Raw genomic sequence first — 144,179 nt, 5'->3', positions numbered from 1 at the left:
CGTCCTCATCTGTCCAAAATGACAGCATATTGCAGGTAAAACCACACATACTCCTTTTTTTACACAAACCAGGATTTTTTTTCCCTTGCATTACTCCTGTAGAACAAACACTTCTGCATTGAGTGAACTAGTTTCTTTCCCTTCTTATGCATAATATTCTCTGAGCTGCATGCAAATCTCCATTAACTGTGATTACTATCAGCAAAGGATAAACCCACAACCATCAGATCCCAGGCTTTGTAGCCTACCATTGCCTTCTACTTCTATGGTATTTAAAACCTACCACCCCTAAAGCACAATTGGAAGTCTAGTTTAATTAATCCTTTTCAAAAAGAAGCCATTGGTTTGCTCCAACTTGTTTCATACACTACAAAGAATAAAGCTGAGGCCATACTCTCCTGGTTACCACAACATGATAGCATGCACTTACACTGGGCCATCTGGCTATCTAATTGTATCTTGTAAGCATGAATCTAAATGAAATGTTTCTGTTTGTGGATAGCACACTTTGAACAATGAAAATACCAGATGATCATTCACCAAACTGATATTACATTAAAACTTTATAATAACAAGCAAAGTCATGCTGACAAGCACAGTCTAATAACATTCTGTCATTGATCATAATTAGGAGCTTGTGATAAATTTGATATTCTTCTCGTTGTATATATATATCCCTTTTCAATGTACTTGCTTTCCTTTTAAGATTTAGATTTCTTCAGAGGTCATTAGTCATTGTGTTCAGACAAGGAAAATAGGGAACATAAGCAGCAAAACATGTTAACTCTTCCATGCAGTTTGCAAATGGAGTGGATCACACTAAGAATGTATCAAAGAAAACATGTAACAATTAAAGGTATGCATTTCCCAGAGAAAAAGGAAGACTTTATATCCTGTTAATGTTATAAAGGGTTGATGTCCTCTTCTTAGTATAGAACCTGAATAATTTGATAAATTATTCAAATAATTTGTAGAAATATTTGTAGACTATAAGAGAGATTCCACCCCACCAGGAGGCATTAGCCATTTTGATATGCATTTTTGCATACCGACCCACCTGGGACACATTCCTTGGAACCACCAGTAGTAGTTACCTGTGAGTATAAGGGGTGCTATTAAGCATAATCCGGAAACTGTATCGTCAGCAGGTCTTAGCATGGCTTTTAGGAAGTACTGTTAGTCATACATGTTTGTGGTAAGAATAAAGTTGTTGAAAATATTTTGAAGAGATATTCTCAAGCTATCAAATTAAAAAAAAAAAAAAAGAAGAAGAAGAAAGAAAGGGAGAAAGGGAGAGGAAGGGAGAAGAAAGAAAGAAGGGGGGAGAGAGAGAAAGAGAGAAAGAGAGAGAGAAAGAAAGAGAGAAAGTGGGAACAATAGAAAAATGTTATATATACCCAATCTACAAAAGCTGAAGAATCTGTCTTGTGAGGGAGACACAAATCCCTAGTCTGTTGGGATCCAATCTTTGTAGACTCAATTTTCATGCTGGATTAACTCCTGATGATGACTTCAAAAGGACCAGGTTTTCACCTCAAGTGTTCAAAGCGAAACTGAAAAGAAAAAAGCCCACACAAGACTCCCCAACCTGTTTTTGATGTGGAATGTGCTGCACAGGATGACTGGGACTCGCTGAGCAGCCCTGATCCTCTAATCTACATTGTTCAAGAAAAGGACTTTGAAATGCATTTTGTGGTGCAGAATTATTTTGTGGTGCAGATGATTATGTAACCTGATATAACCTTTTATATAATTTAACATGTAATCATCAGATTCTGTACAAGGGAAATATAGCCAAAATGTGTGGGATAATGTCTTATTTACAGCATCATATAGATTTGCAAAGATGTCTGATGTGTACTCTATGTATAACTGAAGTGTATGCAGTTTTAGGGATAACTTAACTACATGTTATACCGATATATTATATTTTTATTCTTAACTATCTCATTCTACAGCTTTTGTGTACTTCAAGCTTCCTGTATTTTAATTTTCTTGTCATGTTTAAAGCAATATATCAAGCTGAGCTTCATATTTAAGTCCAAACATGGAACAGGTGCATCTTCATGTTTTGACTAGGAAACATTAGGCTCTGTATCAAAAAGCTGACTAAAATCTTTTCAAAATAGAGTGCTTGTTACAGGGGAGCAAATTACAACAACAACAAAGAATCACATTTCCTATCTTTCAGCAAAGCAGAGGCGGTAATGATCCTTCTAATGGTAAGATGATAATTGTCACGTAATGTTATAATATCTTTCCTTGGAGGTGCTTTTTATTTTCATTTTTTATCACCTTTTCTGAAAGGCTACACAACCTATAAATTAGGTATTATACAAAGTTTGGGTGAGCAGAGTGTGAACGCTGCCCGAACTCAACACTGAACCAGGCAATAGAAAGTTCATTTCATGTCAGGAGAACATCATGAAGATTCCAGCCAGAAATCAAATGGATACCTAAGGATGAAAGGTGATGATAATCTTGAAGATTAAATGAAGAAACGTTTCAGAACACAATTCCACTTTTTCTAATGAAATGACAAAGTTGTTTCCACTTTGGAAAGTGTTTTTGACAAGGCTCCGCATTTGAGGTTAATGTCTGTGTCTAAAGGGCAAGCATTATGGAATAAGAGAAAAGTTGGTTTAGAAAATTACAGACCAAATGAGGAAAAACAAATGAGTAGTTTTAAATGAGTCCATAGAACTGTAAATAATAATGAATCATAAAAACAAATATTTTTTCATTTAAATGCTAATATCACCTTTGTCTTCTAGAAATAAAGAAAATTAATAGGAGCAACATTAATGTACTTAGATCAAGCTCAACAACCAGTAGCTACCAGCAGGATATTTACCTCTTTGTACCCAAACAGAACGTTTCATAGCTATGTAATTTTGCAGCTCTTTGCGCTGAACTAAACGACATCCCACTGTTGTTCCTGTTACTGGTTTACTCTACTCCATCACCCTAGGGTGAAGCTGAAACATCCAGGAGTATAAACAGGGAAAGAACAGCGTTCCTCCGTACGGGGGTACTTCGGCTCAAACAGCGTGGGATTTGGTACGGAGTCAAACACGCAGAGCTCCAAGCCCAGCTGTGTGTCCTCTCTCACCCAACAGCCTCTGCTGTGGATATTCAGGTGCACCTTCACCAAAACGATGGTGTGGACGAAAGATACGTCCCTGTTCAGAACAGCTGCAATAAAATAAGTTGTTCTGAGCTGACATTCATCTTGAAAATGTTTCTGAAATCTCTCCCAGACCTTTGCACCCAAGCTGTTTGGCATCTGCACTCAGCTTAAATGCTGGTAGCTACAAGTGGAGCAATATGCCTCCCATCCTCCATGACTCTGGTCAACAGCACGCAGATAGGCTGCTAAAAGCTGCCTTTGAAATGGTTTCTGTTCACGTGTGAGAGAGAGGTAGCGTTTGGGAGCTGGGGGTTAGCTTTAGGAAAGGGAAAAGCAGAACATGAGAAATGGGGTTTGGATATCACCATATTGCTGAAGAACTGAACTAAATTATTTGTAAAATTATTGCTATGATAAATCAGTTTTCACATATTTATCACTAACGCTCTTTTCAAGCCAGTATAAAGTTTACCAGGCATATGCCCTACAAATGAAGCAATGTTCCTATCTTAGGATTTACAGGAACATACTCTTTATCCATGGGCCCTGACAGAACTAAGTAAACAGACCCATTGTTCCCTTGTGAGGCAGGTTATCCCTCAGTAAATTAACTGCAGGAACCCTCGGTTTCTCACTTATTGGGTCTGAGCCCATCCACAGATACACAGAAGGAAATGCAGGGACCCCCAGTGCAACCCAGCACTCCATGTTTGCGTGGGTGGCTGGGGCACCAGTAGGGGCTGGGGGCCACCCCCAGGCTCTTGCCAGGCACAGCGAGGAGGTGGCACCGAGCGAGAGGTGACCATCCTCGTCTGGCAGCTGCTGAGGATGGGCACAGTCATGCCATGCTGCTTGGCGTGAGAGGCTGCCTGGCAGATGAAGGTAGGGAACGATAATGGAGAGAAAACAGCGTCCTCCACCTGAAAGCAAAACCCAACACTTCCCTGTCTCTCTCAATGCAGGAATAAGAAGGCGTGCTATGAAGCTGTGCTTAAAGGCAAAAGGCAATGTGTTTTCAACCAATGCACGCCTGCAAGAGCCCACTGCTACAGGGGTTTGCGGGGATTTAAATGACCAAGAGGTACAGGAGAGGATGAGATACATCCACGCAGACAGGCTCACTGCTGGCTACTGGAGGGCTTAGCTCGGGTGTAACTTCTGCCCAGGGATGTCCCTGAACTGGTCTTTGCCAGCACATGGCAGGTGAGAGGGAAGAGACTAGAAAGAAAGATCACTTTTTACATGCCCTCTTTATTTTTCCTTAATTGTCAGGGAGAGATTAAACTGCAACCCAGAAGTACACACACACTAAAGTTTGAATGTTCTCATATAGTATGTTTGATTAAAATAATTTTAAGTAACCATTTATCCAAGAAAACCTGTCTATCAACTCAACTAGCATTCAAAGCTTATTGATAAAAACGTACCAATAGGAAATTAAAGCCTTGTCCTAAAAAATTTTTTAACGGTGGTCCCAAATTCATTATAACTCTGTTTAGTGAACCTTATATGTGGATATAGGAGCACTCAGAGTAACAGCATCACATTTCCAGCATATAAGAAATTGAGTTCCAAATTCTTGCTGTGTCTTCTCACTGTGATGCCTCAGTGTACACTTTGCATGAGAAAGAGCTCATTATGCCCCACATGATCCCAAATGCCCAGCAGAGATAACAGTCTAAATCATTTGTTCTCTTTAAAATAATTTATTCATAGGTAGGAATATGAAAATGTGCCCTTTATGAAGTTTATCTGTATCTATAGCAAACACAACTTAAATTAATTCTTCATCTTCAGGACTGAGAAAGTTTGACTAAGGCATTAGGGATTTTTTATTAACCTCCATTAATTCAGTAGTCCTACCACTTTGATAACAAATAAAAATGGATGGCTAAGAAGTTTCTTCTTATTAAAAGGTGTGAGTGAGTGCAATTAAACATGCCCTACATATCTCAAGATATATTGCGTATTCTAATATAACTCCAGGGTTAATAAGGATGTGAAGTTTATTAGTCTGTTGACTAGTCATCACATATAGTACATCATTTCTGTGGTAGGAGGAACACACAATGACTGTTCTTAATTTTCCTCACAGTTTTGATTTTATTTTTGGCATTTCTACAGAATCCTGAGATATCCCACTGCAATTTAGTTTTAATTAGATCAGTAAATAGAATGATGAAAGTCTTTCTTTTTTTTTTTATAGTATTCAATGAATTGCCTAAAGATCTACAAATATTACGTACTATTATATGAAAAAAATATTGAAATCTGTATGTTTTACAAACGGCTGCAGAGCTCTTGTACTTCTGCTTATTTTCAATTCAGACAAATCTAATCTTCCCTTAATCTAACTATTTTTAAGTGAGTGTCCGAACTGCTTAGAATCAGTCCTTACCTACTTTGATTTAAAACAAAAATTCTAGTCTGAACTTTTAGCAGTTTTAAGTTCAAATGCTTTCAGGACCAATCCATATTTAGCACATGAGAAATAAATTAAAATAGTCTAGAATCTGACCATATAAACTTTTAAAAGTGAGAAATAATGCACAAAAGAACTGGGGAGAAAATGCCAGCCCACACTATTTAACATAACACAATGAATTAGGAAGAGGGGAAAAACAAACACCATAAAAATACATCAGATGATGTAAAGAAAACGGATACAGTATGCTACTAATATGACATTGAAGAAAGCATGCACACAATGTTATACCATTTAAAAGCTAAGTCAAGATAAGCATGCTTTATGTGTCATTTAGAATGAAGACTATATTAATAGACAGTCCATATTTTAAAATTACCTCTAAAATAAAATGAATATTGCTTTTGCTCCCTGAACAGACCAAACTCCTTTATCTACACAGTAAAACCAGAGTACTGAGTCAGTTAAAAAATAAAGCTCCTTAGCTTAGATAAAAATTCAATGAAGAAAAATCATCTCTCATGACAAAATACTGAAAATGAATTATTTTAGTTGCTTTTGCTCCTTGCTAGAACGCTAATTATAAAAGCATAATTTAATTTTGGGAAGAGATTTGTTAAATTTCAAAATCTAATGTGAGTTCATCAAACATGAAGACTCCCAAATGTTAGGTGCTAAATCTAAAGCTCAACCCTTTCTTCTGAACCAGTTTTCTGCAGACGTCCAATTTATCATAGCTTCTTACCTCACACATATATATGTTTGTGCATATGTTTTAATAGGCCGTTGCGGGGGAGGGTATTTCTGTGATGAAATATGCAACATTCTAACAATCATTAAACAGGAGTTAGCTGAATTTGAATGCGATAATCAGGTAATCTGCATTTTCTGACAACCTGCTGTCATTCTCTATGCGAGCTACCCTAGGTTTGCTGGTCCCACTACCTATTCAAAGGAGACAGACGGACCAGGGACCCTGGTGTTTGGCGGTGGGCAATGCCTTCCTGGTTGTGGACATTTGCTTTTGTCTGCAAGTCTAAAGCTCTTGGCCAAAGCTAGCAAGGACTTAAAGAGCTATGACAGATGTAAATAATCCCATTACTTTGTAACAAGCAAAAAGACTGTGATATAAATTGCTGCAATGACGCATTCATTCAAATTATCCATGTTTATATTGCAGCTTGGACTGGTCAAAAAGGTCTACTGACATACTCATCCCCTGCAAGGCAGAAGCAACCAAGGAAATCCATTGCTTCTACAATAACATCCAACTTACTCTGTTTTTTATAGAGAATCTAAAACTTATTACCCCATATTTTCCAAACTGAATATACAAACAGTTCTCAAAAGAAAAATTCCACATTTTAAGGTAATTGAGGTTTTTTTCCTCTAGTGTTTTTCTTCCCCCCTCCCCCCCCCGGTGGCCTTTTTTGACATTGGAAAAAGGAATGAAAAGGAAATACCTCAAACCCAAATAAGTTAAGACTGCGTTTTCTTTAAAAAATAGAGAGATTTCCTTCCAAATCTCTCTCTTAAAAAAGAATAAGAAAGGTCTCTCATTTAAGAAACTGTAATCAAAACCAGTAATAAAAATCATACATTGTTTAAATTTTATTTCCATAAGCAAGTTTTTTCCCTAAACATGTAAAATAAAAGGCAATCTATGAAATAATATAGTAATTTCTTCTATTGACAAGAATACAGAACTAGTTCTATGACATTATTTCTGATTTACTGAGAGGCATTAAGATACTACAGTGATCAAAGAAGTGAGACTAATGGGCCAGCAGAAAATACTACAGCTAGCGGTAGGTATGGCACCTATCACAGCTGGTACTCATGGCCCACTGGAAAAGTGAAAACACCCTACTTATGTATTTATATTCACATCTATACATTATTCCACCAGAAGGCTTCATGGGAACTGCTGGACTTTGATTACAAGTAACTCATTGGACCCTACATATCTTCATTACCTCCTGGCCATCAAAGGACTGCTGTTGTAAACTGAGACCATGTTTATATTTCCCTCTTATTTTGTGATGACTGAACAGTCTGAAAACTTATTTGAAACCATTACATTTTGGACCCTCAATTTAATCTCATTGCTACACCAATCAATTTTTAATTACATATTTTCGTCCTTTCAAGAAATACAATTTTTAAGAAGCTCATTAGATTTTTTTTTTTGTTACGCGGCAAAGAACTCAAATATGTTGATTACTGAATCAGTTACACCTCAAATGTATTACGATAAAACTTCTGCTTTCTGATTTTTCTTGACATTATGAGGAACAGCTTGAAACTAAAGATTGTGAAAAAAAATTGTGTTTTCTTTTTGGTTTTGATGGAACAAGTGACAGGCCTGATCCATTGCATTTGACAGTTTATATCCCCATAGCCTGAGCTGAAAATCTGGTTAGGATTGAACAGATTTATCTGGATTCCCCAGACTTGTCTTTACCTTTGTGATATCGGTCTGTGACAATAAGTTGAGTTTCTCTTTCGAAACAGAGAGCGACCCTGGCTGACGCCTTTCCCTTCACCGCAGCTGGGAGAAAAGCTCTCAATTTTATATCGTAAAGCTATCTCCACCACTGAATGGGGCAAAAACTTGCCAAGAAGGAAAAGGATGTCTCTCCTCAAGGCAGTTGTTGCCCACCCAAGGCACCAGCGGTCCAGGAGAGCAGAGGGGCAGCTGTCTGAGTTAGCAGGGCCAGCCCAAATATAACAATAACATTTCTGCACCAAGCCTCTACACCCTTGTAGCACCACAGACCATCATTTTGGACCTCTGCTCTGCTGCTGTTACAATCAAAGGACAGTGCTGTATGTCACTATGGCATTACTATAGGTATTACTAAATCTTCCCAGTTAGGCTCTGCCAGGAAGGAGGGAGTCGGCGGTGGGCAGGAAGCAACATCGTGTCCCGAGAGCTTTGTCAACTATTGAAACTCTCAACCCCTCCAGTGAAACCTTGCCATCAAGTACGCGTGTGCATGTACTTACAAGCACATTTAATTTCCAGTTTAAGAAGCATTTGGGTAATGGTGTTTTATATTTTTAATTTTGCTCCCTTAAGATGAAATAGCAAGGTGCAATGCTGGAATGTAAATAAATAAATAATGAAAAAGACAGTCATGGGGTCACTAAGTCACCCTGGTCACCATCTGACCTAAGGGAATATGAAAGACTGCACTCAAAGTATTTGGAGTCTATTTAGTTGCCAAATCCAGAAGAAGCAGAGTATATATAGAATCAAGTGATCAGTGGTCCCTAAAGAAGAGCAAGTCTAGATAGATATCGAAATTCAGATGTAAAAAAACCAGGTAAATCAAGTCCCAGAATTACGTTTTGGATTGTTTCAGAAAATATGGGCAGTAGCATTTACTAATTCTTCCCCTTCATTTTTGTCATAGCATTTGTGGATAAACATGCCTGCCTGAGTATGGCATTGCTTATAATAAATATTAGAAATTACATATCTCTAATATGTGATATTTTACCTTCAACTTTGGCAGTAGTGTGCACTCAACTGTTGCATATTTCTAGATTAGTAAAACTAACACATTTTTTAAGGCCACCTTAAAGACCTCTGAAAATAAAATTGAAGGTAGCTAAGCACTCAAACCTCTTGGGCAACTTTGAAAATTGTACCTGAGCACTTCTCGTCCCCCACTCTTCCTTATTGTCAGTGCAAGTACAGAGCTGTTAGGGAAAAAAGAGGAAAACAAAAAAGCAGCATACTGTTGTAATAAACATCACAGCACATTATTTTGAGAAAACAGCGAAATGCAAAGTAGCAAAATGTTATTACTCAGTTTAGGACTTTATTTTGTCATTTTAATGACTGCTATTCTTGTTTAAAGATCCATGGAATCTTAAATAACTCTGAACTGCCAGAACCTCAACTTTAAGTCCCATCTGAGGAGATTTCCAGCACTGCAGTGCTCCCTAGAGTTACACTGATGAACCAGTTCAGTTCTGGCCTGAAGCTTGACCATCGCCCAAGGAAGTCCCAGGGCAAACCTCAAACCAGTCAGCCTTGCTGGATGCTCAGACGTCCAATGTAAAGAGGAGTATTCAAGGAAGGGTTCTCCATAGCTCAGATTTGGTGCGGGTAGCTCACTTGTTTGTTTAATATTTGCATGTTTCTAGTATCCTGCCTACTGTGAAAACATTGGTAAGCTTCCTACACAGCTTATTCTCTATTTACATCTTTCTGGCTCTTTGATGTCTATCACCTTCTGTTTAGAAACAAAGATATTGACGTTTTCCTGCCTTTTCTGAAGTTATTTCGGTTTCCAGCCTATTTCCAGAGATAAACTCTATTAAGTGATTCTTGTGCTATGCACATGGAATATTCATGACTGATGACAGAGGTTACTATTAAACTTCCTGAATTATGGTAGCAGACCTTTCTTTTTACGCCTATTTACCAATTTTGTATATGTTAATACAAACCAGTGAAACTTTAGTTTTGGCAGCAAAACCACAATTTTTGCTTTATTTTAGTATTTACATTAGTTTTATGTAAAATAACGGGAGAAATATACTCTTTAAGTATAAATTGTTAGATCTATACCTAATATCTCAAATAATCTTTTATGTTGATTTATTCAAACTATTAGAAAATGCATCTATCTCTCCTTTCCATTCATACTGTTATAAAATTAAAGAACAAATACAGTCATTGAAATTAATATTAACAAATTGATGAAGTGCATAACAAATATAGGGCAGCACTGCCATAGCACAATTTTAGGAAGACAATTTATTATGAAACCTCATAGTTAATAAGGATCTTGTTTAACAGCAATTATTTTCTTCAAGTTGCAGCATAGCCTTTTTTGCACATCAATGTAATCCAAGAGGAAGGAAAGTTTCATGGTTTTCAAAGAGGCCTAAGGATATTCCACTTGGAAAGGTAATCCAAATTGGGCCTAAACCTCTTAACTATCTTTCAAAGTCTCACCTTTAATGTGGAATATTTCTGGAGACTTTGCATTTTAAATTTCTAAACCCACTTTATGATCTTTTTTCATTACAAAATGTTACTTTTTCCTTCAAAAGAAAAAAAAAAGTTGTTCTAGCAACGGTTATTTAAAACAACAACAACAACTACTTACGAGTAATTTTCTGTTGAATCAGCTTTTGTCCCAGGCAAAATTTAATGGAAGAAGCAGCCCTGTCTAAACAATCCATAGGGAAATTCACATTTTCCTTTAGACAGTAGCTGTTTATTCTGATGTTCCACTCCTGAGAGTTTTCTACCCTTTTCTCTGCACCAGCCCTCCTAAACGGATTATTGCAAACACCTTCAGTGTCTCTACCTTCCCGACTAAAACTAAGCTCCCTTGATAATGGACTCTGATAAGACATTTGAGATATCAGATCCTGAGCATACACCACAAAACTCTTCAGATCGGTTCTCAGCCCTCTTTGTTCATCTTATTTGTTAAACTTCCCTTTCTGCCCTTTAAATGTTCTAGGCAAAGACCAAAAGTGTCACATTCATTCTTTAAAGTGTTGATCTTTGTCTCCAAAGCTTTCTTTTAATAACATTCATTATCTCTCGCAGCAGACGCTGAGGGTGAGCAGGCGGCAGACTGACTAGAAGTATCTGAGATCAGGTACAGCTACTATTTTTTAAGACTCAGTTCAAAGTGCGTAATCATACGTTTAAATCCTATTAAAGTCAAGTGTTTACTTCAGTTTAAGCAGGACCTGAGCAAAGCAGTTTGTTCTGAGGAAAAATGAGGGCATGTTTTGTGTGAGCAGGACACACTGTGATGGGCATCTCCTTCCCACTGTTTGCGACAGACCCGAGCCATGAGATTTGTATTCAAATCCAGAGCAAAAGAGATTCATGTTGTTCTTTCTTCTAGGTTAACATCAATAATTGTATCTGTGGAAATACTTTGGGCTACTAAAGCTGATATTTGAAAAGCACAGCAGGATTCATTAGGCAAGTCAACAACTAGAGGATCACAGAAATATCAACAAGAACCAGGACTTTGTTATTGAAGCAGAAACTTTCTTTCACAATGTTGAAATCAAATCAAATCAAATGAAATCAAATCAAGAAAAATACTGTAACTTTGTCGTGGTTTAACCCCAGCCGGCAGCTAAGCACCACGCAGCCGCTCGCTCATGCCCCCCCACCCCTGGGATGGGGGAGAGAATCAGGAAAAAAAACCTCGTGAGTTGAGATAAAGACAGTTTAATAGGACAGAAAGGAATGAAAAACAATTATAATGATAATAATAATATGACAATAGTAATACTAAAAGAATTAAACTATACAAAGCAAGTGATGCACAATGCAATTGCTAACCACTCATTGACGGATGCCCAGTTACTTCCCGAGCCGCGATCCGCCCCTTCCAGCCAGCTCCCCCAGTTTATATACTGGGCATGATGTCATATGGTATGGAATAGCTCTTTGGCCACTTTGGGCCAGCTGTCCTGATGGTGTCCCCTCCCAGCTTCTTGTGCCCCTCCAGCCTTCTTGCTGGCTGGGCACGAGAAGCTGAAAAATCCTTGACTTAGTATAAACACTACTTAGCAACAACTAAAACCATCAGTGTGTTATCAACATTCTTTTCCTACTAAATCCAAAACACAGCACTGTACCAGCTACTAGGAAGAAAATTAACTCTGTCCTAGCCAAAACCAGGACAAACTTCTTTATCATACACCTTGCATTTGAGGTATAAATTTCAGAGATACAGAAAGGGCACCACACCGACACCACAATTCTCAGAGGATTGTTGGTAAATTATAATAGTAAATGCCACATGCACTTAAGTTGTATTATTATCTCAATTATACTATTTGCATATAAAAATTACCATTGTCAAATACCCCATGACTCACTTCGTAACTAACTTTGAAAGACTTCAGTGAACTCTGCCTTGTTGAATGTACGCTTTTTATTCATTTGGCGGATAGCTGTTCAAATGCTCCAGCAAGTGGAATGCAAGTAGGCCAAATGTTGCTTAATTTGGTTGGCTATGTATATCACAGGTTATTTTTTGCCCTCAGTGCCATCAACCATAGAGACATTTCAAGTACACATAATTAATTAGTGGTTTACAAAAGACAATTAGATATAACAAAACACCTTGCTTGCTCCAAGATTTAAACAAATTGAACTTGAAAAGGGCACTAGGACAGTAAGAACAAACTCAAGCAAAAAATAAAAATAAATAATTGCAGATAATTTTTTTAATAGTTGTTGAGGTCTTGGGGTTTGGGTTTTTTTCCTGAATGCATATTCTGTTAACATATATTTTCTCTTCACTTATACAACATGTATTGTCCATTTTAATGACTATTACAATTATTTATTAATTTCTCTCAAGAGTTGAAGGCACTTTACAGTGCTCAAGTAAAACAAAATATAGGTTTGCATGCTATGGAAGACATAAGTAGATATACTGTCACAAAGAACAAATTAGTTTTCCTTTACTCTGACAGTTGTTAAACCTCCCTCCATTCCTTTCCTGTATTCTGAATAGCCATCTTTACACTATCTTATTTTGGTAAATAATTGTTCAGAATTGTGCTATCTTAGTCAAAATGTTCTAATCAAAATATATCCATGGACAGGGCCGTCATGTAAGGGTCTTCATGATATATCAGTTTCTCCTACTCTTTCCTTTTATGTTTTTTTTTTTAATCTTCAATCTCTGCTTTACATCCTCTCTTTAGTAAAAATTATGCTGCTACCGTCCATTGGGAGTTTGCCTAATTTTTATACTTCCCTACAACACTAAATGTTTTATAATAGTTAAGTTTTCCCTGTGACACATTGATTGGTTATTCTCACTAGTCCCCTGTATAAAACCAGAATCAATATCCCTTTCTGACTGTTTTTTAACACATTCATAAAAATAAAGGGTTATGCCTTCCTCTGACATGCATGTGCTTACTTGATTTATAGCAGCTTAAGTTTCTGGGAAAAAATCATATACCATTACCTAGGCAAGTACAGGATTTTTGTGCAGAGTTTCTACAGGAGAAGATGGGGGGGAAATCCTATTTGTCAGTTCTTCCTGTAGTAGAAGAGTTGCATGGTGAATGCAGCACAGTTGCAGAGATTTGGTAGCCTCCATAAGGCCTTCAGGCTAATACGTGGGATTAAAAGTAAAAAAACCCAGCCTTTTGATCCAAATAACCAGTGATGCACACCCAAGCCTCTTCTGCATTACTGTCAAAAGCATCTGAGATTAACACAGGGCAAAGGAGGACAGGCCTGAGTGGATTCTTCAAGTTCTGCTCTGTTACCTGTCTGTCTCCCTCACTCTTTTCTCCACCCCATGAAGCCACACATACTGCTTGTGAACACCCTATGCCAAGCGTGGTAATAGACCAAGAGCATCTCCAGATGACAAAATCACCTGACTTTCCAGTTCAGTGAACTATATCATACGATAAGCACAATTATTTGCATGATGACTGTAACAAAAATTTAAAAATAAATATTTCATATATATAATGGTCACCCTTTCCATCCGCAGGCTGGTCTGTTTCTCTGTAGAGTTGGAAGAAATGACACACACACACACAAAGTACCATGCCTCAACATAATAATGACCAACTGCTTTTCAAGAAGCAGTTGTAAGAGAAGAAGTAATGTAGAAGAATATGAAAGCTGGGAAGTATTTACTACAGAATATAAATCTTCCTTAAGCAACTCCATTGACAGATTCTCTTTGCCATTAGGTTTTTGAGTTAAACTGTTTCTGTGTAGCACTGGAGAATAAGCATTCAGTAAATGCCATCCATGAACAGGATTTAAAACTCACTTCCACACAAGAGTTGAACTAGAAAAATTACTGTGTAAAGTGTTCAATTTGTCCTGATTTCAGGCAGCATCTTGAAACTTAAAAAAAAAAAATTTAGAAATTACGTGGATTTTTTTGAACATGTCTGTCCCTCCCTTTTCCCTGCTCATCCAACAAACCAATCATCTTACACACACTAATTTCTGAAGCTGAGACTTCTACAAAAAAGCAGCAATGAGTCATACAGAGTACACTTTGCTGGTGATATGATGCTATCATTATTACTGTCTCAGTGCCACTCCTGTAAGGCCATTGCTTTTAAATGTCTAGGGATGATCTCACTAGTCATTAATTTATTTAAAGTTGGAGCATTTTAAAATACTTAAAATATTGCTGTTCATATTAAAAGATTTTATTCAAGTGTAGTTAATTGTAAAATCCCAATATTACTTCCTCAAGAAGTCATTTTGGCAATATTTTAAATTTAATTAAGAACTTTATCTCAAATACTGGCACAGGATTTTACAGTTTCAAAAACTTGTGTTTATGTGTATGCATCAGATTTTTATTTGCATATATCTGTGGGTCTGAGAACATCAGAAAGCATTTTATTATCAGTATTAATGGAGGTGATTAATATAAAATTTAAAGAAAATGACTGTGCTGGTTTTGGCTGGGATAGAGTTAATTTTCTTCACAGTAGCTAGTATGGGGCTATGGTTTGGATTTGTGCTGAAAACAGTGTTGATAACACAGGGATGCTTTTGTTATTGCTGAGCAGTGCTCACACAGAGTCAAGGCCTTTTCTGCTCCTCACCCCACCCGCGACGAGGCTGGGGGTGCACAAGAAGCTGGGAGGGGACACAGCCGGGACAGCTGACCCCAGCTGACCAAAGGGATATTCCATACCATACGGTGTCATCCTTAGCATATAAAGCTGGGAGAAGCAGGAGGAAGTGAGGGATGTTTGGAGTGAGGGTGTTTGTCTTCCCAAGTAGCCGTTAGGTGTGATGGAGCCCTGCTTTCCTGGAGATGGCTGAGCACCTGCCTGCCGATGGGAACTGGTGAATGAATTCCTTGTTTTGCTTTGCTTGCGCATACGGCTTTTGCTTTACCTATTAAACTGTCTTTATCTCAACCCACGAGTTCTCTTACTTTTACTCTTCTGATTCTCTCCCCCATCCCACCAGCGAGGGAGTGAGCGAGCAGCTGTGTGGTGCTTAGTTGCCAGCTGGGGTTAAACCACGACAATGACCCTGACATTTAAAGCAAAATGATCTACAGGTGGTCAAGAATATATTTTTTTTATTACATTTTTGCACTGGATGATGTTAAGCCCTCACTAGTTAGAGTAAATATAAATATCATTCACATAAATAAAAATAAGTGGATTGTTTTTCAAACATGAATAAATATTAGGAAAGGAGGTGCAGAGCAAGAGGCTTCAGCTTAATTTATGGTGGAATATTATATCACAGGAATAAAATGCTGCTCTTTTACAAAGACTAGCTGAATTTAGTTGATTAGACTATCTCAAGAACACTTTTTTAAAAGTTCTTAGCCAATTGTTCCATACTAACAAAATGCAACAGACCCCATTAATCCAGTCAAGAATGAACTGAAGCAGAGCTGGATATTAAAAAAAAGACTCTGTATATTTGACATAATAAATAAGGTCACAGTACAAACAAAAAGTGTTTGACTACTAATGAAACAATCTAAACCTCAAATATTGTGTTTAAAAAAATTGGAAGTTCTGTTAAGAACCACTGTCTTCCAGAAGCTGGTCATAGACCAAAATTGAAAAGGCTCTATACATCATGAGAACTTTGCTGATCTCTGCTGATAAAAGATATTATTTAAAATTATTCTAAATCTCTATTAAATTAATAAAAGTTAGGGGTGGGAGGGACATTTTCATTCATTTATACCACATTAACCATGGGCTTGGTGGTGTACAAGACACAAAGGAATAGTACTGACGCATACAGCAATGGAATAGATTTTGGGCACAAAACCAGGTCTCCAAGTTTGGAAATGCCTCTCAACCAGCAGGTTCGCTTCAAAATAACTCCCTATTGCATCCATCAACTCCCCCTTATGTAACTTGCACATGAATACAGGTAATTTACAAAATATAAAGTGCTTTTTTTTTTTTTTTCCTTTTTCCTAAATCTTGTCGAAGCTAGTGAACGCAAACGCTGATGCTGAAACTTTGGCAATCTCCTGACATTAAGTAAAACCGTAAATAAGAACAAAGAAATGTAAATGGGCATGTTATTTTCACTTCATTTATTATAACATTTTAGAAGTGTTACAGAGGGTTTTTTTCACCTGCTTTGAAGTTTCGGCTTTTGTTCTGAAGGTGGTTCCCACCCAGGGATTGTCCTCCCCTCTCCGCTTCCCTTCAGACCGATCCACCCCTGCTGTGTCAGCAGCACATGAGCAGTACACTTCTGAAGCCTCCTGTAATTAAGTTCACCTTGTTGTATTATAGGTAAACATGTTCAGACTTATTTTGTATACATTTGGGAAATAATAGCTTTTTAGAGTCAACGGTGAGAAGCAACTTGTGCTACTAAAATAAACTGTGGCGAGGACTATGTCTTGTAGCACTTTTACAAGCAGCAAATTCCCTCGGTGTTTTGGTATTTTTATCAGAAAATAACGAACATTAATTTCTGTTGTTTTGCATCAGAACTAACATAAGCTTACAATAACGTTTGTGTTTATACTGTATCGTTTGCGTGTGCACATAAGATGGGATTCAGTTGACAAAAGCCAAGTACATAGTTTCATTTCAGACATCCTTGGGCACCCTGCCTGGATTCCACTGCCTTTCCACAAGGTTTCTGGTCCCCCCTCAGGTCCTCTGTCATATTGCCCATCCCCACGAAAACATTTCCAACATCCTAGGGCAACTTAAAGTTGCACTAGGCACATATGTTTTGGTAACCGGTTCCTACTCACTCAGAATTACATAAACTTACAAAGAAATTTTCTGGCACAGCTTTATGCATGGAAAAAATACTAGCCCAAGATCCTTCAAGGGACAGAAACCCTGATGTTTCACACCATGACACAATAACTAATTGACTAAGGAAGAACTATGCATGTGTTTCAATCAGGGTTTTTTTTCACCCCTAGTAAGACGCTAATACATAATTCATTGCCAGGTAATAACAGGCTGACTTTGCCTCTTGCCAGCCAGGACACGGAGTTCAGCAGCCAGACGTTTCAGTGGAAGAATTTCAGCCTCAACAAAGAAACAGCAAAATACCCATAGCAAAGTACCAAGCCACCCAGCCCGACAATCCGGTTATCCCATGGCTTGTGCCAGGCCGGCACACTCATGGAGCCAGCGCTGGGGTCCTGCGAGAAGGTCACTGCCAGCCCGGCCAGCGGCGCGGTGCCATGTCCTGCCCTGTCCCCTGCGAGGCCGGGACACACCATCTCCGCACGCACAGCCCCGGGCCAGTCCCAGCTTCCCCAAAACACACGTTTTATAGTGCTCAGACAGCAAACGCCGCGCCGAGGCCTCTCAGCCACGCTGCCCGAACGGCCAATACAGCAGAAAGCCAGCCCCGTGTTTCTGCAGCCCCTCCTCTCCCCTCCCACCGCAACGGGAAACACCGATTTTTCAGAGAGCAGGGAGGACTCCACGGCTCAGCACAACACAGCGTAAGCGCACACGTCAGATTGCTTCCGCTGAGGTCTTCACACAATGCTGGTGTGAGGTCAGGGCCGCTGCTCTGTGCTGCGCCCCCGGCCAGCAACAGCGAGCTGCTGGCCATCTTCTGGCACCAAAACTAGGACAGAAATCTGCGTTTGGCCCCTCTGCAGGGGTTTTGAAGGCATGATCTTTCTCTGCCTCAGGAAGGGGAAAAGAAACTAGCCACAACTGAAGTGAATCCTTTGTACCCATCTTCCCTTTCCGTGATAGTATGATTACATTAGGTTCTGCTAAATCAGGCATTCTCAAAATACTGCTATTTCCCCTCCATTGCCCTGACTTCTTGTTTTGGCAATGTAAATTAGAACTAGCATGGTTTGCCGCATCCTCAGACAATATGTTATGAGACGATATTTCTGCTTTGTTAAAAGGACTATCCCACTGCAAGCTGAAAAGGGCTCAAACACATCTCTTTCTGGAAAACATTATTACCTCGGCTGTTTCGACTGATCATTAGGACTAGCTGAAACTATTACTGTAAATGGGCTTACAACTACAAAGTTTCACAGAGAAAGGCTGCATTTCTTGGAGGGGAAAAAAAAATGCAGTTAAAGTCTTTCAGTTCATGGCTACTTTCTTGATTTTTTGAAATATTAGAAGAAAGCTTTCGCATTTCTGTGGAACTTTCTTTTAAAACCTCAGTGAAAGCAACATCTTCATCTTCATTAAAGCTGGCCTTGAAACAGCGACTAATGGGAATGCTCAATATTAAGATCCTCCTTTGAGGGACAGATTTACACTCCAAGGCAAACCACATAGGCATTTAAAAGATTTTCAAAACCAGGGCACGGAAAGCTGAGGAATCTCGGCATCTGTGAAAATCTGACTCCAATTTGTAATGCAGAGATCACTTAAAACCATGGTCTTTATTAAGGAAATAAAAATGGATTCTGACTCTTTGATGTTAAAATGGCATTAAAGGAATCTGGAAATCACACAACAGCACTGAAGAAGAGGAAGGAGAGAGATACAAAGAAAATATATAAGCAGAGAGGAGATTAATAGGTTTAAAGGAAAAAAAAACCTGGCAGGTTTAAATATAAATGTACTATGCAATGTTATTCCTGCTTGTTGTGTTACTTTGTTGGTCTTGTTCCGATACATGTTTTTCTACAAAAGGAATGCACTGAACCTTTTCGATCCATTCAGTTTTAATAGTAAAAGTAATTTTCTCAGGTGGGCACTGAACAGTTGCAATTACAGTTTATTTTGCTGGAGAAATCCTTTTAAGACACTAATGGTAAGAAACGTAGGGTAAGGAATAACAGCACAGCATGTCTCCTAAGCTTGATACCAGCAGCTTTGTGGAAGACCCAGAGACACCAAATAGTATTTTTCTGTTGAAATCTCAGGGTGTTTTATTTCAAACGTGTTTTAGCTGAGGGTGATGAAAAATAATGAAAATATTCTAACTGTGGTCATGCAGCTACTGCTATTCTTGTTCACAAGATCCATTTAAGCTCTAGCACAGTTGTCTTCAGGCTAGTGTATTGGGTTTGCATGGCAAGGTTTTGGTAGCGGGAGGGCTACAGGGGTGGCTTCTGTGAGAAGCTGCCAGAAGCTTCCCCTATGTCTGACAGAGCCAATGCCAGCCGGCTCCAAGATGGACCTGCCACTGGCCAAGGCTGAGCCCATCAGCAACAGTGGTAGTGCCTCTGGGATAACATATTTAAGAAGGGGGAAAAAGAACCTGCAGAATTGCAGCCAGGAGAGAAGAGTGAGAATATGTGAGAGAAACAGCCCTGCAGACACCAAGGTCAGTGAAGAAGGAGGGGGAGGTGCTCCAGGCGCCGGAGCAGAGATTCCCCTGCAGCCCGTGGGGAAGACCATGGTGAGGCAGGCTGTCCCCCTGCAGCCCATGGAGGTCCACGGTGGAGCAGATATCCACCTGCAGCCCATGGAGGACCCCACGCTGGAGCAGGTGGATGCCCAAAGGAGGCTGTGACCCTGTGGGAAGCCCGCACTGGAGCAAGCTCCTGGCAGGACCTGTGGACCCATGGAGAGAGGAGCCCACACTGGAGCAGGTTTGCTGGCAGGACTTGTGACCCCGTGGAGGGGACCCATGCTGGAGCAGTTCGTGAAGAACTGTAGCCCGTGGGAAGGGCTCACATTGGAGAAGTTCATGGAGGACTGTCTCCCGTGGGAGGGACCCCACGCTGGAGCAGGGGAAGAGTGTGAGGAGTCCTCCCCCTGAGGAGGAAGGAGCAGCAGAAATGTGTGATGAACTGACCGCAACCCCCATTCCCCTGCACCTCTGGGAGGGGAGGAGGTAGAGAACTCAGGAGTAAAGTTAAGCCCAGGAAGAAGGGAGGGGTGGGGGGAAGTGTTTTAAGATTTAGGGTTTTATTTCTCATTATCCTACTCTGATCTGATTGGTAATAAATTAAGCTAATTTCCCCAAGTCGAGTCTGTTTTGCCCGTGACAGTTACAGCTGAGTGATCTCTCCCTGTCCTTATCGCACCCACGAGCCTTTCATTATATTTTCTCTCCCCTGTCCAGTTGAGGAGGGGAGTGATAGAGCGGCTTTGGTGGGCACCTGGCATCCAGCCAGGGTCACCACAATATAAGAATTATCTTCTGTGAAAGACTAAGCTTTCACAATCTAGTTTTGATTCCCATTCACTCCCACGGCTGCTTTAAAAAAAAAAAATCATCAAATCAAAACACATTATACCTAGTAATTAGGCTATTTCTTGTAAAAGACAACTCTAGAGGTCCTTCTCTCTTTTTGACACAAAGACTGCTTAAATGTCATATCATTCATGACAGGTGAGTGCTACAGACAGGAACTAGTAGCAAAAAATGAACTTTTTTTTTAAACAGTTTTTTTCTTTTAGCTCACTGATGGCAATACATCTCTTCAGAAAGTTCTGTTGGGTTTGGGTTTTCTTTTGGGGGGGAGAGGAGGTTGGTTTTTTTTTTTTTTTAATTTATCAACTTATTTCAACAAGCAAAATAAATGCCTAAAACTCCTGGCAGATGTTTTTTCACTGCTGAAGCAGTTCTTCATAAGTTTCTATACTTATTTAGAAGTGGACTTGTAGTTTTTTAAATAATTCTTTCCACACATCTACCAAAAGGCTACTAGAAACTAGCATCACAATATGATAAGTGAACTGCATGGAAGACAGGATAAAGTACTTTTTTTTTTTTCGGTGAGGAGACATGAACAAAAGGAGAGTTTAATTCCTGCTATATAGGCAGTTCATAGGAGGTCACCTTATCTCTGCAATATTATTTGGCTTTGGTTTTGTTGAACTTTTGAAGCACCTTTATGATAAAGAAAATAATTTTGCCATTACTAAAGGCCACTGACCTGACAGCTCAGGGTCTTGGGACTTGTCTGGGTTGTCTTAGCTTGAGCTGATTTTAGCCTTTAAAAAAAAAAAAATTGTGATAGCAGTTGTCTGGTGGCCAGTAACTGTTGTCTAAATTTGTTTCAGATTTCTTTTGGTTTATAGTGATAATGAGGAGTTATTCAGGGTGGATTGAGTTGTCTATGTTTCTAGAATAAATTGAGGTGCAGAAGAGAGCACGCACACAGGACGGTACCAGAGGTGCAGGGGTTCTGACAGAAATCACAGCTGTAATTCACAGGTCACTACAGGAGCGCAGCCTCTCATTGTTCAGGCAAAACCAGCTTTAGAACAACAAGTGAATGGTTGGGATCCAATGACAAGAGTGAGCACTTAAGCTGTGTTAAGAAAACTTATAAAAATAAAGCCCAAGGAGACCCAAGCCTGCGGAGGAAGGAACTATCAGCATCTTTCTTCTCCCAGCAAAGGGAAGGAAGAAACTCCCTGCGACAGGACCACATGCCTCCCAGTGATGACCTCAGGGTGCTGACGGCCCATCCTGAGCCCCTCTCCCTTTCTCTTTCAGGAAGGCTGAAGCTACCAGTCTTTGGAGCCAGGGGGGCTGAACACATCACCAAAGAAAAAGCGGTTTCTAGGAAGGATATTACATGCCGTGCTAGCACTTTCAGAAAAGCAAAAACTGCATTCAGTATTATTATAGCTCTCTATCAACCAGGGTTTTGTACGAATTCACTACATAGTTTCTGTTTGAATATTCCCCCACCATAAAAAAAACACAAAACAAAAACCACACCACAAGTCAGTAGTGTCCACTATTTCAAGTACTATGGTAACTGTTACTCTTTTTAATAAATAGTTTGCTCAAGTATACTTCTCTAAGTACTGCACAAATAAATATATATACACATATTTTTTTTAATCCTTACAACAGGGCTATCTATCTATATTAGTTTAGAAGCAAGAATTCTGCTGAAACGAAAAGAAAGAAGACTGGATTACAAGTCCCTTTCCAAAAGGGCCAAAATGTGTATATGTGGAAAAAGTGTTAAAAAGCCGAACTTTATATTAAAGTAGGTAGTATCAGTACATTTACCATATAAATACACTCCTAAATCCATTCTTTGGTGAATGGTTACAGACTGAAAAAGATCCATATCAAGTTAATGAACTCTACTCTGCTGACTTACAGAAAAGAATACAAAATAGAAGAATCTACATATATTATTTCAAACTGCTTATTAGACAGACTTATCTATAATATATATATTAGGCACAAATTACATTAAAATAACATTTACAGAATTGCAAAGAAAAAGTTTCACAAGTTAGAAAATGGGGGAGGGGGAAGAAAAATCAAGGTTGCCTGCGTAACCTCAAGTCACCCCTTCTGCTTAGACACTATTTTGTGATCTTTAGTTAAATCGTCTTATGACACAGCAGACGTGGGAAAGTCAATGCAGAAGACAAATGCTAGGAAGCTAGGAGAAATGGAGCAAGGATAGACTGCTGACACTCACCCAGAAACTGGTACAAGCATGATGCCATAGTACAGTCCTGAAGCAAGCAGAAAAAATATTCCTGCTTCATTAAATCCCAGACCTAGAAATCCACAAGAGGAATTTGTGGTTTGTAATTCCCAAACTACAATGAAATTAGGTTCAGTCTAACCTGCTTAATGTCATATATGATTCATTGCCACAGTCTAGGTTGAATAAAAACCAAATCTCCCAGAATTGTGGTGATAAATCAGTGCCTAAAAGGTAGGGGGCTTAGAAACACAAAGCAGAGACTTCAAAGAGTTGATAAATTCTTTTTGAGGAGCATGGCCACCAATTTGCTGAGAGGGAAAGCTAATGGGACTGGGCAAAAGGGCTTTAAATTAGCAAGAAAGAATAAGGTGTTCAGCAAGGAGACAGGAAGAAACAGAAAGAAAAGCAGCTAATACACATGAAGATCAGCAAGAAAAATGTATCAATAGAAAGGAGAATAGAGGGCACCAAACTGGGATTTAGCAGGCAGGTAATTTAAGGTGTTACTAGAGAATGGCAAGGGAGATAAAAGCAAAACTGAGCAAAAAGAAATAAAAAGAAGTACACACGAGGCCGTATGATATTGGAACTAGATGATCTTTAAGGTCCCTTCCAACTCAAACCATTCTAGGATATCTCCATTCCAGTGAATTGAGATGTTCTGTTTGGGATAGTAACACAAAAACCCAGAAAATCTTACTGTGGGATAAAAATAAGTAATTAAAATGTCAGTGGAGAAAAGCATGGCCCATGAGACAGACAAAATGGAGTGACTGCTACATGTGTACACTCAGGAAGCATCCCCTACTCCAAGGTAGCCATAGAAGTAGGAAGGAAAATGATTTTTTTAAATCTCCAGGTGAAAATAAAAGCAGCCAGAGAAAGGAAGGCAGTTTTCTATGAAGTTTACCAGCAAAACGTATATGAGATGAAGTCCTGAAGTAGACAGCACATACTGAAATTAGCTGAAGAATCATTAAAAGCCATACTAATCTTAACAGAGAAATTATCTTCGAAATAGCAACACACAGAGTAGAACCAATTATTCTTACATTCATCCAGCATGTATGTTTCCTATACACAGTGCAGGGAAAGTTAGGATACTAGAAAAGAGATTCATAAAGCAAACTGTGCTAAAGAAGGATCTAATCAGAAGATTCGATAGGAAAACTCAAGGAAAAATGCTTTTAAATGCTCTCCCTCTCCATTTACAGATACCTCTCACCAGTGACCAGGACGATATCAGCTTAGTCATGCTTTACAGCTAGAACTAAAAACTAAGATGCTTCTTTTTTTCTTTTTACTTTTTAAGTATTTTTAAGTAACAGAATTACAAAAAAAAGGAGGAAAGTCTCTTCTCACCCGTATCGCTCTTACCTCATGTTTGCTGAGGAGGTAGCTAGTGCCCATCTTCCATGAGTGCCCTGTAGAGAGGGGTGAAGCTTATCAGAGAGCCAACAGGAATCCTAAATCACTTTCTTCTGGGGGAGTTTCCCATCTGAGAGACAGGTGAAACAGTGTTTCTGACTAATTTAATAATGAATGTTAATCTGTAGAAGATAAAACTGCTCTAAAAGAAACCTTTCTGAGGATCCAATATAGTGACTAAAAACCAAAAGAACAAAAGCCCTGAGCTGAGCGAATCTTTAGCTTTTTCTTGACCTGGAGGTGTAAGGAATTCAAACAAGGCAGGATCTCCAATTAACTCAATCAGGTCCCTTCCTGGGATTTGAATTGCCACTCTGATTCCCTGTATAGGAAATGTAGACATGTAGCTCTGAGGTTTGGATTCCTTTCTGGAGACTATATACCTGAAAATCATCCATTCCGGCATTTACTTCTTAAATACCAAAATTCTGCAGTTGGCTAAGTCTATCCCAGCTGTGTCTTCAGCTGCAGGTGATTTCAATGAGACAGGTATGCATTCAATGAAAGTCTCAAGGTATTGCAGAAGCTTCAGAGGACAAGGACCAAAACCTAAAAATCTTTCTTAAAAGACATAGAATATGTCTTTTATAGACATAGAATATGTCTAATATGTAAATCCACCAAACTTGCCACTAAAGTTACTAGAACTAAGTAAGGCAGCATCTACATGAATAGAATAGACTATTTCAGTTGGAAGGGACCTACAATGATGATCTAGTCCAACTGCCTGACCACTTCAGGGCTGACCAAAAGTTAAAGCATGCTGTTAAGGGCATTGTCCAAATGTCTCTTAAACACTGACAGGCTTGGGGCATCGACCACCTCTCTAGGAAGCCTGTTCCAGTGTTTCACCAGCCTCTCGGTAAAGAAGCGCTTCCTAATGTCCAGTCTAAACTTTCCCTGGTGCAGCTTTGAACCATTCCCATGCATCCTATCACTGGATACCAGGAAGAATAGATCAGCACTCTCTCTCCACTTCCCCTCCTCAGGAAACTATAGAGAGCAATGAGGTCACCCTTCAAACTCCTTTTCTCCAAACTAGACAAGCCCAAAGTCCTTAGCTGCTCCTCACAGGACATTCCTTCCAGGCCTTTCACCAGCTTTGTTGCCCTCCTCTGGACACATTCAAGGACCTTCACATCCTTCTTAAATTGTGGGGCCCAGAACTGCACACAGCATTCAAGGTGAGGCCGCAGCAACGCTGAATACAGCGGGGCAATCACCTCTTTTGACCGGCTGGTTATGCTGTGTTTGATGCACCCCAGGATGTGGTTTGCCCTCTTGGCTGCCAGGGCACACTGCTGATTCATATTGAGCCCGCTGTCAACCAGCACCCCCAGATGTCTTTCTGCAGGGCTGCTCTCCAGCCACTCCTCTCCCAGTTTATACTGGTGCCCGGCGTTACTCTGTCCTAGGTGCAGAATCCGGCATTTTGACTTGTTAAATTTCATCCCATTAATCATAGCCCAATGCTCCAATCTATCTAGATCCCTCTGCAAGGCCTCCTGCCCCTCAACAGAGTCAACAGCACCTCCCAGTTTGGTATCATCAGCAAACTTGCTCATGGTGCATTCAACTCCTGCATCCAGATTGTTCATAAATATATTGAACAGAACTGGCCCTAGAATTGAACCCTGAGGAACACCACTGGTGACTGGTTGCCAGCCAGATGTAGCCCCATTCACTACAACCCTTTGAGCTCTGCCCTTCAGCCAGTTCTTCACCCAGCGTACCATGAACCCGTTCATCCCATAGTTGGACAACTTGTCCAGAAGGATGCTGTGAGGGACAGTATCAAAAGCCTTACTAAAATCCAGAAAAACTACATCCACCGCCCTCTCTTCATCCACTAGGCGGGAACTGTTGCACAGCACCATCAGTAAGGAACTGTTGGGGTGATCAGGACAGAAGCACAACTACAACACACTTTGCTGAGAAACAGCAAGTGATTTGATGACATTTTTTGATGTCTTTTAATGTGTTCCTCAGCCAACAAATTCCTTATATATAACTACAGAGAGTTCATGAAGACCATCTTATGAAAAATATATTCTAAGAAAAAGAAGAATCTTTAAATAGAGAGTGGTTGTATCAAAAATATCGCCAATATATCCAACATGCGACATGGATCGGCAGATCAAATAACATCTACTGGCATAGCAAACTGAATGCCTGCTTCTAAACCAGAAAGGTGCTTTGACCAATGCAATACACTGATTGTAAGTTTACCATACGTTTCCAGGAAGATTTTTATTTCAAGAGAAAGCATTGCAAGAAAAAGGGATAAGCACATCAGAGACTATTTTTGGAAGCATATGTTGTCTTAAAGGCTAAATTTTTACATTGCTTCTATAAGATATCAGAGTTAATCAGCTTAAAAAAACAAGTGTTTGGTACTTTCAAGTTCTAACAAGTATCTGTGTTATTGCAACATTTTCATGTTTGAATGAAGAGATATCCAGAAAGAAGAGTCTTTTTGCGGAAATAAGAAGTGAATTTTGGGTTTTTTTTCCCCTCTCACTGGCTAAAGTTTTGAAGATTGACTTAGTTTAGAAGCTGAGGGCCACATCCATTAAATCCATAACATGTTTTCAATGATGCTTTAACGTAGGGGTAGATAATCACTTGCTCATATCCATAATTGGTATAAGCAGATCCTTTTCACAGAATTTAAGGTTCAAATATGTTCTGGAGTAGAAAGAAATTCTTCAGATTGATTTGTACAGTTCTGCCACCTGCAAGATCTGTAGGTGAAATTCTAGTTCCATAGGCCCAACAAATACGTCCTGATCTTGTAAAATCTGCCCTTCCTAAAGGCAAGATTCTCTTGAAGGATCAAATTTTTGTGTAGATTTGGGAACAAAACAAAACAACTTCTTCACATAGCTAGAAGATTTTCCATCTACAAGCATTCCCCAACACAAATTCATCTTTATTCCTCTGAAAATATATATTTATTCCAGGCTCTGAAGCCTTTCTAAAAACATCTTGCAGTCTGAGATTTCCTTGGCTCTGTTTGCTTTGTGCTCACTTTTCTCTCTTCTCTGCAATCAGACATAGTCTTAATTTTCAAGTTAATAGCATCAATTATTAGTTTTGAATTACATCTCATTTTTGTGACAGAATTCCCCTTTAAAATGCCCCTGCACAGTGACCTGGTCCCAGCCGTACGTGAACTCAGGAAAGGCTATGACCTCTTGCAGGTCTCTCTTATCGTGACCTCCTTAATTGCACATATTAGGAGATACCAGTGAGTCAATAGCCATCAATCTCTTTATTCTGTTCAACTTTTAATGTCTTATTTCAGAGTGGACAAGACACCAGTTCAGAGAGTTCATATTTACTCCTAGATCAATGACACTTAAACATATTAAATATTTGCGAAAACACACAGCAGTCTGACATCCCATCAAACTGACCATGAAAAATATTATTGCGCGTTACCTCTTGTATGTAATGTCTGTGTAGAACAACTGACAGCCTACACATATTTTTGATATATAAACCTCAGCAAACCCAGCTCATTAATAAAAGAAGATCAATAACGTTCTTACTGTTTGGGGGTCACGCTCTGATAATGTTTCTGATAAAATAAGAAAAAAGAAAAATAGATGAGCTGCAGGTTGTTCCACCGGATACATGGCCCTATCTCAACTAGCATTTTGACCAAAATCCAAGCGCTGGCAGACTGCATTTCATCTGTTCCTGCTCTCCTATCAGTTCTCCTTACTGCTGTCTATTTCCTTGCATATTTATTAGGCTGAGTTTTCTCAAGAACAGACTGTAGTAGAGCAGAATATTTACCAAGTGTACTGTTTTTTAAAATCCCTCCTACGTGGACAATCACACACCAGAAGACTAAAAACTGGTGAAAATGACCTTGCACAAATGAGTCTAAGGTTTAGCTAACTGTTCTGGAGCAGCAATGCCTCCAGGAGTTCAGCAACTTACCTGACTAGCTCTGATTTTTTTTTTTTTTTTTTTTAGGGAAGGGAGGTGCTGCATCTAATGGAGAGATTCAATAATTATTTCTTCTTATCAGGCCTGAAGTTCTGCTACTTAGTACATCATGTCTTCCTGAAATTTTTTATGTAACTGCAGAATTCACACTGTTTCTTGGGTTGCAAAACTGAGGGGAAAAAAAAAAAAAGAAAAAGAAAAAACTCATAGGATTTTTTGTTTTGTTTTGGTGGGTTTTTTTTGCACAGGACTTGCCTATTTAAATTGGGATGTATTTTCTGGCTTGTAGAGCTCCAGTATTGACAGGTGGCTTTATAAAAATGGTAGTGTCTCAGTCCCCAGATCCCCTCACTGTAAGTATTATGTCATATATATTTTCTTAAGCTACTAATAACCTATCACCATTTCTTATATGCATAAATATACTGAAAGCATGTGTAAACATTGAACTCAATAAGACTTTCTTGTTACATATTTTTTCAACAAAATTTCCTATCTAATCTGTTGCGTTTCCTTGATCTGGACTGAGGACATGACTACTTACAATGAAGAATATTTTGGTTTACACTGCCTTTTTTTATTAGGAAGATGTACAAGAAACAAGTATTCTAACCTTTTCAGTAACTTTTATTTAAAGTCATTGAGTTTTTCTACTCCTTTTTGACCATGGTACTATTAATCTAAAGGCTAAGTATACTTGTTAGCATTAAGCAAAGTCCAAAGTCCAAATATATACTTGATATTTTTAAATGGGTAGTAATAAGAATTATTTGATGCCTACCACAAACTCTAACAGAAGCTGACAGTTACAAAAACAAGTGTTACCATAAAGAGCCCAACTCTTATTCTGTACCTTCTGTAAACTCCAGCTGCAGTACAGATTCAAGGAATGCAATGAAATCCTAAAAACACTGAAAACCCTATGGAAGTTCCCTTTAGAAGTTACGCTTAAAGTCACACTAAGGACATGATTATTTCAGTGTCCATTTTGAAGGACAGTACCAACTTCAGTCCTGGTATCCCATTTGTTACTAGCGAAGGAGGGCTTAATTGTTTCAAAAAAGACATGTAGCATAAGAGAGCATGTCCGATTCTAACGATTTCACTACAGCTTGCAGGTAAAATAATCTCAAATTTAATGGTAAAGAAATAATTGCTAGAAAAGCAAAATTAATGACCAAGATGAAGCTGAGTTCACTGGTGACGCTAGCCCTCCAAAATACTGTGCTTATCTTCTGGAGTAAAGGCATTTAGTTTGCAAGTAAAAGAAGAGGAGACCTTGGCTGTTTTGATAAATTTAATTCATGCATACTTGAACTCTTTAGTAACATGTATGTTTTTAACGAGCATCATTTCAAGGATGTCAACAATAAAAGCTTTAAAAATTATGAAAAATCTTAGAATCCTGGAACGCTACAAATCCTGAAATACTAGTTTTTAAATAACATCCCTTTCCAGCAAAACCTTGGAGTCTAAAGGGGTCCTGCTAGGCTTTTTGTGTTTTTCATGGTGCCCAGGCTGCAAAGACAAATTTTAATGCCAAACAGTAGAAAATCAAGATATGAAGCTTCTTCTACTCACATACTTCACATGTTTGCCTTTATTTTCAAGCCTAGAGCTTTTATTTAACCCTAAATCTTATAGTAGATTTTTAACATATCAGGCAGCATGGCTTAAGAAATTCCTTTGGATAAACAATGTAAGTTATAGCTTAACAATATCGGAGTAAAAAATCATAGACAATGTATTATCATAGCAACACTGAGCTCACGTAAGAAGAGCAAAAAATACCAGCTCTTACAAAGATTCAAAGCAAAGAGATGAGCCATGAGCTTTCCACAAGCAAAATTCAAAAACCAATCTTAATCTTCCAGAGCCAATATTAATTTCTCTAATACAGTTGGATAACTTCATATTAATAATAGCCACAATTCTTTGCCTCACATAGCTTAATGTGTAACTATAAATAATATGCAATTGCTTGATACTTGTTAAGAAAAAGTTATGTTAGTAGTAGTAAGAAAAGGACTTTCTTCTGGGACATAAACTTTGTTCATCCTGCTATTTCTACCTGCAGATGTAGTTTCAATCTCTTCTTCTAGGAAAACAGAAAAAATTTCAATCTCTGATCAGCAGAATGTAGCTCAATATATATGCTGTTTTGCATATAGTTTCAATCTTTCAAGGAAAGCCATGAAACCAACTCTTCAGAAGAGTTCGTCTTAGAGACGACTGCTAAGCAAAACTGTCCTGCACTTCACATTGCTTGGATACCATCAGCTTTCACCTCTCTTCTCTCTTCCAAATACATATTGGGAGTTGCATAGTATATTACTCACTAAATTATTTCATGACATAATAATAGTAATTTAAAATTAAAAAAAAAATCTATAAAAATGCTCCTCTTTGTTAAATTCTTACTTTTTTCAACATAGTTCTGAAAACTAAATATTTTATTTCAATTTCCTCTGCAGGGAAATTTCATAAGAAGCTGTTGGGTGATCTTTTTGGCACTAAACAATTACTATAGCCTTTTTTAAGTTACAGTTCACTTATGTATTGAGTCTACCACAACTTAATTTATCCTTAGAGACTTTGAGTATCTATATATTATAAATAGGAAATGGGCAGTAAAGTGCCTTGATACAACAATTTAGAACAAGTTCCGACTGAGTCAAATCCTTCTCTACCCCAGAGTGGAGAGCTAGCAACTTTTCCTCCTTATGTTATCCTACACGCACTCTCAGTGAAGATAGCAGAGGAGCACGGAGGTCCTTCCTCACCAGGTAAAACCACGGTATTTTTGCCCAAAGGCAGATTTCAGACCTGCTTTCTATCTATCTACCTGTAAAACTACTTCACAGGCTCAAATTCCATTTTCAGGTGGGCCAAGGGACCTGTGACCCTAAAATATTAACATAGGTTGAAAAGTATGTCAGTGCTAATGAGCAAGTCGCACACAAACTCAATTTATGGTGAATATAGGTGTTTGCAAAAGCGGTAACAAAGGGGCTGTTGTAACTCAGCTGTTCATCCCTGCCCCATGGCCATGCTATTGACCTCTGAGATGAAACTCAGTGACTGACGGTGGTCCTATTAAGCTTCCATGCAAAACAAACAGGCTTAGACAAGTGATCGTCTTGCATCGTCTGACTGCTATCGCGTCGTCCAGCTGCTCTGGACACAGCTTGGCTATACTGCAACAACTGAAGCAGAGGAAGTGTGGATCTACAGTGGAGAAAGCTTTATGATAATTGTGTAATAGGTGGCAATGAGGGCCATGGGATAGATGACTCACTAATCTCTTAACAAAAGATTTATGTCTTAACCGCAATCATGAGCAATATATTTCGAGTGATTTGTTAGAAGTGTGAAAAATGACAGTAACTGACTCATTAAAATAAGAAGTACAACCCTGAAAGTGCTCCAGTAGTTGCCATTAACATATATCTGGCATACTATTGGAGGTAGCCACAGGGAACATATGTGGCCAGTAGAGTGAGCACATAAAGACATAGCCACATGTAGAAAAAGGAAAACATTTCTCACCTCTGCACCTCTTCCATTGGCATGGAAGCACCTTTGTGAGTCAAGCATAAAATATGCCTCTGATCAAGGGATATAGTACAGAAAACCTCCCCAAATAGCACCATTAGTGTCTTGTTGCTCAGTTCTTCTCCCAACAGAGGACAGAGTAACACAAGGTCATGATAGCTTGTATTTTTTATCTACCTATTGTCAAGTTTGGTTTACACTTCGTAACAAACTTGTTCATAAATTGCATTACAATGTCTCAATACAATGTATGACTACAAAGGTATTATCTTAGTGATATGACTCAGTGCTTAAGTAGATAATAATTTCTTCATGACAGAACCTCACCTACCATAATGTAGAGGTTAACTCCACAAACCATAGCATACCAAATCCTGTCATTGACTGTAATAATTACAAGCCACAGGTCAAGCTACACTCTGAAAGGAACTGCAAACACCTTTACAGTCAGTTATGTTTCAGTCAAAGGACAGAGAAACAGTAACTACGAGATGAATACATGTGAAACAGCTATGTCAAACTGTATGTTGCAAAGTCCAAATCACACAGAACAATTACTGTTTTACCAAAACTACTGAATTGCTTTAAATTCTGTCACCAAAAATTTGTTTTATTGCACGCTTACCTGCATAAGAAATGACTGGTTTCAGGATTTTCCTTGAGTTGCATGGAGCTGCAACCCACCTTTAAATATTCAGCATAGGTATATCAATAGAGGTTCATAAAACTCAGGCCTAAAATAGCAATGCTGATAAGCCTTAAAAAATATAATTTTTTTTTTAGTCATGTTTACCTTTCCAAACAAAGTCTGTGACGGCATATATTTGTTCTTTACAAATAATTCAGGAGACTGAAGCACCAGGAGGAAGAAATACTTTTAAAATCAGAAAAATCACCTTGGGGGAAAAAAAAAAAAGATGGGCACAATTGACCGTAAGGGGAACGTCTCTAACTTCTGCAGCAGCGAAGTTCCTAGACAGGACTGAATAGTATTCAGAGGATCTTTGATCTGTTTATGAAAAGGATGGGGTGATAATGCTGTCTGAGATAGCAGAATAGAGAACTTGATAACCCCTTGTAGTTCTGTGCAGCGGGTGTTAAAATAAAACAACATAAAAAACATTATACAGATTACTCTTTTAAAAAGTACCACAAGCAAAATATCACGTAAAGTAAATTGTTAATAAGTTTACACAATAAAATATTGTGCAGAGATGTAGTTTAAGTACTGTATAATTCAGGATGACCTGGCACTTTCATTACAAAATCTCTGTGCTCAGCTTTAGAACGAAAATCTTCAGCGCATTTTTGTGTCAGACATGCAAAACTTTTTTTTTTTTTCCCTACTACTTGAAACACTGGCCCTCACTCTTTCTGGGATATGCAGGTACCATATTTTCCACAGTTTGGTTTGGTTTATGTTCACCTCATCAAATAACTGTCCTTCAGATAAAGTTTTGTCACTGGTTATGTCATTCATGAAGAAGTATCTTCACCTACTAGGAAACACTGAATTCATACACCTGATATCCGGTAAGGTTGCTTGATGTGCCTGCCATGTTGATACCTCTCTTTACACTGATTAAATTATTTCAGTGTTCTACGTAATAGTCACAAGCAGCAGGAAACCAGCTGAAAGAAATGTTAATTTATTTAGTTGGGTCTTTTCACAGTGCATTACTCACAGGTGTTGTAGAGGGTGTGATGCTTAAAAATATAAGTATCTGTATGTATATATCAAGTGCTGACTAATCTTTAACACATTTTCAGCCCAAAGTTTATGCCAACAGTTAACTGGGATCATAATCATGTGCTCAAACACATCTTCATAAATATGTTACATTTGTCAGCAGAACCTAAGGAAGTAATAGAGTACCTAAAAGTGGTCATGTCCCCTTTCATTGGCTCCTAAATACCGTCTACTGTTGAATGTTCTTCCTTCGCTCCTTCTGCTTCTCAGTCTCCAGAAAAAAATTAAGGAAAACCTAGTTTCTGGACTGCAAATTCCTTTTTTCTTTGAACTTCTCCAATTTGTCCATGAGCCACATGAGTTCTCATCAATTGGATGCTAAATATCAGCCTACATACAGGGAACTCTTCACGTTAAATAAAAGGTTGCTTAAAGTCAACAAGGTGTGGTTCAGATATATTCAGATACCTTTCAGTATAACAGAGGTTCAGCCTATTTAAGTGAAAAGTGGTCTTTTTTGGATGGCTAAAAATGGTGATCAGCATCACAGCATTAGTCACCGATGCCTAGCCTGAAAAGTGCAATTCTTGTTCCTTTGGAGAATTCATAGCTTGTTGTGAATGAAAGTCTAAGTCTCATTGAAGAGTGGTCTTATTTTTTAGGTATTTTTGAAAATAGTGCTCACAATATTTGCATTATTCTTCAGAAAAGTTCCTGCTTAATTGAGTCATCTCATATTTGGGCCCTCCAGCCCCTATTTGGTAATATTTTAAAGCAAATACATATTGAAGAAAAGGTTCACTAAGTCATTTCCTTGGTAACATAATTCCTAATGAATCCTTTCATATAATCATGCATATCTTTATAAATATATCCTGAGCAATAAACTATGATTGAAATTAAGTAAAACACACTCTTAAGGTTGATTTAATCTCTTTTACCGAATAACCATTAAAATGAAAATTCTCTCACAGGATGCTCAAGTCAAAATGAGGAACATGGTAATAAACACTGGGTAATAAAAATAAATTAAAAATCAAAGCTTTATGATATATTTTCCTATCAAAATGAAAGTGGCAAATTGAAAACAATAATGATGCTCATCCACAGTTACAGTTCCAACAGAACATCTCAGAATTTGATTTACAATTAGTGGCATCTTGAAAATGAGCCATCATTTTACATTTAAAACTGCTACCACTCAATCCATCAAGTATTAAAATCTTGATGTTGATTAATGGCATTCTCTCACACTATTTCTTTCAATGAGGCTTCACAGAAACCAAAGCAATATTATTCAGTATGAAACTAGCATGTTATAAGTTTGCACACCTCCTCCGTGGCCAGCTGAGTTGCTACCACTGTGTTCATAAGCAGCAGGTATTTGATGATTTGAGAAATTTTAGTATCAGGACATACACTTCAGTGGCTTTCAACATTATATTAGCACAGGCTTCAAGCACCTGGAGTAAGTGGGCTGAAGGCAAACACTGACTGCAAGAAGCAGCTTTCCAGCTGTGATGCTCTTGCCTAACAAGCTGCACTGACCAAGCGGCACCATTCGGTTTTCCTATGGAAGCACCGTTATCAGAAAAGGGCTCAGGGACTACTAAGATCCATTGGCATTTGTATCGCTTGTGCAAGATGAAGGTGTAAGGCCCAGTAGCATACTGGCTGGTCTAAGCAATTTCCCTAGTGGCATTTCAGCTTTATTCCTACTGCTCAGTTTGTCTTCAGTCTGAGCTATGAGGTTTCATATCCCATCCAAACTGCTATTACAGTGGCTGATACTAATCCTGCATATTTTTTTATTCACACTGATGTTCAGTCCCACTTGCTGTTAGTATCATCCCTTTTTATGGACAAACTAAAAGGAAGAGCCCAATTTACTTTTTCTTCCTCTTTCACTTATTCTATTGCAGAGCCTCCATCTGGATTTAGGGAACAGCAACGAGAAACTAGAAAACAGAGAGGACAGAATACAGATATCCTGAAAATTGTACCCGTTACATCAGTTCAGACTATAAGTAATGCAGTTTCCTTTAACTTGCAGAAAAATAGTTAACGGTAAACACCCTTTTTTACTGCTATTTCTCTTAAATGTGGGTACGACTGAGAACATTTGTAGGTTGTCCACGTGTCCATTGTTCATGTCAAAGAAAATCCAGTGTAGTTAAACTTTTGACTTGTGTGATGACTGAGACTAAAAACTTTCTTCTGTTAAAATCTTCAGGAATCTTCAGTGCGTAAAAGCAACTAGGCACAGACGCTCCAATTTAAATAGTAAAAATAAAAAAAGAAAAAAGCATTTATAAATACCACCATAGTTGCAGGCTATTTCATACCTTTATTCTTTAACACTTAAAATCATCTAGGTGCAAGTCTCTCCTTAGAAACACAGTTATTTAAATTGAACAAAATGCATAATTTTTGCCATATGTAATATGTAAAAATAAGCTTGAAATGGAATATTTTATTTTTTTAATAAAATTTTTAAAATGTATTTAACAATAGGTAAAAATGCTATTCCATCCTAAGTATTTACTCCTTTGAAGTGGCTTTCCCAGACTATAAAAAAAATAATTGAAGTATAAAACCAAATTAGTAAATACTAGCCAAGCTCTTACACAATCTGACAAATTGATTTTGTGCATTATATTGTGACTGGATCAATTAGTATAAAATAAACAATGAAACAGTCTACTAATGGCTCTGGAAAGAAGCTCTGATTTTTTTTGAGCCTGTTCCTAATCCTCAAGGAGCTTGGGCATCAACTTCAGTGGACAGATGATGAGATCTTTAGTGCTTCGAAAATGGCTCTGGTAAAAACTTTTTCAAAAGAATGATCCAGTTTTTAAAATGGTAATATGGAATAGCTGTGACTAAACAAGCAAGAAAACATCTTCAGAGTTTAAATCAGCTACACCCTTTTGTTTGAAGTGACAAGGCCTATCATTAAACAGAAAAATTTTGCTTCTCCAGCATAACAGACACCAGCAATATGTTCTCACATTTTCTTTCTTACTGTTATTACCTTTTCACATATAATTGGTTTCACACATTTTTGAGGAGTCTAAGCTGAAAGTCATTTGTTTTCTCCATAACACGCCCAACCCTGCACCATCACAAAAACTTTTTAAAAAATTCCAATACTTCAGTGTTCATCTTATGATGACTTTTTCTTCTTAAAAAAAAGCAAGCAATCACTTACCACTCATTACCTTTCTTTAAATCTCATCAGTCTTTTCCCTGTGTCAACCATTTTGTCACTAAAATTACTTCCTCTTATACTCTTGCTTTACAAGTAATAGTCCAAATCTGATGATCCTTTGGAAAACATTACCTCGCATAAAGTAATGAACTCATACATGCCATTATCTCTCCCAGTTATATTATCTCATCACAAGAAACACAGTGACTTTTGAACTTCAAAACCTTTTCAGCCCTACAGGAGCTGATGAACAGGGGATTTTTGCTTTGTCTTTCTTTGCACTGAATCAGAATAGATTTAGCATCATCTTGACCTGGAGATTGAATTGAATCATTAGGTAAAATTGAATGCTTGTAGAAAATATGTAAAATAGCATAGTGATATATCATGTAATAGACTCCCTCAAAAGCTCTTCTGTACAACCCTGCAGATGTTAAGGAAGTTATTTATTTTGCCTCAGACTTTCTTTGTTTGTTCTTTATGAGAGCTTCCAGATAAATTCATACAAATTCTAGGGAGACTTTTTTTTTTTTAAAAAAAATTCTTTGTAGCATTGCCAATGATAGTTCAGCATACTTAAAAGGCCCATTTTCTTTCTGAAATCCATTGATTTCTAAGAATTATTCTTTACGTTTATTAATAGCTATAGAAGTATACCTTCACCATAAATATGTATGTACTTTCAGATATTTCTGAAATAGAGCTTTAAAATATTACTAAGAAAAAGCAAAAAGTATGTTGTATTCTGTATAAGATATCAATTTACCTGTCTGACCTTTGATTAAGTATTTCATTAGTCTCTCACTCCTAGCAGGAAGCATTATTTGGATATAGCATGTATGATTTATTTCAGGACAAGAAATCCAAGTTAAAACAATTTTCACATCTCCTAATGACTTGGCATAGTAGAGAATCTTCCATAGATCACCTGATGGTAGACGTAGTTCTCTGATTATTCAGTGGTGGGATTTTAGTTGTTATTCACTGGAGATTTTTTTAATGGATTTATTTATTTTTTATTTGTGCTGGCAGTTGTGATAGGGTGATGTACTTTTCACAACTTTCTAATCAATATGAGTTTTGGAAAAGGTGGGATGGGGATGCCTTATGCAACTTCTTTTCCCACCTAAGTCACTAACTATTTTGGATGTCTTCAATGACTTCTTGGAGTTAAGTGAGAGGAAACCACAACACATTTGCTGCTGTGTTCAGTCCTTCCTCAGTTTTGCTTTCACGGAACATTTGGGATTCTTCAAGCAGTATTTCTTCTGTCTATACTCAGAAGAGCAGCCATGCAAAATATCCCTGCATATTTCAGAATCAGGGTAAGACTGCATTAAATCTATTAAACACTATTGCCATAGTTCTGGGTTTAATTTTTTAAGAGCTTCCTTTCCACCCAGCTTTTACTTTCAGTCTTGCTTCTTCATTTCACTTCATTACACCACCTTCTGTCTTATTTACTTTGGTTTCTGATGCCTTCTTCAACACAAGTCTTTCGAAAGCTTTCCTGTCTGAGAAATTCCTTTTTCTTTGCCCGATTTCCTTTCTGGGTGCTGCTTTGATGAACAGTCAGCCTACCTTCAGCAAACAAGTTGTGTTTAGGTTCTTCCAAGCAAGTACCATCTTACTTGTTGCGGTACTTGTCACATACTGTGGGAAAGCTAACCTTCTCCAGACTTAGGCTGAGCATTGTAGTCTGAAACAAGTAATGTAGCATGAAGAAAGCCTATAATATTAACTTCCAAACTCTAAAGAAGAACATACTGCTTTTTAGAAGGACGTTAATTTATCCAGCTGTCAGCAGTTGTCCTAAACATATAGGAAGATAGACAAGGAAGATGGTTTACGTAGACAGCTCCATTACATTAGTCTACTGAAAGTTATTAATGCTTTCTTAAAGAAGGGCTTCTGTCAGGCTCTGCTCCTTGGTAGCAGTTTACACAGTCTTCTCAAACAAGGAGGGCTAGAAAACGCTTCTTGTATGAATCACAAGCATCACCAACCTAAACTGCCAGTTCTTGGGAAAACCTGTACAAAGTTGGGTTCCGTTCAAATTTTATCAATGAAACTGAAACATAAGGGACTGGACTACCTGTTCCTGGTTATGAGGACACCTCATTTTAACTAGAGTCTCTTGCTTTTAGTTACATTATTTTCACCTGTGATTGTCTTCACATCTTCAAAGCCAACTGGGTTTTCTGGGAGGCATGAAGAGTTTTTTCCCTCTGAAGTACCTTATAGGTAACTAAAACAAGGGACAGTTCCTTTGGCTTGAAAAAGGAGATCATTAGCTCTCCATGTCCTGATATGAGTCAGAATAAACTGTGCAAGTAATGCATTTTATGAGCTAGAGAAGTTAACCAGATAGACTATTAAAGTCCTTCTAGTGGAGTTTGAGTCTTGCATCCTGTTTCCCATCTCCTTCTCTCAGTGAAGAGCAACTTGGCTCTTCACCTTAGTGTATCTGAGATTCCCCCTTCTACCAGGATCTCTTCCCCCCCCCCAATGTCTCCTGATATGAAAAGTTAGGCAAATACACCAATACAAGCAAAAATATCTGAAAAAAAACTTCTTTTTTTTAACAAAGACAAGTAAATTCAGTATAACAAAGCAAGCCTATTGTACTTACCAGATGCTAAATAACTGGAAATACCTACAAAATAGCCACCTTCCAAGTCATGTTTTTATGTACCCCATAGGAAATCGCTTAACTGAGGCTGGTATTTTTACAAAGCTTTCTACCATTTTTAATGGCAGCCACTTTTTCACATCTATTTGCATGTTCTAAATCAAATCAAGAGCTGAAGGTGTATTCAAGAGATCTTTTTCCAGCTGTTTGAAATTACTACTCTGAGCTAAAATCAATGTTCTATCAACAACCTGTTTTTTAAAAGTAATTTTAAAATATAATTTCAGCTGTTAACTTCAGGCTGCCCTTATATTCTTTCTCTGTGCCCTCTTCTTTCCTTAAATCTGCCACCCATTCTATCTTAAAAACTGAAAATTAACAAAGACATTATTGCTTAAATGCACTGACAATTATATTGTTTAGATTTAGCAGTGATTATCTATTGCCTTCTCACAGTCAAATAGGACTGGAGTTTGTTTCTTGTCAATGCTTGCTGTCTCTCCAAAAACCTGTATTTCCAGCTGTGAAATAACAAATAACCAGTCTTCATCCCTTCTCTACCTCTTGAATTTCCCAGAACTTTCAGATGTGAAAATTAAATATCTTAAGTGTGTCTGCAGGCTCTCATCTTATTAAGACTTTTTATTTTTTTAGTAAATAGTTGTGAGAGCTGTAATGTCAGATGTAAGTATGCAGGGGAGAGGAACAGAGTAGATGAAGTGTGGAAAGAGATCAGCTGAGAAGGACTCTAATACTCAATAATCTTCTACCTTTGCAGGTAAAATTCAAATCTTCAATACCTACATTAACACAAAAAACCCTCCGCCTAGCTTGAAAAATATATTGCTCTCATTTTTTCCACATCCTTACCCTGTTTCCCATATTGGTTCAGAGTTGGCGGTCAAAGATGTCTGCTGCGATTGCTGGAGGAATTTCACTGCATCTCCTGTAAGGACTCCAGCTACTCCATATTCTCCCATGTACTGTCCCTCACACCCATCTCTCCCAACACACACAGGTCCTCTTACATCTGCAAGTGGAAAAATCAGCTGCTTTTTCTGTATGTCCTGCATAAGCAGATCTCCGTTAAGTTGAAGAAGTTGCATATGTGCTGTCTACCCCTACAGGCTTAGTTGCAGAACTGGAATATGTATCAGTCAAGTATAAAGATGCTTTTCATCCCCTTTAAGACTGCAGTTTCCAAATACTTTTTTTAAAAAAAGGTCCATGTGAGAGTATTTAGCTGTGAAAGCCACTTCATTTTAACATGTGAAAATCAGAGTGAGATACTGTATCTACAGCCAGACGATGATGTAACTGTACCTAACTTTATAAAAAGGAGTCTTCTAGTATCCAGCTTGGAAATGTAACAAGATTTGTGATACTTCAGCTTTAAAAACTACCTGATGATTTTTTGCCTTATTTCCTAAGCGTACAATAGCTAACTGGCAAACTGACTACTTGAGGAAAGTGCTTTCACGAGATGATCCTCAAATAAATTAAAATCCTTAGCTAAGGACCTTGTCCTGTCCCTGCCTTTGTAGAAGAAAGATGCCCACATATTTTTTAGTTGTATTTTCGGTACTTTTTTAGCAAGTAAAACTGCCTACAAAGCAAGCTCCCTGTAAATGTTCATCATTCCTCATTTTAGCTGTTGCTTAAAGTGTCTTGGAAGAATTAACAGAAACTGTTGTCAGTGAGAGAAACCAGTGGATTGCATAAAAAAAACCTTCAGTTTTACTTCCAGGGGTTGAAAATGAGAATAAAATCTGTTTCTTTCAAACAAATGATTTTTCACTCTGCTAAGATGCGACCTCTGGCTGAGTCACTATTGTGAGTCCTGTGATATCCAAAAAGGAGTTAATCAGCTTTCAGTAGTGCTAGAAGCATCATGTTGCAGCCCTGACACTATCAGCAAGTGACAGTATAGTCTGATGATGTAATCCTTCTAACTCTGTCTTACATTATTACATCAGAGCAGCCTGCCTACACAGGTACAGGGATAGATCAACTGCATTTCCAACTCTGTCATCAGTTGTTGGTACATAAACATCCTCCAACCCCTGTAGCTCCAACACAACATTAATTTTGCAACATTAATTACAGCTGATAATATACTGGGAGAAAAATATTTAATGCAATAGTTATTAGCGCATGTTAGTTTTTATCTGAAATCAGTACATATTTTCATATTTATAAAGATCAAGCTATAATATTTGATCATATTTTTAATGGTCTTTTGGAGAAAAATGTGTCACTTTTCTTTACCATTTTACTTATTTCTCATTTTGTTTCACACATAAAGTTAAATTTAAAATGAAGTCTCAAGAAATACTGACTTAAAAATACCAACCATGCAAAAAAAATCTTTTATGGAGAAGAAATTCGGAATTGTGACTTGAGCAGGACTTGGCGGGGAAGGGGCTGTTATTTTGATAACTACAGAATATCCATAAGGCTCTAAAGATGATAATAAGGATTACAACAATTCTCACTTTTTCTTCACACCACTTCAAAAATCTGCAAACAAAAATGAGGATAAGATATTTGCTGTTAGGAACCTGGAATTCAAATAGACAAGAAGAGGCACCAGTACTATGTCATTTACATTATTACTTGTACCGGAGCTACAATCTTGGTTTTTAAAGGGGAGAAGCCTCCAGGCAGATATTACAGAGAATTCTGAAACCAGAAGTACAATTAGGCCCAGGGCCAACAGCCTGAAGCATGATTCAGTCAAGGAACATCAGATCATAGGTCAGTATCTCTGATAAAAAGAACAAAAGCAGAATTAAGCAGGCTGCATACAGGCAAAGAAGTAATGGGTAGCAATATTTTCCTAGGCTGAGTTCGAAGAGGAAAGTAAATTGAGAAGTATGATACAACAGTCATATGTTGATATTATTGCTATATTCTTCTGGGAAAAAATCCTTTAAAATCAAGCTAGGACTGCACTGTTAATGCCTCCCTATTAACCATGAACCTTAGTGATTTAATGTCATCATCATATCCTACAACTACAGACACATATACATAACTTTACCCACATGAATAGTCTCAAAGATTTCCACAGAATAATACACATACCAAATGCACAGCCAATATTTATCTGAAAGGAATAAGTACACTGTAACATGAATAAATAATGCTTAATGAAAGGTTAGTTTTGAGGCAACCTTATTTAAAAAAAAAAAAAAAAAGCGTTATCGGGTCATTTGTAAGACAAGCACGTTCAAATGTGAACAGGCACAATCTGCTGGGGTAATTTCGTTTTGCCTCCATCGCCTCAGCCGCCACCTCTGAGGGAAGGGAAGCTGCTGAACCTCCCCTCCCCAGGACACAGCTATTGAGTATAAAGGATCATCTGCCGTACAGACGGCATGCTTCACACAGTGCAAGTCCTCTCCTAGCCTAAGAGACCACGGGAGCAGTAGGCATTGCGAAGCGAAGAGAGGTTTTTGAAGGAGGCAAGTTTCTTTTTTACTCTATAGAAACATGACAGTATTCCACATTAAATAATTGTGGTTACACATCTCCTTTGTTTTTGAACTTGCCTTAAGCTGCTATTAGAGTATTATTTCCTTTTTTGACAATTTCCTGGCATCCTGCTAGCACGGGCGAAGTCATTCCCTTCTCAGAACTCGCTCTAAACCTGATGGGAAAGTAAACACCTTTGCACAATGGTTTTTTTGCTTGCGTTCCTCTAGTTGCTTTTGCAACACAAGCAGCTTTGCTCAGCAGCAAATCCTATTCAAGCAGTTATTGTGATTGCCTGCACTAACATGAGACACTCATTTAAGAAGATTACAAAATAATGATGAAATTGCAGCATTACAGCATTGTAAATCTCATCGGTGAGGACAGAGAGGAGCTCTCAGAAAGTAACAGATTGCTATTTCATGTTTCTCCGTTTCCATTATCCGACTTTTCTGAATATGAGGAAACTAAAAAATTTGGTATTTTAAACTTAATTAAATACTTGAGGTAGCTGTGTATAATGCCTATATTGTAGTTTAGAAGTTTAGTTTCACCCCAGAGTTAACAAATGAATACCAGGTGATTAAAATGCTATTTATTGTACCAGTAACTTGTTTCATAAACATGTATGTTGGCACTTTAAATTACCTTGCGGAAGCTAGGCCACATCAGCTTGCGTATTAGGCATTTTTGTACTATATCAGGTATTTGGATTGGAAGTGCTTAAAACTATGAAGTGTCAATCTGTTGAAAGACCCAGTAAGATAGCCAGTACTTTAAAATTATATACTGTTAGCAAATATTCAGCAAAACAAAGTCATGATCTTAGATTAATTACTATAACCAGATTGGGGAAGCACCAAAACCATAGGATTTAAGTGTTGGATTGCTCTTACTGCTCAGCTGAGAGGCTCAGGTTCAGGCAAAACTGAAGACTACTGAAATGATCTAAAAACTTCAACCCCATGATGAAAGCAAACCTGCTGATCTTGCTGCAGGACACCTCATTGCCTGCAGATACTCTCAGCAAAATATTTCCCTTTTTTTCCCCATAATTCCACACCCTTGAGGTGCTTTTGTGCCTTTCTGTGCCATACTGCGGTCACGTGCTCTGCTATGAAAATGGGTAGGCCAGCTTCCTGAAGTACAGTGTAGTAAATGATTAAAAAATAAGAGCAGCTGTTCTCCACTTGGATGTACTGGCACAATTTACATTTCTAGCATCCTAACAGTGCCGTGAGTTACAGAGAGTATTCAGTGCTCTCACTTGCCCCGGACACCTTTTCTGAAGCAGTTTATATAATCAGCTGAGCAATTTATGCCCATATTCACAAGTGGTTCATGCATCCAGCTCTCAAAGTATTATAAAACATATTACCATATGTATAAGGCTTTATGAACAGATATTATATATACATTCATACATAGATATGTTTTAGTTTAACACACTTTCTGAAAAGGACAAATCAGAGCAAGTGAAATCCTTCTCCTACTGAAGTTAATAGTAAATAACCTCAAGAGTAAGCCAAGATTGGAACATAATGAGAAAGATTTCTGGACTTTTTTCACAATTAAACCTAGGTGAGGAGCTTTTTGGGGTGACATTTCTGCTGAAGCTAGTGGAAATAAAATGGTAGTTGATGATGGAAAACTATAATCCACTACCTTTGCCTCTGCATTGGCCCTCGGAGCAAGGCAGATACTCCAAGGACAGGAGTCTGCTAGAAAAACTGCATATCTTACACGCAGACAGATTAAAAAAATCTAAAAAAAATCTAGTTATCCTTTCTCATTTATCAGGAATACTCTAGCCATGAATAGAGCTCCATCTGAGTTATCTGTTTAGGTAAGTTATCTTGAAAGGATTTTTATATTATACAATTAGCCGAGAGCTGGGTTGCATCTCTTGTGGGTAAGGCAGCCGGGAGGAGCACATCGTCTCTGCACTCCCGGTAGGTTGCAGGTCTCTGCTGCCCCAAGACCCTCTGCTCTGGGCCTGCAAAATATGCAAATATTATTAACAAACTATTGACTCAATTTGTGAAACGTTTCAGGAAGGTGGTGGCTGAGTGTGACTTTCCATAGCCCTCACAGCAGCTCTCGTGGACAGTGCTTGCCTATTTAGAATTTTATCTTATTTCCACCCAGAAAGGAGAGTGGTTTTTTGATGTAATGAGATACTTGCAGGGATTAGCTGGTAAGGAAGCCACCCTAAGCACTTATTTTTATTGTAAGGCACAAACTTTTAAAAATCGTGGTCTGGTGTTCCTATTCTAGTCAGTTTAGTTTAAGTAATTTGAGAAAACACATCTTTATAGCTCAAAAATATGCCTTTAAAAATAGCCTTTATAGCCAAATTTTAAGACAGCTGAACTTCTTTGGAAAAAACTTAATGATTTACAGTTACAGTATCCTGTAGTTACAAGAAGCATTTCACCCTAAATGTGAATGTTTTACATTTGAAAAACAAAGTTAAGCAAAACATTATTCTCCTTTCAGATTTCAAATTAGTTTTGGCAGACAACATATGTTCCCCAAAAAGCATACTTTGGGGACTTGGGCCTTGACAGAAGGGAAGCACTAAAAGAATGAGCAACCAAGTGATATATTCCATCTCTGTTTTCAGTAATGCTATCGTTTGCAGCATTTACAACAACAACAAAAAATGATTATTGACAAAGCAACAGCTGTCCTCTTCAAACTACTCTTAAAACTCATCTCTCATGATGTTTACAAAAATTTGACAATGGTTAGGCAGATGATATTCTGCAATTGCCACTTATTCCAAAGATGAGAATAATTTCATCCCTAGTGTTTCTTCTATCTCCTTTTTGTACTTGCCTTTGTGAATAGGGACTATATTTTGCTATACGTTCCAAGCACATAGGTAATGATAGAGACTCTAGATATTAGAAATACTAAAGAAACAGGAAATAAAATCATGTTTATTTTACAATAAAGTGCAAGTTCTCAGTTGGAGAACTGAGAAAATGACAGCACACAGCTCCTGTATTTACACTAGGTAACAATTTATTCCAACAAGTTATGAAATTACATCTAATTGTTTCTCTTAGGTAACTGTATCATATTAAATAATCTGATGTGTGAAATCAGATTTAAGTGTCAAGTTGAAAGAAATCCACTGAACAGGTGTCTCCAGGTATCATAGGAATGCTAACATTAAACTGCAGATAAGAACATAATTAACAAAGAAAAAAAGCATTTCCGGTATAACCCCAGCAATCATTTTTGGGATAGATCACAAGAGAATTTCAGGCAAATAAAAAACTCTTTAGGTGTATTGCTGAGATTCAACAATATCAAAGCAGCTAGTTTTCATCAGCTGCCTTAAAAACCCCTTAGCTATTGCTGTTTCCACAAGTCATATAAAAACACACCTGATCTCAAGACTAGTATGTTTACAGCTCCAGGGGTAGGGGCAGCAAGATTCATCTGTCACCTTGTCTCCACCTAGTACAGATCTCATAGGTGTTCTCAAAATATCTTATCACGCTGGATTTCTTAACACACAAACCGTGAGGAAATGTGGAAGTGAAAAAATCCATCCTAGAATGCCAGTGCTTCAAGAACCCTTACGAATACTGGAGAATCAGCTTTGAAATTTTGCTGAAATTTGAAATGCTTCTCCCTGGGACAGGGATTTCTAACTCCCAAGACAATAGCCCAATCCTCAGGCCGTGGGCATGCTCTGACAAAACTGGATTTCTCCAATTCTGAACATCTGGGGACAGGGAAGGAGGGAAAAGAAATGGAAATACATTCTCCATCCATCAAAAAACAACCCAGTGATCAGATTTTTTATTCATATCAGTGAAGTGTTAGAGAGCTATATAGAATATTCTAAAGATAAAAATCTCCTCTGAATATGTATATAAAAGCTTGAATGATTTTTTTTTTTAGTACTTCAACAACTTCAGTAGTAACCCATGAAGTGCTGGGCTGAAATTGTTCAAACGGTAGCTAATATTCAAATAACCCATCAAAACTATTTGTAACAGACCGGCATCATGAAAAGAATTTTGGATAAAGGGGAACAGATGAAGAGAAATAGCAAAGAGAACTCAGAGGAGCTGTCAAAGTCCCCCAGGACAGTTTTAGACAGAATTAGGACACCATTTGCAGGGAAAGTTGTTGTTATGGACACTGAAGGCTCAGCCCCAGCTCCGCATGAAGGAAGCAGTCTGAGAGGAACCCAGCTGTTCAGCTCCATTTGGAATTAAATTTACATTTAATTTTCCCATAACCTGTTGGTTCCGAATTTTAAAGTAGAGGTCCAGCCTCAGACTGGGCTTTAATTTTGGATACGTGTCCAGGTGAAAGAAAAACCTTGGGGAGCACTCTCCCTAGCAAATCTGAACAAAATTGGGATATGGAGGCATATACAGGACACCGATCTATGCTTCAGAGACACAAGAGTTAAAGAACAACACTCTAGGTTAAATACTGACAGGTAGCATTGGGTAGGTGCCAGGACAGGTAGAAAGACACCACCTGGGAGGCGTAAGCGATACTTTAGCAAAGTGCATCCCCTCTACAGACAGACGATGGCACACGGCAGGTTCACAGCCTTAGCATGGTGTTTCAGAGCTTCTCTCAGCATCCCTGCTGCTGAATCCCAACTACAAATCACAGTACTGACTGGTACCTGATTTTCCCACGTCTTTGGTGAGTGCTGTAGGCACTTTCTTTTCCTTTTCTCTCCTCCACAGTCTTCGTGGCCCAAAGCTTGGCATAATTAATCTTTGATTAGAGATTAAAAATAGTTTTAGAAGTAGTAATGAAGGCAGATGGTTCCCAGAATACCACAGACTGTGGTGTTGGGATATTCTTAGTGAAAGCAAAAAACTTTTAGTTTCTGCACCAAATAAGACTGAATTTTTTTTATAAATTCCAGCAGGACATTAGACCACAGATGCAGATGATTCTTTTCCAATGAAAAGGGGGATAGTCTGGCATGAAGTCCAAGGGGCACTTTGTTGTCTGGAACCTCCAACACAGCTGGACACAATACACTGAGAAGTTGGACCCTGACTTCTCACTCCAGCATTTCCTAATTGTTAGCTTCAGACATTTTCCCACCCAGTCTGCTATTGCCTCTGAATCACACTCTTACACACCTTCCAGCACACAGTGTGAGGTGAGTCAGCAACTTGGGTATCCAAATTTCAGTAGGCGATGCAGTGTCCAAGAGTTAGGGGACACAGCAACTTCCATAGCTTGAGCTCTTTGCCGTACTCAGTCACCAGTTTATTCTGTAGCGATACAACAAATATTTTGAACCATCTACAGAGTAGGTATTATTGGCTAAACAGTCAATTTATCAAATTACTATATTTCAAGATTGTGGAGTCAATATGCTCTGGCTTTCTGACAGAGTGGGAGTAGGAGGAGAAGAGTAAATATTCCCCTTAGTACTTACTAAGAGACTGAAGAGACATCATTATAATGTCTCTTCACACGGAAATACAGAACACTAGAAACTAGCAACCAATTAAAGCCCTTATATCTCTCTCTTTCTTATCTCTATCTCAATTCTTATCTTATGAAACCTTTGAAGAGGAAAGGAAAGACCATTCTAAAGGCAGTAAGTGGAGTTCGAGGTAGATAACTGATTATAAAGTCTCCAAAGGCACCCAGGGCTCTCAGAAGTAAGGATATAATTTAGAAGTTGATAATCTACCTCTGAGTGCTTCAGCCACAAAACTCTCCACATTGCTCTGGGTGATCTAGAGATACTGGTAGTAAGATAGTCACCTCAGTTCAGACCTCCACAAAATTGCCTTCTTCCTTCCAGAGAAGGGAGTCTTGCAACAGCAACATACTGCACGGTATGGAGCTGTGCAAAGACACTTGGCCTCTCAGTAGCAGCCAACACATTACGCCAGTCAGCCTAGAGTACTCAAATGAATTTGATAAAGTGAAGCGATGGTGCAAATCCTACTTTCACCAAAAGAAAGAACTTTAGTAATTTAGGCCAGTGCTTACTATATTAGCTTTTAACAGGGGCTCGCTGGCTAAAGGACAGGTAGATACCTACAGCAACCACAGGCACAAAACTTATTTGTACCAAAATGCTTCACTTCTTTAAATCTGGCTCTAAAATTACAGTACAATAAAACTAGGCACAGTGGTGTGTCGAACTGCAACAATAATTTCCCTAAAATCAGAGCTGGCAACACACTCTACGTTACTGGCTTGCATAAACACCTCTTCCTCAGATGGTTTAATGCACCATTCTACAAGTCATTGCAGGCCACTATGAATTTGTGTGTATTTCAGGCAGCGGCTGTTAGGAAGCCACAGAGGTCTACATGTAAATCACACAGCTGCAGGCTTCCTGGGAGAAATTAACACAGGTCAGGCCAAGATACTCCTTGTATTAAAGGAAGGAAAGGAAACCTAAAGCTAGGAACTACACTTTGTTACAGTAATGCTGTAGACTCAGCGCATTTTCTGAGTAAAAGTTCACAGACCAGCTTCAGTTAAAGAAACTAATTGGAGATAGTGGTGCCTCAGCGTATACTTTTTTCAGCATGCAGCCTCACGATGGGGTAAAAATGCCTTATTCAAAACTACATTTTAATTAAAACAAGACAAAGGGGAAGAGAGTTTTATGTATAAATAAAAATGTTAAAAACAGCAACACACCTGTCTGACCCAAATTCCAATTAGATTGAGCTAAGTTTGAATTTGAGAGCCAGATTTGGGTTAAAGCTCAAAGGTTTAAAAAAACCTCTTTCAAACTCATGCAAATTTAGTCACCTCAAGGAACAAGTTTTACCTGTTCTCCAAAGCCTTCTGGCTTTCTGGATGAAAATCTGAACTTGGCCACTCTGAAAAAAAGAAGCGTGTTATAGAATTGAGACAAAAATCTTAATGCTAAGTTCAGGCATTTAAACATTTAAAAGCTGAAATGCTGTTCAAAGCTGGTCACGAAATTCTAGCAACTTTTGACTATCTGCTAGTTCACAGCAAAAAAAATTAGATATGAGTTTCCCAGAATAAACAAACAGTTTAAGTATTAAGAAAACAAATGAGCCAGAATGCTCTTGAAAAGAAGGATGTGTGTTTCAGAATTTGTGTATGCAAAAACTTCTAAACTGGCATTTACAAAACTTCAAATACCTTTTTATGAAACTAAAACTTCTTTGGAGAGATCTAAAATCTCTACTATCCTGTTGCCTCTCTCCCTGTAATATTGACTATATCTTCGAGCACAGCTAGACCTTGTCTTAGTTTAGCTTTAATGAGCATTGAAATAAACCGATTCTTCTGTGTAGAGCCAAAATACAGTGTTTCAGATTGAAACTGGAACTCACCAAAACTGCTGAATTCAGCTGTTTAAGATTGCTGCAAATGTACTTATTCCCAGACTGTCCAAAACATGACCTGCTGAGGAAATCAAGTAACCAGGGTCAGAGACTCTAATTGGAAATTATTTTGTTCATTAGGAAGATTGGAGAGAAGATAAATGTGGCAGAGAAGTGGCTCAGAGAGAGAAAAGCAGTGCCCTGGCAAACTCCAGCAGGACAGTGCTACAGGAGATCCCCCTTGGGAGCGGTGGGGGCAGCAAGAGCCGGAGCTGTGACCAGCACCTCCTTTCCTCCGGTGTTCAGGGAGACACCGTTTTGTACATTTCCAAGAACGAAGGGGAGAGCACCAAAGATTAACCCCGTGTCACAACACAATATACAGTGCCTTGACTGCTCTCCGCCTCTGCGGGTCGGGCTAACGAGGAAGAGGCTGTCAAAAGCCTGGGCACTTTCAGTTATTCATATGCCCTTCTCTCAAGTATATAAATGTACTAAAAAAATGCAAATACATTTTTAGTCATCTTCACACTGCATGCACGTACATATATAAAAATACACACATAGACACACACATGATGTCTCTTTAGAAACCATAAAAACAGATAAGCCATTCTTAGCACCGCTCCAGAGCCTTCTGGAATTACATCGATCCTACACATGTGAACTCGGAGAGGATGCTGTCACAGCAGAGACCAGTCTACTTGCAGCACGCCGCCAGCCAAGCAGGAGGCAAGCAGGAAACAAAACTGGGTCCTTGCTCCAGAGTGCCCGTAACTAAAATACAGGGTGCAAAGAACTGAAGGAAAATTAAAGTCTCACAGATACTGAAAAAAATAAACAGGTATCTTGTTCCAAAACTTCTACTTTTAATCTATAAAATGGAAACTTTTGATGGACATCAGGTTGTGTGTCCCTGGAATGAAATATGGATCTATAGCTTTTACGAAAGTAAAGTATTTCAAAGAGGACATGAAGGAGAAAAGACATTTTAAATATAATACCTCTCTCAGGAGGAATCTCTCTCAGTGTCAGTTCATGACACTGCAGAGTTTGATGTTGCTTTGACAAATATTTTCTCTAAGGTGAACTATAAGTTGCTTTGGTTTTACCTTTTTTTTTTTCCCCACTTTTATTTTATGTAGGAGTTGCACTGAAATGACAACCTCTACTCCCTCCAGTCATTCAGAGATTGGAGAGTAAAGACCATTTATTTTTATTAAACTGCTACCACTTCTTATTAAGTTTATCCAGGCCATTAGCTCATGACAAAGTATCTTGTTCAATGTAATTTTAATTTTGACCTGCAAGAAAGAACAGAAGTAAATAAGATACAACTTACACTTGAAAGAGCAGTGTTTCTTAATTTCCTTTAAAAAAAAAAGAAAAAACTGCAGTTATTTGTCATTCTGACAAACTAATGAAAGATGCCCTGATATTTTCTCTATATTCTTCCAATTTTGGAGTGGCCCGCAATTTTCAAGATGTTTTAAAATTTTGTCTCAAGTTCTTGGCTTAAAATTTTTTGCAAAAGGCAAGGTATCTCTTCATTCCACATTGCTTTGCAGTCTCAAAATAGTCATCTAACACAAAAACAGTCAGAGCTGTAACAAGCAGAGCTGCCAAGACAACAGCAAGAAAATCCATCCTCTACTTTTACCTTGGTGCTAAGATATATAGTACACCATTTTTAAATATTTTGTTTTAAACTGGATATTTAAAATCTAGATTGAGAAAAGGATAAAACAGGTGACAGTAGAGGTGCCACCTGAAAAGCCTTATGGCCCACAGCCACAGTTCGGATTTTTCTCCTTTAATGCATTAGGTTAGGAGGAGAAATTATTTCCCTGTTCAGCCAACTCTATCACTCAATTTTCGCTTCATGCACAATTCTTATGGTCTGCCATCTCTATATCTCCTCCAATTTTCTCCTTCCATTCAACTGCTGTCATTCCTTGAAGCATAATGTAATGGCAACTTACACAGGGTAATCAGAGAACGCTTTATTTCTTTGCTCTTGCTCTGCTTAACAGGGAATACTTCTTGTCTTTTTCTATGCATGCGTTGGGCCTTTTCTGTAAAAGGATTGCAACTCTTCAAGTCTCCATTTGAGTGGTGACATTTTCTCCAGAAGTCCCCTAAAAACATGTATGTGTAATTGTACCTTCCACTATTTCAATGTTTTCCAAGACCTGAAAGCACATGCTTTCAGTTTTAATGAAAAACTTAAATCCTTTTTTCCTAATTATATAAGACTATGGTTTCTGGTCTCTGTATTTCAGGAATTTATAGTCATGAAGTTTTACCTACAGGAAAAGCTTTCTGGTCAAGGCTGAAATTTACTCGTTTACACCTCAAACAGCAGCTGATATGTAGAAAGGAAAGATCCCCCAGTTCTGGACTCAAAATGCTTTTAGCATTCTTAGAGAACTGGTGTAGAGCAGAAACAAGACGAAATGGTTCCAGTAAAACAAATGAAAAAAACCTTTGAGACATTTCTCCAAACTAGTCTATTAGATATGTTCTGATTTATCATAACCTGGTATAAGTGGAGATTAGCATCTTTTTCTTTAAGTTCACAAAGAAAAGTAAAAGAATGCAAGCACAGCTAAGGTCAAAAAGTAAAAGCAAACTACACTGTTTCCATCACCATAAAAGAAAGTGTTCGATTCAGAATAGCAGTATTTCACAAAAAGGCTCTTGTAGATTAATTTCTTTGCCAAACCTCTGGTTGGCACAGGATTGCGGGGAAGCATTTTCAGCTCCAGCCTCTTTTTCTCAGACTTGCAATTTGCGTATTCAATTTGCGGGCCAAGAATTTGGTATCCACCAGTTCTCCAATACTGTAAAGAAACTAACATCATAACGATGCTAACAAAAGTGTCTAAAGCAAACCCTACCTCTGTCCTCCCCACTGCAGCAGCAGTCTTCACAGAAGGATATCAGAGAGCTGTTGAAATAAAGGCCACCAAACCAGCGACAGTTTCTCCAAGTGTTATTCTTTCTGTAGTGTTTGTCAAAGACCATTACACAGCTTTGCATCCCATACGTAGACAGAAATCTTGACTGCACAGATATCACTGTGTATCGAACCAGGTAGTATTACTGAGACAGTAACTGATGATAATCTGCGTTGTGATGTTTAAGTAATAACAACCAATTAGACAGCCATATAATTAAGGATGCTGAGGACAAAACTGATATCCCAGACCACTCGCAGAGCAGTTATCACAGTAATATGGCTTAAAGTTATCATATTCTAATTTTAGACTTTTTTCTGTTATAGAAGATGGATGAAGCTTGACACAGTTACAAATAATAGATCATCTTAAACATGATTAAATTTCTAAGAGTAAACAAGTAAAACTAGCTTGTTTGATGAAATGGCACATTTTGATGCAGTTATGATCAAATTGTCTTCTTGGTATGTAAAGCTTACCAGTTGCTTCATTTGAGGAAAGAGAGAGAGATATAAGGATCAACAGTGGAGTTGGTTGGTAAATCTTAAGACGACTTCTGCAGGAAAATATCTATTCTTCAAAAAAACTCCTAAAATGAGAGAATAATAAGCTGAATTTAATGCTATTGTCAGCGTAACTGGGGCAGGGAGGAGGAGAAAGAAAGCTTAAAAGCTAACAAGAACATTTGAACATTTTCAAAATAAAGCCCAAAATCCTGTATTTCAAACAAGAACTCCTTAGCTAATATGAGGACAGCCAAAATTAAAGACTGTAAGGAAGAAAAAACATTTTTGTTTCCTACACAGGCATATGTTTGACTGTAGGTCTCAGATCAGGTTGGATTTCTTCTTACTCCTCCTTCCCTAAATCAGGAAAAATATTGTGCTAGGAAAGTAACAATTATCCTTCATGGGTCTGTTGAAGTGAACAGTATTGTATTCATATAATAAACAGCGTTGACAAAATGAGAGCCAAGTCTTTTATTCACTCAGCAGCTCAGCTAGGAGATGGATTTCCTAGCAGAACTTGTTTAGACTGCCTATCTCCACATCATTAAACAGGAGGCTGCCGGTGGTAAATTTAAATATTCAAGTATATTTGAAGGAAGGGGAGACTAGAAGGAGAGATGCAGCATCCACCAGAAGATGGTGGTTCACAGTATTAAATGATACTGTAATTCTGAAACATGGAGAATAAACTTTAGACTTTACTCTTGTCAGTGCTTTTGGACTTCGCTCAGTTTGAGCCAGCAAGAAACTTCCACACACATTAGTCCTGTGCGCTATATACCGTGCTTCAATACAAAAGTAAAAGTTAAGTTTTAACCCTACTATGTTTAGGCTTCCACACGAGCCGCATTAAAAGAGAAAAATCTTTTTTAGATATATTACTGAAGTGATTAATGATCATTTTCAACTCTAACTCTTACTCACTCCTCCTTGAATTTTGAAGGCCTTTTGAATGACTCCTGACCTCAAGTTACCGTCTGTGTTCCTCTTGAATCACAAGTTTTAAGTATTGTATTCCCCAAACCTTGCCCTTTCTGTTCCAAGCAGTATTTTATCATTGGGTTGCTTTAAAGTCAAATTCATAATATTTATGAAACAGGAAAGACATTGAAAATATATTGAAACAGAAGAATATTTTTTAACTAAATACAACTATTTTTAAAATTTCAACTAACGGTAGCATGATTTCTTTATATGTTGCTTAAAAGTAATTTTATTTGGGACAGATAAGCATTCAGATCATGAAAACCTAGAATGAATGATTTACTCACAGTCCTAGTCTATCACAGATAGTTATGAACTTATATGCACAACATCTTATGTCTGTGGTGAAACTAGGTCCAAATCACTATCCTAAGCCAATACTCTACCCAAGGAGAATGGATGACAGGCTTAGTTACATCAAAAACACACCATACCTTCCCTACAGTGGTACAATTTTTTTAATTTTTTTTTTTTCCTTTTTTACCAGTAGGATTTGAAAGGCGGAACCCTAAGTCTGCTTCAAAATAATTATAATGCAATCATAAGGTAACTGGTAATCAAAACATATCCTAGAATGCTGACAAAGCATTTTTTCATTCTAATGGACAGCTAGAGGATTTTTCTTTAAAATACTCAGAACTTTAGACAAAAGCAAAAGAAGTTTTCACCTCAAGAAGATTAGTTAAGGGCCCATCAAGCCTTTATACGCTGTGAAAGATAAAAATAATCGCTACCCGAGAACAACTGCTGTTAGTCATTGGTATGAAAAATGCTGGCCTGACATCTTTGAAACCTGAAACTATCAGCTTATCCATAAGAAACTCACAACAGGGGCAGGAGCAATATAGAAATTCAGATCTCTTCACAATCACTATGACTAATTCTGATGAAGAAGGATTATCTTGTGCTTACATTTGTAGAAGTCTGATGTGCAGATTTTCACCAAAAAAACTTAAAATATAAACATTGCACTTACAGCTGTTCGTGTTAAATATGTCTATCAATTTATTTAGGAATGGGAACATGATATAAATACACCCACTTCCGTGCACATAAGCAATGACACATAATGACTAACACCAGCTTCATTTGTTCTTTAAAGAACTCATTGAACCTTTACATATCAGTTTCTTCATTTGCAATTGCATGTTTTTGCAGTTATTGGCATACAGAAAAGTCTATTACCCTTTCAAGTGCATGAGTTCTTAAAGAATTTGAGTGCACACGATATAGCCATTTGGGAAAGGAGGGGCAGAAGAGAAGGAAAAAGGAGGGTTATGATGGTGTTTCTCCCTAAGGACTCCTGCAGTTTAAATTTTTTATTATGCATTTTTCCTATGTAAATTTAACTTTTTAGCAATTTTATTTTAATTTAAATCAAATTGAATTTAATAAGATTTCACTAATGTTATCATTTAAATTTTAAATTACATTTATTTTTTTATAAGGAGGGCAAGACAGTAAAGAGGGGCACTTAGAAACATCAATATGCAGCTTCCTCTCTCTCCCTAGACTCAAGATCGTAACCAGCTACATTTTCATGAAAGGAGGGATATGTTCAGAGTTACCCAGGAAGACTCTGGAAATAAACAGTTGTTCATGTGCCTTCTGTCAATGTACAAGTCAAATCACTGCCAAGTCCTCCTCTTTTCCGTCACGGATTAATGGCCTCTGGGCAGCTGCCTGGGGAAGAACAAAGGAGATGCCCATGTCACTGTTTGAAGCATTTGGTAGTAATTCCACATCACTGCACTGGTATCTACTGGTGACAACAGAGGAAGCCAATAGCTGCTGGCTCCGTTGCTGAAGCAGACCCAGCGTTGCAGCCAAAAAGCCAATATTGTCAAGATCTGAGATGAGTATATTAAGTAGATGCATTAGCTTAGCTTCTGGAGTTGCTTTTGCTCAGTCTGCACAAAAACTGGCCTGAGAACAGTAGATCACCTCTGAAAAGTCTCTTATTGTATGAACTGTAAGTACACTGAGCTATTAAAAATCCCCTTTTAAAGGCTGCAGTGACCCTTTGATACTAAAGTTTCATTGCATACGAATGGAAGCTTTTCCCACCTTCCTCTACCAGCCATCTTACCCCATCCCTTTCTCTAATGAAATTTCCTCTTTTTCATCTCTTCTCAGTTCAGTGGCAGTTGACATCATAAAAGATAGATGTAGAAACCCGCAGAAGAACACGCTAACCTTTCATGCTGATAGAGGAGACCTTTTAAAAGTTTGGCTGCAGCCTGTAGACTCTACCGATATTTGTGCTATCATCTTTACAGACGGATAATGAATTTCAAGTATCCAAACATCTATACCGAACAGATCTTGTTTTGTTGTTGAAAGGGACACCACTGGACCTCCTCTAACTCCCACTATACAGATCCTCCATCTACAGAATTTACAAGGTTCTGCAGAAACCACACTCAATTACAGGGACCAAAACTTTTTTTTATATTATTGCAGCAGTGTTAAAGGCAAACTGGAAGTTCTTTAAAACACAAAACTCCCCTTCTGACACACCAAGTAGCTTCAAGAAAATCATGTCTCAGACCTCATTTAATGCATTTTACATGACTTGCACCACCTTAAGTGTCATGCACTCAGGTCATTGAAGTACTTCTGATTTCTTTCCTGTTCTACTTCATTTTGTAGCATCTCCTCAGCCATGCAGGCTTTTGTGGCACATAACTCAAACACATCTCAAGTTGGTCAGTAGGCCTTTATGTTGAAATCAGCAAGGAAATGGCAGGGTTTATTATTTTTACATTACTGCTATAGAAACACATTTCTGCATCACGGGCTATTGAATTGAATTTCAATGTTGATCCAAGCAGCATCACTCCAAAGTTAATACGATAGCTTATGAAAGTAGAAAGTTATTCAGAGTTTGATAGGTCTCAGAACAAAACTGGTGAGAAAATTGTGCGGCATCACAACTTGCAAGGCAGCCAGTGTGTTTAAGTTTGACTTTTGCATAAAAAAAAAGGAGCAAATGCCAATTGTGAAGTTCAAAGGATTGGCACTGTAGACAGGAACACTTGAAGAGTTCATCATCATTGCTTTTCAAATATTATGTATGCACAGGAGGAGAGAGGGGATTTCTTTGTAAAAAAAATTGGGATAGTATAACACACATGCAGTTGGAGGGGGGAATTTTTAGAGATTAGATCAAAGACATTGATCTACATCTTGTTTACAACAGCATAAAAAAAATCCATTCATGCTCCCATCAGTTACATACTACCAATTTAAGCTTCCTATAATAATCAGGGCTATATTCATCTGATAGCAAGCATTTCAGTGTCAATACTAGAACTCTACATTTCCAATGTTTTATATAACTGAAAGACACAAGCATCTCCTATCAAATATCTTTCAAGGGAAAAAAGTTCCCTAACATAACAGCCTGGATAGGTTTTATATTAAGGTCTTTTCTTGTTGTCTCTTAATTTCGTACAAGAATTTAGTAGTTTCTCACCGCCCCTCCCCAATAACAAAAAATCTCTTTGCTATAATTACAGGTTTATTGTGTCCTTAAACAAGGAAACAACCTAGGCAGAATTTGACATTGCATAATGATTTTCAGCCTTATCATTTCAAACAAAACCCAAGTAGGCAATAAATCCAATGTTTATGAAATCTAGGATGTGTCAGAGAAATACGTGCCATTAAATGAGACTGTTCGGTATCACTTTATCTTGGTATTGCTTAGGAATATCACATGTGAAGCATAAAGTTGCACTCCATCCGTCTGCTGCAAGTTCCCTCTGATCGGGGTGGGAAAGAAATGGAAGTAGCAGCATCTACAAGAATGTGCCTCTGCCACTTTTCTCTCTGAATCACTGCCTCCTTCCTTCAGTTCAACTACCCAAGTTACAGCAGAATAATTTTGCAGTTTGTGCAATACTGAAAAGCTTTTCTCTCTCTCATTTGCATGTCTTTTGCCCACTTTTTTCAGCTCATGAAGTCAGAACATTATCATAGTTTTGAGCTTCTCAGCAGTAAGGAGAAAAAACATAATATGATCTTCTCTGTGGGGAGAGCAAGGATGTAGAGGGAACAGATGCAGCCGCAAAATGTAAAAATAGTTGCTTTAGGGCTATATCTTTCTGGCGTTGCTACGAAAAGACCTCATACAAATAAAGTGATTAGCTCACACTATAGATCATTCATAAAAAAACAGAACTTCTCTAGCAACAGCTCACTTGAGGAAGGGCTGCTTTTGGAGACACTCATTGTTCATACATCAGTCTTCCACAAGTAGGAAAAGCAAAAAGAAAGTACACGCCACTGCTTCTTGTCCTTTCTCAGACGCACGCAAAAAACTGAACCAACAGGCTGCACTGAGGTCTAAGCCAGCCAGTTACAGGACACCCACAGCTGCAGCAACACCACACAGACATGTTGCAAGTTGGTAACAACTGTGGGAAAATCCATCTCGCAGAGGCTGAAATTTCATTCTTGCACAGCAAAGGAAGGAGAAGAAAAACTCCAGTCAATTGTCACTTCTAAGCAAATATAGAAGCAACTGTATTTCCTTCCAAGATGTGTATTTAGAACAGATGTTGTTCAATCCAAAGCTCATATATCAGCAAGGGTAACAGGTCAATTTTATCTTCAATTTTAAAGCATCTAGAGTTCGCTTTAATGTAATAGTGATGAAAGATGCAGTACCACCAGCTGTAGAGCAGAAAAGGCTGAAATATTTCTCTTAAAAACATCAAACAGAAATTGTTCAAATCACATTTGGACTACATGTTATTAGCACAATGAAACTACAGGTTATTTGCAGCACTAATCACCATGTGAAAACCAGTGCTCTTTTATGGCTAACTAGTATGTTTCTTTATCCCATTTCTACATGGCTGTGTAGTTACCTCCCGAGATTCAAATTTATGTGTTCCTTAAATCAAGTTTTTGCTGCTCAGATTTTTTTTAAAGTAGGAATATATTGCTTTTTAATATAGGAAGGGGCAATGTGTTCTGCCAAGTCTTTCTAAGATTATCATCAATGCATTTTCTGGAGAGACTGATCTGCTAAGAGTGTTCTCTGATATTGGATCAGCGTAGTCTTCTGACCCTAAGACTACGACTTGCATCTAAGGGAAGGGAACACATTGCCTCCAAAACTCCTATATTCCATTGTGCATGAAGTAAACAAACCCTGAAAAAATAGTTGTGTCAACACTTGGTTACGCTGTAAAATTTAATTTTGTCTCATATTTAAATATGACTAAAAAAATGAAATCGCTTCCAGAGCTGGTTCATCACAAGTTTCTTCTTTATTTGGTGGCTTAGGAACTCTGACACATAAAAGTATCCTCTGTGAATCCATGGGAAACATCTTTCCGCCACTACCTCTTTACAACAAAACAGCAGAAACCAAAACAACACAAAAACACCCAGAGGAAATCCTTACTTGGAACCACTTCCTTTTCAAATAGTATTTGTTGTGGGTTATTGGTCATTTTCTAGACCTACGTAACAGAACACAAGCTGTTTAGTAAATAAATCCTGCATACTTTGAAGCAAGTACACTCCTCTTATTGTGAATAGTATTTTGTAACCACATTGTAATGAAATATTTTAACGGATATGTTGCAAAATCTTAGAACATATTTTAATATAGTGTATTTATAAGCTTTAGCAATTACAAAAGAAATATAAACTATTCTGCATATGTTACAACCAGGGAGAAGTTATTTTGCTCACTTGGAGAGGAGTGAAGGAAAAATACTTTTGCCTCTGATTTTAAACTTTGTTTCCCTGACACAACAAATAGTACCATAATAGAAGCATTTAATGGCACTATTAAGTCAACCACCTAAAACCAGAATCTATATTAATTACATTCATTATACTTAATTGAACATAATCATCTAACCTAACAATTCCTTGTACACTAATTAATAAACCAGCATGTCTTCTGGATCAGAAATGCATTAATTTATTTCTTTCAAAGGTAAGATATTTAGGGGACAGATAAAATTCATAACTTCCATCATTACAATATTTGAACAGACTGTGAACTTTTGTAATCACAGCGACTGTTCAGGGCAATGGATCTGTTAAGTGAAATTGAAATTTCATGCAAATTTTGCATATCTAATGTGTTGGGGATTTTTTTGTCTCCTTGGTGACATTTGAAGAGAAAGACATGAATCAGCAAGGTCATTTCCATAAAAACACTGCAAGGAGTCACAAAAAAAGTCTAAAAAGTGTCATCTATATTATGAGCAATCTTCAATAACTCTACATTTTTATATAGTGTGTCCAAGTATACAATGTCATCTCCTTAAGCAGGTAAAGCGTAAAGCATTTATTTGATAGGTCAGAAGGCTGGACAGAGCAGACGGACCATTCCAAAAAAATGCATAAACTACTTTCTCTTCCAGCAGTGAGCTCATGATATCTCATGAATTGATCACTTGGGCTGGATCACTCCAATACTCACCAATTTGCCTTTGTTTCAGGGTGCAAAATGGCCAGAGGAAAAAAAAAGCTTCATGCTTAAATTAATATGCATACTGAATAAAGCAGTCTACAGCTCTGCACCTAAAAATCCCCACTTGACTATTGCTTACTTTGAAAAAACCCCTAACTCTAAGTGTCTTAGTCTTTGATAGCTAAAAGTCTTAGGCACCTGCAGGTTTGGGGTTTTTTTGGGTTTTTGTTTTTTTTTTTAACATACAGCCAGAAGTGCCTCCATCTTTCCAGATCTGAGCTACCTCTCATCTGTTGTTCTGTTAGGCATGAGCCAGGCCTAATTTCTCCACCTTGCTCTTGACAAACCTGATTTGATAGATATTTCACCCACGATTTCCTTTCAGGAAGGACACAGCTGAACAAAAGCAAGGAACACTTTCATCCTGATACTGTAGAGTCACAATTATCCTCTGCTTGAGGAGACCAAAATAAAGATGACCCTCAGCCTGGGAAGTCATCCTAAACAAAACGAACAATGGATGTCTCTAAGATAGAATTATTCTCTCACCCTCTTATTAAAGCTATTATAATGTCTAATAATAATTAGAGAAGCAATAGGCTAGAGGGAGAAAGCTCTAACCACTTTGTCATTTGGTAGCTATGTAGGTCTGCAACCTAAAGCATGCATTTCATATTGAATAAATAATTTCAATAATATTGGTAAGTAATCTTTGAAGAAGGAAAGGAGGAACCAGGCCTATACTTAATAATCAGGACACTTCCCTGGGAATGGAGAGTAATGTGTGTTTGGCGCAATTAATCTTTGATGTTGCTCCACTCTTCATAACAAAATGAAAATCAAGAACTAGAAAATACCACAGACTAACTCAGCAAAATAGTTTAGAAGGCAAAAACAAAAACAAACAAAAAAATAGCAAACTCCCATCACGAAGAAATTTGCACCTTGATTTCACGTCCTACCTAAGTGTACTAACCAGTGAGCTATGTTTTGTGAACTAAGCAGGGGAAAGGGTGGAAAAGAGGAAGGGGAGCATATGCTTGCATTCCGAAGTCTCTTGATCCATTAAAGAAACAAAACGAGAAAAAAAAAAACAGACTAGGTATCAATATTCAGAAAATAACTCTGTTTTGTCAATCACAGAGTGAAAGAGCATCCCCCAGAACCACAAAAAAAGGGGTCTAAATTTTAGCTTTACAGGAGTTTAAAGACCCAGTCCCACTCTCAGCATTTCCCTCGGGGAAGTTCAGCAATACATTGTTTACATGACACACGCTAACCCAGTATTGCCAACCGAAATGTCCAACTCTCCATATAGACCATATAAGAAGTTTAGATGCTTAACACAGTTCCAGATCTCACATTGGAGACTGATTGTCTAAACTGGTAGCTATTCAAAATGTGTCAGAAAATAACCTTTCCATGACTACTACCGCCCCTTGAAATTATTCAGCACACTTTCTGAACTTGATTTGGCATAAGTGGCTTGTTTGAGGGATACTATTTCTGCACATAATGATAAAGTGCACTTTTCTCTGTCTCAGTATATTCACTGTATGACTCGAGTTCTCTCATTGGCAAGTTAGACAAGCTACACATCTGAAAGAATAAATAAGTCCACATGGTTTCATAAAAACATATTAGTACAAAATGGCAGGGTCAGTCATTGCAGAGGCAGAAACAAAGTTCAGTGGTTGTGTTTCCCAGCTCTGAATTTAGCCAAATTACACATCCTTTGAAGAATTCTTTTTTTAACCTTCTTCCTTAAAGAGTGTGACTGAGCAAAATTGTATTTTATTCACATCCAGATAATGAAAAGATTTGGTATTAGCATCATTTCAAAAAACCTCATCTATTCCAACTTCCTTCAAGTTCCAACAACACGTTTTAACTGAACAAACTTCTGTATTGCCTAAGTCATCCAATACACTAATATGCTACATCCTACTTGGGGGGAAAAAAAAAAGAAAAAAAGAGTTTTCTCATGAATCTCCCTCCATCCTTCTCCTCCTTTTCTCCCTCAAGCCATATCATTAGCAGATCTTTTCAGGCCTCTCTCTTCACAGTCTTTGCCTCTTTGAAGAAGTGAATGGTGGAAATTATCTTGTCAAACTTCACCTAGGCTGTCCGTGAGAATCTTTGAACTGTCTGTGTACTAAATACCTGCTCCTACATACAGTAGAAATGGATAAAACACAAACGAGCTTTGATTCCCTCACCTAAATTTACAGAGAGCATACACACGTGTAAACAGCCAGACTCACCTCTTGTGAATTTATCTACATAAACCTGATTTCAGAGCAGCCACACATGATCCTCTTTCCTTCCCCTCCTGTTCCTTTTCAACACAGAGTTTGACAGTTTCTGACCAAGATACAATTTGAATCTCCTACTGTTTGTGCTAAAAATCTTACAGAGACAGCATATCAGTTTTCAGGATATACCAGATCCAAGCTATAGCCTATTCTGAACTCTGATCCCCATTTTGGATCCTAATGTCATTTTCTTAGTCTGTAATTAGTAATATTATTTTAGTGCCTTATTAATAACTAGTGCCACAAACTAAATTACCATAGTTTCAATCAAATCATCTTTCAGATCCAGTAAAACAAACAGTGTAAGACACATGCATTTCCTAGCTACAGACAGCTATGTCATAGCATGCAATTTTTAATTTCATAGGCATAAACAGATCAAGTTTGACTACCCAGTTATTAAGTGATTATACTTATTAATGAATTAAGCAACTTTTTTTAAAAAAAATCATTTATTAGTATACATGAATCACTGGTTCAGGAGCTCCTACCCTTTCCCAGGAAGCATGCTGCAAGTCACACCCAGCCCCGTGTCTGTTCTGTCTTGCCTCTGCAGCGCAAGCCTTTGGGAGAAGGCTGTTATCTTTTGACACTCGTAACTGCACAACATTGCACTATCTGCCGCCTTACACAGTATGAATATTACAAATCTTTTTCTGCAAGTGATTTCAAAGCAATTTTGGTTTTATTAAAAACATTAATTCCTGTTAATGAACCTCACCTGATGCACTGGGTCTCAACAGTGCAACAGGATTTCTTTATAAGGACTTTTAACAGAAATCCCAAGCTGGAGATCTATTCCTGTCCTGAAAAACTTCAACATCTTTGTGATTCCAACAGTTCCATGTCAACAGGAATTATTACTACTCAGTTGTGTTTCTGTCACTTGCTTATTTTCAAGCAAAGCACTGTCTTCCTTCAAAAGTGGTTAGAGTGGAGAAAAAAAAAAGCCACTTTTTTTTAATTTCTTTAGAAATGTTTGTGGAAATCAAAGTTACCAGGCAGACTTGAGGATGGCGTGGGCTGTATTTGCTGTGGAGAAGAACAGAACCGGGATATGTTGAAACTAGCTTAGCTGGTTACAAATGTAAATAAAAGACATGATGACTGTACACACTCTGAAACCAAAGAAAAAGTTTAATTTAGTGCTGAGGAGCTGAGAGTTGAAAAACTAGTTTCCCAGCATTGTTCCTCAGAAGCCCAGAGGAAAATTTTAAAGTGTAACCCAAATCAGTTTTGCTTCCTGCACCCCCCCCTTAAACAAACAAAATGCTCTCAAGGCTGACTCGCCTTATTTAATAGCACTCTTTAAAAGACATTTGCTATTAGAGTTTGGCATCATTAATTTTTCTGGATCGCACTGTCAGCATGTGAGCAAGTACAAATGCCAAACCCATGCATGTGTGTTACATGGTATAGAGCTTGCCTTTAGCATTTCTCCATTTCTGACAAGCAGGAAAGTAATTATCAAACTAGTTGATGCAGGAGCCTGAGGCTACAGTAACTAGTTAACCCAATTTAAATTTTCCTGGTTTTGCCAATATGTAGTTGGTTTATTTTTTAACGATTAAACTGCCTGGTTTTGTTTTTTTTTTTTTTAAACTACCAGCCTGCAAGTGTTATATCAGAATTCCCATTAGTAACAGAAGGCCACCAAAAAAGAAAGAGTAATCATTGAGAGTTCCAGTTTTTCTTCTCTCTGAAAAAAGTCATTACATGTGAAAAAAGTATTCTTAAGTGGAGCTCAGTTAAAGAAAAAATTGTTTGTGAATTCAAAAACATTCTCTGAACCGATAACTAATTTTTGTATTCCTTCCTTTTCCTCTTCCTTTCTTCACATAGCCAGGGCCCCCTAAGATCTGCAGTCAGGCTGCAGCAGTAACAGGAGCTCCTGCCCCAGGACAGCTTCCCGACCACCCCTGGTTTCCCTGCAAGGGGGAGAAGGCAGGGATGACCCCCAGGGCCAGGCACTGGAGCCCCAGCGCAGGAGGCTGCTGCTCTCACCCGGGACTCTGCAGTCCGACACTCGCCCCAAAAGGGGTGGGGAGGGAGGGACAGCACGGAGTTCCTCTCCCACTGCTTGGCATCTCCCCACTTGAGGGTTCTCCTTCCTGAAGGAAGGACAGGTACAGCCTCCCCCCACCCCAGTCATTGCCCTTCAGGGCAGTAGGTTAACCAGGTGCTTTGTTTTCTTCTAATTCAACTCTTTTCATTTCTCTTTTCCCTCTTGAAGTCTCTTTATTTTGCAGGCTTATATCACATTACCCCCTGTCTATCATCTCTTTCCAGCTGAGAAACTCTGCTTTTCCACATTTGGTTGTTCCTTAAACAGAAACTATCCCATAGCTTTACAGTTTATTGCTGTCCTTCTCTGAACCTATTCCAGGTGTACTATATCCTTTTCGAAACAACAGGAACCAGCACTACATACGGTATTCAATGAGATGCAGGCAAAACAGGGATTAATACATGATGTTCTGTTTTGTTCTCTGTTCCTTTCCCAACAACCCCTAATACCATTTTCTTTTTGGATTATTACTGAGCTGAGGTTTTCACAGAACTATGTATCATAAACTCTGAAACTCACTCCTTAGTGATAATGAGGCTTCAACCTCAGCAACAGAATAAGCACGCAGAGCAAGGACAGCGGCAGGGCAGTGGAAGAGAAATCTTTAAAGACATACTTTGAGAGCTATATCCCAGGGCTGGCTTCTCAGTTTATGAAACTTTACATTAAGAATTCAAAATTTGTTTTCATTCTCCATGAGCACAAAAGCAGGACTTAAGCAACTGTCAGCAAAAAAAAAAAAAGGAAGAGTAATGAAGCAAGTCAACAAAGAAAAATAAGAATACAACATCAAGAGTTACTAGCGCAGTGCAGAATGGTTCAGAAGCTGCTGAAACCTAAAGGCTCTTGTCTCCCACATCCCAGGCAAGCCCTGCTCCTCATCCCTGCAAATGGCATCTGATACTGAGGAGCTACTGCTGAACCAGAGCTGCTCCCAAACAATCCCTGCAACAGCTCTTTTAGGCAAGCAAAGCCAACACCACACCTCTGTAGTGCTTGTGGGCTAATCCACTTGCTCTGTCCGTGCGCTGGGCTTGGATGCAAGCCAGCAGGACTCCCAAAATCTGGATAGTGACAGCTAGTGAATTGCTTCACTTGAGCTTTAAAGGCTTCCTCTCAGCAGGATTTATGGTCTTGGCACAACACCATGCTAACTGCAGTGACATAGCTGCCTATTCATAGTTCCCCAGAGGGCAAGGAATGTGCTGAAGTCTGCTAGCAGAAGACCATAAAGACAGACCATGAGGACATGTACATCTTTTTTAAATGAGGACTGCTTGTTAGTGGACTGAGCAACTCTGGATGCTAGCCCCTACTTGCTCTTTGCATTTGGGCAAATCAGCGAGCATCTTTCCTGGGTTAGATTAACTACAAGCACAGGGATGAGATGGACTGACTCATCTCTTCTTCAATGGTGGCTTAGCCACCAAAAAACTACTGTAAGTCCCTTGAGGCACATGAGAATAGCAGTACACAGACCAGACCAAGCTACCTGTTATAAGATGCTGTTAACACTCCAGAAAAATCTTATGCAAGAATAAAGCCCTCTGAGAAAGACTATTTACATTCATGGGAGCATGCATCTTGCAGTCTGTGTTGAATAGCCCAATAACCTCACCGAGGGAACACCACAGATTTGACACTTGTGACGCTTTCTGCTGTGAAAGGCAGATAATATTCCTCCAATCCTTTTTCCAGGGGCACCAAGTGAGTAACAGGAGTACTTTTGAAGAAGTTTTGAAGAAGTCACATAGCTAAAAGCATAAGAGATTACACTTCTTGCTCTTTTTGTCGCCAAGAAAGTTGTCACACAATGCAAGACTCTGCTCAGATCAAAGTGGAAGAGAAGTCCATTCTGGTGTGACAACATTCATTTCTACAGCAGATACTGCTAAGTCAGGAGGATGACGTATGAAGAGAGACTTGATAAATTCACTGAGCAACAAAGAAAACTGATAAAGCTTTCAGCAGAATGCCACACTGGAAGATTATTAGAATTTTTTTCCCTTTAAACAAAGACAGGCTGTGTTTACCATCAGATCAACTACTTGCGTCTAAATCTGATGGATCCTAGTTGACTACAGTTAATAAACACCCTGTTCAAGTGCTATCACTGGCTTGCTTTGTCACTTTCTAAAGTTTTGTAGCCATTGAAGCTGGTTGACAAATGGTTGCCCATCAATAAAGATCATCCCTTAACTTCTAGGTTTGTCTCAGCAAATGCCAACTTTTTCTAAATCACTGAAACACTTTATCAAAATTTCAAGTGTGCTCATTAATTCAGGACTTCCCAAATTACCAGCTTATCTTAATTCACTATATAAGATACTTATCAGGGGGTTAGAAGAAAAATTGACACCAATCAATCCTGAGGGGGGTGGAGGGGTGGGCAGCATGGGCGGGGGGGGAGTTCAAGAAGACTTGAAGACTGTCTTACCAATGAATCCTCAGCTGAATATTCAACCAACCACCCTGTGCCAGAAAATGGCATAGGTGTATCCAGAATCTGACACAAAAACAATCATGTAAGACGTAAGCATTCTGATGTATTCATTTTTCTTGGATTTTCAAGAGGACAGACAAGATTATCTTCCTTTCAGGTCGTTGACAGACTTTAGCATGAACCATACAGGAAGCTAGAAACCATTATTTGAAAAGAAACTGGTATGATCAAACAGAAGAATCTAAAGCAACATGAAGGTCTTGACACTGTACTTCATGACCATTTAGCCAGGCAGAAATCTATACCCAATTAATGGAACTACAAAGATTCTCTACTTGTTAGGGAAGCACAAAACATGAGGCAGTTTCATGTTTTCTAGCATATTGGGTAATTTAGCTCACATACTTTGCTATTGCTTTGTCGCCAAACCAGCACCAAAACTTGTTATTTCCACTGTGACAAATGATCAAGCATAGATACTAATTCAGTTGCACATCACATTTGATAAGGTTGACAGCTTCAGATGGGGGAAAATCTGTAACTGCTTATTTGGCCAGATTGTTATGAAATGATGTGGGCATTTGCTGCACAGCAGGGGATGGCTTTTATTGGACAGGAGCTCAGCGGACAGGAAAGCTGTGTTTTGAAACTGCAGGTCTTGAGTTTCAATCCTGTTTTCTAGTGCAGGTCATACTGAGACAGACCTCTCTCTAACTTGTTCCACACTGTTGGAACTGCTACTGCCAGTTTATTTGCTCACATACTTTATTAATATCAGCCTCGTGTGTCATCCCCCTTCTAACCTTCAGTCCAGCTATTTGAATTTCATTAGCCTATAACTAGAGTCAGTTGAAACTCGGCGCTGAAGACAGACAAATCACAACAATTCTCTTACCTCATTATTAAAGACTTCTATTCCAGCATAAGATATAAAGTTGACAAACTCCATGTTTTTAAATGGGGAAAAAACCAAAATGTTGTTCTCTGGCGAGGAGAAAGTGTAGCGCTCCTTAAATACTATTTCCTTCTTATATTATTTTAGAATACCTTGTAAAAATCAGTCCATTCCTTCAGAAGGTTGCAGTTGCAAAGAAACATAGTTTTCCCAATACAAAAGCATTCCTTTGGGACACATTCCAACAGCAAGAATCCACAGTAACATAAGAGTTCGAGAAACACAGGGGATGAAGGGTATTATAGGATGTCCAGCCTAGGTGACCACTTCTTGCTCTTTTCTTCTTCCAAAAAGCTTGAGAGATGCAAGATCAGAGACACTCTACAGTGTGCAGCAGCAGAACGTACAGCATTTCGTCCAAAGGAAAAAAGCCATGCCAATTTTTAATTTTTTTTTTTTTTTTAGTTTCAAACCAATGTCTCAGCCATTGCTCAAAAAATACTCAAAAACTAGGCTCAGCTTAAGGTTAGCATTTTGGAAATTTTCTTCATGTTAAAAAAAGCTTTGTGCACAGGTAGGTGGTTCTATAATCACAGCTACACAAGCAACCAAGCTTCACAAGAGATTTTTTTTTGGTTCAGAACCTGTTTTTCTCTTTCCATACTTTCACCCTCTAAAAGGTCCTTATTTGACAGTAGAGAATTCCATCATTAAAGTTTTTGACAAACATCCCTGGATATGAGGAAAAACAGAGTGGTTAGTCTTTCTGTTAATCATAAGCCCTCTTTATATTTGGTTTTAACGACACAGTAATTCTCCTGTAGTTTTCCTAGTGGCTGTTTGCTTTCCCTTTCATCATTCACATTCATATACTGTCTGGTGCACTAGCTGTCCTTGACATTCCCTTATTAGGTTTACAAATAATCATTAATTTGTTTTGTGCTCTGCCTCCTGTTTCAGTGATATATAGGCATGTCATTACCTTTCTAAAGTGCATTCATTATTTTTCTTTTTCAAAAAAGCCCACTACTTTTCACATAGGGTTCAAGGCAATTTGCATGGTACACACATAATGGTGTATACTGTTCAGTGCATCTTCAGAGTTTGTTATCTATTCTTTACATTTCATAATTAACGGACCTGTGATCTGAAGTCTCTTTCACTGTTTGATTGCTCTTTCTCTTGATCTGTTTGAAAGGCATTGCACTATAGTGAATAGAATACTAAACTCTGACTCAGGCTTGATTGTTATTCCTCATTTTATCCCAGGCCTTTGTGTTACACCATCTCCATTTTCCTCCCACCACAGAGAAAGCAAGGCATTCATAAAATATGGGTTTGTGCAAGGGTTTTTGTTGGGGGGTGGGGGTTGTTGTTCAGGGTTGGGTTTTTGTTTGGTGTTTTTTTGTTGTTGTTGGGTTTTTTTGTTTGTTTTTTTAGGAAGGGCAATCTCTTATTCTGGTTTTGTATAGTACCTGACACAGAGCTAGGGAATTAGTTGAGGCTTATAGGCACTAAGGCCTTCTTTTTTCTGTTTCCACTTTCTTCCATAGGCTATTTCTATCAGTTTAGCTCAAGTTTTGAGGGGAAAGTTCTTTGATATAAAGAGGTTGCACCACTTTGTGGTTTGAGCTCAGCATTTATACCAGTGAATGCAGCATTAGTAACAACATTAATTTTATCGAAGCTTTGCAACATACTGGAAAATGCTAATACCAATTTGATACATCAAATGTCCTTAAAATTATCAGTTAAGTTTGAAGTCATCCTCAGACTTGTGTCTCTTCTATCTGGACAAGCTAGCTCAGGACAGCTTGCTTAGAATCTTAGCACTCCATTGGGGCTGACTTGATCAAGGGGGCATTTACTGGCAAGTCATCTGAATTTTAAAGCCCTAAAAGACAAACGTGAATCTTTTTATTATACTCCCCCACACACAGTTTTGGTAACCTAGTTTATATAGTACTGTTGTTCTTACTGCTTAAAAAATACAAAGACATTCTGGATAATGAACTTGTTCAAAGTATGCTCAATTAAAAAGTTAAAACCACACCAAACCAGTTCAAAATTTCACTCGTTTCTGATATTTAGACGCTATGTTTCCAAAATTGACAAAAGTTTAATAGCCAAATAAAGAGATCACTATGACATGATTGTCATCTTAAGTTGCCAAGAAGCTCTTGAAGTAGTATGGGAAGAACAAAGTAATGAGCTTGTAGCCATTCTCAGCAGTTTGAAGATTTAAGAAGCTCTGGAATCAAAGACCCATTTGTTCATAGTATCAGTTGGATTTGTAATTACAAAAGAGAACTAAAAAGGCACAAGTGTGATTTGTGGGACTGGTGAAGCCCATCCCCTTCTGAAAGAATACCACCATTTTCTGTAGCTGACAATTGAAGTGTTATTATGGAATTACTCAATAGTTCAAAAGGACCCACGGAAAAAACATGGGAATTTTTAATAGAAAGTGGTGTAGGGGACAGTTTGTCCAAAGTTGGGTCCCACAAAAGCCTGCAAATGTCAGCCTCATGAAATAATCCCATTGAAGTTTGTGGATAACTGTCTGTGGCCTCTAATATTGTACAGACATTAGAAAAGCCATCCTGAAGAACAAAGGACACCAACCAGAACTAAATAATTTTGGCCACACTCTCAGAAACGACAGTCAGGCATGTTATTTAATACATGGTATAGCCCAGGTAATGCTGGTTTATCAGCTTGATGCTGGAATTCAACACAATTATCCAGTTCACCTTTTATGGTAAGTATGTTCACAATAGATGCTGTCACTACCCTGGAAATAAGACCAGCACTAAGCCTTTTTTTAAGTTTCTATCATGAAGAGAAACTGTGAGACCAAGATACAAGGCAGATCAGCCTCTCAGTGACTTTAAAACAGCAGAAGTCGGACGACTTCAAGAAAGGCACGTTAAAGAGAAAATAATTAGAGCAAGATTAATCTGATTTATACTGGAGAACCAGTATGAATCCAGATCTCTTATGTTCTGCCTTAGAGAAAACAGTAACAAAAATCAGTTGTCACATGTGTTGCATTTTTTCTCATGCACACTAAGCTAGTACTTAAAGTGCTATGCCTTGTTATGTTAGTAGAACCCCATAATCAGTGATCTATTCAAAGAAATCATTAGACTTTATATTCAACAAAAGGAATTATCTGTCCTATACTCATAGCTCTGTGCATTTACCTGATTCATGTTGAATATCTTATTTCTTTTTACATTACTTTGTAAGGAGACATCCTTTATTTTGCTCTGAACCTTGTGTCAACATCTGCACATGTGTAAACCAAGTGTAAAACGCAATCATGTCAAAAGTGATAGTGTTTCCCACCCACTCTGTGAGAAGGATTATGGCACGTTTAAGGCTGTTAGAGAATCTGGTCCAAAGTGTCTCGTGGCAGCCTTTTCCAACACAATCCAATTAAAGTGAGCCCTGTGCTGCCCTCTGTGTGATGTTCTAAAACTGTAATGTCAAAATTAGGGACCCCAGAGTTGAGTGAGATTTATTTTTAATGTGTTTCATTTGTTAACACAGTGGAGCTGAATAAACTGCAACTTTCATTTCTTCCCAGAAACGAGTTGTTGAAAAGGGTTAGTTATTGCAGTTTCTTGGAAGTAATGTCTTACAGCAACAGATTTCTTTTCCCCCCTTGTATACTGTATTTGTACAAATGACAACAAGAACATGCAGCAGCATGTAGGATATTCACAACATTTTACTAGGGAATTATATCTGCAATATGTTTTTCAGCATTTTCTTAATAGGTCTCTGTATTTAGGGGTTCATAACGCCAGTGAAATTTCCATCTCAACTGGAAGAGATCTCACTCAAGATTTTTCATGTAAGCCTTGAAAAAAGCCATTAAACGGGAACGTATATGCATAGCTTATTGCAGAAGTGACATTAAAACTGAAAAGAATCTGTAGTCATTGTATCAGTTTATATACCAATGGGAATTCTATAAGCTTTAAAACTGGAAAGCTTTTCTTAAGAAATAAAGGCTGTACAGAAAGAACACTTCATCCTTCCTGAAAGAGGAAGTTATTAGTGTAAGCTTTAAGAGAATAATGGAAGACACTTTTGAAAGATAAATTATCACATATCCATTCCTTTCCTTGAGTTAGCCAGGTCATAACTATCTGTACCTATGTTAATATTGGGAATGTCTGAAATAAATTACATGCAAGTAAGATATAATCAAGAATTATGTAGGTATATTCAATGAAAATTTGAAGTGAGGTCTAAAGTGTAGAATCAATCCACAGAAGATTCATAAGCAGAAAAAATTCTCACTCAGGTTTTTCTATAGATTCCAAAGTGATTTACAAAACAAAATACAGTAGCACTGTGCATTAGCAGAATTAAAACCTGTTGTTCAGCAGGACTAACACAAAAGAAGAAAATAGAAGTCAACACATAACAAGTTTCAGCTGCTTTTAAAATATTGTTTTAGTTTATCCAGCAAAACTTGACTGTCACAATGCAGTCAGTGTCAAAACAAATGACTGAGCTTCCCCACAGCGTTTCAACGGAATCAAAATCTATTAACTACCTCCACATCAATATTCTTTTGCAACAACCACTTTAAATCTCAAGGCTAAAGACACACTCTCAAATGAAGTACATCATCAAGTACCAAATAATTTAAAAGGTCATGAAGAAAGTTATGCTCGAGTAGCATTGTAACAAATAAGCAAACCAAACAAGCAATAGCTCACCCACTTCCCCTTTCTGCCTCACTTAGCACCATCCCTCCTTCCACACACTAGGGTTTGAAGCCTCATATAATAAAACCTGTCATGTGTTTATTAAGGTCATGAACATACAACACCTGAATGATCTTAATATCCTTGGTACAACTCCTGAACTATTAAGCCAGCCACACTTGTCTTTAAGAGCATCAATAGTACACATTTTATAACACATGTATAACTTTGACAGTGGCACTATTTGCACCCTTTCTAAATGTTTTAGAGGGGATAAAAAGTGGAATTCAAACCTCTTCCATATTCATGTACTTGCATCACATCTTACTGAAGACGACCTCAAGCATCATACCCTAGATTACTTATGTATCAGAATTCTCTAAGTATAATCTATAGCAGCTTTGAGAATCTAATTCAGACAGGCTTTCATGCATGACTAACATTAATCAACTTATAAATCTTGATGTAGAAGTTTAGCTTAAGAAAAAACACAGTAATTTAATCAGTGTTGTACACTGCAGTTATATTTGTTCATCACTACCCATAATACTGTATCATTAAGCACGTTTAATTCCACATAAAGCAGTCAAGCAGTGAACGCTAAAGCCTTCCTCAGACATCATTTAACCCAGCAAGCCTCAGGCATCACCGGAGAAAGCATGTAATTTGAGAACAGGGATAAATCCAAAGATAGCACAAGTTTGGAAATATTTCATGTCTCAATGACCAAACGCAACAAGCTTGTATTAATAACAAAATTCTGTCATTGATAATACTAATTATTCATAGCAAGACATACTCCATAAAAGGACAGTGATCTTTTGATATATACATTACTGCGTTAAATATATAAATCCAATATAAATACAGGCTAGTTTACTACTCCATTACCCCCTTTAAGTTCCAGTGGAATCGCTATAGAAAAATGTGAATGCAAGACAGTGAATGACTTCATCCCAACCTGGGAAACTCTCTCTCCTTCTGAAGTGATCAAACAGGCATCCTTCAGCCTCAGCAGAAGGTGCAAACGATGGTTCCTGCTCTGTCCCTCACAGGTCACTTAATCTTATCTGTCCTCAATTAAAAAGAGTGCAATGGGGAGGTCAAAAAAACTACACATCCCACACATGCTCTTAATCTGCAGCTTGTTGTTATTTTAGATTTCCTAAGTCCTGAGGGTTTGTCTTTCAAAATGTGAAGCGAGAACTACACAGCGTCTACCCTATGTAGGAAGAGAATTACTGAAGAAATCCTTATTTTCTTACTACACTAAGAGTTACAGACCACCATTCTCACATAGTAACAGAAACTCATTGAAACCAAACTCTCCATCGTCCAGCAACGATACAGGAAAGCGCAATCCATCTCTGAAGCAGCCTATCAATTGTCACTGAGCAGTGACAGCAGAGAAAATGCTTTCCTGTGGAGTCCTGAGTCATCGGCCTGAACTTCTGCCACGTTCTTACATTAGGCACTTGCCTGCTGAGCAGTTATTTGCCAACGCAGCAAGAGATAAACATGTTAGCCATGGGGAGAACAGAAGGGGGAAAAAAACCAATAAAACAAACACAAAAACATGGGGAAATAGTATAAAATCTTGTAAATATCAGAGACAAGATGTGGAAATAATCCTCACCCCAGCATGCATAAAACACATCAGAGGTTCTGTAACATGCTTCTTCCAGGGACTCCTCCGAGGATTCAGAAGTACTTGCTTACATCTTGTACTTCAGTGTTTATACCTCTATTTTCACATGCTTTTTGACCTGGTAATTTTTGTTTGTTTGCTGTTTTCTTACAACTTAAGTGTCAGGCGATAAAACCCTCCATTAGCTGTTCAGATCACCTACTAAACTGAACCGTTTCATATCAACTGAACTCAATTATTCTGTTTTAATTAACCACAAAAAGATCTAACCCGTTAGAAATAAAGATTTCTCTTTCATCTTCCAAGCAAGTAACAGAGTATAAACATCAATCAATTCTGAAATCCCAGTTAAAAATGAAACTTCCCAGATGTTTTATTTCAATGTGTAGATGCCTACTGGAATAACGAGCATTCCTGCAAGAACTCCCCCTCAATTTCATTAATAGTGAAGTCGTTAATGCAGTAGACAAAATGGACCACAATGACAAAACAAACACTTCCAAAAGTCTGTTGATCAAGCAATATCAAAGAAGCAGTTTTGTCAAGGGGAAAGGTAAAAGATCACACACGAGGAAAAGACTGGGGGTAAAATAAGTGGATAATTTTTAACTTGGGAAAAAGTTTAACAAGGAAGGTACTGCAAAAGCCTACGATTGGTTTGTCAAACCCTTTTTTCCAATTCTTTTTTTTCCTTGTAGCTACCGTCTACACCCCTTCAGTGCTATCTCAGGTATGACTACATGGTCTATGCAGTCATTCCAGAGTTCAGCCTGATCTAGCTAGCAGAGGCTGTGGGCATGTTGGCATTATCTGACAGCATACAGATTTTAGACTAAATTATATGTACAATTATGTAATGGTCTGTTTTATAGTCCATTATGGAATTTACAATATAGTCCCACAGAGAACCTACAGAGAGGAGGAATAATGCACTTTTTCTTTTGTGAGTTAAATCTAATTATACGTTCAAATCTCCAAACATTTGAACTGCGACTGAAAAGAAAAGGTGAATTAGAAAGCAAAGATAATAAGAATTAAACAGTTGTGAATGTCTGTAGTATGGCTTGGCAATGACTGTTTTACCTAAATCACACACATTCAAAACAACTCTCTTCACAGGTTAACATTTTCCTTGCTCACCAACAAGTAATAGCCCAGTTCACTACAGCAATATCTACTGTTCTTGAAATGGGAGCTTACAAAATATTCTGACAGCCTCCAACTTAATTGAAACTTGTACAGTCAGTGAAAGGTAGAGGGAGAAGATAGACATAATACTGAGGATGTAATTTTATTCAGTTTAATGCAATCAATGTGAGCCATCATTCAAAACTCAGAAAGAGTCTTCATGGATTCAAAAGACAAATATTGAACAGCTCCCTCCCTTTTGGGGAATTAATACCATTCACAAAACTATATTCTTATCAGATACTAAAAGTGTCTTCAAATTCATTCTCCTCTGCAAAAAGAGATTGCTGTCTGTCATTGATAGAAAAAGAACAGAGTTTCAGTTTTACTCCTAGGATAAGTTCATCTCTATTTAGCAGCTATATTTATTCGAAACAGAGATGAACAAACATACCCATGGCAAACCACTGGAAAATGTAGATTCAAACTCTAAATCCGCTGTCAAAACTAGAAGCCTTCCAAATGAACACGCCCTATATTGTGGCATTTGCAGATATCTGCGCTCTGCCATCGTGGCCTCTTCATCAACTTTAGCTTTCATAAGCTCTGTAAATTAATTCTGAATGATTATTGAAACAACTCCACCACAATTTAGAGCTTAGCAAGTCTTTTAAACACTTCTCAAATATGCATAACTAATCTATAATTTTATATTCTGGATCTGTGATCTTGTCATGAGGACATGCAACCGCATTGCGGAGAAATCACGATTCAGATGATCACAACCCCTCCCACGTTTCTCCTATTATGTGAAGGATAGAAAATCATTTCACCTGCAAGCCTTTCTTAAACTGGTTTTGTAAAATCTGTTATTTTTAAAAACTCAGCCTTTCAAGGCATTTTATCTGAAAAAAATGTTCTTTTTAAATTTCAAGTGAGTTTCCAGTCTTCTTTGTATGGAAATATACTTAATGATATCAAGCTGTGGATTAAAAAATAATCCAGAAATTACAAAATTTTTAAAATCTTGTACTTTAAAGCCTCTTCCCCTCTTTACCACTTTTCATAGAGCAGCTTCATCTCATTACATGCCTAATAAGAAAGGACTACTGTCACATCTTTAACCAATTTCTGCTCATCTTTTGACTTTTTTTAAAGAGATTTTCAGAGTACGAGTTCCTTCCTTATGTGACTTAATGACAGACTAGTTTTATGAAGAGAGAATGAATGTCCTGTCCTTTTTGCCAAGACCAAACTCAAGGCCTTGTGTGAAGAAAACTGTTCATGCGATGCTTCCTTATGAGTAAGTAGGGGCAGAAAGATTTTAGGCCCAGAGAGCCTTCCACAGAACATGCTCATTGGCAATTAATTCCGATTATTTTATAGCTCTGAAGGACTGAAATACATGAAAAGTAATTTGAATTTTACTCCTAAAAAAAATGCTTGCTGCTTCTACATTATAAGACAACACATTAGTTACATCTAATTTGGGGACATAATTGGTCATCACCCAGCCACAAAATCAGTTCTGAGCATTAAGATCTGTTTCAAAGGACAACTTTTTTGTTGGAAGATACTAACAAGTTGCTTGCACCAAAGGCATTACTGAGCATGCCACTGACTTTGAGAGAACGTATACAGAAGCGCAGGTATCTCTAGAAGAAAAAAAACTTAAACAGTTAAGAATTTCAGTAGTATGAAGGGTTTTGTCAATGTTTGTGCCATACTGCACGTATTACTGGAAATAGTCATGCCATTTGGAGAAGCATCCGTTTAGGATTTCCTTATGATACTACGTTTGCAAGATTTATTTTGGCATACGGGACCTGGTTGGGGGACTATTCCACCAGGGAATTAGTTCAGATTAGCATTTGTAGTGCTCTAGATCTCTTAAATGACATACCATCCCCTCTTGACACAAGCAAGAGCGGAGCATGCTAGGCCTTGCTATCTTATCCTTTTCTCTCTCCCAGGCACGTTGGGAGACGCAATGCTTATGCTGTAGATATCACATACAGAGTACAGGGAGCCACTTAGAGACACATGTGGCATTTGTTATAGGGCAGTGTAAGTTTTACACAGGAAGTCCAGATAATGTTTTTGTTGAATCTTCCTCCACAACCTCTAAGGTGAGCAGTATTCAGCCTTTCTATTTATCTTACCTCCAATAACTCCCTGGCCTATACCCTCAGAGCTATTTCTCTAGAAAGCTGTACCTCCAAATTAGACTTTGCCTGAATTAAGATAGTAGCTATAATGAATATTCATGGTAAAATGTGTGCCTATCTTAGCAAGTTTGGGCATGCTTTCTAGTTAATAATGCTTATACGTTAAGGGCAGAGTCCATTATCATATTACTCTGTTTTAGGCTTCCTTTCTTTTAGGCTTCCACTATAATGTGTTCATGAATCACATATGCAGTACCTAGGTCTTTGTCAGTGTCATTCTAGGTCAGTCTTCCTAATTAGAAACTGCATCTCTCTTCTTCTAAACTTAGTACAAAAAACAAACAATATAACCCGCTAAAGACTTGATTAATAACTTGCTGATCTTTCAAGTGCAGGGCATTTTAGTTATAGACAGTGGCAAAAAACAGAACACTACAGTAAAAAAAATTTTTTTTTTTTTTTTTTTTTTTTTTTTACAGTGAATCTGCCACCAGCTGCACTACTGCTGTTTGTCTTGTATTGTTACCCTAGAGGCAAAAAGCATAGATGTTTTTGTCTTGTTATCAACCTAGACTCTGTATATAGATATTATATATTTATTAGATATAGATTAGGTACCTAAAGAGGAATGATAAAACAAAAATAAATTTAACAAGCCCCACCAATTAGGCACCTATCCAGAGATACCCAACTGAAAATGCAAGAGGGTTATGTCTGAGATTTTGCCTCTCCCATGAAGGACACCTAGATACTTGACCAGGGGGTGAAGAAATGCCTCCATCTTCTCAAGATCCAGACTATAGAGTTACCGCCTGAAGGCAGATCATCAGAAATATACTTTTTCCTTTTTTAAAAGGAATCAGAAGTTTTCTTCTAAGTGTCACATGTAATGTTGTTCTTTGACCAAGGGACTCAAACCTTCAGCTTTCCAGTGCATACCTTTAAACTATGACAGGACTCAAAAAACCAAAACAATATACTTCTGTTAACATTAAGCCATTAATTAGTGAAAGACACAAGCAAAATCCAGTACAAATATACTCCCCAACAAGGTTAGCTGGACCAGAAAGATAAAAAGCAATGGGTATAGCAGTAGCTCAGCAATAGAAACACTCAAACAGACAGCGTGAAGTGTTGATACAGAGTGTCTTCACCACACTAAACTGAGTACATCAGACAGGTTGTATATTTGGATAATGGAAAAACAGCTGTGAAACTCCTGAAGCTAAACCCCACATTTTCTACTTCTTAGATGTCATACATAGAATGTAACATAGTAAGTATCCTCCTCCTTTAGTAAGGTTTCACAAAACGTTTTCTATATCTAGTTCATGAATAGTAACTACATCAGTGCATGCAAAGAACATTAGGAACTGTTTACTACATCATTCAAACCATTTTCATATCACAGTAAAATGTGTGAGGGAGCTAGATGCTCAAATAGTTAGGCCAAACAAGTTTAAGATGTAGAAGTTGAGCTTCAAAGCACTGAAGTCAGAGGGGAAAAAAAGGCACTCAACAGGTTAAACACATCAGGTTTAGGGATTGTGCAGCAGAGTGTTTTTAAATTGCAATTATTTCCAAGTCAAAATCATCTACAACTATTTTAGAAAAAGGGAAATGTGTTTTGATTAGTTGTTTTAACTCCAGCTGTAATACTAAGCAATACATTTTCTTAGTTCTTGAGAGGGTAGCTATTTACAGGATAGCAAGGGATTTTGTTTCTGTAATACATGTTTTCAGTTTGTTTGTGTACATTCATGAGCTGCTTTTTATGCCCATTTGAAATAGTATTAAGTGCTTCAAAAATATTACATTTATGTACAAAAACAAGCCTTAATGTAAGATGATTTCTCCAAAGAGAACTCTGTAATAGAAGGCTATTCACTTAAAAACAAAAATGGTAAATTGTATATCTGTCTACTCCTTTCTGATGGTGTTAATAATAGAGTATGGATAGAGAGAAAGCACATGTACAGTTTAATATACAAAGAAATGTATTTTTTTAAATGAAAATTTTTAGTAGCTCTGCATTTCAGGTACATGCACAGCCCACTTACTCATCTAATCCTGTAGTGATTATTTTCTAGGATACATTTCACAGTCTTTGAAGAAGCTGAATAATTTCAAAAACTGGGAAGCAACTATTAAAGTGTAACTTGCCATAAAGTTTGAAGTTTGTCAGCAAATCAGTTCTACATCTACAGAAATATTGTATAACAGATTACAGAGGAAAGGCTCATTAGATTTTTATCATTTGAAGATCTAATACGGAATCAGTAAGTACCTAGCTGGGAAACAAAAAACATACAGTAATTAATGTACTATAGTATGCATGCATTGATTTTTACATGGACTATATTTTAGCCGTAATAATGTCTGGCACCAGACTACAAATCAATAGAAGACACTATCGTGCTGTTGGTTTTAAAAAAATTAAGAAAAACAATCTTTTGTTTAACTGGCACCATCAGAGTTCCACATCCCAATTTTGCTATTGTAATGCTTGCTGTTATTTTAAATAAGATTCTCATTCCAAACTTATTTTGCCAAGTAAATACCCAGCCTTTGTACTACTTCTGTTCTTCTCAGAAGAAACACACTGTCAAATTCAGAAAAAAAGCAAAACACTAACATCAGATGGAAATGGGACTAAGTCTTCTGCATGTGAATACTCTTGAGGATTTGCGTTTGCCACCACAGTTCAAACACCACAATGTTATGCTTTGCTTTCCTTCATCGTCTTCTCCTAGAATTGTTAAGCAAGTTTCAGACTAATATGTGAACAGAAGATGAGCAAGAGACATTGGATGAGTTTCCTGAAAGGGTGTTACTGAATATTAAGAACAGAAAAAGGAGGAGTGAGCATGTCTGTACTCCACCAAAATCACTAGAAGAGTGATCAATGCTTTCATTAGGTTCAAAAGTGTTTCTTTTTTTATTATGGCTGGGAAAATTCAGAGTTTCAAACACAGTTGTAATCCAAAAGTTACTAATCTTCAAAGAAAAAGAAAAGTTAATTCTGAAGGTTCAGTATCTTGTTTAACTCTTGGAAGGCCCCCAGGCTGAAGGCAACATGGTGGGGATCAGTGAACAACTGTCTTTGCTAGCTGTTCTTTGGTAACGGCGCAGGTATAGACCTGTAACCTTGCACAAGGGGCTTGTCAATCACCCCCCAATATAGGGGGATAAGTTAAGAGCCAACTCCAAAAAAAGCTGTACTGGAACAAGTGGCAGGCAAGCGACCCAGGATGGAGGCTATGGGGGCCAAACAAGAAAGGCCTGTGTGTCCAGACCTGTGCAGTCATTTCATGAGCTTGCTTTTGCAGACTTAAAATTAAAAAAAAAACCAAACAAAAAACTCAGTTTGTAGGCTGTAACTTCACAGAACCCCATGTAAGGTATGTAGAAATCCAAGGACAACTATCATATACGTTAAGAATATTTTGCCATATGTAAGAAGTTACTTTACTTAAGACTTCAGGTCAGAACAGCCTCCAGAACAGTATAGCCTATATTATGGCATGCTAAAAATCATCCAGGCAGAAAAAAAGAATACTCAATTAAGATTCCCATTACTGATAACACACCCCTTTTTAAAAAGGAAGGCCTGAAAAAAGGAATAGCCTTAATTTAAGGAAAAAAAGACCAGTCTAAGCAATCTCTCTTTCTCCCAAGCACCTACAGTTCTTTTACTTCCAAGGCAATACCAGGCCTGCTTCCACTGTCTTTTCCTATTAGCAGTATACAGCCAAGAAAAGCTGGCATGGGTAACTTAAAATCCATTGTCATTACCATTTGACTTAGCACACAGGATGAAGCTGATAGAAGTAATATATTTTGCACTTTTTATACTGTGGTTAGTATTTCAGTATTTTTAGAATAAAGAAAACAAATGGGATTATTATGTATGTTTATAGTGTGAGGAAAATTAAATTAGCACAATAACCTTAAGAGAAAGTACATATGCAACCTCTATAAAGGTTGCTGCTAATAGGAAAAAAGCATTATTTGTTGTAAATGTCTTTAGATTAGCCAGCTCGTTCTCTTACCTAGGAAAAGATTAGAGTTTAAAGGCTATTAGGGACCTACAGATCCCATTTCTCTCAGCAGGTGTTACAAATACACCGTTCTGGGGGAAAAAAAAAAAAGGAAAAGAGCTCCTGTGATCATACCTTACAATTCTCTTCTAAAATACATTGCCAATTTCAGAAATATTTGGCCAATATTTCCATAGAGGGATTTAACTCTTTTACCATATAACAATAGCCTTAAGCACAGAAAGATACACTTAAGTTTGTTAAGTCAGGGACCTAATATTAGGAAATACTCCTAATTTGAAATTCTACCTTAGAGTGAGGATTGAAAGCATTCAGCAGCTCCCAGCATTTGACTTGCTATTTTTAGCCAGGAAAGTGTGTGATCTAGCACAGCACCATTTGCTTTTTTAAATTGATTGTGCTGTCTTTTCCCTGGTAATAAATATACTATCCTAACACCATTTACATAAAAATCTGGAACCAGCACAGCATCAAGCTCAAATGCAGAACAGCAAATCTGTGTTTGAGTGACCTTTATGTATAATGTGCCTACAAAAACCTACTAACAAATAAAAGCTTTTTCAGGGCTGTCAGGTTTCACCGACACAAGTTTAGAAAGGATAAATCAAGATACAGCAGAAAAAGGAGTAGTATACAGTGGGAAAAAACCCAACAAAACAGGACTCTTCAGAAGACAGTTTAGTTAAAGAGAATCCAGCATTACACTCGCTCTGATCTGCTGGGTTTAGTATTCAAGTGGTTGAGACACTGATCATTTACATTTCAAAGAAAAAACTGAAGCTTGCTGATGATCTTCCACAGAGCATGGGTGAGACTGCCTAATTCTGTATGACCCGTATCCATGGAATCGGAGCAAGCACCTTCAGAGCCCACCCTTCCCAGCATCGTTCATGCAATTCAAGCCTCATCTCTCTCACCTGAAGCAATCACATTTACCAATATAAAACCTAACTCAGGCATAAAGGTAAACTGTTTCAAGATGACAAGGTCCTTGGTATACGACTTTCTAAGAGTATCAATACATCTAGTGAAACTAAGTGTAGAAATATATATAAACAATGGCAGGTTGTTCACCTGCAGATGAAGAAATGAAGTGATTCAGCTAGCATGCATCTTGACTTCACCGATTTTTTTTTCCTACAGGTGCTATTAATGCAATGAAACCAACAGTCTAACCATTGATGTTTGTCCATGCTCTTTTGAATATATCTACGGCAGCAGAGGTCAATATACCCCCTAATGCTGTAGCACTAAATTTCTCAGAGGAAGATCCAAGTGCCTAACTACCAAATTTTACTATCTTAACACCCTTGTGGGGAAAAAAAAAAACCAAAACAACCAACCACACATGCTTAAGAACAAAAAACTTGTCTAATGGGCCCAAATTGTTGTTGTCTGAAGAAAAAGGAGTGATATATACAAGAACAGCATTTGGTCATTCTCTTCTTGAACTTTAAATTGGGATCCAGTTTAGCGCACATATGAGAAAAAATTTTCTTTGGTTTAGTTTCCTGGCAGGTTTCTCTCTTGCTCGCTGCTTAAAAGCGGATCATATGAAATTAGGTCTCAAAGGTTTTCTAGGAGAATAAAAATGTGTGAGATGTTCTCTTAGAACCATGGTTGCTTCTGTCAGATAATACACCATCATACCTCTATATGGGGATAAAGGAGGGCACTCATCTGTTTTCTCTCCTTTTACTCTAAAGGTATGAATTGATAATCCACAATTCTTAGCTAGATAACTTCTTTTCCTGCACTCTTAGAAACAATATATAAATAGATATGAACAGATACGTAAATAAAAAAGGAGAACACAAACTCTACTTCCTCCTTGGCAACTTCGTATTTTCCAAAGAATGTCTTTGAGACTTTTCCTGCCACTGACAGCGTAAGACCAAACTTCTGCAACTTCAGAGTCCTATTAAAGTAAATTGGGCACAGTTATACCTGTTTTCTCCACTGCAATTTTAAGTTCCAGTCCTAAAAGAGTGCAAGTGGGGTGTCTTATCTTCCCCAACTCGAGAAGTCCTTCAGTCAAAAATAGCCTTAGTGAACTCCCTATCAACCTGATAGATAAAACAAGAGTATTTACATTTATCCTGCCTTTCTCCAACCGCACTGCATCTAAAAAACAACTTGTGTCTGAAAGATCATTTGAACATAGTATTTAGTCATTATACATTTAAAAAACCAAACATTTTAAGAAGTGAACATCTAAACCTTTTGTTTTGATTCTTTGTGGGAGTAACAGAATCAATGTTCATTTTTCCCCCATAAACATCTCCCCTCTTTTCTTTCACAAGAATATCCTATTTAGTTCCACAGTCTGAAAATGACCTTTTATTTCAACAGCTCCATGGGGTCCACTACTTGCAGAAACAAACATTTTCTTCCTGGCACAATAGCGACTATTTTAATATTCTCTTCAGACTCTCTCTTCATTGCAATCCTAATAAACGCATTCAGGTTTACGATGAAGAGAGATCCTACCAGACAAATGGCAGCAAGGTTACAAGCTCAAGCTGGTGACCTTCTGAAAGCTTGTTTTCCAGAGCTGCCTGATGGGGTGAACATTCCAGTGATGTTATTCATTGAAACAGGAACTTCAAATATTCCCCTTTTCTAAACAATGTCATTTTACCTTGACAACATATCATCACTGGCTTTCTTCTGTTCATCTCCTAGGTCAGGACAGAAAGGTGAACAATTTATCCCTCATGAATCCCTGATTTTAATGCAGATATTAACTGAAATTCAATTTCCATTGAATAAATATTTTGAATATTATAGACACATACATATGCAGTAGCATTAAGGCACAAAGGCTAAACGTATCTGTCAGATCTGATCTGAACTGGGATGGAGATACAGCATTTTTCAACTACAGTATAAAACACTAGTGACTTATACTTTGCAAATTCCTGATTTTTCTAAAGCCTTTAAGCCATTTAACCATTAGAAAGCAAACAGCATAACAGGATTTCCAGTTTTATAATTCATTTGACTTCAGCTTGCAAGAGTTAAAAAAGGGTTAGGTCATACAGGTTCATTTATTCTGAATACCTAACCTGTAATGATTTGTCTGCTTTCTGTTCAGAAGGAGGATTTACAGTTTGGATTATACCCCACAGAGCTATACACAAAGGTGCCCTTCCATGTGCTAATCTCCCTCTTTTGGCACAGAGATTTCACCTCTGAGATACTCCCTGGATGACAGAGAGGGGCCCACCGTCATTTTGTCCCACACCAAGAAAGCTGATGCCATCACTTCAGATGTATATGGGTTTCTTATTTGGGTGCTATTGCAATTCAAACTTAAAAGATACCTCATGAAACTTCAGGTATTCCTCTTTTCTGCCAGAAAAGCAGACAGATTCAGTCTTTACCTTACATTCTAAGAGGGCACCTTCGATTTGCCAGTAAAGATTCAGAAATTCAGCTTGCTTCAGCACAGAGAATTACAGGGTACAACCCCAAGCAAATTAATAACACACCAAGACTAGGAAAATAAGGTCACAGTGTCTTTAGCATGGTTTTGAATAGGACACTCACAGTTGGTCTAGATTCTTGTGTTAATACCTTCTTTGAAGGCACACTTTTAATTAACTCTGGTAGAAAAAGTGAATATGCCAGGTATGGAGAGCAAGCCTCATGTTCTTCTACCCACTGTAAGTTGCAGAAGTGAACAGAGTTTGGTTTTATAGCATCCTTTTCATATAGTTCCTTCCAGATCACTGAAGGAAGCTGAATCTGGGATACAGAACTGATTATAGAAGCAGTATCTCCATCTATGTAGATGTTCATGGTTTTCTATAGCTCTCCACTAAGTCCACCAGCTATCACCAAGGAGTGTTGCCAAGCTTATCCTGCATCACAGGGGACTATAAAATAACAGAAGAACAAAGGAACACTTACCTACTTTGTCTTTCTCCAGATTATCCCAGAGATTTTACAATATAGCTCCATGTAATTTAGGTCTGTATTTGTATATCTCCTAATAGGCAGGCATATATTTTCCATTATGTTCTGGTAAGTAACTGTAAGTATTCTAAATGGTGCTCTACAATACCGTGTATTCACGTTATTAGTATATTTATAGAGGAATTTTTTTCCCCTTCAGTGTTAAACTAATCTTTTGTTGTCATCTTTTAAAGTAACCAGCTGCTTCCTGACAGGATCTACACCTCAACTGGTACCACTATAAAGGTACCTCTTCAAAACATTAAAATTCATTGCAGCTTTAATTGTTGACACTGCTCTAATCTTAAAACTACCTTTGTCAGTCTACGTAGCCCCTACGCACGTGTTGTCTTGAACTGGTGCAGTGAGGACAATGCAGTACCTTTGCTCGCAGTTACGTTTTGTATAACTGAGTCTGTAACTGGGAAATGGGAATAAATTATATCCAGGACATTCCCACAATGCAGAGAGACTCTACAGATCAAGAGGTAATAAGTGTCAGAAAGTTCATTGTCAGTGTCTCAGAAGGTAAAACAGAACAGAAAGTTAGTAAAAAGAGATCCTACAAAGTAAGCAACGGGGCATACATGCAGAGATGTTCCTCAAGCAAACAGAGTTCGGCAAGATGCCTTAAGATCTGAGCTCTTCTCATCCAGATATTGTGTTCTCCAAATCATAGTCACTTAAAGACGACTGGATTTATAATCCACTAATATTTTCAAAAAGGTAGTTTTCTTCCTCTCTCAAAGTCAAGAGGATTTAGTTGTCCAAAACCACAGTTTAGAGCCTTATCTGCTTATGGCCGAGAACAACCCTTTATAAAACAATCCTTTAACTTTAAAATTAAACTAGAGGTATTTAGTATAGTTCCAAGCAAGCAACTCTTGCCAAGTGGCTGTCAGATCAGAATGCTGTGCAGAATACTTGACAGAAAAGCTAGTGTAGTAACAAGAAACCAATCTGAGATTTAGTACTGGAATAATTCAAACACTGCCAAAAGAATCACACAATAAGCGCACCCTGTAACAGAGCTTTTGGAATTCTTATTCATACATACCTAGACTCTCACAATTATGATCAGGCACCCTATTGCTTCAGGTGCTCCTCAAATTTAGCTTTAAGAGTTATACTTAGGCTACCCTTAATAAAAAGTAAATATGTATTTTAAAAGAATGGGAAAATAACTAAAAATATGGAAGGAAAAAATCTGTCATCCCCAAATGCTTGGAACAATAGGACCGTATGATAGTCATACTACACAACTACCCTAATCTGCACAATTAGGACATTTCTACAGATCCTAGTAGTTTTTCCATTCATAATTCAAGGGCTATCTACACTACACTTAATGCACTTCTCTTTCCCACTTGGCTCTGTCCCCCTCCCGGCTCTGCCAAAGTTGTGAACTAAAATACATGCACACCATATTGGTGTGAAACCAGATAAATCACCAGGATTAGTCATTCTGATGCATATTCTGTTTTGCAGTGCATCTGTATTAGGCAAATGCATTTATATTAATGTAAATGTCTTAGTTGAGATGTACTATAAACTGAAAGGAAATTATAAACATTTCAGTGATTAGAACAACAAAACATCTAAAGGTGAGGCATTAAATGTAAGAGGACCGGAGCCGGAAGTCAAAATAGCTTAAGGGCTTAACTACACCCCTGGAATGAAGTGGTATTCATTGTTGGAAATAGAAAGCAGACTCTGACAAGTCTAATTAATGAATAGAATTCTTATGTCTTTTACAATAGACCTTTAAACCATTCCTACTCAGCAGGCTCAAAACTATTTCACCAGGGAGCGGGGGATGGTACAGGGGCTATTGAGTTGAAATAGCAACTGTTTTGCTCAGCTCACCTCACATCATACCAGAATCCCAGGGAGCTTTGTACCACATACTAGCATCCCCCTTACCCCTCCCCACCAAAAAGTAAACTTAATCATAATATCCAAGCAAAAAACTCAGGAGACAGTTCACATCTCTATACACGCTGTTTAACAAACTTGCAAAGATACTAAAACAGGTTTCAGGGTCTACTTCCCCTCCCCGATCTTGCCCAGGCATGCATCAGCAAACTACAACCTTTGCACATTCACAAATTCCCATATTCATAACTACCAAAATGGAGGTCTATAAGGAAGACTGTTTCATGTTTAGGTTTCCACACGCCTATCAAACATTTTCTGAACCCTGTGAAAAGCACTAAACTGAGACAGGTCATCTAAAGTTTATTAAAGCATCTGTGCATTCCAGCATAGAGTTCACGAATCTTGAATGCAACATTATTCAGCCAATTTAACAAGATTAGCCAGCCTGCTTTTTCCGCTTTCTGTCATTTCTTCTTCCATAACAAGCTAGCTTGTAGCTAAGGGAAGCTAAGCTCTTTTAAAGCTTTATTCTTTCACAGCTAGTAAAGTACAGCATTTACAATTGGGAGCTATCATGTCAGAAGCACAGTAGTTTCTCACGGGTCATTCAAAGTGTGCTACACAAACCAAAACCAGGAAAATAGAAAGGAGACTGGGAAGAAAGGAGACTAATTAACAGTTCTAAATTTTAGTTAAACTCTGTTCAACCTTCTGCTTCTCAGATCCAGCTAGACAGCTAATAAGCCTCATGGAATTCTGGCTCTTAATTAACACACAATTATTTCTCCAGAAGGATTAGAAGTTTCACCAAATGCTCAAGAAGTCAGTTTCTACAGCTCAAATTAGATTACTGCCTACATTTAGGAGCAAGGGTTACTGCTCCATATTCTATTTGTAACAGACTTTTTTTTTAATGCAATCATATCTTTAAAGGAGATAAAGGACACCTGCATTTTCATTGCAGAAAGCTTCCCTCTACATGAGCATGTAACATTCCCAGACAATAATTCAGTCACTTGACATGAAAAGATAACAGCCATTAATGTAAGCATCCCAATTATACATTAACTGTTTGAAAGCAGAACAATCTGTGAGCAACCACCTTTCTGAAGGCTAATCCAACATTTTACAGGCCAAGGTCTGAGACTCTCTGCTCCCTAGCAAGGAGCCGATCATCACAAGCAAAATGCTAAGCAAAGCAAAACCAGTTATATCAGCAGCTTGCACCACTAACTTCCAACAAAATGAACGATGCACTGTAAATGGCACCCCTCCCAAGGTAGTCCACCTTCTTTGTTGGCAATTAGTCCTCCCTGGATTTCTGGCTGAACACATACAGTCCATTTTAAAGCCCTGCCTCAGTTTTGTGAGAGCAGCAGCAGGTTTGAGTTTTAAATCACAACACTGAAGCACTTGCCCTTAATGGGACAGTCAGTCCTCAGACCTTTATCTTACTTTCCCTGTCTACACCTGTCTTCAAGCCAAAGCCAACTATCATAGTCTTATAGTCATACAGATGGCTTCCTTAGAGTAAAAGGGCACAATCATCTCCTCTCCTCTAAACACACTAGCTTTCTTCTGCTCCTTCTGGCTGCAACTTTACTTTGTCAAGAAAAACAGCTCTATGCTGCAAATTAAAACATATTATCTCAATATATTGCTTAGGGAATTAGAGTGCATTATGCTGGAAAGGCTTAGAAGACTGACAAACCAGACCAGCTTTAAACTTTAAAGCAAAACTGTACTGAGCTCACTCATTGGCAGCAACATGCTAATGGTTAGCCCTTACACCTCGTTAATCATCTTCACTGCATGCGGAACTGTCAGCCTTTCACACCTCTATCCTAAACCAGCTGTGAGTGGCACACAGCACCACAAAACTGATGGCAGTTCTTCATTGCAGAGGTGAATGTGATCAGGCCTGCCTGACTGACAGCTCCTCAGCTAGGAAATCTGGGGCCAAGACAGGCTTGCCTTGTCCTCTCTGCCTTTCTTCCTCCTTGGGGTTTCTGTGCAACTTGCTCCCCCCCACCCCTCCAAAGGGGAGCTCATCTGCTTCCAATAATGCTTATCTTGGTTTTGCCACTCACCCCTGTGCATTTGGTAGGACCCTCTGCACATTTCTCTTGCAACTTTTTGTTCTTTACAAACACACTCATCTTTGTTGCCCCTTTGGTGGTCACATTGGTTATATGTTGTATCTTAGTTATGCCATCAGTGCTACAAAATACTCACATCTGGTTTTTGTTAACCATCTTAACATGCTCTTATTTGGATTCAAGGCAAACTAACATTAATTACACCCTGATTAATGCACTTATTCATAGGTGTCATAAGCCTTTGCTTTAGCTATACCTAGATATACAACTCCCAGGCTAAACAGGTGCTCTTCCACCTGTGGTAGTGAAGAATTTCTTCTACAACCTGTGCTATAGATAGCTTATCTTCATACTGGCAGAGAAAGTTTAATGTGATAAAAGTGATAATAGGACCAGAGTACAAAGGGGGGGAAAAAAGACCACCACCACCCCCCCCCGAAAGTTCAAAAAAACCCTGAAGATAATTGTAAAAGCAATCTGTTATTTCTGATAATGAAATCTAGATAGAAGCAAGGATTGTTACTGTATTTACACTAGTAATACTCAAGAGTTCCTCCTGCCCAGCACTGATGTGGTCTGCTATTTTGGAATATTACCCCCCTTATTCCAGCCACAGACTCAATCTTCAAATCCATGAAATACAGTAATAATGATTTGCCTAGTATATTTTGTCTATGACTTACCTACTGTGATAAGTGACACCAACACTAAGCAAACACACACAAAAATATTCTGTTCTACTATTTCTACTTTGGCATCAGTCGTTTTACCTCTTTCTAATTTCCCACATCCATAAGCATTTCATAAACACAGCTCCCACTGAAGAAAAAGAATGAGTCTTTGGCCCACATTTTGAAGGCTGTTTATTTATTCCCACCCCCCCACACACACCCAGAATACAGGCATGGAGTTTAGATAACTTTGAACATTTAAAATAGAAGAAGGAAAATTGATTCTTTGCAAGGAAATTAAACAATATACTCATTATCTGAATGGCATAGAAAGCATGCATTTAATTTAATGCTACATACAATTTTATTTCCATTACACCAGTTTCATTGTGGCCTGCCAACAAAATTTTCAAGCCTAAAGTCCTGAACCTTGTTGAGTTTGTCTGGAAGAATACCCAAAGTTTGATGAAGACACAAAAACAAGACCACAAACTTTGAACAGAGAATCTCTATCTGGACCCAGTATTCCGGTTGTTGAGGCTCCAGCAAAAACCCAGAGAAAGAGATGGGTAACTAGAACGTAACTGCTTGGATGTCAGCTTTCAAAATAAGCTGACATATGTACTTAAAGTGCCCTTGTAAAATGAGGACTTCACTCCAAGCAAAACTCAATACCTACTCCACTCAAGCCTCTAGACAGAAATAGTTGCCCATGTAATTAAAAAAAGCCAATGCACACACAACCAATTAATCACCTAAGTTTGCCATAAAAAAAAGCAGTGTAACTTATATCGCCTAAGCCTGTCCCCAGATCCCTGTTTCATCTCATCTCCTGACTCTGCTAAACCAGCCACTAATGCCATCAGAGACTGCTGGCTATAGATCAACTGCTGTGGGTATAATTCCAGCCAGCTGAAGAGTCATGAAATTGTAGTTTGGGAGTCCTAGGCACCTGGAGAGGCAGCCAGAAGGTTTTCTGGCTGCTCAGTGCCTGGAGAAGTCCTGGAACAAAGTCCATAGACTGAAGATCTGCTTCCAAAACTGTCAGCCTGGTTCCTGATCCCAAGACTGACCTCTCCAGGCAGCACACTCACCCTGACACTCCTGGTGGTCAAGCCCCAAATTCTCATCACCCACCCCTAGTATCTGTATGCCGGTTCTGCCACAGTTTCTGATGCTTGGTCATCCACCAAACCCAGAAAATACATGGAATCAAGCCAAACCATACAGGAAATCTATGGATCCAGTTACTCCTTTCCAAGCTCCCTGAACCCTGTTGAATACGAGAGCTCTCCAAGCACCATGGTGGAGACAGGGCTTGCCTTCCTGCACCCCATGGCCTCATGCTCACAGAGAGCAGGGCCTGTTGCAGTGGCTGTGCACCCACTGAGGTCTTGCCTGTGGCCACCAGGCCCTTGCCTGTGGCCACCAGGCTCCAGCAAGGTGCAAGGGACCTGCACCAAGGAGGGACCTCACCTCACCCTGCATGAGATATTGCCAGGGCAGGGAGAAGGAAACACATTAAAAGACTCAGTGTAACAAAATTAACTTTTTTGCACGATAGCTCTGTAGGCTTAGCGAGCATCTGAAGTCAGCCCTGGGACTCACCCTTGGAAAGGCCCATTTTCTCCTCCTCAACTCACGTGGCCAGCAGTAAGGACCATTTTGGCTGAGAGCAAGCAACCTCTGAGGCAGTTACTGGACCTAGGCTCAAAGAGCCTGTGCATCTAACAGGGGCCAGTAATCCTCCAACTGACGTAGCTCCCAGGCCACCCACGGGCAGGACAGGACACTTGCAAGCAGCAGGCTGATAGGGATAGGTACTGCCACTGCACCAGGTCTCACTACAACTCTGTCTGGGATGCTGTTAGCCCCTGTCTCCCCAGGCTGCCCTTGCCTCCCAACCAGATACCCAGAAACAAAAACACCAACACAGAAAGACACAAAATCCTAAAAAAAAAAAAAAAAACCCACACAAAACACACCACCACACAAATCAAACATACCAGGAAATCTAGCCACACCAGCAAGATTCATCAGATGAGGTGACCAGTACTGAAGGAGCTGATGAAAGACAGCAACATCAAGGACCTGCTTCAGGGAGTCACAGAGACCAAGCCATCCCCTCTCAACTGATGCCTACATAGACAGCAAAACCTCCCCAGCTGCCTTATCAGGGGTGGCCCCCGTAGCAGCTCATTAAATCCTAGCTACATTTCATGTGTGTTGATCAATAAATAATTGCTTTATACTTTCAAGCTGTGTATATCCCACTTGCAGAGCATCTTTGCACCTGGCTACAGGCACCCAAATAAACTAGCCCAGAAGGGGAGTGATAACCACTTACCTACAGTCAGGTGGTAAAAAAAAGTCACCTTCCCTGAGACAGGAATTGTGTTTGGCCATGAGCTTGTCATTGTCTCCATTAGGTATCGCTACACCATTCATGTACACAAGGCATAGCTGAAACCCCGGTGGGCCATCACAGCATTTTCACTTAGCCATAAGACAGGCCCCATCAGTGTTTGTCCTGGCATCGCTTCCCGTGTGAAAGCAGGGTGCCAGGCTTCTCCGCAGCTCAGGTGCCTGCCCAGCCACTGATGCTACTACAACGCTGGCCAGCCACAAAAATAAATGAAAAACCTGTGTGGAGGCATGTGTAACTCAGCCACTGAGTTTGGTGTATCAGGTGTGATGGAACACAGACATGGTGGCTGTGGTTGCCACGTAAAATAGAAACAACTACTGTAAACTGATGGCTGCTCCAGATTTTTTTTTTTTTTTAAATATACAGGCAAACTAAGCTCAACTTCTGGTTCTTTTTTATTTTTAAACATTGACCAGTACCTTTATTTAATTATATATGCCTTTAAAATACTGTTCATGAAAACTTATTAAGTTTCCGCAGTACCTTGTGGGTGCCTTCCCATTAACATTTCTTAGACTTTCCATAAAGGTGTGATTTATGGCTTTATTCTACAACCACCCATCGGAGGGATTTTGAATTCACTGAGACAATCTGCGTGAGTAAATGTTACTCATGTACATTAGTGGTTTCCAAGTCAGGCAATTAACTTACAAATGTTTGCAGGCTCTTTCTTCATTTTTTTCATACCATAGTCAGGCACAGTATTAATATCCAGTACTGAGTCTAATAAGATTTCCATTACCTTCTGGGGTTAATAATGAACACAGCAGGGACAAAATCAGTATCACTGTATTAACTATCATTAAATAGGGTATCTAAGCATCAGCATCATAGCGAGGAAAAAGCTTAGTGTATATAAAAAATCTGTATTTGTCTACTTATCTAATTCAAATTCTAACTTTAACATTAAGCCTTGGATTTTAAAATTAGTAACATGCAAACACACTGTGCATGGTCAATTAAACTCAACTCTACTATTTCACATAATTGCAGAAACTGTGAAAACCAGAAGTAAACTTCGTTTCAGCAGTTTCAAACAAGTATTTTAGATCTTTTTTTCATTAATGAAAAAAATTGTCTGAATAAATTGATTTTAAATATGGAATTCTCTGAAGAATTTGACCCTATGTATGACTACTTCAACTTCAAAACTGAATCTATACTACATACTGTAATAGTAAAATTAAATTTTACTACATCCCTTCAATAGCAACATGCATCTGTGTTATTAAAATACTTACAGTTATCAAATCTGAGGCACGTATTACGTCTGGTCTAGCACAGGGAAGTCTGTGGTAGAGGGTTCAAGGCATATTCCCCACTGGCTAACCTCGGGTACTTAATTTAAGTGCTTGTGTGGACAAGTAGGCTCCATACAACCTGTCAAGCCAGCAAAGAGAGACAAACCAACTTCAGACTTAAGTCTGAAGTCACCTCCACACATGATAAAATGATGGCAGAATCACATTTTGGGGGAAGGAAAGAAAAAGAGAAAATGCCCTTTTGATTAGGAGGAAGTCAATAAAACAGAAGGGGGAGAGGACACACAAGGGATCCCAGCTCCCTACACGCTCAGGGCAATGAACTCACCCGAGCACTCCGATAATCCCATCCGAATTACACTGGGTGAAAGGGAGAAGGGCAGAGCTAATGTCTCCTGCAGTCTTCTCCCACTACAGACTCAGGATTCAGATAAAAGCATGAGCCCACAGGTCGCGCAGGGTAGACACAACCCAAACTTAGGTGATGCCTATGCATGGCTCTTCCCTGCATTCTTCTCTGTTAAAAACTTGATGATGGAAGGAGAGGCACCACGTGAGCGCTGATTAACCTCAAAATGCACAGGTCTGCACAGTTCTGGTCTGAGAAAGTTTATTTATGGCTGACCCGTACTTGGGAAGACCCGCTACTCGCTCACACTGTTGCAACAGACTGCAGCCGCTCCAGTTTTAAAAGTAATCCTGCTGTTCTTAATGGTGAACCACACACCAACACCATAATTAATACTAGTTGGTATTTATTAGCAGTTTGAGATACAAGACAGTCTATGGGCTTAGAAAGTGTGGCCTTTTAAGGCAAGCCTCTTCAGAAAAAAACTGAGGTAACACAGCAGAGAAATACAATGAGACTTTTCTTGCAGCTTCATAATCTGCTTTTTTGAGATTGGATCCATAGGTGAAATACACAGAGCAATAGCATAAACTTCCTAGGACTAAATCTAGACCATCCTTGAATATGAAACATCTTTTAAAATACACAGTTAAAATGAAATAGTTTCATAAGTATCACAATTTATCTTCCCACATCAATGAGAACAAAATTAGTTTTAAATATCTCAGAAGCAAATATTTTCCTCCTTCAGAATCAAAAGGGGCTGAGGCCTTTTTGAACAAACAAAGGGATTGACAGTGAATACCTGCAAGCATCTGTAGCCACATGCATTTCTCATTTACATCTTTATTTTTCTTCTTCTTCCTCCAAGTCATTAAAATCTTCCTTTTGCTGGAAGGCCTGTGGGGAATCATTGCAGGGGATTGTTCTGAGAGACGATGAGGTCCTGAGGTGAACCAGCTTCCTCCGAGTCCTCGGTCGGCATCATCTCCACTGTCCTACTGGCAGTGCGGCGCTCCTGGTAAACCTTTCTTGATGTCGCCCCAGGAGGCACTGGTGGCCCATGGAAATGCCATTTCCATTGCTCAATGGACTGAATCGAGGTTTGTGCCTCTGCCCAAGGGCTGACTCACACGACTGAATTCCACCCTGATGGACCTAGCCCCATTTAATCTGTAAGAGTCAAGCCATACTTCAGGTTAGTGCAGCTAAATTTGGGAGATGATAACTTTATTTCTGCACGTCCATTCAATTAATCTGTTCCTGGACTGTCAGAGATAATAATTCTCCAAGAAGTACCGATTAAGTCATACACTTAAAGTTGTTTTCTAAAACCTCCTATTGTCATCTGAGAACTTTGACAGTGACTCTCGTCTTTACAGCTCGTTACCCTTCAGCATCATCACATCCAAAATAAGGATTATGTTTTAGCCTGTTCATTCACAGGACTATAAATGTAGTGGAGGGACTACCACTTCACAGTCTACTTCTTATTTGCTAGAACGTTCCTTACCTAATTTTCCCTCTGGGACCTTTGCAAACATGTATTTCCTTACTCTTTTATGGTATTTTCTGCAATTCCTCCTCATCTCTGTTGTTACTACTGAAACTATCCACTGTCTTTCCTTTTCCATTTTGTAAAAACCTTAAATTCCCTCCCCGCCCCAAATTATTTAAGGGCTTTCACTTCTGGTTTATATCAGATAGATAGGCTAAAGCACTAGTTTTCTGTTTTGCTTAATCCTAATTAAACTTCTGGCCCACATACAAATGATGCCTATTACCTCTGTGGCAGCTCTTGCTTTTGACTGATCTAGAAATACTTATTTTCCTATATATTTTGTACTAAAGGAAGTTGTCTTTAAAGATGAGCAACTTTGCTCTTCAAACACTTAATCAGTGAATACCATGCAGAGATGTAATCTGCTTTCATGCAGCCCTCCCTGCATCAATCCAGGATGATGTGTTTTGTACTACCTACAAACCAGAAGACTATTTAAGACCATTTAACCACTATAGGACATAAATATTCAGATTACAAAATAAATAAGTGAATTGAGAAGATTAAAAAAAAAAAAAAAACCAAAGAGGAAAATTAATCCTGATGTAAAGTCAGCTAGTTAAACCGTAGTCTTGCTATATAGCCACCATTAGCCAACCCCTGTAGTCTCCAGATGTTTATTACAGGATATGCCTGGACAAATCTTCTTTCATAAAAGCTCTTTGACACAAAGACATTAAACTTTAAGTACCTTAACACAAAAGCAGACCTTTTAAAGGGGATTTACTTGAACTTTTTATATACAAAAACAGCTGGAAAGGGAATAGAATGACAATGAAGTAAAACAATACTTAGACACAACCAGTTAGTAAATCTCTGTTGTCTTCCCCTTTAGGCACAAAAGTGAACTCCATACACCATCAGCACCACACACACAATAGTCCTATTAAGCTCACCATTTTCTAGAAGATTAAGGGCCTGATCAAAGAACACTGAAATTGCTGGAAATCTCGCTATTTGCTTGAGCAACTTTGTATCTGGTCCATACTGACTCCACAAGAATAACTGCTCCTAACAACTCAGCTTAAAGCTGTAAGAAAACAACTCTGGTTATAACCTCCATAAAAATACAATAAAAAGGAACACATGCTTTCTTTCTATGTACTTTACTTTCCATAATTTTTAAAATGGAAACTTCCAGCATTTTGCTCCACAATATAATCCAATTCATTTGGTCTGAGGAAGAGAAAGGAAAATACAGCAAGGCATAGAAGTTTGGTTCCCTGAGATATATCATTATTCACAGTGAAAATAACTACTATTTTATCCCTCAGTTTTATCCCTGAACCAAAAATTATTTGCCAAAAATTGGGGGGACAGTGGGACATACTCTTTCTTTCTAGAAAATGCTCTCTGTATTGCTGGTTCCAGGGTCCTGGTTCTGCATTTCTTCCATGTCCCAGCTACCTACGGGCTTTTTATCACAATTTCACATGTTCATTAAATGCAAGGTCAGACTTCTGTAACCAACAGTTTTACTTCCACTTGTATGTATGTGTGTGTGTGCATGTATACATATTGTAGAGTAAGGCCAAAAAATGAATATAGCATCAAATGATAAAAACAAGGAACATGATTCCAAAACATTTTAACTAAAACTTATACTGGTTGGATACTGACCATTCCTAACTTCAGGCAAGGCTTCTACTGTTTGCAGTGAGTGGCAGAGAAAATATGTTTCTATTGCTCCTGTAAGAGAAAAAAAAAAACAAAGACCAAAAAACATGATCAAAGAACGGTTGTCCACTGGCTGACAAACACACACAGATTTGTAGGACAAATGAAGCCGTGTCTACAAGCAGGATCTCATCTTACCCCAAGTAAAAAAATCTGTGTCAAAACCTCCAGTGATTTAAGTGGGACTAGAACAGATGCCAAAGTTACGATGCTCTTATAGCCAGAAAGGTTAAACCGTTTTGTAAATTTTTTTCTACCACTCTCACAGACTGAAAGCTATTATTGCCTAATGCCACATTTGGCAACCAGATGGTACTGAGGAAACCTCTATTCTAATTTTACAGGTATTTTAATAAATTTATGCTAGGCTTTTTAGACCACTAATATATGATTAGCATCTTCTATACATGAGTAGATAGATCATATACATGCTATCTGATCACCCAACAATAACAAGCTGGATCAGGTTCAAGTTAATCAGACAATCACAATCCTAGTAAATTAGACAAATCAAGCAATATGGAACATCTACTGACTTCTTCCAAGTCAAGACAGATGTTAGCTATGATCCAGCATACAGGGGACAAGCAGTAAACCTTGCCACTACAAAACTAACTTATCTATATATTCCGAAGACATTTGAATAAGCCAAACATGTTTATATCAGGCTGTATTCTGGCCATGGCCACAGCATTTTTGATGCAGCGCTGGAAGCTCTAACACTGCATTTTTCGTACTGCCAAACCACACCAAGTTCCTACAAAAAGTTCCCAGACTTCTGCTATTAGGATACCCAAAGCAGACATTTCTACTTCTGTCTCATTTTAGTAGGCAGGCTTACAGAAAACCCTTCTCGGATTAGACTCGGACACAGTAATGAAGTCCAATTCCTGCATAGGACCTTCTTACTCATGGACCTCATTCAGTTTTTTCATAAGGGAGAAATAATATTATGCCCATTATACATATATAAAGACTGAGGCATGGAAAAGTAAAGCAGTTCTTCCAAATCACCACCACTGGCAAAGCAAGAGCACAATCCTGTCTTTTAACTTGGGTACTACATCAAATGGCAATTTTTGCCATTCCCTAAAAGCACATAAGCTCTGGAAACTGTTTTATTACAGCAATCACCTCTAGAAATTTTCAGAACCAAATTATTACCCAGAAAGCTCATTTTGGCAGAAAAAAAGTACAGTTAGATACATACTTTTTTTCTAGCTCCATTTTTTGTGATTTCTCAGATTACCAATCAGGTATTAGCCTCCCTCTTCCCACAGAGACCACAACACAAGGTGGTTATTTATTACCTACTGAAAATTCTAAAAAGAGGCATTAAAATTTACAGTTTTATATACACAGTTCTAAAGTTCTATATGAAGTCTACATATGCAGTAGATAAAGGACTTCTGATGATGCTATAATTTTCTGAATTCTGGTCAAGGATTTTCAGTTAATATTCTTCAATACTGCCCTGTAAGCCTATAGTTACATTGCAAAATCAATGTATACAACTATTATTTGGCTTTTCTATCTTTACTTGCAATGAGAACTGCATTTCTGAAGCTATTTATTGGCACTTTGGTAATGCCGTAAAGGCTATTTCTTCCTTCCTAATTGTGCTTTTGTTCCTTTCTGTGCTGAGCAAAATATGGCAAAGGGTCAAAAGTATATATCCTTTCTTTCCAGAAAATTGAACATTATAAACTAGTTTCCTGGTCACTTCCAGATTCTTAGAAACTACGGAGTGGTGGAAACTGGGGGACACAAAGTGCACCCCAGATTGCTACTGCCCAACATTACAGCAGCACGGGAGAGCAGCAGACAACCTTCTAACACATTCTTCCAGAAGAGGCTTTCCTAATTAAAGCCAACAGTAGGCCACAACCAGTAATAGCAATAAGTTGTTCCAAAATATTCCCACTCTGCTATTAACGCTGCCTTTTACAGGAAGCAACAATCCCCTTTCATCAAGTTTCCCCCAATTACAGGGAAATCTATGAGAATCACTGAAAGCCAGCAAACTCTCAAATGTTTTTCAAAGCTAAGAAAATCCAAGCCTTCCTACAAGATTTCTATCATCTTCCCACTCTGCCCTAAATCACATTTACATGACTCATTCTTCCATTTTACACTTCCCACAACTTGAGTTCTTCCTGTCTTGTCTTCCTTTTCCCTCTTTTTCCTGCAAATCTCTTTACTTTCATGCTTAGCTCACGCAGTTATCACAGCGCCTGCGTTGTATTTTTCCCCACTAAATTGATTACTTCTTTAAGTCAGCTCTCTGCCTTCTGGAGACAGACACTCCTCTCGCGACCGCACAGCAGTGCAGATTACTACGCAACAGTACGCCGCGTCGCTCCTTTTATTTGTAATAAGCCTAGCTTCTCTTTTTGCGTGGGCATTACATTGCTTTTTTGCAATCCAGCTGCTGCCTCCCACAGCTGCAGGATTTGCCGGACCATCCCTTCGAAGCAGCAGCTGCTGCAGCTCGCAGCTCTCTGGCAGCACGGAGCGCAGCAGGGATGCAGAAAGGCTGCTGCTGGGGAAAGGATGCTCTCCCTCCCCGCAGCAGCGGTGCCCTGCACTGGTACTTGGCAGCCAAGAGGAGCAGCCACCGAGGCCACCCAGCTGCTGTGCTGAGCTCCGCCACGGAGGGGTGACCCTGCCAGTCATGGGGGTAACGTTTTGCTGTCTTGAGTGGCGGAGCTGATCAGCCTCTCCTGAAAGCTTGGAAGCGCGTTGAATTAAAAGACGTTGCCTCTCGCTAGAGGCAGGATCGGCTTTGTATTGGCCGTTGCTTCTGCTGAACTCAATTGCAGCTGCATTCCCCTCTCCCCTCACACACACGCATCTTGCAGGACTGTCATTTCTTTCCAAGCTCAACATCAAGGTTCATTTAATTACATATAAGCATATGTATACGATTGTATATGCATGCGTTACTTCAAAAAGATTTGCATAGTAAAGCCTGCAAAATGAGAAAGCACCAGTATTAAAGGCAGCAGGTGTGATTCGGCAGCTTGTTGTGGGCATGTCAGGAGACAGTCACATGTGGCTGCAGACTTCTTTAGCGCATGTTGTGCCAACCCCCCACTTCCTATAAAATCGTAAACACCTCTGGAGCTCTTCTCGTCATACCCAAGTGCTTCGCAAGTATTTATCCATTCATGTCAAAATACATTCGGCAATACTGTTTATAGCCCTTCTTAAAACGAAGGAACTGGGGCATATGTTATGTATGTTAACACACAATAGCATATGGTATTCAACATACTTGACTACAAGATCTTTCTTTTCCTTCCTCATGCATTGTATACTGTAACAGAAGCTGAAGTCCTGCAGGTACTAACCAGCTCTGATTCAACATCAGCTGCGCTGCTCATTGTGTACACTGATCAAACAACAAAAGCTGCCTCAGAAAAGATCTTGTCCCAGAATAAAAATCTGGTTTGAGTCCCGTGTTCCAACGAACAAATTGCAGGTCTGATGGGCAGCGGAGAGGGATCTTTTAGTAACAGATCACCACAGCGTACAGTCTCATTAGAAGCAACATCATAAGCAACTTTGAAATCAAACGTTTCTTAAGTCTGATGATGCATACTTTGTTAATAATTTTTCCAAAGTTTTGCTGAGTGAGGCGTATCATCCCTGTCCCCGGTCGCTGCAAGATCCTGCTGATCAGAGCAACCTTGCAGCTGCGTGAGGCGGTGGCTGCTGGGCTGGCACAGCCCCCAGAGATCCCGAGCTTAGCACGGACTTCTGTGGAGAGAGACAATCTTTTGGTTTGATTTCTTAATTGAAAAACTGTAATTGTAGCAACACCAGGCCCCAACTTGCATAATGAATAGAGTGTGGGCCATTGAGATCTATAGCACAGACTACTCCTACTTCACCTAATTAAGGAACAGCTAGGGGTTGTGAGCTTTTCCATATGCATATGTAAAGCCTGCTGATAAAAGGGGAAGGGGAATGCTAACAGCTTTTTTGTTGTTGTTGTTAGGCTTCAGGAACTTAGGAAGCTGCTGAAAAGTCTGGTAGGATATTTAGCTTTGTGGTTATAGTCTGATTGCTTTTGCTTTTAAGTCTAAATGCTTTTTTAATTTTTCTCTCTTACCATTTGTTTTGCTGCACTTACTTACACTTTTATAGTCATTTCTCTATACTTCAGCACTTGTGACCTCCTTTTTCTGCTATTCTATGTGTTGTTCTATATGTATGCTTTTCTTTTTCTACTTTCTGCTGCTTCCCTACCACCAGTGGGAGTAGTAAGTGTATGGATGATAAGTGTACACATGCTTCAAATCTATATCCAGCTCTACAGAGGAGCCTGTAGAACCCTGGAAATAATTATTCTGAGAAAAATGGCGTTGATCCTCCACAGCAATTGCGTGGAACATAGGAACTTGCACAGTTTCTGTCATGCAGTCCAGCCACTAAGCAGGAGTTGTGAGAGGAGATGCCTAGTACAGATTTTTCAAGGACCAACTTATAAATTTCTGAAAGTGTGTAAGCTGAGGCTTTTCAAGGACTTAGCACTTTGGTGTATCTTCCTGAGAATGGCAAAAAGCACTCTTGAGACCTCCATCTGCTAAAGTCACTCTTCCAAAATGTGGAGGTGGTAAGATTTCTGAATTGAATGTTGCAGTATTTTTAGCATAGACAAAATAATGTGTTTTCCTTGATTATTGCCTCATAAATGACTAAACTGCTTTCCAGGTGGAACTTCCTCAATACTCAAATTGAGGTGGGTAACACTATGGAAAAGCTGATACTAGCCAGATGCAATTTGAGGAGAACAAGCAAGCACCTGAATATAGGGTCTTATGTGAAGACTCAAATAGAAAAATGCAGTCTTAACTATGGTAGTGAAAGTAGCTCCACCTAGAATAGGTATAAAAATACAGATGTGTGCTCTCTTCCTAAGTGACTATATACTTATAACATTGTTTTTCCCCTCTTTCTCCTTTCCCTTCCTAGTTGGTGCTATTGTTATCTGCTGTGTAGTTGGTATGATGACTCAGATGATAGAATTATGCTGTAGATTATATATACATGGAACACTGAGGCCCAAGAATGCAAATTCTTCTGGGCAAACAATCTAGGGGGTTTTCTTACTTATTCTGCCAAGCACTACACATACAGTATCACAAGGATAAGAATAAAAGTTTTATATTTTTAACTACTGCTTTCAAGCTGAACCTCAAAACAAGCTATGCTTTAGTTCAAGGCTTGAACTTGCTGTTGAAAAGAAAATCAACAGAGCAATTTTCTTTATCATGAGTAACTACCTCTACCTATGGCTTTGAGTGTATAATAAGAAGCTTAACAGTCTCAAGCAACTGGAGTTTTCCACTGCAGTTTTGTCCTCATTTGCTCTAGTAATCATTCAAGCTTAGCAGCATTTGTTAAATTCAGATACAGGTCAACCGTATTTCGAAGAAGTTCAAATAAATGGGTGCAGCTGATTGAGCGGTATCATAAAAAAAGAAATTTATACAGAAAATAGTGGCTTGATGATGCCTGTCTTGATAAATGTGATAATATTTTGCTTCTCAGCTGATGCAATACCAGGTTTCTATCTATGGAGTAAACTATCTTTCTGAAAATTTGAGTTAGATAAGTAATTTGCCTTATTGAAAAGTATTTTGTCAAGAAATATCTTCTGTGAGGTAAGTTAGATACAGATGTCATCTCTCGTCTGCAAGTAAACAGATAAATTAAAAGGAATACATATTTTTGAGTGATCACCTCGTGTAAAGTCATTTTTGTTGGTTTATAATATATCTGCAGCACTACAAAAAGCATTAAGTTCAAGATTGTCAGATTTGCCACTAATTAATAGATTAAAAATAACAGGACATAAGGCAAGCTTGTAGGAATTGGGCCCAAAGTGTGTTGGTTAGTGTAAAGCCATGCTTACAGAAATGAGTGTTTTGAAGTGACCAGGACCTTGGCTGGTCTGATCTGGACACTGTAAAAAGGCGTGGTTGCTAGAAAATGTTGAGAGCTTAGCTGTGAAAAAGTAGTTTTCTTATATTTATTTCAATGCAGACCTGAATCAGCTAAAAACACAAGTTATTAAAACAGGCTGGGATTTTTTTTTTTTTTTGCAATAAACATTATGATAGACCCTGAAAGCTGGAGAAGGGGGGATAATAACAATGGACTGCATCAATCTACTGTTTCGCACTGAACAGCCTCTTGCTGCTTGAGTGGTCTCCCTGAAATCTGTATGAATGTCTGGGGGCAAGGAAAAGGAGGCAGAAGCTGGCCTTAAGAAACCCCTATAGGATGCATCCACTGTAATTCTCTTCTGGACTGTGGTGCATCCACTGCAATTCTTATTCAGAAAGACTCCCAGCACCTTCTGGAGAGGCTCCATCATATCTGATCACTAGTGCAGTACAGAGCATGTAATGAAGTAATACTTTATCTTCATTTATTAAAACAGCTGTCTAAGGTCATAAATACAACGAGTTGTTTTTATCACCAGGAGTCCTCCCATAAGCACGAGGATGATGATTAACATCGTATCTCCAGTTCTGCTTACATTTGCAACCTCGCGGCAGATGCTTGGCTCCAGTGTTGTTTAAACGCCATCAGAAAATGTCTTGATCACTGGTGACCTCTGCAAGAACTTTGGTGGCTTCTACATCGATCTGACCCAAGGAGCGCTCCTCAGGCAAACATGAAGGCAGGCTTTTTTTATTGATTAGCCAAATGGTCTAGCCTTCCTGTTTTGTCTCCTCATTGGCAATTAAGAGAGAAATCCATTGAGGGAGTGGTGGCAGTGAACCTTTCCCTCTGACACAAATAACCTTATTCAGGCCTCTTAGTTAATTTCTGAAATTGTTCTGTATCGACCTCTGTTTGAAGCAGCGTTTTCATCCTACGGCCCTATCAGTAAAACATACACATCTTCCTGTTAGCAAAGCAGGCTTTTTCTAATGGTGACATCTTTTACTTCTTATTTACAACCCTAATCACATCATTGATTCCAGTAATCTTTCCTGCACTAAGAGCTGTTATTAATTGTCTCAAAGGAGAACCTGGGTGGGTTTTGTTGGGTTTTTTTTAAACCTAGATAATTAAAATTAAACCAAGTAATGACAATCTAGGAGATGGGGGAGGGGGGGGGAGTCCAATTCTCAATGTGTTTTTAACATCCAGACAGTGAAGAGGCCACAATGTTCCTCAGCCTAAAACTAAGACTAATACATAAGATAGAACCAGAAGATTGTTTTGGTGACTCAACTAAACAATGGGGATTAGCTTTCTACACCCAAACCTATGATTGTCCAAGTTAGGAAAGTGATTGTTTAATCCAAAACACAGCATTTGGGAATTTCCTTACTTGTGTGTCTCCTTTTGTGTCTGAACAAAGGAAATACTGCACTTGGGTGATGAGAAATGAAGCATTTCCTCATCTCTTCCCCAATAATCACTGATTTAACCCCCCCAAATGGATGCATTAATCCTTTACCTCCATCTTCCCCATCTCTGTTTTATACTGTTTCATGAAAGGCCAGGACTTGTTTGTCCTTCTTTATGTTGAGTGATATTTTAGACTAGAACTATTGAAATAATTGGGAATGTTCACAGCTTATGTCACTATAACTTCATCGCTACTACTGTGATGAAGTGCAAAAGAACTCAGATGTGGTAGAGGGGAAGCCCTGGCCTTGGGGCACTAATGCAGGCTGAATCTGGGGCTAAGCCCCCTCCCTATTTGATAGCTCTTTCTCCCCTTGTGCACATGCACTCAGTTTTTCGTGTTGATTCACTCTCCCAGCGTGTGAGTTAAATGCAAAGTTTTTTATCTTTAAGACAATCCGTGAGATTTGGTAAATGGCGATGCTAAAGAAGTTCTGGTTGAGCAGGAGTATTATTTATCCTGTGTTCTCCTTGCTAGAAAATGCCCCTTTCTACTTGGGGTGCCAAAGAGGCACACGAGGATTTTGGCAGGGAGGAAAGGTTTGACTTACCCAGGTGCTATCCCCGTCACCACAGTGGATCTACAAATCTGATGTCATCTATTTACATTTCTACATCGCAGCATGGAGCGAAATGCAGCGATACGAAAGATTAGTCTTCATTTGGCGAAGTGACTGCCAAATTAAATGATGACAGATGGAAAAACTAAACGCCACGGTGTCAGGGGTCCGATGATAGCCCTCTGCTTTATCAAGAGGTAAATATATAAACCTCAGCTGGTGCCTGCAGAAGATACACGTCCAGTTTAAAGGCAGCCCTCGGACTTTTTATTTAATCGATACCCCCTATCGAAGAGAGCAGCGTACGGCATTAGAACTAAAACAGTGTTATTAGAAAATGATATACTGCACATTAGGGTGTATAATTCATGTCGCCTTCATTTGCTCAGACCGTCGTGAAAATCCATAAATCATTTTCTCGTTCATGTATTGCCTAAGCGCAATTTGTCATTTCGCATTAGAGGGCCGCCTCAGATCACCGGCGCTTTTCATGCACCGCTCGGGGCTTAACACAACGCGGAGCCCGCGGAGGAACCCGCCGCTGCCTCTTCCCGCCTACACAAAATGGAGACCAGGCTGCGCTTCGAAACGCGGGGGGCGGCGGGGGGGGGAGCGGACGGCCCCGCCGAGCTGCGGGCCCCGCCGGGCCGCCCCGGGGCCGCGCCCGCTGCGCGCCGCGGGGAGGGAGGGAGGGAAGGAGGCGGCGGCTCCCCCTGCGCCTATACGTGTGTATGAATATATATACATGTATATTCCCGCGTGGTTATTGCCCCCCTGAAGCAGGCCGTCTTTTCAAAAGGGTTGCGTGGGTGTCGCGCCTCGAGCGCGCGTGGGGAGCGCCCCGACGCCGCCTTCGCGGTGAGGCGGGGATGCGCCGCGCCGGCAGCCCGCACCCCCCGCCTCCCCCCTTACCTCCGGCCCCCGGGGGCGGGTTCGGTCCCGGTCCCGGTCCCGCTCACGGTCACGGCCCCGGGGCGGGCGGGCGGCCCTTCGCTTCCGGGGTCCCCCGGGTTTCGCCTGTCGCGCCCGGGTTGCCCGCTTTCCTCGAAGGCAAGAGATCTCGCCGTTCCGGGGGCTCCGGCCGTGGGGAGGGTTTAGAGACGGGCCGCTTCGGGTCACGTTAAATCACTGGAAGCGGCCGTTTCTCTCACGGCGGGTTAACACACCGGCCCCTCGCACCGAAGTGCGAGAAGGGCACCAACTCTGTTCTCTGTGTTTGAAGTTGGTGGCAGCGCCCGGGAAGACGAGCGGCCGCGCTCCGGCATGCGAAGGAAGCACAGCGAGCTCCCCATCCGCCTCCGGCAGCCAGCACCAGCCAGCCTTTTTTCTGACGAAATCCGTTTTATTGGAAAGCCCCCACCGAAATCGACCCGCCGGCTCTGCTTAGCTCTGCTATAAGCGCCGGGAGGTGGGCCGGGGGGGGCGCTGGGGAGGACAAGATGTTCTTTCGGGTGGCATTTCCCTGCCCGCAGCACCGGCGGCTCCCCCGCACACGCGCGCTTTCCCGCCTCTCCCCCTCCTCACGGCGAGGCAGCACCGCGTGCCGCTAGACCGGACTTCAAAGGCGCCGCAGCCGCTTGCGGACGTGTGCGCGGTAACGGGAGCCCCGCGGGGGGGGGGCGAAAAAGGGGGTGTGTGGGCGAGGGGAGGCGGGAGAAGGGGGCTCAGGGCGGGGAGCGCGGGGGTGCCGGAGCGGGGACGAAAGCCCCGGTCTCCCCGCGGGAGCGGAGGCGGTGCCGCCGCCGGGGCGCAGTGCGCCGCTGCCGCCGCTGGGGGGCGCCCGCCGCCCGCGATTGCGGCCGCTGGCGGGGGGCGGGGCGGGGGCCGCCGCTGGCCGCCGGCTCTCGAGGGGCCCCGCCGCCGCCGGGGGGGCCGGCAGCCCCCGGGCGCGGAGCGGCCGCCGCCGCCGCCACGCTGGACGCCGAGTCGGCCGTCCGAAGCGCGGCGGAGGGGGCAGCGCGGCTGTGCCCCGCGGGAGGCGCCGCGCATCGATCCTCCGGCGGCGTCCGCAGCCGGGTCCGCCGTAACCCCCACTTCGCGCGGGCCGGCGCGGGGGCCCTTTGACGAACTGCCGCCCGGCAGCGGCCCCCGGCGTGACGCCGAGATCGGTTTGGCCGCCGCGGCGTGAGCTTGGCTGTGCCCCCGCCTCAGTTTACCGCGGCCGGGCGCCCGGTGGCCCCGGGACCCCCTCCCCGGGGAGGGCGAGGGCAGGGGCGGGCGGGCAGGAGCGCGCGCGAAGGCGAAGGTGATTTTGATACACGCACAAGTTCGGAGATGTGAAGTCCTGCGTTTCCGCAACGGAAAACGCATGGGAGCATATAGTTTATTGAAACGTATGGAAGGGAGCCGCTGCTTACTGACCGATTAAAGACGGGGTCAAAGCAGAAGCTGCTCATACCTGCCTTGTGTTGCCCTTTAGAAACAATAAAACAACGTTTCGGGGGGGAAAAAAGCAAGAATTACAAATATTTAATGCTCCTTACTCTCACTTTCTTCACTTTGTAAAGTTACGGACGTTGATCTTCAGTTGTAAAAAGCCGACGGATAGTAGGGGACACTAACACAGCTGGGGGTTCCATCTGTGAACACCCGTCTCGAAATTCACCCCTCAGCGCTAAGCCCCCTCCTCAGTGCCAGCGTAGCTTCACAGCCAAACGCATCGATCAAAAACGTGTTGGTCGAGCACTTGACGCGCTACAGACACTATTGGTAGAATCGACTTTATTTAGCACAGAGCTGTCTTCTCACTGTCTGAGGGAGAAGGGGGAGGAAAACGTCCTGTTGCTGCGTGAGGCAGGAGGATACCCGGCGTGGGTTTACTAAAACCGGCGAGAAGTCGCAAGCCCGGGTCTCGGCGGCGGCTGCGAACGCCGGCTCCGAGCCCTCGGTGCGGCCAAGCAGCCTCTGAGCCTCCAGCGCCGTTACCGGCGTTGGCAGCGTGGAAAGCACGGGTACAGCGAGCACCGACACCCGGTATCGGAGCGTTTCACTTGAAAAAACAAATCGGTGGCTGTGAGCCTCTGCTGATGCTTCCTGCCCTTCCGCCCCCCCCAGCAGCCAGTGACAGAATACATGCCTGATTTCCCTCTTCCCTCATACCCGACAGTCTCCTGTTACGTTAGTGGAAATTCCAAAGTGTAAATCGGGCAAAATTAGCGCAGGCTCATGATACTTTAAATTGGCTGGAGCTGGAAACACTGTACAGACGTATGATGGAAAGTTGCACTTTCTCCGCCGCCAAACTAACTAATTAGCTAAGGCAGCCCGGGGGTGGTGGTGGTGTGATAATCATCTCAAGTTTCCCCTTGTTTATTCCTTTTCTAAAAATGTTACTGCACCCGGCCTAGGGTAGGAAAGTTAGTAGCTGGTGGAAACTCCCTCTCCAAGGAGAGGGTTGTTTACGATTACCCGTGTGTGCGCGCTGACGACGAGCGGTGATCTCCCTACCTAGCGACTGCGGCGGGGGAACGGCCGCTCTCGGAGGCAGGCAGGGAGTTAGGCATTCCCCAGCAGCGCCTCGGGAGCTGCAGGGTTAGCCCCGCGCGGCCCAAGCTCGCGCTCCCTGCCTGCCGCGCTGCCTGCCTGCTTGCTTGCTGCCTGCCTGCCTGCCGCGCTGCCTACTCGCCGCGCTGCCTCCTCGCCCGCTCTCCCATCTCTGACGCAGCCTACTTGACGTGCGCCGCGGCCAATAGGGTGCCGCCCCCGGGGGCGTTGCTGCCGGCTGATTGGTTGGCAGGAGCCGAGCGCTGCGCAAAAACAGAAAAGCCGAGCGCTGCCGGCTCAGAAACTGCCGGCAGAGATCAGAGGAGCCGGGACCGGGAGCGGGACCGGAGCCGGGACGGGACGCGAGCGGCGGCGGCGGCAGCAGCAGCAGCAAGCAGAGACAGACAGACAGACAGACAGACACAGAGAGAGAGAGGGGCTAGACGCAAAAGCAGCAAGAGAGGAAAAAAAAAACTGATCAGCACATCCATAAAAAGCAGAGTGATGATGATGAACATAATAATAGCAATAAAAGAAGAAAATGAAAGACTATTAATAGAAGAGAGAAAAATCTAAAATCTTTAAATAAAAAGAGGAAATCCCAGAGAAATCAGGGAATGAAAGTTTTGGGTAGCAAAGCTGTTCTCTGCCTTTTTTGATATGAAATCTTTTTGCGGGTTATAATTTTTTTTTTAATTTCGCGGTTTTCTGCCTTTTTCTTGCATCTAAAGAGGGCATGTCCAGCGGCTCTTCCAGCAGCATCTACCCCTCCAGCTCCCACCAGGAAGACAAACCGAGGACAATCTTGAAATATAAAAATTTCCTCCTTGGGATTTGCTGCTGCTGCCTCTGCCGCCACTGCTGCTGCCGCGGTGCAGTGCCAAGACTCTCGGAATAAATAAAAGCGGGCTACTGTGTATCTCTAGATACATCCAGCTAATAGCTATTATTAGTTGGCCATTTATTTCGAAGATCACAGATGAAGTGCGGACGCCTGTCTTCTTCATTTGGTCAGCGTGTGAAACAATAATACTCGTAACAAAAAGGAGGGAGATGGGGGAGAAAAAAATCCTAACATGAACCAGAAGAAATAATATCTAGCACCCCCCCTAAATCAACCTCCCCCCTTTCCTTCCCCCTCCCCCGATCCCTCTCTCTCCACACGCTCGCAGGCGCGGACACACACACACACGGGCGCACGCACACACACACAGGCAGACACGCACACACACACAGATAGACACGCACAGGCACACACACTGTACTGTGTATTTTCGGAGGAGGAGGAGGAGGAGGAGGTGGTGGTGGCTTTCGGAAGAGGAGGAAGAGGTGGTGTTGGGGAGGGGGGATCTCTTTCCCCATTTGGAGATGATTGTGCTATTCCTCTTTGCCTTGCTCTGGATGGTGGAGGGGGCCCTTTGCCAGCTCCATTACACGGTGCAGGAAGAGCAGGAGCATGGCACGTTCGTGGGGAATATCGCCGAGGACCTGGGCTTGGACATTACAAAACTTTCGGCTCGCCGCTTCCAGACGGCGCCCAACTCCCGCAGCCCTTACCTGGAGCTCAACCTGGAAACCGGGGTGCTCTACGTGAATGAGAAGATCGACCGGGAGCAGATCTGCAAGCAGAGCCCCTCCTGCCTGCTGCACCTGGAGGTCTTCCTGGAGAACCCCCTCGAGCTGTTCCGGGTGGAGATCGAGGTGCTGGACATCAACGACAACCCGCCCTCCTTCCCGGAGCCCGACCTCACCGTGGAGATCTCGGAGAGCGCCACGCCGGGCACCCGCTTCCCCCTGGAGAGCGCCTTCGACCCCGACGTGGGCACCAACTCGCTGCGCACCTACGAGATCACCCCCAACAGCTACTTCTCCCTCGACGTGCAGACGCAGGGGGACGGCAACCGCTTCGCCGAGCTGGTGCTGGACAAGCCCCTGGACCGGGAGCAGCAAGCGGTGCACCGCTACGTGCTGACCGCGGTGGACGGCGGGCAGCCCCAGCAGCGCACCGGCACCGCCCTGCTCACCATCAGGGTGCTGGACTCCAACGACAACGTCCCCGCCTTCGAGCAGCCCGTCTACACCGTGTCGCTGCCGGAGAACTCGCCGCCGGGCACCCTGGTGCTGCAGCTCAACGCCACCGACCCCGACGAGGGCCAAAACGGGGAGGTGATCTACTCCTTCAGCAGCCACATCTCGGCCCGCGCCCGGGAGCTCTTCGGCATCGCGCCGCGCACCGGGCGGCTGGAGGTGAGCGGCGAGCTGGACTACGAGGAGAGCAGCGTGTACCAGGTGTACGTGCAAGCCAAGGACCTGGGGCCCAACGCCGTGCCGGCGCACTGCAAGGTGCTGGTGCGGGTGCTGGACGCCAACGACAACGCGCCCGAGATCAGCTTCTCCACCGTCAAGGAGGCGGTGAGCGAGGCGGCGGCGCCGGGCACCGTGGTGGCCCTCTTCAGCGTCTCGGACCGCGACTCGGAGGAGAACGGGCAGGTGCAGTGCGAGCTGCTGCAGGGCGACGCGCCCTTCCGCCTCAAGAGCTCCTTCAAGAACTACTACACCATCGTCACCGAGGGGCCGCTGGACCGCGAGCAGCCGGGCGGCGACGCCTACACCCTCACCGTGGTGGCCCGGGACCGCGGCGAGCCGCCGCTGAGCACCAGCAAGTCCATCCAGGTGCGGGTGAGCGACGTGAACGACAACGCGCCGCGCTTCAGCCAGCCCGTCTACCAGGTCTACGTGAGCGAGAACAACGTGCCCGGCGCCTACATCTACGCCGTCAGCGCCACCGACCGGGACCAGGGCGCCAACGCCCAGCTCGCCTACTCCATCCTGGAGAGCCAGATCCAGGGCATGTCCGTCTTCACCTACGTCTCCATCAACTCCGAGAACGGCTTCCTCTACGCCCTCCGCTCCTTCGACTACGAGCAGCTCAAGGAGTTCAGCTTCCAGGTGGAGGCCCGCGACGCCGGCGAGGAGCCGCAGCCGCTGGCCGGCAACGCCACCGTCAACATCGTCGTGGTGGACCAGAACGACAACGCCCCCGCCATCGTCAGCCCCCTGCCCGGCCGCAACGGCACCCCGGCGCGGGAGGCGCTGCCCCGCGGCGCCGAGCCGGGCTACCTGGTGAGCCGGGTGGCGGCGGTGGACGCCGACGACGGGGAGAACGCCCGCCTCACCTACAGCATCGTGCGGGGCAACGAGGCCAGCCTCTTCCGCATGGACTGGCGCACCGGGGAGCTGCGGACGGCGCGCAGGGTGCCGGCCAAGCGCGACCCCCAGCGCCCCTACGAGCTGGTCATCGAGGTGCGCGACCACGGGCAGCCGCCGCTCTCCTCCACCGCCGCCATCCAGGTGGTGCTGGTGGACGGCGCGGCCGAGCGGCCCGGCGGCGGCGGCGGCGGCCTGGGCGCGGGGGCGGGCGCGGGGGGCGGCGGCGGCGGCTCCGGCTCCGGCGAGCATCGCCCCAGCCGCTCCGGGGGGGACACCTCGCTCGACCTCACCCTCATCCTCATCATCGCCCTGGGCTCCGTCTCCTTCATCTTCCTGCTGGCCATGATCGTCCTGGCCGTGCGCTGCCAGAAGGAGAAGAAGCTCAACATCTACACCTGCCTGGCCAGCGACTGCTGCCTGGGCTGCTGCTGCTGCTGCCCCTGCTGCAGCCGCCAGGCGCGGGCCCGCAAGAAGAAGCTCAGCAAGTCGGACATCATGCTGGTGCAGAGCTCCAACGTGCCCAGCAACCCGGCGCAGGTGCCGGTGGAGGAGTCGGGCAGCTTCGGCTCCCACCACCACAACCAGAACTACTGCTACCAGGTCTGCCTCACCCCCGAGTCCGCCAAGACCGACCTGATGTTCCTCAAGCCCTGCAGCCCCTCCCGCAGCACCGACGCCGAGCACAACCCCTGCGGGGCCATCGTCACCGGCTACGCCGACCAGCAGCCCGACATCATCTCCAACGGCAGCATTTTGTCCAGCGAGGTAAGGCCCGGGCGCCCGGCGGCCCCCCCACCCCCCAGCTCCGCGCGCCGGGCCGTTGGGCGGCCGTTGCGGGCCGGCTGTGCCCCGCCGCTGCACTGCGGGCTTTCCCCGAGCCCCGCGTCGCTTTCCCGTCGTCTCCCGACGCTCCCGCCCCTCCTCTCTCGGCGGGGAAGGCACTTCGCTTTCCCCTTCGTCCTTCTTTTCCCTTTCATTCATTCGTCCGCCGCCTCGCTCCTCGTTGGCCCCTAATATTTGGGAGGCTTCAGCGGCAGGCGAGGGAGAGGTGAGTGTGGGGCAGCCGCCGGCCCGCCCGCCCCGGCCACCCGCTGGCTCCCTCTCACCCGGCCTCAGAAACTGTTGCAGCCAAGCGTGTGTCGTCCCCCGTCCCCCCCCCGCCCGGTGCCTGTGAACGAAGCTGGCCCCGGCCGGGCAGTATCGGGGCGCAGAGATCCCCCTGAGCCGTTAGCTGCAAGCTAACGGGGGGGGGGGGGGGGGATCGAGGGGGAGGGGTACTGCTTTTCACAGAGCCGCTGCAGCTGACAGTAATGAAATGACGTGAGGCGTAATCACAGGGTTTTCTGAAGCAACATTTTACAACTGTGTCTTTTTTTCTTCCTGAAATCTCTGCATGTGCAAGTGAGGCTTTGGGGGAACCCCCCTCTGGGACTGTGACAATCTCTACAGTTCGCAGGAACTTTAATTAATTTGTGAATTAGGGTTTATTAATTGACTTTTCTTTATTCTATCTGAACAGCTCTTTATAACCCAAAGCTGAGTTCGCAAAGGAAAGCATCAAGAAAGAGTTTCCGTGAAATTGTATGCAGAGACTTAACGTCCCCTCCTGTTAAACATGTTGTCTATATTGTGTTATCTAGTGTGTAGAGAATTTCTATCAAAGCATATGCCATGCCATAATACTCCCGTGTTAATCATTTTCTACTGGGTTAGCTCATACATGCTCTGAGTACCTCACTGCCTGTGCACTGATGAAAACAACACATTCTCTCTTAACATGAATACTGAAACCTGAATACTGTCCAGTCTGTCAAAGGTGGTTTGAATGATATTTTCTAAAGCGTTAAGTTTTGCAGTAAAATTTCTAGTATTGGCTTGTAAGCTTGACCTTTCCTCAAAATGTCTGTAAAACTCTGTCTTCTGTTGCCTTTTTAAGGACTCGAGGGTATCTCAATGTATTTTTTTCCTTAGGGTGCAGTAACTGTACTGTCTCCCCCTATTTTTATACACTGGAATTAAAAACAGGCTGAAAACTAGATTACAGTAAGTTTTTTCTCGGACTAAGTAGTACACAACTCTAGAAATAGTTCTGTTGATTTTTGTGGGAGTCCTTGTAATGCTCAACAGCGTGCACTATGAGAAAACATGTCAGAATCTCATCCCAAAAATCTCAGGAAAAAATCCCTCATGCCTTCCCATCTGTGCAAATAAGAATAAGAGCTGGGTTTTTTTCCCTTACATCCTAGAAACAGATTGTGTAGGCCTACTTGCAGCTAAACATTACCATTTATAGTGAATATGGTGAGCTGCTCTGGTGTATTTTCTGATCCTGGTTACAGAAATATCAAGAGTTAAAATGTTTCCCACTATTTTCTTTTTCCTAGACAAAACATCAGCGTGCTGAGCTCAGTTATCTAGTTGACAGACCCCGACGAGTAAACAGGTATGAGCTCCTTAGCCTTGTTTTCCTAATGCATGCTTTAGCAAGTCTGAAAGGGGTGCAGAAATGTGTTTACTGCAGATGTAAAACAGTAGTAAAGCAATGGAAAATTGAATGTGTGTAGACATATTAAATAAAACACTGTCGACTAAATGAGTTTGAATTATGGCTTTTCTGAACTCGTTTCAAAACCAACTGAAAAGAGAACAAAATCTCATTTTGTATTAGTCTAAAACGTGCTTTAAATACTTATGAATGTTTCTGTAGGGTCTTCCAGAAAACATTGGTCTCTTGGAGTTAAAATTTAGCTATCCAGCTTAAGTAAATGCTACCAAATTATTCATACCAATTACACGAAAACCAGGCGGAGTAATAACGCTTACTGTACGTTTCAGCTAGACTACCAAGGTCTGAAAATGCCAGTTTTGTTTATGGTGGACAGGGCACCTCTGCAGAAGCAGTGCAGCAGGCAGGAGTGGGTGACTGCAGCACCGTGTTTGGCCATGTGATGGCAGAAGAATGTTTTTATGAGTTCCTCTTTCATGTTTATTCTAATGTAAAGATGTTTCTGTGTCTAGTTCTGCATTCCAGGAAGCAGACATAGTAAGCTCTAAGGACAGTGGTCATGGAGACAGTGAGCAAGGAGACAGTGATCATGATGCCACTAATCGAGGTCAATCCTCTGGTAAGTCTGATAAGAGAATGGGAATAGTAGATCTTTAAGTAGGGAGACTAGAAAGACCAGTTACTTATAGGAATATAATACAAGAGTGGCATAAATAATGTGAGCATGTTGTATGGGAGGCTGGGTTTAAGTTAGCTTGCTACCACAAGCTACCTGGGCAAGGAGACAATTTTGAACCCCTTTCATTCACGGGGCAGAGGTTATTTTATTCATTTGGTTGGAGGGGATTGGTATGTTATTCTGCATCATTTGCTGTAGCAAAACTTCCTGCACATTAAAACAAAGTTGTTGGTACATTATATAGTGCATTTTTTTCCATGGCAGATTTGCAGAATTTCAAAGTGTTAGGCAATTTTGTTTAGTAGGCGCTTCAGCTGGCATGGCAGTGTGAAGTGCAGGGGGAGTTCCCAAGGGAAAGAATGAACCTAGTGACTGAATGACAGCCAGACTGTGAGGATTTTTGCTGGGGATCAGTGGAGACACATTGGGTGCTCTGAATGTGTAATACCTTAGCATTTTTTGAGGATTGCTTTTTAATTCAAATTGAGGTACCATATAGTATAAGTGATCTCCATGTTAATAAGGCTAAGGTATTCTTAAGTACATTTCTTTCAGTCCTGACAAAGGAAAGAAATGCTTTAAAAACTATGATTTGAATCACCTAGAAAATATATACATTGCAGTGTTATTCCCATGTGTACGCCTTGCTGTCTTTGCTCTCATACTGTCAGTGTTCTTCTGAAAGGGACATTTGTTTAGAGCCTATGCATTAGAATTCATTCTCACCCTCGCACTGCATTTTAGCCACAAATGCTTGTGCTTTCTTCCCTACCACAGTCTCCAAAGGTCTGGTATGTCTTGATTCAATACAGTGATTTCTTTCCCCTCGTTCCCTCTGTGCTCTACCACGTATAAGGATTTGCTACAAGTGTATCATACAAAATACTGCCAGAGTCTCTCCAGTCATCCATGTTTTTTCCCCTGACCCCTGTCTTAGAGAAGATACCAGGGCAAGGGACTCAGTACTGTCATAGCAGTGCTGCCTCACCCGCGTGCTCTGTTAACGTCCTCTATTTTCTTGCTGCTATAGTCACTGTGCCCTTAACGATGGGAAACCCAGGCACCAGGGGAAGAGGAGGCTGCTACAGGGCCCCTTTATATTGCTGCAAGTCATTAATATGCAGACCTAATGAGACTCGAGAAGAGCCAAGAGTCTCCGGAGCTCCCTGCTTCTTGCAGGGCTTCATGCTAAGTGAACAGAGTGTCTATTTTGTGTCTGGGAACCTGACAACAAACCAGGTCTTGCCAGAAGTTTACATCTGAACACAGAGCCTCTTTCATTTTTGGCCTATATATGGCGTATGATTTATTGTTGTTTTAAAAAGCCATGTATTTAGCCTCCCCCCACCCTTTCTTTTGCACTGTTTCTGATGCAGCAATCAGTGCTACTGAGTTATAAAAAGCTCCCTCTCCTCCTGCCCTCCCTGCATTCCAGTTTTTTTTTTTTTCTTTTACGCATTTTACTGCAGCAGTCATCTCAATGAACATTTCAATCAGCTTAGTCCCTCAACATAATGAACCGTAATAACCAAACAGGAGAGAAAAGAATAAACATCTGCAGAAAGGGCTGGATTTGACTGATGGTGGGAATATAATCATATAGTTGCACATCAACTGAAAGCTATTTTCTTTTAGATGCACTCAGTGCTGTTATTGTTGTGCCTCTGCTCCTTATTCTTTCTCTCCATTTTAAAAGTAGTCTATGTCAGATATGAACACTGGAACTACTGTCAAACTTGGCATTAGTCCTTAGCTGGGTAAATTCTTCGTTTTCATCATTTCTATTTTATCAAACTAGGGGAAAAAATCTATACTTCCAAAACAAGTTCAAATCATTTAAGAATCTGATGTGATTTATGAAGTTCTGTGTCTTCAATGGTGATAACATATGAAGTAATGAAAGCTGACAATTAGGTTTGGTCTACTCACAACAGTTTGAACTGAAATCTCAAATACACAGAACTTCTAATTTAATATATTGGTGCTGTGGTTTCAGAATAATTTGCATGCGCAATTTTTTACATGCTAGTTCCAAATAGATATTTAAATACAAGTCTCTGTAGAAACTGCTTTAATATTCTGCACACGTATAATATAGCTTTCCTGTAAGTTTTGGGCTGAATCCTGCTGTTGTGATGCAAAGTATGTGTCCCTTGACCTCAGCAATGACAAGATATTTTGATATAAGAACTTCACTCTTGCTGTTAGCTTTTGGTGATGAATTTTATGGAAAAAAAAGGAGCATAAATCTTGTTTGATCTTGAATGGCTAGAGGAAATATCTGAGGGAATGCCTTCTCAGTTTTTCAGTTGTTCTGGTGCTCTATAATCAATTATTTCTAAATTATTGAAGGAAAACACACTGGTTGATAACATGGCAGAAGTTTGGGCTGTTTTTTTCAAGATGTTACCTGATACTGTGCAGCATCATATTTGTTTTCAAAAGCATTGTATTTGCGTCCAAAAATATTTAGTAGATAATTCACATTGACAAATAAAACTCACTCCCTACCAGTTTTAGTCAGCAGCATGTTCTGCTTGTGAAACATCTTTTTACTGTTCTGTACATGACTTCTGTTACTGTCACCAGTGAACAGTCCTGTGGCACGCAAATAGCTTTTCTATAGTAGTCCGTTGCTAGCCAAGCTGACTGTCAAAAGTCATGGTCAATTCGGAAGGAAAACATGCAGGATGAAAATCTGTCACTGTGTTGTAGATTTATCCTGCACAATTATTTAGTGAAAATTCTGAACTAAGCTGTTCTATGTATCATAAAATGTTTTTTTTATGTTTTGAAGTAAGATTCTAGTTCACCTTTTCACAAAATATATTTTCTTAATAGTGATTTAATCATGGTCTCAGAGGTACTGGAATGTATGTAAGGGATTCATATTGTTCCCACTAAAGTACCACCTGAATGCCTCGTAATTATCCACATTCTTATCTACCTTATCATCCATGAAGTAGAAAAGTAGTCATCCGCATTTAGCGGGGAATGGCAAGCAGTGGGATACTCAAGAGCCTAGTTTTCATGGATTGAGTAGTCATTTCATTGACTGGGATAGGTATCTGAGCTTTTTGGAAAATGACTTTCCAAAGGTGAAGAAGCGCAAGAAGTTTTTGGCAAACGGAGCAGTTTCTCAAACCCCAAGTGCGTGTTCTAATTACTTGTGCTCTTCTTTGTCTGAAAATTGTTGAGACAAAAGCTGCTATTTGTTGTAGAACAAATGCAACTAATACAACACTACTACCTATTATTAACACACTGTATTTCAATCATGTTCTGTAGGAGTAATTTCTAAGCATGAGGTTAGTTTATTTCTCATGGTTGATTAAATTCTTGGCCTCCCTTGTGAAATTGCCGACTTGGGTGCCAATTAATACTCTGCATGTGTATGTTTAAATTGTATGATTAGACACCTGTCCTGTAAGATTTGGACTCATGCCATCAACTTATTTCATATGGTTGCTCACTAGCTACTCAGCTTTCTCAAGCTGAACACACAGAGTTCTTCGCAATATTACCTTCGTTTCACCTTTTTCACTGAATTGTCATGATCTCGCAGATGCACTTCAGGAGGGAATATCCAAAATGCAAAGCTAAGTAGATGTACTGTCATGTATATACTATAAAATGCTTCAGCTTTTTTGATAATCTCCTCTGCGCAGTACTGGGCAGTTTGCATTGGTAACTGGCTGAGATCTAAAATTAGGCTTCCACTAGTGGACTTCATGAAGGGAATTGATAGGGGTCTAATACAAAGGCACGGGTGAAACATTGCCTCACACCTTTTCAGTACAGATTAGGTAAACCCCAAGAGGGTCAGTATGCATTATTGCAGAAGAGCTATGATATTTCAGTGTTCATAAGGAGAAGAATTTGAGAAGTCAGAAGAAGAATTTTAGTGATAAAGGGACAAAGAAAACCAGCATTCCTTCTGAGCCTATGCAGAGTGACAGCTAAATCCTGTTTTGAAGATCACTTGGGCTAAGAGTCTATCTCGGGTAGTCTGAGTGAAGTGAGAGTGAACATGAAAATGGCTTAGAAAAGTGCTCTGACTCAAGCTGAGGGCGGTTTCTTATTCTCTCTTCTTTCCTTGGGCTGCATGCTTAATAATGTTCACATCTCAATGGTCCAGATAGGGCTTTGAAGTTGAGATTTGGAAGAGCTGAATATTGAAGATGTTTGAGTCTTTATTCATGTTCTCATGCAGATGAAGTCAGTTTTATCCAAGGCAGCACACCGATTACTTAGCAAGAAAGAATGATAATAAATGTTTCATAAAGTCCAATTCTTCAGTAGATAAAGTCTTCTACAAAGGAGGTTAACATCATTATCCTTATTTACCGACACAAAACATGAATCATAGGGAATGAGTAACTTGCTCAAGGATAATCTAACCAAATGGATAGTTGTTCTGGTAATGGAGCTCTGACAAGGAGGCCTGGTCCCCTACATCATGCCTATCTCGCATCTAACTAGCTTTTTTAAGAAAAACTACCACAGAAGAAATGGAAAATGCCATTTAATTCCAAGTAAAAGCCAAAGTTACGAAAAAATGACACATGTTGGGGAAAAAAACCCTCTCAATAACAATACTACAAAAATACTTTGTCAACATTTAAATTGTATTTTTGCTTTTTATTACATCATTTACTCAGTAATACATATGAACGTGTTCACTCATTGCTCTAAAGGCTTAGTGTATGGCTCTTCTCTCTTAATTAAGTTAAGAAAGAATACATTATTTAAAAATGGTTTTAGGCCTAATTTTTGCTTTGATCTAAACTGCCATTCAAACCAATTAGAATTCATGCATATAGAAATTTCTATTTTCTCCTTTTGAAATATGAAAAGGAAGCAAATTGGGAATATGCTTCAGAAATGCAACACTACCAAGTATCTGATTCAAGGCACCTGAGTTCAGGAAATTCAGATGCAGATATCAAACTTAATATTTAACTCCTTTCCTAGTTTTTAGTTTCCTTTGAGGCAGGGGTGGGGACTTGTTTTCCTTCAAAATCTGCAAAGTTAAGGTTGTGTGAGAGCTCATATTGCCCGCTGGCCTATCTAGTAATAAGACTTGAACAAATAGGAATGAACTAGTGGCCTTGGCCATGAGCTTTTATATGTATGCTGTATTTGGAATAGTGCAATGCTTATCATTTTTCAGCACTTCAGTGCACTATACTATCTATTTGTATCCACAAAGGACATTTGAAATTCATAATTCAGAGTCACCTTTAATATCTCAGTTTATCTGAATGCAAGGTCTAATATAATAACTAAATGAAAAATATAAAGCATTTTTCTTTAATGTGGCTTTGCAATTATGATGGATAATTTAGTTCTGAAGGATCATATATATAACCAGATTTATGAGGGAGATGAGATGGAAGTGTTATACTGCTGAACATTTCTTTTTGTTATAAATCAAGAACATGATTCTTGGTGTATGAAGGAGTTCTGTGCTGAATGTCTTACTTCGTTTACCATGATATATCCTTCCTTCTTGGAAAATAGCAAATAGCCTTCCACCCCCTGTTTTACTGTTTTTCAATTAGAAAAAGAATTCCATACCATGACCCACAGGAAAAAGGTGGAGGAAGAATAGTCAGCATTCATATCAGAGTCATTGTAAATATACATAGGTGCCCAGGGATTTCAAAATCAGACTGCTAATTTCAATTTCTTTTCTGTCAAAATACTAAAACCAAGGGCTTGGTTCTGCACCTGTTAAACTCTTAGGGAATGTTGTGACTGATTCAAGTAGGAACAATACACAATCCAGGCCTCTCTGAAGATTTTGTTCCCATCCTAAACAAGCATTTACATTCGAGCTGTGTGTTCCAGCAGTGTATATTAAAATTCAGATGTATATGTATATAATTTTTTTTTTTCTTTTACAAGTTCTCATCTTCAAGGGGGGAAAAGTTTGTCATACAAGCTTACATTTTATATCCCCTACATTCATTACTTTGTTTATTCAAAATCCTGATTTATAGTGGCTATAACATCTCTTTTATAATAAGCTGTTATATAATACTATTCAGTGCACTGCAGTAGACAAGCAGTATTCAAAAGGGAACTAAAAAAATAATATTTGGAAAGAGACATTTTGCAGTTTAGCAGCTGATGTGAAAACAAAATAGTAAAATGGAGGGTCATTTTCCAGGGGAAATAAAAATCCATGAAGGGAAAAAAAGGGTCTATCTTTGAATATATATCTTAAAAACAGTATTATTATAATATCTCCCTCCCCACTGACTGAAGAATATAATTTAATATTTATCCATAAGTTTTTCTTTCTCCTGCTGTCTTTCAGGAAATGTTGAATGAATATGGTCACTGATATACAGTTAGCAAAATGTAACTGTAATCCATTTCCTATTAAAAGTAGGGTTATTTGTTGTTTACATGTAACTTTGCTAGCAAGTCTGAAAATTGAAATAACCATTTTGTGTTAATTGTCACTTAAATCTTCTGAATGGCAAAAAGTTAGATTCATAAAATATGTCTTTTCTTGCATAAGAGATATTTTTGTGCAGACATTTCAATACATAAAATACATACACACACACAGAGTTTTATAGACATTGTTACATATTAATTTCTTTCTGGGAAGTCTGCATCTAAATCTTTCTTTTCAGTCTTTGATAGCTACTACCACTATGGAATTTAGAACTATACAATTTGTACGCCTTGCCTGATGATCTTCATCTGATTCCTTAATCATATCTGCAGTTCACATTTGTATAGTTCAACAGTTCACTGATCAGTAATTTATTTTCAGACTTCTGCATGCCAATTATCAATGCAGGGTTCTAATCGAAACTGGACCTAGCATTGTATATTACTTAATTTAAAATTAAAAAGTCATTATAAAGTGAGATTAATTTGAGATAAAAAGCTTTTTTTCTTTCTTTGTATTTTTTCTAAGTGACTGCCTTTAGTACTCAAGCACTTGTAGATAGTTCAGAAAGATTCTTGCTTGCTGAAGAGATTGGTTTTTGTAGTGTGAGATACCGCATAAATATTACTAATATAAGTCAAATTATGGTTCAAAACAGTGGTAGAATTCTTAATACTAATCCTTACATTGAAGATCAAGCTAATCCAGTTCTTTACAATGTTGGCTGGTGAATGAGCTACATTACATGAATCTTAATACAGGTGTTCAAATTTTTTTCCTATCTCTCTTGCAAGTAGCGTCGTTTTTTTGTAATTCTAATGCAATGCTTGTAAATGCAATGTTTATAACAGATTTAGTTCAGTTTTGACATACACCTATTCTAAGACACTCAGTTATCTTTATAAATACAAGAAAAAGATATTTCTTTACTGTTCTGCTTTTCTGTACGATGTTGAACATCAACTTGGAGACGCTGGTATTTATTTTACTCTATGCCTATGATTTCATACACCATTCCTCTCAAAACAAGTATAATCCAACGACGTAGTGACTCACAGTCAGGTAATATTCTTTTGGAAGGCCGATCTGAAGGTAGTCAATAGAAGCATAGCTTGTCATTTGAAATCTTAATAGCATTAAAGGATTTGTAAGCAAACAATTCCGTGTTGGCAGGGACAAGTGTTTGCTTATATAGGGGAAGCATTAACAATCTTGTCAATAGTATCCGCAGCCATGTCACATCGGACTATGGCTACCTTTGTACCGCTATTTACAGTAATTTATTACAGGATTCTGTCCCATTACTTGGATGACTTGATGGTAGTAAGGACTGCTGCAGTAGCAATGAAAACTATCTCTGAAAGAATGATGTAACAATTGAGTAAATAAGCCACCCTGATCGCTTGAAAGCTGGATTCCTACTTTGTAAGATCGGCTTTTAATATCAATAGGCTCTGTCTATATACTAATGTATGCACAGGTAGTTCCTTTATAGGACTCATTAATATTTCATTTTCATAAATGAAATCTGTGATTCCTCAATCAGGACATTTCATTTCTTTAGTCAGAGATACATTTATGTAGAAACAATTCCTTCATGTTCTTAAACAAGTATTTTCAACTGGCGAACCACAGACGTCAACCTACAAGTGGAATTGAACCTTATCTGAATGGGTTCTAAACAGTGAGATCTGCAAGTGATTTTGTGAGATAGAACCACCAATACCCTTCTTCTTGTGATTTTTTTTGTGTGTGAGACATTCTGGCATTTAGTTAGCTTATTAAATGGTGTCTTTGACTTCTGAAGACTGGACAATCACATTTTTTTTTGTCAAGGAGATGAAAGTAGTGGAAGAAGTTCTTAAGACATTTCTCTTTCTACTTCTCTCTTTTCTCGCATAATCTTTCTTATCTGTCAGCAGCTGTTCATGATGCTGAAGCTTATATCTGTAGTTTCTTTTTCTCTCATGCTTGCAGGCATGGATCTCTTCTCCAATTGCACGGAGGAATGTAAAGCACTGGGCCACTCAGATCGGTGCTGGATGCCTTCCTTTGTTCCATCTGATGGACGCCAAGCTGCAGATTACCGCAGCAATCTGCATGTACCTGGCATGGACTCCGTTCCAGACACTGAAGTGTTTGAAACACCAGAAGCCCAGCCGGGGGCAGAAAGGTCCTTCTCCACCTTCGGCAAAGAGAAGGCCCTTCACAACACTCTGGAGAGGAAGGAGTTGGATGGACTGCTGTCTAATACACGAGCGCCTTACAAACCACCATATTTGAGTAAGTACCATTCAAAAAGCTGTATGAAAGTGTTCCCTTTGCGGGAATAAAAATTAGCTCTTTCTGCTATTCATAGTAGGATAATACAGACACAATTTTAGGAGCAGCGGGGAAAAAATGGCTTCTCTTGGATTCAGGCACCACTGAAGAAGGCATTGTTCAGTGCTTTTAAAAAAAGACAAAACCTTGATTGTTTTTAGTGTGACATGATTGTCAACAACAGAAGTATCAGCTGGTATTAGTGGGGGAGTTGCTCAATTTTGTTTTCTGATGCTGGATTATTTTCAAAGTTTTCTTGGATAGATGGTTTAAACATTGACATTGCCAGGCTAACATTTTTTAAGACTAAAATTAAGTCGAGACAACTGTTCTAGGAGCTTCTTTCTATGATTGAGCAGTATCTTGTGAAGAAACAGTATGTGTATTATTTTGAAGTAACTATTTACATAGTTAACATTAAGGGTTTGGAAGGAAGAAGATAAAACTTTTTGCCTTTGGTCTGATCATCTTCCAGCCTACACAGTAGTGACTTTTGTCAGTGCTCCTCCATGCCTTCTGTCTTATTCCAAAATCTTGCCTCTTTCTTTAGTCACCTTTTGACTATGGTTGGGTGGCATGAAAGAGTGTGATAGATCTCAAAAAGACCTTCATAATTCCTTTTGGAGTCTGAGCCAGTTGTAGAACCCTGGAGTAACACTTTGATCTAATATGTCTTTTCATTCTATTTAGCAGCCTTCTGTATTTTATTAGAGACTGTAATCTTCTTGACTTCAAGAGTTTATGAAGTTTATCTCATCCAAATAAGTCAAAGACATTAACATTGCAACACCAACCCTTTTTAAAGCAACAAAAGTCTTTTAGGACAGCAGATCAGGGGTAAAAAAAAGAATCTCACTGAATGGTATTAATTTATTTGTTTTTATAAAGCATTTAGTTGTTCTGAAAGGTCCTGCACTGGCAGTCCTGGCATGTGAATGTCTTTGCTACAGATCATTCTCAGCACAGACAGCTCAGTTCTCCCTTCTTAATTAGCTGTCCAGGTATTTCAGTCCTTCAGAGAGGTCTTTTTACCACTTCACTCTTTAGATTTGCTTTACTGAAAGCTTCTAAATTTGGATACCAATTCTGATATGTGAAAGCCATTCCTAAAAATACCTGTCCTGAGACCATCAGGTTATTTTGTGTAGGCTAAAATGTCAGGTGTCAATCATCTGGTCATACTCCAAAGACCAATGTGAAATTTCCCTTAGCTATGACCTAACGACTCATGACTCTTGTCTTTCCCTAACTAGTCTTCCATCACTTACCTCTAAGAAACATTCTTTAGTACTAAGCTGTAATCTAGCAGTCCTAATTTCATCTCTATCACTTCAGTTAAAGACTTGAGTTTTGTAGCACCGATGGTCTAATCACAACAGAGTTCTGAAGCAGTATGTGCATTACAATGATGATTATATCTGGTGACACCACAATGGTAGTTCTTTTCTGTTTTGTTCTAGGCCTGGGAGTTTTATTTCAAATAACAATGAAATATTTATTTTATTGATAATTTAGGGATTTTAAATTCTGTTCAGCTAACATAAGTAGTATTGTTGAACAATGTGTTTACATATAGACGTTGGTCTACATTTTACACTGTTCTGGTATAAGGGCATAAAAAATTGGAGGTAAAATGGCAGACGTAAACAATATAAATGAGTGCTATTACGTAATCCACACTTGAGAATCCAGATTTAGTTTTGCTTTTTTCTTTGAACCTCAAAGCTAAAACTGCTACAAAACAAGAGTAATATATCTCTGTTTTATTTTCCCTTATTTAATATTTTCTTTACTAAAATTTTAGATTATAATTGTATAGCAAATAACAGGAGCAAAGAAAAGAAAGTGAGCACAATAGTTGTAGCAATGAGTAAACAATTCATTATTAATAATGTATTCAATGAATAAGGCAAGAGGAATGCATAAAAGGAAGTTGATTCAGGAAGGAACTTCAGTTGAGCCACTGGGTAATTGCAATTGTAATAAAATTAAATTCAACTTCTTAACAAGGAACATCGTATCAAAATCGGTTTGTCAGTAGAACGATGTTTTGTAAAAGAAGTTATTAAAATGTATGAAACAGAACCCTCATTCAGCAAAAATACTGTATAAAAAGTTGTAGCGTGTATGAAAATGGCCATATGAAAAATCAGTAGCAAAGAAGAAAAAGTATATTGCAGAATACAAAAACTATTTGAACTAAAAAGGTCTTTTAAAAAAAGATAGATTCTTAAGCAAAATGATCAGAAAAGAGCACAGGTTCTAGCAGGTAAACTTCAGGATAGTCATTAGTGGAGATAAGAGGGACTTCTTAGAGCAAATAGCCAAAGGCATGGAAATAAATATACACAGTTTTTAAGATGTCAAGTGTAGTAGGAGAGAATTGGTGGGTCTCTTGAGCTGCAGTTAGTGAGGACAAGGAAGTTGCAGAGATTCTAAACTGTTGCTTTGCATTTGTATTACCAGAGGAGGGGCAGAGAAAGACAGACAGGCATATTTAGGAAGCCACCCATCCCAGGTAACCGTTTCAAATAAACGTGCAAGACTGATTTGTGGAAGAGGATGTTGTTGAAAAATTGACTAAAACAAATAGGAAGAAGTCAGTGGATTATGTGTTTCTTTAATTTTCAGTTTCTAACAAAAGCTAGTAACCAAATATCAGAAGTTGTGTTTATTGTTAAAAAAGGTACTAGAAAATCTTGTAAATTAGAGAACAGTGAGAAACCCTAGCATAGGACATAAAATTGTAACTCAGGGGTTTTAGGAATAAGGTAGCTGGCATCTGTCCAGGAAAATTGCACAGAAAGATTGTCAATCTATTAGAATTTTGATAGAGTGGGTGAGAATTAATCAATATAGTGTATTTGAACTGTCAAAAAAACCCCTTTAGCATAGCTTCTCTGTAGTAGAAGAAGCTACTAAAGTAAGCAAGTGTTGTCACAGGGCAAAGCATTACCAGACTCTGTGTGCCTAAGAGAAAAAAATGATAAGGATAAATGGAACATTTGAGCAGAATCAGAGTTCCCCATGTGTCTATGCGGAGATCCGTGGTGTTTAAAAAATTAATTATCTAGAAACGGAAATGAGAAAAAGGGGGCGGTATTTGCAGGTGACATAAAATGGTTTAGGTCAATCAAGGCTCTAATAGACTACGTATGCCCACAGTGTGCAGCGAAGCATGGTCCAGAAAACCCAGTCTGCTTCTGACCTAGCTCGCTTTGGAATTGAAAGCTGCAGAGCAGTGTCAGCACGGTGCAATAGCTGAGCGGGCTTACTCGCTTAAGCTGTGCCATTAGCGCAATAGCTACAAATGTAAACTGGTAGCTCTACGTGGAGCTTTCACCGTGCCACATGAGTGTATCCGCTCAAGTTTGTGTCTGCTTGGTGATTCCTGCACTGTGTTCCAATGGGTACGTTCAGTGCAGAACCTTAGAAAAGATAAATGAGGAAGGCGATGTATATTATCATGAGAAATTTGAACTCTTGAGAAAAAAGACCATGGAATAATTCCCTGAAAAGTGTCCCCCAGTGTACAAAGCCAGCAAGAAGGAAATAAAATGCCAGGTTGTAAAAAGGAATTTAATTGAAAATACATTAAAAAAGTATTACAGAACCCTTACACAAAACATATCACTATGTTGCGCTAGCCAGTCTATTCATTCCATAGAAATACATAGCATAACGGAAAAAATATTGAAAATATTTCTATGCAAAGTCGTATCAAAAGCTTAGTACTAATTAATTTAGACAAGCTGTGATAGGGACAGGAAGTAAACAGGAGACTGCATGAAAACAGAGAAGGTAAGCTGGGCGCTTTCGTTTGCCGTTCTCAATAACAAGAGAGCAGCAAGGCAGCAAAACAATTGAAGGGCAACCAGGTCATGAACTGATAAGATCATACACATTTGATAAAATGATGTACATTTGACACAAATAATACAGTAATCTGTCAAACTTACGATTATGGGGTATGATTGAAACCAAAGGCTTAATAGTGAGGATTTGGGTGTTTGCTTCTTTGTTGTTTGAGGTTTAGATTATTGCATGGATAAATGAAAGCAGCAGCAGCTATGTTACAAATAATAATGTAGAAAAAGATATAAATCCTCATACTTGAAAGGATTTCTTTATGTCCCATTATCAAATTTTCACCTTACTGCTCTAAGCCATTGGACTTACTCATACACCAATTTCCACATAAACATACTTATTCTGTATATTATTCTGAGCAGAATACACCAAAAGTAGATCTCTTTGTACTCAAATAATATATTTTGAAGAATATATTTTTTACATATGTTTAAGTATTTATTATGAATACAAGTTATAAAATTGTGATGGGATCAATAAATTGTAGGGGTTTTGAAAACAGTTTTCTCATAGAGTGACTCCAGGATTCTTCTAACTTGCATATTCTTCTTACTGCGTAATTTACACTTATTTGTTCTTATTCATCCATGTGATTTGAACACTGCCTTTCTGCAAACAGTTAAGAAATTTTCATAATGACTTAACTGTTCATAAAACACGAAAGAGATTCTGAACTTGACTGGAGAAATAAAATAAGTGAAATAACACTGGTGAGGAAAATAAAATGTAGGTTTTGAACAGTTCCTATATTTTTAAAATAGATTCTAACCATTTCTATCTAATTTTTCATTGAGTGGTTGTTAGATTAGCCATTATTTTTGTAAGTATTTTTACTGTAGTGACCAAAAACCCTAATCCAAGATTCAAACTCTGTTGTACCAGATTCTGTAGGATATCTAGCAGAGACTATCTTCACAATGAATACCTGATCAGTCTGATTCTGATCTATTTCTAATACTTTGGACCAGGTCCTGAGATGGTAACAGTTGGAATAGCACCATTACATCCATCTGAGTAGTGTTTTGGTCTATAACTGATGATAGGAAGTAGCTTTAATTTTTTTTTTTCCTGTAATTGTGGATCATTCTAGATGTGTATTTCTTTTATAATACTTTAGAGCCTTCCTAAAGTTACATACTGACATTAGTGATAGAATATTTTTTTCTTCCTATTAAGAGGTTAGGATTTTTTTAATGTATGAAAACAGTCAAATATTGCCATAATACCTTAACTTTCTATATAGAAATCCTTGTTTTGCTCTAAAAAAATGACTTTGGCATAGCTTAATCTACTCTGGAAGCAGGTTAAAATAAACTACATAAAGGCACAATTTACTACACAGAATAACAGTGTTTATATGAGGAGACATTCTGGAATAATAATTGTGTTCTAAAGTAGCCCCCTAATTAGCTCTGCAATATTTTCTACATACACGCAAGCATCTTCATCTTCACTGATGAAACTATATCATTATCATGGTAATTATTGCCAACACCATCAACATATTTTATGTATGAATCAGGATTTTATCATGTTCGGTAAGACATACACATAGAGAGAACAAAAAAGCTGGTCTCTTCCCCAAAGAGCTGGCTGCCTAAGCAAGGTGAATTGGAAGGGGAAAAAAATCCCTTTCTTTGGCTAACTGTTTTGATTTGTGTGGCATGGTTACTAAACATCAACACTACCTTTGATAGATGCACATAGGTCTAGGCTTGCAGAGTCAAATGATTTGCCTGAGACTTGTTTGTATCATCCAAAAAATTTAAAGGTAAGCTTGTCTTCATTCTGTGCCTCTGTTTCTTAGCCTGGATAGCCATTGACTCACTCTGCAGTAGAGGTACAATGAAGGTCTGTATGCAATCAGAGAGACTGGGCTTGGATCTGAGCACAAGTCTCTATGTTTATGTGAAAATATAGATGTAGTCCAAGCTTCTCGTTCTACAAAATATTTGTCAACTGCTCAACTTGACCTATCCAAGTCAAGTTGATTTACAAATAAAATTTAAAAGCTTTCAAAAGTCTTTGCACAGTTGAATGTTTAGGAATTGGACCATCAATTTATTTCAAATAATCTACCACAGAGCTAGCACAAAGAACGGTTTAACTTAGAATCATTATCCATCTCCCTGAATTAGATTAGAACAAATGACCTAGAGGAGAAAAATGTTCATGTCTTTATACCAGGACAAGAAGTGTCTCACAATCCTTTGATTATTTTTCAAAGGAATAAAAAAAGTGCATTAAAATATTTTTGGGGTATTTTGATCTAGTTAGGATCATAAGGGCCTATTTCTGTACGGCAGGATATGTAACACAACATTTTCTGCTCATGTGTAACATAAATATATGAAAAGATGTTTTACGCAAGAAGTCTTTACTGTTTTGGAAAAGTTTCCCCAAAAAAAGAAGAAAATTACAATTCTGTTCATTTAATATGATGGAAGAAGAATTTTCTTTGGTTTTTTGTTTAGTTACATCTCATTTCTGGAAATTGTTTGTGTAGTTTTATCACAGCTGTGATAGACATTATAGCATTACATTTGCCTAAACATAAATAACAGCTATTTTGAATGGACACTTGATTAATTTTTTAAAATGAGACCTGTCTACATTTTTGCTTTTAAAATTAACCTACTTGATTTCTAATACAAATTAGGTAAACTTGTGAGCTGTCTGATCCCTTCATTAATCATTTTTAACTCAGTTCGTGATTTTCACACATACTTGAAGTAAAAATGCACAGAAGTAAAAGCAAACAAATTAGCACCAATAAGTTGCAGGTACATATTACAGTTCTTGGGGTAAGAAGAAAGAAAACATTGTAATGCTGGATTAAAAAAAAAAAAGAAGTTGCATTGAAATGCAAGTTTTATTGATATGAATAAACAAATGATAAGTGGATAGTGAAAGAGTTGTTCCTTTGTGAATAGTACAGTTTTGTGCTCAAAAAGAGTGTTAAAATTGTATCTTTCAACTTTAAATCTGATCCGCATAGCTGCATATCCTGCATACCCTGTCACAGAGAGTGGAATTCTTCACTTATATTCAGGAATTTCTCTCTGGGACAGGATACAGCTCTCATTTCTGCACAAATGAGAATGACTTTGTACATGCAAAATTGCTCAGCAAAAATGGAGGCCGAGTCAAAAAGCCAACATCTAATAATGCTAAGAAACCTAATTGAATACTTTTCTAAAAAGTCTAATAGAGCATTCCCATTTTTGCTCTATCTGAAATGCTAAGAGATTTATTCACTTATACCTCAAGTTTGCCACTTCAGATACATCATCTCTATTAGTTAAACAAAGCTTACAAAAAAAACCCCAAACCTGGAGTAAACAGGTAATACTAATTAAAATATAATAAGGGGAGAGCAAGACTATGATGTATTTTGACTCATTATTGTAGGTACTCTACGATCTTGAATAAACCACTTATGATGATTCACTGTTCAATGATTATTGTGTAACATCTGAAACGTATTTTTATCTCACATTCATGACTGGTTTACATTCTTCATCTGAACGTATTCCTCTTGCAGCTATCGCTCAAAGAGAAGAACACTTACAGAGTATTAGTGCAATAATAGAAAGGAAATGGATAATTCAGAAAGCAAAGTTAGGAAGGAATATATAAATATGCAAAGATAACTTGGCTTTAGCCCAATAAAACCTATAAATTACATTATTTTTATCAATTTTTATGAAAATGATGAATACAAGAAAAAGAAATAAGCATTCTTCTTTTAATTTTAAAGCACAGGTGTTAGCTGTTATATTTAAATACTATTTGCTTGAATCTCTTTATGTAACTGATCTTGGATAGAATTAACAGTACCCTGTACTGTACAAAATACTGATAAAATATGTGCCCGTTATTAGGTTTACATAGCAACTTTTATCTTAGACGCTCTTTGTGTTTTTATCTAGAGCTCTTTGCAACTACAGTTCAGGAAAATAATTGAAAAAGTTAAAAAAACTTGAGTAACTTTTATTTGAAAGAAAATTTTTAGTTTGTCTTAAAAATGTATCATTTCAACTATTTCTTTTCCTCTAATAGCTGTAAAAGTCTGTATTTGCCAGTTCTGACTGGAACACATAGAAGTCTTGTATATCTAACTATCTCAGACTGGTGCTATATTTATTCATTTATGTCAATTTTGAGAGTGCTTATGTCTGCCATGAATATACCATCTGTGGACATTTTTTTTTAAATAATGAAATACCATTTTCTGGATTCCTACCAGTGGAATATGAAAAAAAAAAAAACCAGCAGAAAGATTGCTTGAAACTTTAGGAGTAATTTTTGAGATTACTGTGTTATGCTGGTTTAAAATTCCAAAATGCCTCTTGTCCCATAAATTTAAATCCTATGACAAAAGTAATTTTGCCACTTATGGATGTGAGTCTCTTTGGAAAGCAATGAGATGTTTGCAGTTAAAATTTTCAAAGGCACTAAAGTTATTTATTTTTGATAGGCAAATTCTATTCAAATATGAATAAATGCTATTCTTAAATGTACAAACCTCCTTATTGTGACAGTCAGGAGTTGGAGAATTGAATGTGTGCCTAATCTTGGGTCTATGCGCAGCAAAGTCTTTTCGTCTCTGCTTGCCTCTATGTGAGGAACTCCTTGGCCTGCAGAGCAGAGGAAAATATTCTTGTTTCTGGCTCTTTTGCTGCACAGAGTAACTCTGATTTTCCACTGTCATTTCCACTGCATTAATTTTTGAGGGCTTCCCTTTCTTTTTTTCTTTTTTTCCTTGATCAAAAGAGGAAAAATAGGGAAAGCCATTTAAAGAATGCAACAAATAGCCAGTAAGAGAAGGAACTGCATCTATTTATCGTGTTTGGAGAAGCACACTAGGGATCGGAGTTGCTATTTATCTGGCAAGCCTGTAAACAGCTCTATTTGTACACTAGCCACCAAGAATCCACAGTTTTATGCTAGCAGTAGGATGACTGCTGCTGGGAAGTAGCTGTCAATATATTTAATTTGTTTTAGAAACATAGTATGGTGAAGTCAGAAGAGTGAAAAATGATGTATTTGGTACCTTCTTGTAAGAGAAGAAGTAGGAGATAGAGACAGTTAGAATATAATTTTTAACTTCAATACCTAATAAATTGTTGGAAGAACTAAATACGATGATAGTAATCAATGTAGATTCACTGAAAATCCAAACTCTCCTAGGTAATTTAATTTCTTTGATAGGTTAATGGTCTTTATTGGTTGAAGAAAATACCGTGGACATGGGGAAGCAAATCTTCAGAACTTACTTCCTAAATTCTGCCAGAAAATTATGTTCATGTATGAGTTGCAAGAGTAAATCTGCATTTCTTGCATACACATGAATCTATTCCATATGTGTAAATGATGTTATTTTACATGACATTTTCACAGGTTATCAGCATTCATGTGGATTAGAAAGAAAAAAAAATGGATGCAGAGTAGATTCACCAAAGAAGTTACAGGGATGACAGACTCCTGTTTTAGCAAGTGACTTGAGGCCTCTGACTTTATCTTTTCACCTCCAGCATCATGGCTGCATTCAGCACTGGAAAAGGATTCATTATGAAACTGCTTGAATGCAACCTTTCTTTATTCATAAGGAATTTTATAGATGCTGATATTGTGGATTCATCTTATGTCAGAGTAAAATTCTGTCACTTTGTGGCTTTTTTAGTTGCCTATTTGTGCTTTAATTTGACATCCATTGATTCTCAATTGGACTTTAGATGACAATTGAATGTAGCTGCACACAGCTGTGGGTATTGATAGGAACTGAGATCTAAAAAAGTTCTTGCTTACAAATGAGATGCAGTAATAACTTTTTTTCTGCTCTACTTGAGATAAAGTGCTGTGTGCTTTGTACTTGCAATATTCTTTATGTCCAATATGGCTACACTGCTTCTAATTAATTAAACAGATCCTTCCCAGCACTGGCATGTTACGGTCTGTACTCTGACACTCTCTGGCATGCCTTTAGCCTGTGTCAGCTAGCTTTCTTCCTCAAGAAGTCCTGGACATGGTGCAGGTGTCAGAACATGGGCCAGGGACCATTCCTGAAAGCAGACTGAATATGATCACATTACATGGCCCCCATATATTGCTCGATACGGCTGAGAAATCTTAATAATGTGGATATAAATCATTCCATTCTGGTAGTCTTAAGTGACAAAGAATGGTCGTGGGCAAATTTCATTCATGGATAGAAACCGAGCCGGTATGTCTTTTTGAATAAGAGAAGTTTTGAAAGGATTGAGAGAAGTTTATATGATACACTTAAGTATGTTATCTTGGTAAACTGGGAAGGATTCTCTGAAATCTGAGTGTATGCTGCTCATGAAAAACAGTTAAGTACTGTGCTTTAGAAATGGAAAATAAAACGTTCACAAAAAGAGGGGACATACCTGTCAGATCCTAATGCCACCTAATCCTTGCTGGGAGAGCGGGGTGGTGGAAAAAACATCATGGCAAAGATAAATTGGATAGGAATACACAGTGTGATGCTGATGTAATACTGTAATGCATGTTACCTCGTGTAAGAACAAGTAAATTTAATTATTTCAGGCCAAATCCAGCATGATTAATTTAGGCACCTCTGAAGGCCACCAAACGGTGACTTACACATGTCTGCTTCTCCCTTGAATCTATAGGGAACTTAGGCACTTAAGAGCAATTTAGGAGGAATGGTTCATATCCTTCCTCTTCTTCCCAGGGCACTGAAAATTTTAAGTCACATTCTAGCCAGCCTTTAGTGTATTCTGCATTGGTTAACTCTCAAACTGACATGTTCATTTTCAGGCTTGTCAGCTTAAAGAGATGTATATTGTAGATTTCAGAAGAGTGCAATAAAATGGTGAACTTTGGAAAAAAAAAAACAAAACCCAAAACCGCATGGAGGAAGAAGAAAAGAAGATTGAGGAGAAGAAAAGATTGTTGCATACAAATACATAAGCAATTTTTATAAAAAAAAGAAAGGAATCAAATACTGGTATTACTAGGGATAGTACCAAAATTATTAGCTTACAGTGAATTGGGAAGAATGTGAATTTGCTACTAGAACATGTGTGCAATTAGAATAAGTTGTTGATGGAGAATTTGGAAACATTCTTAGGGAATATGCTCTGTGCTAAGTTTGACATACATCAGGGATAATTTAGGAGTTATTTAATTGGTCTTAATACAGTACATAATTATAAGAACTGTTGCAAAATTAAATATTCCATGATTCTCTGAATAGAATGGTGATGTCATGTATTATCTTTAGTGTTTTCAGGTAGATAATATGGTTATGATAGTACAGAAAGATGAAATGCTTTCTTCTGCTCACTGTATCTTGTGGGAAAACTGTCTGGTATTTTTATGGTGCATTACAGAATACGGTTTAGCACTTTCTGTGCTGAATTGTAGTATCTAAAAAGCATTGTTTCTGTAGTAAATAAAGGCAACCAGAGATAAATCAAATCTGACGTACTATGCCACTGGGCTGTTGCTGGCAGTGAAAAAAAATTGTCAGCATTTAGAACAGAAAATCAAATGCACATAGAAGTATCTCATGTGCCACAGAACATTGATGACAAAATCCAGGACTTGATTCAAAAGAAAATCCTTCTTAATCGTATGTTTAATGTAAAGCACATGTTGATTAAGGTCAGTGCTTAAACTTAAGCCTATGCTTGAGGATAGTCCTAAACAGAGAGAAATTTTATCTGGTGCTTACATGAACTGGGACTTGGATACTTATTCTTAAGAACTGAAATGCTTTTTTTTTTCTCAGAGGATCAGCTAAGTCCAGGTAGAATATAAATCTCAGAGCACTCAATAGCACCAGAGAAACGTTATTTCAGTGACTGTCATGATGTGTCAACATTTGTATCAGGCATCCCACTTGCCATATGAAAATATTTACCAAGACATGTTCCAAACATCAAAAATATCTTTTAAGTATGTATTTTCCCATCATGAAATGAAGCTAATAGAAGTGGCAATATGTGTCAGTCAGAAATTTGGTCAATAAACTTTTTTCAAAAAAGAGTGATAATCTGTTTAAGTTGTTGATATAGAATTCAACACTATGTTCAAATTTGAAAAGTGGCAGTTTTGTACTGAAGTGCAAAGGACAAACCTCTTTCCCCCTTTTCATGGAGTAGGTAACACTATTTGTCATGTTCACTAGATTATGGTCAGTGCAGTGTCCACCACCGTCAAATTTTGGCTTGGCTGGGAATCACTGTTTCTTGAACGGATTTAAATGAATATAGAAACGCATGGAAATGTATGCACTTAATGCAAGACAAAAGGAAAGGACAATATATATCATTACATTGTTTACTTTATACAAAAGATAGCTTTTTGGCATAATCATCTTTGTTCCAGAAATAAAGATGTATTCTCAAAGGAAGGAAAGATATTAATGGTCTGTGGGGTTTATTTATTTAGCTAAAAGCAAGTCTGTTTCCAGAAAAGATTCAGTGCAACAATTACAGACTTTTGCATTTTGGCCTACTTTATTTATTCACAGCCTGAAGACCTAACGCTCACAATTTTTTTTTTTTGTTTCACATGAAATCTGGGTAATTGTACCCATCAGTCCAAATGCTGTTGGTTTATTTTAGAAACAATATTTATATTTTGGGTTTTGCAGATCCCAGAAAGAACATTTCAGTCATACTGAATTCCGTATCTTTATCAGGGACAAATTCTGCCTTGGTGCAACTTAGACGTTCACAAGCGGGAGCTTCTCCTGCCTTCCCTATCTTGTCACATGTCAGAAATGGCCAGACAGAATGTGGTCTCATTCTTACCTAACTCCCTTGGTGGCCTTCAGGAGTCTTCAGACATACACATAAGCACATAAACTGTGGCCACGAGAGCCAACTGACTCACTGACATCAGGGGAGAGTTGGCCTTTTTTTTTTTTTTTTTTTTTTTTTTTTTAAAGTACAGAAGTAAGTATGTTCCCTCTTCCTTTTTTAAACTATTTGATATAATACAGAGTTAACAAAACCACATTAATTGTGTAAAATGTAACATGGGCATCTGGAACGCAAGCTATTTTGTCCAAGTGTGCTCTACAGAGTACATAGATTTGAAGCACAAAAAAGATACATGAGAAAAATATTATTTTCATATTTATGTACCAAAGGTTACCGGACTGGATAAGACAATCTCTTTTTATAATACCATCAGTGGAATTTTCATAAAATATTATTAGCAACGCTTTAAAAAACTTCTTTAAGTAATAGCTCATTAAAAAAAAAAAAGACTTTATGGATTGCAAAAGAGACTGAATTGACACCTGCAATGACTGGAATACTTTTTTATCCACAGAACATGGGTGGCAGCAGAGTAATCCCCATCCTACATCCCCCAGCCCCAGCCCCAGCCGTGTGTCTCACCCCTTACCTGGATGCACCACTACAAAGGGTGAGGGAGCTATGGTAGTTTACTCTGCATTGCCATTCACTTGTTGACCTCTTTCCAAAAATCTAGTTGCTGATAACTGAACGAGAGCTCCAGGTTAACTGAAACAGCCAGGTTATTTAATATAGAATACCTTCTACCACTACTTACATCTTGGTCTCTATTCAATTAGGCCAAGTTAAAACAAGAATGCTGAATTTGCAGCCTGTTGGTTGTCACTAGAATTATCCATTCCTGGCTCTGTCAAAGCTAACGGGACTTAGTGAAGGGCAATATTTCATCTGCTACAGTTAACGTATAGACTGTAAAGCAAACCATAAAAATATACAATGAGTTAAAATTAATAATGCAAATTTAAAACCAACATAGCCATAATGTATATGAGGTAATTAACTCCTTTTTAAATTATTGTTCACTGCAAGTGAAAGGCATTCACTGCAAAGCCTGACTAGCTGGGCTATTTCTGAGTGGGATGCAGGAGATTACAGCCTCCCGTAATCTCTGCATCAGTTGCAGTGTTGCGTGGGGGCCACCTGATCTGCATAAACACGGTACGGTGAGACACGCACTTGTTACAGGGGACCCACAAGAAAAAACGTAATGCGTTGACTGCTTGCATAGAAGCCCGTATCTGAAAGCCCATATGAAGATAAATATTACTTGGATATTGTGCCAACTTACAGAATTTGGATCTGAAATAGCAAGATGACAGTTTACGTACTGGCTTTTCCCCCTGTTCTCCTGTTGCATAGCTTTCTTTGATTTAAAAGAGGTTTTTAGGTTCAAATGTCTTCTTTCACCTAAGTGACGGGGGACCAGCGATATTTCTGTAACAGCAGCAACATGCCTGGCATTTGATATTCTCTGGAGTTTTTATTATCTAGGGGTTCATTTGGATCTTTAGACTGTTGGCACTTGGGGGAACTCAGCAGTCATTCTGTTATAGCAGATATAATGCTGTGGGAGTTTATGGAGCTCTTAAATATAGTATAGAGTGAAAGTGACAATAGTTATAAAAGGTATAGGGTGTGTTTTCTTTCGCTGCTTTGCTTGCCAGCTGTGGAGGGAAGCAGTGGGCCTTCTCTCCATCCTAGTTAGATTAGCTAGCCATACTAAGCAGGAGAAAATTGTGATTCAGAGAGTTTGAAGGGCTTGCAAGTACAGGCAATCCCTTCTAGGGTTTGCCGAAAGAGGAAATGTATATGACTGTATTCATGGCTGTAAAGTAGTAGTCTGACATTAAGTTTGGATGCAACAGGATGATTCACAACAGGGGGAAAGGAAGATTTATTAAAGAGACTAGGGCTTTACAGTATTTTCTGTTCATTTCTGATTCATAAGCTAGGAATAATCATTGCATACTTTATTTTCTCTTTTCTGTTTCTTATGTTAGTGTTTTTCATTTAGTTTTCTGTTCATCTACCACTGATGTCTTTACATGTCTTCTCTCGTCAGTCTGCACGGAACTAGCTCACTGTGAATGGGAGGCTTAGTAATGTGTACTGAGGAACAAATGAATCTTAATATATTTTTGCTGGTTTTTATTTCCAGTTTTTATTGCAATTCTGTATAAATTTTATGCATTAAGCGCTCTTACTGTAACACTCAAAATTTTTGTTAAGGTCTTTGGGGAAGGATCAATAGTCAGTACAGCACAAATCGTGTACCCTAAGAATGTTAATTGGAATACCTGTGATTCTTTAATCATCTTCACCTCAAACACTATTAGAATATATGTACAAATAGTATAATTACCTTAACAGAATTATGAAACTGCTTATTATTAAAACCCTCTTTCTAACCAGTACCCGTACTTACACAGACTTGAAGCTTCCCTATGCACTAGTTTGAGAGTTTGGAACAGGAGATAAAATAGGAATGAAAGAGAGAGCTGTGATCTCAGAGGAGATATTAGGCACCAGAAATTATGGTGTTCTTGTTCCAGCTCTTACACTGACTCTGATACTTCCATTTCTATAGCACTTGCCATCTCTGGATCTCAAAGTGGATTATAAAGAATAGTGATTTAAACCTTCCTGCACCTCTAGGAGATAGGTAAGCAATATTATTCCCATTTTACAGATGGAGAAACCGTGATACAGAGAGGCGTAGTGTTTCTTATTAAAGTTTATTTATGAACACACATGCATGCACACACACACACAGAGCCAGGAACAGATGTCAGAACTTTCATTGCCCTCTGTTTTAAGCTAAGTCCATCCTCCTTTCCATTTAACCTCTCTGATTTATATTCCCCATCTGTAAAAAGACGGAAACTGGTATAGACATGGAGAGATTTGCTTGCACATAAATTTCTGTGCAAATACAGAAAAAAAAAAACCCATGGAGTACAAAAGTTGCCTTTGAAATCCAATGCATTTTATGTGTTGGCAGAGGATATTTTAGGATTTGGGACAAGGATTTTTGTAGGTGGGGAGAGTTGCAGGTGTTCTGCACCCTAATGTGTAATGTTTAGTTATTGCTATAAAATGGCCCGATTGTATTGTAACGTAAGCATATTAACTGAAGTTTAAAAATTAAAAAATGCACTAATTTACATGGCAAAAGACTAGACACAACCAGAAACTCAATCTCTGTATTATCTGCAAGAGTATCGTAAACCGATGTTGCTGTGCACCTCAAGTGCCACATCAACACCACCAGTGCACTCTGTCAGACAGGAGTAGGCGGCCTGCAGGAAAGCAGCAATTGCCCCGGCTGCATATCTGTATAGTTTTCTCCCATGAAAGTCCTACCCTGTCTGTACTGCAGCATGAGTTCTTCAATGGCAGACAGCAATCTGACTACTGTACTTACATATTTACAAGAGAACGGAAATTATTAGTGAACTTTTGGAAAAAAGTTTTGAAGATCAAATGTAAGTCTTGTTATTGTTATTACTATTATTGGAATGATTGTTTTTTGTAATATTTAAAAAGATATTTTAAAAGATGTCTAGAAACTTGATTGATCTGATCATATACTGCATCAAAACATGATGAAGATTCTGATCTCATTAATCTTAACTACAATGTTAAAAAAAAATCTTGCGGAAGCTTTTAAAAATCCTTTCTAATTCTGCTACTAATTTGCTACAGAATTGAAACATCCAAAACATAATATATGAGATGTTTTAATTTTAATGTTAATAACACGTCTGGCAGTTGTCTGTATGTTGAACAGATAGCTTATACATAAATGTTTTTCACATTTTTCTGCGTGCATCCTATGGCATAGGCAGGCTAGATTAAACAAACATACGACACCCATGTTAACATTTTCCTGTAAGTAATCTAACTTCCCTGTGATACAGTACATACATTTCATATGTTTACTAGTGAACATACGTAGTGAATAAGTATGGCTAATGTATATATTTATGTTAAATGGAACGGAGACTGGATGTGTTTGTGTGTCAGCATGCAAGCATCAACTTGTATATATGGACGGCTTGATTCAAAGATTCATTCTAAAGTTAAGATTCCTTTTTGTTTTAGTTGTAACACTTCACGCACAGAAATACACTGAATTTCAGGTAGGGATTTCGTTGATTTGGAGCTAAGGTAAAACCTGATTTTATCATTACAAGCTTTACTAAACAATAATGATGATGATGATGATGATAATAATACTTCAGCAAGCGAGTTAGTTCCTTGTCTCAACTTCATGTGTGACTGAGATCAGACTTTAACCCAGGGTCTGCCTGAATGCTAGTACGAATCATTTGTTACCTTTGCTCCCAATTACAGTTAAAATAGCCAGTGTCTTGAGGTAATACAGCTACCACAGCTGGTGGATTAGGATATGGGTTTGCTAATGCATTGACCTTCTTTATCTGTGTAACACAAGTTAATTTCCAGCCTGACAGTAAATGCTGAAATTTGAATTGTAGCACTACTGCACCATTTTTTCGTCTCTGTCAAACCAGACTAAAGGGTCGTTTGGTGATGAGGATAATGGTTCACTTTGAAAGAGAAGGAAAACCGGCTTCTGAATCTTTGGGGCATTCTAGATCTTGCTTCAAATAACAAGCTGAGCTAGGAAAAAATAGGCTTGGAAATTCCTGTAATATTAAGCCTGCAAGTCTGACTATTTGCCTTGTTTTTATACCAATTCTGTATAGGCACATTGGAATACTTGCCATGACATGTTAGGCAGAATGCTAAAACAGCATGTGAAGTTTGGTTTTCAGGCTATCAAGTCTCAAAAAGACTTTTCTCTGAAAAGTGAATCAACATTAAACTGTTTGCTACAATGGGAATTTTAAGCGACAGTTTGTGACAAGTTTTGATTGTTTCTCTACACTCTAAGCAATACTAAACCTAAGAACTGTTGGAGACTGATTTTTTTTTTTTTCTCTCAGAAGTGTCTTTCTTTCTTTCCTGCAGCACGGAAAAGGATATGCTAGTCACTTCTACAGGACTTACCTGAAGCAGCATGATTTGCACAAAAGTCGACCAACAAAAAGCATCAACTTTCAACTTCATTATCTTGGCCATCCAGTTCTGTGTAACTGAAGGATTTGTGTGCTGTTGGAGACATCATGGCCAACAATAGGACCTAATTGCTCTCAGCAGGCCTGAGAAATGAGTTGAAATGTGTAGAACTGTAGAAACTTCAGAGGCAACTGATCTTGCCTCTCTGATCAGTGTGTGCCTGTTTACAGCACTATATATCTTTCTCTCTCCAAAATGTCACTGAGCCCTTTAGATGTTTATATTCACCACAAGAAGCCAATCGTACAGATAAAAGAAACGTGCATTATAAATGCAATATCACTGTTTTAAACTTGACTGTTTTATATTATTTTTGTGTGATCAAGTGTTCCCCAAACTCTTCCAACTTTACAAGAGAGATTGTGGTCATGTTCTTTTCACCTGTGGGTCATAAAAATGTTGTTAATCTGAAGACCCACAAAATTATCAAAGACATTCTGTAGTTTATACACCGTGTTGCAAAGTGTTTACTGTACTATTTCAAAGCTTCTAAATAAATATAAAATATATATATATTATATTATATATAATTTTCCGAAAAACGTGGTACAACTTAGTTGATTTTTAAATGGATTCATACAGTCTACACCATACACTAAAGTGAGAAGGTAATTCAGGGTTCCTAAGCTATCCTTGCTGAAAACAAAAATAAAATAAACCTTTAATAGTACTTCCCCAATATTCATATTTTGGTCAATCCTGTTTTTCTTGTTTAAAAAAAAAAAAAAAAGCTGTAAGCAACAACATTTTGTCTAAAAGTTGTAATGAATTTTCAATGCCAAAGATGCAGCTGTCAATATTACCAGAATGAGCGCTATGTACTATCAGAGGTATAAATCACTCTCCATTATTTTGATTATATTTCTATGATTTTTAATTTGGAATCACAAAATCTTTTATAAGGCTCTATAAACTCACCTGTATATGTTGTTAAAAAGAACACTGGGTGTCTGTACATTTTGCAATGTAAGATATAATGTAAGTGAAGTTCAGTATTTTAAGAAAATCATCGCAAACTCATAAGTATGCATACATCCATACGTACATACACACACACAAACACCCACACATCTCTCTTTGACATAGTTTTGTGAAACTATACAAATATATTGCCTAAAAATATTTCTCTTGTGGCTAGGAATAGTTGTTGATAGAATTCAAATTACAAAGGCAAAGTATATGCCAAACTATTGACTCTTTCATCACAAAGGAGATTTGAAATGAGGAACATGGCACATTCTCAGCTGACCCCTCTCCCATTGGAGTTCAAATGGGGTTGGCTACCATCTTTGCTGGGAAAAGGATTAAGCCCTTGCATATAATCTTTA

The 144,179-nt window shown here is 39.3% G+C and overlaps 1 protein-coding gene and 1 long non-coding RNA gene across 7 annotated transcripts; one reads left to right on the top strand and one right to left on the bottom strand.

Annotated features, from left to right (window-relative positions):
* Nucleotides 1-41,768: 41,768 nt before the first annotated feature.
* On the bottom strand, nucleotides 41,769-93,259 carry LOC127015779 (uncharacterized). 5 transcript variants are annotated; one of them, XR_007766375.1, is made up of 10 exons: nucleotides 93,177-93,259; nucleotides 56,233-56,347; nucleotides 53,651-53,760; nucleotides 53,112-53,291; nucleotides 52,194-52,349; nucleotides 51,554-51,581; nucleotides 50,221-50,290; nucleotides 49,683-49,734; nucleotides 48,019-48,153; nucleotides 45,886-47,641 (listed from the first exon to the last, which is right to left on the bottom strand). It is a non-coding gene; the product is annotated as an uncharacterized LOC127015779 (long non-coding RNA). The 5 variants fall into 5 exon arrangements; XR_007766379.1 differs by having other exon boundaries at nucleotides 53,112-53,161; XR_007766378.1 differs by lacking the exons at nucleotides 45,886-47,641; nucleotides 48,019-48,153 and adding an exon at nucleotides 41,769-41,923.
* Nucleotides 93,260-111,295: 18,036 nt separating this feature from the next.
* On the top strand, nucleotides 111,296-143,564 carry PCDH10 (protocadherin 10). Of its 2 annotated transcripts, XM_050896322.1 has the most exons (5): nucleotides 111,296-113,902; nucleotides 115,522-115,580; nucleotides 116,156-116,262; nucleotides 124,712-125,017; nucleotides 142,744-143,564. In XM_050896322.1, the coding sequence occupies exons 1-5, from the start codon at nucleotides 111,296-111,298 to the stop codon at nucleotides 142,761-142,763; spliced, it is 3,099 nt and encodes a 1,032-aa protein (XP_050752279.1). In that variant the 3' UTR covers nucleotides 142,764-143,564. The 2 variants fall into 2 exon arrangements, with proteins under 2 accessions (XP_050752279.1, XP_050752280.1); XM_050896323.1 differs by lacking the exons at nucleotides 115,522-115,580; nucleotides 116,156-116,262; nucleotides 124,712-125,017; nucleotides 142,744-143,564 and adding an exon at nucleotides 114,657-114,696.
* Nucleotides 143,565-144,179: the final 615 nt, after the last annotated feature.

Source organism: Gymnogyps californianus, chromosome 4, assembly GCF_018139145.2.
Source record: "Gymnogyps californianus isolate 813 chromosome 4, ASM1813914v2, whole genome shotgun sequence".
NCBI lineage: Eukaryota > Metazoa > Chordata > Aves > Accipitriformes > Cathartidae > Gymnogyps > Gymnogyps californianus.
Note: the sequence above shows the minus strand (reverse complement) of the source record. Positions and strands in the feature narration are given on the sequence as shown.

Coding starts and splice junctions, on each gene's coding strand:
- PCDH10 (XM_050896322.1), top strand. CDS start 111,296: ATGATTGTGCTATTCCTCTTTGCCTTGCTCTGGATGGTGGAGGGGGCC. Junction 113,903..115,521: donor GCAGCATTTTGTCCAGCGAG/GTAAGGCCCGGG, acceptor TCTTTTTCCTAG/ACAAAACATCAGCGTGCTGA. Junction 125,018..142,743: donor TTACAAACCACCATATTTGA/GTAAGTACCATT, acceptor TCTTTCCTGCAG/CACGGAAAAGGATATGCTAG.